This window comes from Arachis hypogaea, chromosome 3, assembly GCF_003086295.3.
Source record: "Arachis hypogaea cultivar Tifrunner chromosome 3, arahy.Tifrunner.gnm2.J5K5, whole genome shotgun sequence".
Classification (NCBI taxonomy): domain Eukaryota; kingdom Viridiplantae; phylum Streptophyta; class Magnoliopsida; order Fabales; family Fabaceae; genus Arachis; species Arachis hypogaea.
This window is the reverse complement of record NC_092038.1, coordinates 123464861-123609039: the sequence shown is the minus strand read 5'-3', so window position 1 is coordinate 123609039 and position 144179 is coordinate 123464861. Positions and strand designations below refer to the sequence as shown.

General features: G+C 35.0%; 3 protein-coding genes, 1 long non-coding RNA gene and 1 other non-coding gene across 6 annotated transcripts; 3 read left to right on the top strand and 2 right to left on the bottom strand.

Moving 5' to 3' along the window:
* Positions 1 to 44143: 44143 nt before the first annotated feature.
* Positions 44144 to 44247, top strand: LOC112793058 (small nucleolar RNA R71). Its single transcript, XR_003197768.1, has one exon. It is a non-coding gene; the product is annotated as a small nucleolar RNA R71 (small nucleolar RNA).
* Positions 44248 to 76988: 32741 nt separating this feature from the next.
* On the top strand, positions 76989 to 77993 carry LOC112791233 (uncharacterized). The gene has a single exon (XM_025833975.3). It carries the CDS (start codon positions 77235 to 77237, stop codon positions 77919 to 77921), a length of 687 nt encoding a protein of 228 aa, XP_025689760.1. The 5' UTR covers positions 76989 to 77234; the 3' UTR covers positions 77922 to 77993.
* A 1778-nt stretch (positions 77994 to 79771) lies between these two features.
* On the bottom strand, positions 79772 to 84820 carry LOC112791232 (protein HEAT INTOLERANT 4). Its single transcript, XM_025833974.3, has 14 exons — positions 84391 to 84820; positions 83213 to 83251; positions 83058 to 83111; positions 82819 to 82882; positions 82648 to 82706; positions 82153 to 82277; positions 81970 to 82029; positions 81565 to 81623; positions 81260 to 81339; positions 81051 to 81089; positions 80637 to 80699; positions 80502 to 80549; positions 80300 to 80428; positions 79772 to 80190 (listed from the first exon to the last, which is right to left on the bottom strand). Exons 1-14 carry the CDS (start codon positions 84517 to 84519, stop codon positions 80143 to 80145), a joined length of 996 nt encoding a protein of 331 aa, XP_025689759.1. The 5' UTR covers positions 84520 to 84820; the 3' UTR covers positions 79772 to 80142.
* A 22983-nt stretch (positions 84821 to 107803) lies between these two features.
* On the top strand, positions 107804 to 116786 carry LOC112791231 (E3 ubiquitin-protein ligase RKP). Of its 2 annotated transcripts, none has more exons than XM_025833970.3 (11): positions 107804 to 108424; positions 108918 to 110553; positions 110896 to 111711; positions 112445 to 112605; positions 113089 to 113227; positions 113653 to 113736; positions 114059 to 114340; positions 114429 to 114560; positions 114697 to 114896; positions 115077 to 115281; positions 115528 to 116786. In XM_025833970.3, the coding sequence occupies exons 2-11, from the start codon at positions 109060 to 109062 to the stop codon at positions 115825 to 115827; spliced, it is 3813 nt and encodes a 1270-aa protein (XP_025689755.1). In that variant the 5' UTR covers positions 107804 to 108424; positions 108918 to 109059; the 3' UTR covers positions 115828 to 116786. The 2 variants fall into 2 exon arrangements, with proteins under 2 accessions (XP_025689755.1, XP_025689757.1); XM_025833972.3 differs by having other exon boundaries at positions 108078 to 108602.
* Positions 116787 to 118088: 1302 nt separating this feature from the next.
* On the bottom strand, positions 118089 to 120059 carry LOC112791230 (uncharacterized). Its single transcript, XR_011880299.1, has 2 exons — positions 119651 to 120059; positions 118089 to 118376 (listed from the first exon to the last, which is right to left on the bottom strand). It is a non-coding gene; the product is annotated as an uncharacterized lncRNA (long non-coding RNA).
* Positions 120060 to 144179: the final 24120 nt, after the last annotated feature.

Sequence of the window (144179 nt, the reverse complement as noted above, 5' to 3'; positions counted from 1 at the left end):
AAAATATCTGAAAATCACAGAAAAACACACAAACTCATAGTAAAGTCCAAAAATGTGAATTTTGATTAAAAACTAATAAAAATATGCTAAAAAGTAGCTAGATCCTACTAAAAACTACCTAAAAACAATGCCAAAAAGCGTATAAATTATCCGCTCATCACAACACCAAACTTAAATTGTTTCTTGTCTCCAAGCAACTGAAAATAAAATAGAATAAAAAGAAGAGAATATACAATGAATCTCACAATATCAATGAAACTTAGTCCCAATTAGATGAGCGGGGCTAGTAGCTTTTTGCTTCTGAACAGTTTTGGCATCTCACTTTATCCTTTGAAATTCAGAATGATTGGCATCTATAGGAACTCAGAATTTTAGATAGTGTTATTGATTCTCCTAGTTCAGTATGTTGATTCTTAAACACAGCTACTTTATGAGTCTTGGCCGTGGCCCTAAGCACTTTGTTTTTCAGTATTACCACCGGATACATAAATGCCACAGACACATAACTGGGTGAACCTTTTCAGATTGTGACTTTGCTTTGCTAAAGTCCCCAATTAGAGATGTCCAGAGTTCTTAAGCACACTCTTTTTGCTTTGGATCACGACTTTAACCACTCAGTCTCAAGCTTTTCACTTGGACCTTCATGCCACAAGCACATGGTTAGGGACAGCTTGATTTGGCTGCTTAGGTCAGGATTTTATTCCTTTGGGCCCTCCTATCCATTAATGCTTAAAGCCTTGGATCCTCTTTACCCTTGCCTTTTGGTTTAAAGGGCTATTGGCTTTTTCTGCTTATTTTTTTCTTTTTCTTTCTTTCTCTCTTTTTTTTTTGCCATATTTTTTTCGCTACTTTTTTTATTTTTTCTTTTTCGCTGCTTTTTCTTGCTTCAAGAATCAATTTCATGATTTTTCAGATTATCAATAACATTTCTCTTTGTTCATCATTCTTTCAAGAGCCAACAATTTTAAGATTCATAAACTTCACTATAAAAAATATGCACTGTCCAAGCATTCATTCAGAAAACAAAAAGTATTGCCACCACATCAAAATAATTAAACTAATTTCAAGATAAAATTTGAAATTCAAGTACTTCTTGTTCTTTTATAATTAGGCACATTTTTTATTTAAAAAAGGTGAAGGATCCATGGAATTATTCATTGCTTTAAGACATAGACACTAGACACTAATGATCATGTAATGAAGACACAAACATAGATAAAACATCAAGCATAGAAATCGAAAAACAGAAAAATAAGAACAAGGAAATTAAGGAACGGGTCCACCTTAGTGATGGCGGCTAGTTCTCCTTCTTGAAGATCCTATGGAGTGCTTGAGCTCCTCAATGTTTCTTCCTTGCCTTTGTTGCTCTTCCTTCATGGCTCCTTGATGTGCAGTCAAATGCTCTACTACTGAGCTATGGACCCTTGAGATGAATCTCTCCATCTCTCATGACTCAGAGGTGGAAGCTTTTGCCTTCCCTTTCCTCTTTTTAGAGGTTTCTCCGGCCTTAGGTGCTATAAATGGTTATGAAAAAATAAAAAGTAATGCTTTTACCACACCAAACTTAAAAGGTTTGCTCGTCCTCGAGCAAAAGAAGAAAGAAAGAAGGGGAAGAAGAAGAAAATGGAGGAGATGGAGGGTGGTGTGTGGTTCGGCCAAAGGGTAGAAATAGTGTTGGTAATGTGTGAAAATGAAGGAGTGTGGAGTAGGTGGGGATCCTGTGGGGTCCACAGATCCTAAGGTGTCATGGATTTTTCATCCCTGCACCATTTAGGCGTGTAAACACCCTCTGTATGCAATACTGCCGTTTAACACCAGACTGCTGCCTGTTTCTGGCATTAAACGCCAGCTTTTATACCTTTCCTGGCGTTTAACGCCAAGTTGTAGCATGTTTCTGGCGTTAAACGCTAGTCTGGTGCTTCTTTCTGGCGTTAAACGCCCAGAATGGTGCCAGACTGGGCGTTTAACGCCCATTCTGCTACTCTTACTGGCGTTTAAACGCTAGTAAGTTCATCCTCTAGGGTGTGCTATTTTTAATGCTGTTTTTGAATTTGCTTTGATTTTTGCAGTTGTTTTTGTGACTCCACATGATCATCAACCTAAAGAAAACATAAAATAATAATGGAAAATAGAATTTTTAACATAAATAAATAAAAATTAGGTTGCCTCCCAATAAGCGCTTCTTTAATGTCAATAGCTTGACAGTGGGCTCTCATGGAGTCTCACAGATAATCAGAACATGGTTGTGGCCTCTCAACACCAAACTTAGAGTTTGGTTGTGGCCTCCCAACACCAAACTTAGAGTTTAAATGTGGGGGCTTTGTTTGACTCTGTATTAAGAGAAGCTTTTCATGCTTCTTCTCCATGTGTACAGAAGGAGAACCTTGAGTCTTGAATACAAGGTAGTCCTCATTCAATTGAAGAACCAACTCTCCTCTGTCAACATCAATTACAGCTTTTACTGTGGCTAGGAAAGGTCTGCCAAGAATGATGGCTTCATCCTCATTCTTTTCAGTGTCTAGGATTATGAAATCAGCAGGGATGTAAAGGCCTTCAACCTTCACAAGCACATCCTCTACTAGTCCATAAGCCTGTTTCATTGATTTGTCTGCCATCTCTAGTGAGATTCTTGCAGCTTGTACCTCAAAGATTCCTAATTTCTCCATTACAAAGAGTGGCATGAGGTTAATACCTGACCCTAGGTCACACAGAGCCTTCTCAAAAGTCATGGTGCCTATGGTACAGGGTATTAAGAATTTACCAGGATCCTGTTTCTTTTTAGGTAAAGCTTGCTGAACCCAGGTATTTAGTTCATTAATGAGCAATGGAGGTTCATCTTCCCAAGTTTCATTACCAAATAGCTTGGCATTCAACTTCATGATTGCTCCTAAATATTGGACAACTTGCCCTTCAGTAATGTCTTCATCTTCTTCAGAAGATGAATAGTCATCAGAGCTCATAAATGGTAAAAGAAAGTTCAATGGAATCTCTATGGTCTCTGTATGAGCCTCAGATTCCTTTGGTTCCTCATTGGGGTACTCCTTAATGGCCAGTGGACGTTCCCTGAGGCCTTCCTCACTGAGAATCACTGCCTTTTCACTCTCTCCAGGTTCGGCCATGTTGGTCACAGTTATGGCCTTGCACTTTCTTTTGGGATTCTCTTCTGTATTGCTTGGGAGAGTGCTAGGAGGAGTTTCAGTAACCCTTTTACTCAACTGACCCACTTGTGCCTCCAAGTTTCTGATGGAGGACCTTGTTTCATTCATGAAACTAAGAGTGGCCTTAGATAGATCAGAGACTATATTTGCTAAGCTAGATGGGTTCTGCTCAGAATTCTCTGTCTGTTGCTGAGAGGATGATGGAAAAGGCTTGCCATTGCTAAACCTGTTTCTTCCACCATTATTATTGTTAAAGCCTTGTTGAGGCTTTTGTTGATCCTTCCATGAGAAATTTGGATGATTTCTCTATGAGGGATTATAGGTGTTTCCATAGGCTTCACCCATGTAATTCACCTCTGCCATTGCAGGGTTCTCAGGATCATAAGCTTCTTCTTCAGAAGATGCTTCTTTAGTACTGTTGGATGCATTTTGCAATCCATTCAGACTCTGAGAAATCATATTGACTTGCTGAGTCAACATTTTGTTCTGAGCCAATATGGCATTCAGAGCATCAATTTCAAGAACTCCTTTTTTCTGAGGCGTCCCATTATTCATAGAATTCCTTTCAGAGGTGTACATGAACTCGTTATTTACAACCATTTCAATGAGTTTCTGAGCTTCTGCAGGCATTTTCTTCAGGTGAATAGATCCACCTGCAGAATGGTCTGATGACATCTTAGACAATTCAGACAAACCATCATAGAATATATCTAGGATGGTCCATTCTGAGAGCACGTCAGAAGGACACTTTTTGGTCAGTTGCTTGTATCTTTCCCAAGCTTCATAGAGGGATTCACCTTCTTTCTGCCTGAAGGTTTGAACATCCACTCTAAGCTTGCTCAGCTTTTGAGGAGGAAAGAATTTGGTTAAGAAAGCCGTGACTAGCTTATCCCAAGAGTTCAGGCTATCTCTAGGTTGAGAGTCCAACCATATTCTAACTCTGTCTCTTACAGCAAAAGGAAAAAGCATAAGCTTGTAGACCTCGGGATCAACTCCATTGGTCTTAACAGTATCATAGATTTGCAAGAATTCAGTTAAGAACTGAAAAGAATCTTCTGATGGAAGTCCATAAACTTACAATTCTGTTGCATCAGAGAAACTAATTGAGGCTTAAGCTCAAAATTGTTTGCTCCAATGGCAAGGATTGAGTTGGAAGTTGGTGTAGTAAAATCACCAAGCACCTTCCTTGCATTATTATTGTTGTTGGGTTTGGCATTACTTCTTTTTCGAGATTCTCTATAAGGTTTTCTCTAGATTGTTGTGCTTTAGCTTCTCTTAGATTTTTCTTCAGAGTCCTTTCAGGTTCAGGGTCAGCTTCAACAAGAATGTTCTTGTACTTGCTCCTGCTCATATGAAAAAGAAGAGAACAGAAAAGAAGAGGAATCCTCTATGTCACAGTATAGAGATTCCTTTATGTGAGTAGAAGAGAAGAAGAATAGAGGAGAAAAAATTCGAACACAGAGAGAGAAGAGAAGAGGGTTTGAATTATGAGTAGAAGAGAAGTGTTAGTAGATAAATAAAATAATTAAAAAGAGGTGAGAGAGAGAAATTCAAAAATTATTTTGAAAAATGGGTTAGCAATTTTCGAAAAAGTTAGAAGAGATGAAATTAGAATTTAAATCAATTAGTTAATTAAAAAGATTTTTTTTTGAAAAAGAGGGAGGTAATTTTTTAAAATTAGAAAAGAGAGAATTAGTTAGGTGATTTTAAAAAAGATTTTGAAATTAATTTTAAAAATATAAGAAGTTAGAAAAAGATATTTTGAAATTAAAGTTTGAAAAATATATGCTTTGAAAAAGATATGTTTGAAAAGATATGATTGAAAAAGAAATTAAAAAGATTTGATTTTTAAAATTAAAATTGATGACTTAACTAATAAGAAACTAAAAGATATGATTTTAGAATTTAAAGTTTGAATCTTTCTTAACAAGAAAGTAACAAACTTGAAATTTTTGAATCAAAACATTAATTGTTAGTATTAATTTCGAAAAATATGAGGTAAAAACAGGAAAAAGATTTTGAAAAGTTTTGAAAAAGATTTTTGAAAATTTTCGAAAAACAAAGGAAAACAAAAATGAAAAAGATTTGATTTTGAAAAAGATTTTGAAAAGATAATTTTTTTTAAATTGAAATCTTGACTTGACTAACAAGAAACAACTTATTTTAAAAAATTTTTTGACTAAGTCAACCCAAAGATTTCGAAATTTATGAGTGAAATAAGGAAAGATATTTTTTGATTTTTTGAATTTAATGAGGAAAGAGAAAAACTATAAAATGACTCAACACTTAAAAATTTTGGATTAAAACAAATGATGCATGCAAGAACACTATGAATGTCAAGAAGAACATCAAGAACACTTTGAAGATCATGATGAACATCAAGAACTTATTTTTGAAAAATGTTCAAGAAAAGAAAAACATGCAAGACACCAAACTTAGAGATTTTTCATGTTTAGACACTATGAATTCAAAAATGCATATGAAAAACAACAAAAGACACAAAACAAGAAAATCACAAGATTAAACAAAAATAATTATCAAGAACAACTTGAAGATAATGAAGAACACCATGCATGAGTTTTCGAAAATTGCAAGAAAAAAAAAAGAAAACATGCAATTGACACTAGACTCAAACAATAAACACAATTATTTTTTGTTTTTATAATTTTATTAAAAAAATTTTGTATTTTTCGAAAAAATTTTTGGAAAAACGAAAAAGAAGAGAATTTTTTTTGAAAGAATTTTGAAAATTTTTTGAAAATAAAATAAAGATTAAAACAAGAAGCAAATTACCTAATTTGAGCAACAAGATGAACCGTCAGTTATCCAAACTCAAACAATCCCGGCAACGGCGCCAAAAACTTGATGCACGAAATTGTGATCTCTGACAACGGCACCAAAAACATGGTACACGCGATCGTAATCTCAACACTTTTCTCACAATTCCGCACAACTAACCAGCAAGTGCACTGGGTCGTCCAAGTAATACCTTACTTGAGTAAGGGTCGATCCCACGGAGATTGTCAGCTTGAAGCAAGCTATGGTCATCTTGTAAATCTCAGTCAAGCGGATTCAAATGGTTATGGAATTTTGATAACTAAAAGATAAATAAACATAAAATAAAGATAGAGATACTTATGTAATTCATTGGTGGAAATTTCAGATAAGCGTATGAAGATGCGTCATTCCTTCTGAATATCTGCTTTCCTACTGTCTTCATTCAATCATTCATACTCCTTTCCATGGCAAGTTGTATGTTGGAGATTACCGTTGTCAATGGCTACCTCCCGTCCTCTCAGTGAAAATGGTCCTCTACGGTTTCTGTACGGCTAATCAACTGTCGGGTTTCTCATCTCGGAGGAAAAATACCAGGCACAGCTACTGCATGGCTAATCAGCTGTCGGTTCTCGGTCGTGTCGGAATAAGATCCAATGATCCTTTTGCGCACTGTCACTGTGTCCCACAGTCGTGAGTTTGAAGCTCGTCACAGTCATCCCTTCTCAGATCCTACTCGGAATACCACAGACAAGGTTTAGACTTTCCGGATCTCAAGAATGCTGCCGATTGTTTCTAGCCTATACCACGAAGGTTCTAATCTCAGATTCAGATGCCCCATTGTCAGAGAGAAAACGATGTGAATCGTTGATTAGAGTCCCAAGAGATATGCATTCAAGCTTGTTTTCATGTAGAACGGAAGTGTTTGTCAAACACTCGTTCATAAGTGAGAATGGTGATGAGTATCACTTGATCATCACATTCATCATGTTCTTGTGTGTGAATGAATATCTTGGAATAAGAATAAGCTTGAATTGAATAGAAGAACAATATTACTTTGCATTAATACTCGAGGAATAGCAGAGCTCCACACCTTAATTTACGAGGTGTAGAAACTCCACCGTTGAAAATACATAAGTGATAAAGGTCCAGGCATGGCGGAATGGCCAGCCCCCATAAAAGTCTAAGATAGCATAAAACTGATCAAAGATGATCTAAGGATAATCCAAAGATGAAAATACAATAGTAAAAGGTCCTAGTTATACTAGACTAGTTATTAGGGTTTACAGAAATAAGTAAATGATGCAGAAATCTACTTCCAGGCCCATTTGGTGTGTGCTTGGGCTGAGCGTTGAAGCTTTCATGTGTAGAGACTTTTCTTGGAGTTAAACACCAGCTTTTATGCCAGTTTGGGTGTTTAACTCCAGCTTGTATCCTGTTTCTGGTGTTTAACGCCAGAATAGGGCAGTAAGTTGGTATTTGAACGCCAGTTTGTGTCATCAAAACTCGGGCAAAGTATAAACTATTACATATTACTGGAAAGCCCTAGATGTCTAATTTCCAACGCAATTGAAAGCGCACCATTTGGGCTTTTTTAGCTCCAAAAAGTTTATCTCAAATGCAGGGAGTTCAGAATCCAACAGCATCAGCAGTCCTTTTTCAGCCTCTGAATTAGATTTTTGCTCAGGTCCTTCAATTTCAGCCAGAAAATACCTGAAATCATAGAAAAATACACAAACTCATAGTAAAGTCCTAAAATGTGAATTTTTCTTAAAAACTAATAAAAATATGCTAAAAAGTAGCTAGATCCTACTAAAAATTACCTAAAAATAATGTCAAAAAGTGTATAAATTATCCGCTCATCAAGTTACTTCTGATATGATGAGTACATCCTCTAGGATAACTCAGGAGGATTTACAAGAATTTTGGAATTCTGGAGCATTGTGGGGGGGTGGTCAGGAGGAGGCGAACTACGACGTCTTCGTTCTGGGAGACCGGGAGCGCATTTACCAACTAAATTTATCGTCTCCCCGGGTTTCTAATTGGATGTGGGTGTACAGGCCCATATTCACCATGTTGGGCTATCATCTCCCTTTCTCACCTTTCATCACAGCACTCTTGAATCGGTGCAATGTTTCTCCATCACAACTTCACCCCAACAGTTGGACTGTCATCTGATGTTTTGAGATGGTATGCGAATACCTGGAGCTTCAAGCCTCCGTCAACGTCTTCATCTACTTCTTTCTGCTCACAAACCCCTCCCGAAAAGGAAAGCATAAGAAAAGGTACATTCCTTCCGAGCTGTATAGAATAGACAGATCTTTGGTCTCTTCGAAGATTCATTCCATAGTTTCAAAGAAACCTTCTTCAAAGTGAGGCCAACTTAGGGTTGCCACCCTTTATGGCTCACCCTTAAAGGAGAAAGGATGATACCGACCTATTGGAGCTTCGGCGCTGGCTCCAACTATTTGATAAAGATGACTTATGACACACTAGGTCGAGAGAACCAACTGATCGCCGATGTTTTGCTGACAATTTTTTGCTTTAAAAATCTTAACCCCCATCTATTAATGGACGACCGAGAATCCGGTCGCGAATGTGTAGGTAAGATTTTCTTCCCGTCGATTTCCCGTTCTTCTGACTTGTTCATTATTGTTTCACTTCCGACTTCATATGATTTTTATCTTCTAACTTCCTAACTTGTTTTTATTTTGCATTTCACTTCTCTTGTAGTTGGGATGGCTGCCGGGCACACAACTCTGACCTGCTTGATGACTCATCTCTTCCCGGAAGATGATAGTGGCGATGACAGCTCGACGGCCCCTACCGTCGAGACCAAGGCCTCTGTAGTCGGCGAGGGCGAAGCTTAATCACGCTTTTCGCCCGAGGCACCTACCGAGAACATTGCTACCGATAAAGCCGATTAGGGTAAGGGGATAATGATTGAACCTGAAGTTGAGGTGATCGTTATCTCTAACCCCAAGAAGAGAAAAATGAACTCCGGCTCGGAGAAAATTCTCTCTGTTATGGAGAAGAACTTTGATGCAAGGTTCTTCATTAACTCCCAATTCCTCCCTGGTATTGAGGAGTTCTTCCGAGAAGAAGACCTGGCCACCTAGGCGAGGTAGACGTACTGGAGTCTCCTCCAGAAAGCTGCCAGTTCCAGAAAGGTGGAGCCCGTGTTGGCATAGGACCAGGTTTTAGAAGAAAAACTTAGGGCCTCTCAGAGAGATATCACCAACCACAAGGCCCAAGAGGAGTCATTTAAGACCCGGCTTGCCAAGGAGGAGAATAAGTCGAAAGAGGATGCCGATGAGATTAACCGCCTTGTGGAACTGGACCTCTCTCTCCTTAAACAGCTCAATGAAACCCGAGGGCTGGGCTCTCGCATCAGAGGCTAAGGTGAAAGAGCCGGTGGAGAAAATGGTAAGGCCATGAAATTGGCAGACTCTGCCCGCCAGAAGGTCATTGCCATGAAGAAGAAAAATAAGGAAATTTTGAAGGACGCCTAGGAAGCCAGCACTGCTATCGAGGAGGCGATAAAAGCTCAGGTTTCCCTCCTTGCTCTTGACTTTCACACTTCAGCCATTGGTTCCTTTAAGATGATCCAGGATGGGAAGGTGGTGGACATCCCAAGGAAGTAATGCATTTTGTAACTTGTAATTTTTGTACCTTTTCGAACTCTTTTAAGTGTTGGGCCGATGCGATGCCCTCATGTAATTTGAACAATTTCTTTGTTTGTTGTCAGGCCATTGTGGTACCCTTTTTAAGCTACCATTTTAACATTCTCGACTTTTAATTAAAATTCTTACGTTATTTTGGTTGCTTTAGTTTCTATTTTTTTTTGTTTGACCAGCAAGTCGGTTCAATGGATATCCGCCTGTTGTTACATTATGGTACATGGGGTGATCAATCCAGGGAAGTCGTTGTTATAACTTGGTAACACATGGGTAAATAAATCAAAGCAAAAATAAACTTAAAAATCAACAGGCAATCCTTTTTCAATAATGGGACTCGTTAAAACCCCTTGCAGTCGTCTCGCTTTGAGGGCAAAGGGAAAGAGTACCCTTCTTTAACAATGTACAGTGAAACAAGTGTTTTGGTGAAACAAAGTAAATTAAAGAAAGAACCAACAAAATAGATGAAAGTGAAAGTAAGCGAAGGCAAAAGATAACCGATTGGTTGGCAGGTTGTCCAGCTTTCAGGAGTAAAACCTCCTAAGCTTCGCCACATTCTATGTCCTCGGGACCTCCTTTCTGTCTAACCGCTCTAACTTGTAGGCACCCTTTCTGTGCACTTCTCTTACCCTGTAAAGACCTTCCCAATTAGGTGAGAGCTTGCCTTTTCCAGGAGTCGGCGGACCGATATCGTTACGTCGTAGCACCAGATCGCCTTCTTCAAAATTCCTTTTTTGCACCCTGTGATTGTAACACAAAGCTATCCTCTACTTCAACACTACTTTTGATAAGTGGGTCATCTCCCTTGTTTCATCTATTAAGTCCTTCTCAATCACTTCACTGCTCCCGCCTAGGAGCAGTCTCGAACTCGGTTTTCCGATCTCTAAAGGAATCGCCGCATCGACGCCATAGGTAAGCCAGAATGGCGTCTCCCTAGTAGAAGATTGCGATGTCGTCCTGTAAAACCACAAGACAGAAGCTAGCTCGTCTACCCAGGAGCCCTTTCTCTGATCCAGGCACTTCTTTAATCCGATGAGGATAACATTGTTTGCTGCCTCGACTTGCCTGTTGCTCTGGGGTGCTCTACAAAGGAAAACTTTTGGTTGATTTCTAGTCTTGCTAGGAACTCCCCAGATTTTTTATCAGAAAAATGTGTTCTATTATCTGACACAATGATTTCTGAGATCCCGAACCTAGCGATCACTTGTCTCCAAAGGAATTTCCGATAGTTTGCAGATGATATGCTAGTTCAGCCTTCATCCACTTGGTGTAATAATCAATAGCCACAATGAGGTACTTTACCTGACATGGAGCCACTGGGAAGGGACCCAAGAGGTCAACTCCCCATTGGGAGAAAGGCCGAGAGGCCAGGACTGAGCTTAGCTCTTCCGCCAATGCTTTGTAGAAATTCACATTTTCTTGTCATTTCTTGCACCTCTTGAACTCGCAAGCATCTGCCATCATAGAGGGCCAATAGTAATCGGCCTTAACGAGCTTCCTGGCCAGAGCTTTGCCCTCAGTGTGGTGGCCACAACATCCTTCATGCACTTTACTTAGGACATGCTCGTCTGGTTGGGTCATAAGCACTTTAGTAAGGGTTGGTTGAGCCCTCTCTTGTATAGTTGTCCATGTACTACTGTATACTTAACAGCCTCTCTTCTTATTATTTTAGCTTCTTTTTTGTCTTCTGGAAGCAATACTTTTTTGAGAAAATGTTGGATTGGGCTGATCCAACAAAGGGGTTCCTGAGCTTGAGTCAAAAAGAGGGTCACCGATGGCTCCCTCACCAAGCCCTGGATGAAAGATCGGTTTCCCGTTACGGATTTGGTGCTTGTCAGTTTTGACAAAAGGTCCACTCTGATATTTTTCTCCCTGGGCACATGCTGAACCAGTACCTCCTTAAAATCCCTACACAACTGCTTTGTTCGTTCCAAATATTTTTGCAATAGTGAGTCCCAAGCTTGGTATGTCTCGTTCACCTGTGAGGTCATAACCTGGAAGTCACTGTTGACTTCAAGCTTTGTTACTCTGACCTCCTTAGCTAAGTTTAAGCCACTAATCATCACTTCATATTTAGCTTGGTTGATTGAGATTGGAAATTCAAATTTGATAGATTGCTCGTAGTTTATTCCTTCTGAGCTTTCTAAAATGATCTCAGCTCCTTCGAATGCTTGGTTGGAAGCTTTGTCAACATGAAGTTTCCACTATGTGTTCGAGTCTCCGGAACATTTCCCGTCACTTCAACCAAAAAATCAACCATCGCTTGTGGTTTGATCGTGTGCTGGGGGTTCATACTAAATGCCATACTGAGACAGTTCTATTTCCCAAGTTATCATTTGGCCCGCTAGGTCAGGTATCTGTAAAAATTTTTGGATCGCCTGGTCGGTTCTCAATGTGATCGGGTGCCCTCGAAAGTACTGTCTTAACCTTCGAGAGGAGATCAACAAGGCGTAGACTAATTTTTCTAGCCTAGTATATCTCAGCTCCGCTCCTTAGAGTACCTTGCTTATGAAGTATACAGGCTGTTGCAATTTGTCCTCCTCCCGGATCAGGGCGGCTGCCATGGCCTCTTCCGTCACCGCAGGGTACAGATACAAGGCCTCCCCTTCTTTTGGCTTACCAAGAACTGGTGGCTCCAACAAGATTTTCTTAAAGTGATTAAAAGCTTCTTCACATGCCGGGGTCCACTCGAAGGCATCCCTTTCTTTATCAAGCAGAAGAAAGGCAACAGCTTAGCTGCCGATGCACCGTGGAAACGTGACAGGGCCATCAGTATCCTTGCCAGTCTTTGCACATCCTTCGCACAACTAGGACTTGTCATATGGAGAATGGCCTTACACTTATTTGGATTGGCCTCAACCCCTCTCTGAGTGATAATGAATCCAAGGAACTTCCCCGCCTCCATGACAAACGCGCACTTTAGGGGTTCAACCTCATATTGTGCTGTTAAAGTGAGTCAAAGATGATGCTCAAGTCAGCTACCTGGCTATTCAGTTCGGCTGACTTCACCAGTATGTCCTCCACGCAAACCTCTTCCGACTTGCCGATGTGATCCTTGAAGACTTTGTTCATTAATCTTTGGTACGTCGCCCCGCGTTCTTCAACCCAAACAACATGACCTTATAACATTAGGTCCCTGCTGGCGTTATGAATGTTGTTTTATTTTTGTCAGGTCGGTGAATTGGGATCTAATTGTATCCTGAATATGCATCCATAATGCTAAAAAATTTGTATCTTATTGCCACATCTATCAGGGTATCAATGTTGGGGAGAGGGAATGAGTCTTTGGGACACGCCTTGCTGAGATCTGAGTAATCGACACACATCCTCCATTTCCCATTTGCCTTCTTCACAGCCACCACATTTGATAGCCATATGGAATAGTCAAGTTCCCTGATGAAGTTGGCTTCCAACAAGCTAGTCGTCTGCCTGGCTACCTTATCGGCTCTTTCTGATGACATTTTCCTCCTTCGACGGGCGACTGATTGGGCTTTCAGCTTCATGGCCAAGCGGTGCGACATGAAATCAAGGTCTATCCTCAGCATATCAGTTGGAGTCCAGATGAAAAGGTCTCCATTTGCTCTAATGGCTTCCATGAGGGGTTCCTTGAATTCATGGGAGAGGTTTCGGTTTACAAACGTAAATTTATCCTCCGTATCCCCTACCCAGAACTTTCAAGGTCTCCTTGGGGTTCAGGCCTTGGTTTCTCGTCAATCATGCAATCTAGGTACGCCAAGAACACCCCGACTGCTTCCTCTGATTTCTTTCTGAGTGTTAAGCTGGCAGAGTCACAAGCAATCGCCGTTTCCACGTCTACCCGAATTAAGCCCACAAATTCATTATCCGGCACAAATTTCATTGTAAGGAGCTTTGTGTAAATGATGGCTGACAGTTCGTTCATGGTCCGTATGACAAGGTTGATGTTATACGCCGTAGAATCCCTCAACGCCACAAACTCTGCCATTGTCGACTTGCGGCTTTCCTGGAACCACGCAGACCGGGAGGGTGACATATGGTTGATCTAGTTTCTCCCAATCCTACATGGTGTGGATTTCGAAAACCACAAACTAACCGGCAAGTGCACCAGGTCGTACCAAGTAATACCTCAGGTAAGTGAGGATCGATCCCACGAGGATTGATGGATCAAGCAACAATAATTGAGTAATTTTCTTAGTCAGACAAGTACAAAGAAGTGTTTTTGAGTTCAAATTGCATTAAATAGTAGTTCAAAAGATTTAAGAAAGCAAACAGTAAACAGATTGTGAGAATTATATGAGAAACAGTTAAGGTTTTAGAGATATTTACTTTTTTGGATTAACAATTCTTACCAACTACTTTGATCTTGCAAGGTTCAATTCATGGCAAGCTTTAATTCATTAAACCATAATTCCGTAGTGATTTAATATCCTCTAACCTAATCAACCATCAATTCCTTGGTCACTCAATTTAGATTAAAGATTTAAGTCCAATCCTAGTTTATTGGCCACACAAATCCTAAGTACCCAAAGATAAGGTGATTATATGTCACATATCATGTTAAGTTCGAGTAATTAGAGAGTTATGAGGAATTATTTTCAAACTGTTATTCAAGTGAGTTAACTTTTCCAAGATTCAATAAGAATTCAAATAGAAAGAGAGTTATCTTTCAATATACTTTAATTCCTAGGATGAAGAACGAAAGTAATCCTTGAATGTAAACCAGTGCATTAATTAAAAGTAGAATAACAATAGTATTAATCCATCAAAATAAACAGAGCTCCTAACCTTAACTGGTGAAGTTTAGTTACTCATGGCTCAGAGAAAACTACGATTCTAAAATTTTGTAAAGTGCATAATGATGAAGCAGAAGAGAACAGAGCCCAAAGGGTTGAATCTTTTCTCCTTTTATATCTAACCTAACTGATTTGAAAATAAAATAAAATAATCAATTCTAAAACCTAAAAGATTATGTTTTGTTTTAAAATAATCAAAAGAAATAAATAATAAATAAAAAAACTAAAGCTACGAAGCCTTCTTTGGAACTCTAAAACGCGCTACTGGCGCTAAACGTTAGGCTCAACGTTTAACGTCACTGAGGTAGAAAGGAACTCTGGAGTTACTGGTCTTCTGGCGCTAAATGCCAGGTAGTAGCATTTAGTGCCACTAGTGTGTATCTTTGGCACGAGTTATAAAGCTCCTGTCGCTAAACGCCAAGTCGTGGCGTTTGGCGCCAGCTTCACAGAGAGCTTGCACACTTTACGAGGCTTGTGGCGCTAAACGCCAATGTTACAACGTTTAGTACCGTGATGCCAAAGACAAAGTATAGACTATTATATATTATTGGAAAGCTTTAGAGGATGGCTTTCTAATGCTGCTAAAACTGCGTCAATTGGACCTCTATAACTCAAGTTATGCTTGTTTGAATGCGAGCGGTCAGGGTTAATAGCATCCACTTTCTTTCTTTTCTTCTACATGAACTATTTCAAACTCACCCAAATTTTACCTGTAATCATCAAAATAGTAACAAAACTCAAAGTAGCATTCATGATGGTTCAAAATACCAAAATCTCATAAAAACTCAATAAATCCACATCTAAATTACTAAGAAAAGATAGAAAAGATGCTCACGCATCACTACAACCCCATGACGGTGGTCTTTGAAGTCATTCTCCTTGAGTTCCAGGGCGTCAAACACATTTCGAAATATGATGTTCGAATCAACCCCTGTATCCATTAGGATCCGTTTGACCAGGCCGGTCCCAATCCTCGCCATGATTACATTGGCGGGTCCTCGAGAAGGTCATGGCACCAACGGTCTTCCTGGCCGAATGATATTTCAAAGAGTTCCCCGATTGGACCTTCGAGCCTTCCAAAGACATTGCTAACACCTTAGCGTCCTTCATCACTGTTGACTTTGACTTAGGGTGGGGCATTCCTTCCAACCACTATATTCCGCAACAGTTGGAGTAGTGTTCGGGTTTTCGGGGAGACCTTGCCTCGGCTTCATAGCTCGACTTCGATCTTCCTTAGAGTGCCCTCTCTCTCTCTCTCTCTCTCTCTCTCTCTCTCTCTCTCTCTCTCTCTCTCTCTCTCTCTCTCTCTCTCTCTCTCTCTCTCTCTCTCTCTCTCTCTCTCTCCTCCTTGATTCTCATATGAATTACGAGAACTCAGTTAGCTTTCCTTCCCAGATGTCTTGTTCTAGTGCATCTTTCAAGTCAAAACAATCTTGCGTTTTATGGCCAAAATTTTTGTGGTAATCAAAATAAAGGCTTTTATTTCCCCTGTCATGTTCTTAAGCTGCCTTGGCTTGGCCAGTATACCTTTTTCAACATTTTATTGGTAGACATCAATGATGGAGTGGTTAAGGGGTGTAGTTGGTGAACTTACCCACCCGAGAGAATTGTTTAAATGGTTTCCCGGATGTCCCTTTTCTTGACGCCTCTTTCTTTTGGCCTTTCAGCATTGCCGGCCTGTCGACCTGGCTGGTTGGGTGGTTGCCGTTTGTTAGCGGCCACCACTTGACTGACCTCTTCATTATTGATATATTTATTTGCAGCATTCTGGATCTCCTGCATTGTCCAGACGGGTTTAGTGGTGAGGTGTTTCCTGAAATCCTCATTCACCAAACCATTGGTCAGGCATAGGCTTGCCACTGAGTTCATCAGGCCATCAATCTCCAAACATTTATCATTAAATCGGTCGAGGAATTTTCTCGTCAGCTTGCCAATCCGTTGGGTCACTCCCAGCAAATTAATCGGGTGCTTGGCTTTGATGATCCGGGTGGTGAATTCTGCCAAAAAATTTTGCGTGATGTTCACGAAGTCTGTAATGGACCCTTGTGGGAAGGAGTTGAACTAATGAATCACCAGTCCTGCCAGGGTTACGGGAAACATGCGACATCTAACAACGTCACCCACGCCCTCCAACTTTATTTTGGCCTCAAAGGCCGTTAAGTGCTCTTATGGGTCCTTAGTTTCGTCATACCTCATATCTGTTAGCTTGTCGAAGTTCTTCGGCAGCTGGACCTTGAGGATGGATGGATGGAAATGAGTGGCCCCCATTATAGTGGGATCTCGCTGTTTCTTCCTTCGATCTCTCCTTCGTTACCCACGGGATTCCAACCTGCCGTGGGTGTAGGTGAGGGAGTGAGCATTAGTTTGATTGTGCCTGTCGTCCCTTTTGGTGCTTTGTTGCCGATCTTTCGATCCCCATGATGGAGATCGGGTTCGTGAAAGGCATGGACAAGATTTCTGGCTATGCTCAGGATGGTAGTGGTCCCTCGTCGCCAGTTCCCTCTCCAAGTTCTATACCCTGTGTTTGAGCTCTTGCATGATACGAGAACTATCGCTGCCAGTACTATCGAACGGGCACTTTTCTGAAGATCTGACGTGGGAGTCGCCTTGGTGAGATGGGGATATTCGATGTTCTTGAGAGGTCCCCGAACACCCAGCTGCTCCACCTTCTACCCGTACCTCTTCCGTGCGAGGGATAAGCTTTGTGGTCGTGTCAGGTCCTTACTGACGGTGCCAATGTTCACTTGCTTGTCAGGATAAGAGGTTGGCCGGGTGTTGAGTTGAGAGCAACCACTAGAGAAAGAAAGGTATCTGGACCTGGGTGCGAGCTATGAGGCAAGGTGCTGCTACAGTCATTGGTAGGTCAGTAGGTAGGACCACCTGCAAGGACACTTCGATGCTAAAGTAAGTGTCCGTACGATGAAGCGGCCAATTAGGATAAAGATGACGTACCTTGGAAAAGGGGTAGGTCCGTCCCCATTTATGCCTTGTACTCGGGAGGGCCCTCTAACACGAGCCCGTCCGCTTGGAAGCTTCTGCCAGCTATCCAAGTCTTTCTAAGGAGGTGGAGGAACGCGCGGGTCATTTTTGCGTGTATGGGTTGATGATCCGTTAGATCGGTAGCCCACAACATAGATACCCGGCCCTTATTGAGCTGGGCTAAAACAAAATCCATTCCCGCAATTATAATTTGGGAAGAAATTATAAAAGATAAATTTTATCCAAAGAATAAACTACACATACACCGTATATACTATATAATACACCAAACTGCTTAATTAATTTTGTTTAAATAAATTCTCAATAGCTTATATGCACATTTAATTTTGAGTATTTACCCATTTTGGTCCCCAAAAAATTTTGGACCAGACATTTTAGTTTCCAACTAAAATTACTTATTTGATTAGTTTCTAACAATTAACTCGGTCTGTCACTTAGATCATTTGTTCCGTCAACTCTAGCGGAAGACAAAATAGTCCCTAGCAACTCTAACAGGGGACAAAATGGTCCCTGACTCCCTCTGTTTAGAAACGACATTGTTCTTTCCCAATTTTTATCATATCTCGCATAACTCTAATAGTCTAATACTGCAACTTCAAGCTACATATGCACATTCTGCAACGTTAATGTTCACAAAAAGAAAAATGCTCAACTTGTTTTCAACCAATTCATATTTAGGAAACTAATAATGACTATGTCTCTCAAGTACTTGTCATTTTCGATGGATCCCATGAATCTAGACAGTAATTCTGATTTGTTAAGACCCGTCGTCGTTGCCATCTCCCTCCTCCTCTACCCTATTATCTCCATGGTCACATTGTCCATCACTCCGATCGTTTCTTTCATCTTCTTCTCATATCTAATGTTCAATAATCGCTTCAGTTTTCATATGAGCGGTGATGGCAACATTGCTTGTTGTATTGATAGCTTGGATGCAAGGTCGAAGCTGTCTACCAGCTTGGACTCCGGGAGAGAAGGAATGAAGCACTCGGGTCCATTCCAAATGAGAATTTTCATATAATGTTTAAGGAGAATCTTCTCGTGATGTCTTAATGTCTAACAATCTATATTGCTTGCCAGAGAATGGAGAAAGGCGTTGCCTTAGGATAGTTGTAGGACTTGATCTTGAGGATGTGGTGGACTTTGTCGGAGTTGGATGTGGTGCTGTTATCGAAGACGTGGAGGTAGATGTTTCTGGTGGGTGAAGTGTGGAGGAGGAGGGTGTACTAGTCACAGGGATTTGGAAAGAGCGTAGTTCATGACATATTGAGGTAGGTGCGACATGCGTAGCAGTTATATTATGGCTTGATCTTGAAACTAAGGAGGAGAAAGGAGAAGATGGAGAAGAAGACTGTGAAAGTAAATAAAGAAGGAGAGTATGGATGTTAGGGTTATACGAGATATAATAAAAATTGGGAGAGAACGATGTCGTTTGCAAACAGATGGATCATGGATTATTTTGTCTCCTATTAGAATTATCAGAGACCATTTTGTCTTCCATTAGAGTTGACGGAATAAAGGATCTAAATGGCTGATGGAGTTAATTATTAGGAATCAATCGAGTAATTAATTTTAGTTGGGAACTAAAATGTCTTATTCGAAATTTTTTAGGGACAAAAGTGAATAAATACTTTTTTAAATTTTATTAGATGCAATATAGAAGATGATGAAATGACATATTTGTTTATGCAAATGATGATTAGAGCGCAGATCAGAGTCTCTCATGCATGATTTGCATGCTGTGCTACCTACCACCAAGCACCAACTATATATGAATATGATCATGCATGTTACAATCATATTCATATTCCTTGCTAGCGTGTGCCTTAGTATTTATTTATTTTTTTATTATGATTCACAGAGAATCTTATCACATATATAATTAGGCCTGCTTTTCTGAGCTCATCAATTTAGGTTCACAATCTTCCTTTTCCTTCTGTCATCACTTCACCATGCATGTTTCTCAGTTCTCATGATTGAGATGTTTTATTTTCTGACTTTCTAGCTGTCTCTCAAAGCCGGCAATTTGAAAATCAATCTCAGAAATGATATATATATGTATTAATTAATTAATGTGAATATCTTCATATTGTTTTATTCAGTTGTCAATAATCCTCGAGTTATCAACATAAGCTCAACCAAAGACTTTTCACATAATTATTGTATGCATATGCATGATGATGTAATCTCACTTCAATTAATAATTAACCCCTTTAATAACTTTAAGCATCAACAATAATTTATCAAAACAAAATCAAAGAACTTAATTAGGCTTATAATAATTAACTACGATGATGTAGACAATTAACCAAACAAGCAACAAAACCTAGAGCTATTATATTTTGTAAAACGTATCTAATATTTGGCAAAGGTTTTGGAACTATCATCTTAACTTACCTACATGAAAGTATCCCAAAAAAAACTATATATACTTATTTTATAAATCTAGTGGATGATACAAAGCACTATATGCATACGATGAGACAACTTTATTTACTTGTTCATAGTGGAAGGAAGGGATCGAAGCAGAAGTACAGCTAGCATACAAATTTACCAAAAGATCGAAAAACGAAGAGTGGATATTATTTGTAGCCAAAGGAATAAGAAACCATGAAAAATTGCTGAACAGCTATAATGGAATCTGTAAATGAGACATTATTATTGCTTAAAATTGTATGCACCTTGAAAGCATTAGTTAGTATATACAGTTATGACAATAACAAGTGAATGTCGGAACATGTTTATTTCTTTGTATATATGTTTAAAATATATTTTTAAAAGAAGTTTTTATTAATATATTTAATTATTTATTAACTTGTTTAATATATTTTTTATTTATGTGATTATATATATACTGATGAATTATTTTGTAAAATTTTCATATATGAATCGCAACTTAAGTCCATTTCTATAATATACATTAAAATAAATTTAAAAATATTTTAATAACTATTTCAGTTTGCTTATAACTCATTATTAAGTTCTAACATAATAAAAGTACTGCACTGTTAAATTTATTATATATTTATATTTTTTTTAAATAGAAATTCTAATATATTTGTAAAATTAAAAGCACAAAATTTTATTTCTAAAAGATTCATCAATATATATATAAACCAACTCATTTAAATATGAATGATATAACTTTTACCCATTCTTGAAGTATTTTTTTTTTGTTTAGTTCAAAACTAAAAAGAATTTGCCAGAAATGGGAAGTCTTCAAGTGAGTACAAAATGGTATTTTTCTTTAAGTAAAATTCTATATTCATGACTAGTTGGTTTGAATCTAATCATATTTTGACCGACACTAAATTTGATCTTACCATAAACTCTTTTTTAAGATATTTTTTTTAAATAGAGATATATCTAGATTTTTAATTATGCACTATATAAAACACCCTTATAAAATAATATCAAAAGAAAGAATTAATTAAAATTTTACATAATATATAATTAGTTTATTATTAATATAAAAATTACAACTACTTCTTCATTAATTAGAACCATTTCGATTGGAACTTTTTATGTCTGCATTTCAAATTATTTTATACTCCATAATTAAAGTATGCTAACTTCAAGTTTTCAAATTTTATATATTTAAACATTACCTTGACATTCTTAGTCAGATTATACCTACAAAGAAAAAAAATAAAAAATATTATGTAAAAATTTTAGATAATATTCTATATTAACAATATATTAAACTGAATATTATAACATAATCTAGTAGTAATGGAAATAGTTATAATTATTAATTTAATAATTAATTAATGATATAAAATTTAATTCTCTAATTTTAAAAAATTATGTACGATTGTAGTACAATTTATACAAATCACGTTTAATGCATATAATTAGTAATAAATTAGAATATTATCTTTCTTCAAATAGTCTAATAGTATAATTTCCTTTCATTAGTTGATTTAAAACGTTAATGCACGCATCATAACTTTAATAATATATCATTCTTATCGTTTGTATACTAATATATTAATATACATGTTCTTTCTATTAAACGTGTCAAGGTACTTAGACTCTGCTAGAATTTTCCAAACATAATTTATGTACCATCAAGGTCAACGTCAAAAATCAAGAGTTTTTCAAGTTTCAAGGTCAGAACTTTCTATAGCCAAATTGTTCGATATCGTGCATGCTGCATGGCAACCAAAAATAAATCATGCAAGGTCAGACGCTGGTAGATGAAGGAGAGAATGACGACTTAATTCAATTGGGAGAGGTGGATATAAGGGATGTGATCAACAATTGCATCAACAGTATAATGGAAAGATTATTTGCTGAGAAAAATTTTTCTAAGTGCACCATGGAGGGAGCCCTTAAGGCCATATGGGGCATTTAGAGGGTTTTAGGGTGGCAGAAATTGGGTGCAATCATTTCCAATTTTTCTTGAAAGAGAATGTGATGTTTTGAAAATTGAAAAGAGATCTCCATGGTTATCTAAAGACTTTTCAATGCAAGTTCAACGCTGGAAGGAAGGAAAGAAAGTAGAAGAATAGATGATCACCTTTCTACCGGTTTGGACTCAATTTTGGGGGTACCAAAAACTTTCAAGACTATAGAGGCAATAAAAAAACTTGGTGGAGGGTTGGGAAGGATTTTGGATGCAGGTTTTTTTGACACAAAGGAAAGAGAATCTAGCATCATTAAGGTGAAAGTTGAGATCAATGGAGGAAAAATTGTGAAAGACTCGCTTAGAATGGTTGGACTAGATAAAAATCTGCTTGAAGTAATTGTCCGATATGAAAGACTTGGGACTATTTGCATCTATTGTGCAAGAATAGGCCATGATCATAGGATGTGTCCCAATTTTATGGAGGATTCAAAGGAGAATAAGCTAATGGAAGATAAAATTGGGGAGTGGGTATGTGCTGATCAAGTGGGCATAAGGGTAGAACCGAAAGAGGCTGAAAATATGAAACAAGGGAAGGAAGTCAAACTGCATGCGCTGTTCGTCGGAAAAAACCCCTCCCAAACTATCTTATTGAAGGTTTTTTAAGGCTGAATGTCAAGGAGATCATGAGGAGTGAATCATGTGACAACTTCTCAGCCAATAAAGCTCCATCAGAAGATAAGAAAAATAGTTCTAGCAACAGGAATAATGTTATTGTGATAACAAGCCAGCATATTCCTTATGCTCGCAAAAATAAAGAAGCCAACCTATAATAGAATCCTCACTAAGAATCATACTAATAGTCCTAATTATGGATATCACGCTAGCCATTTCAAGAGAATTAAATATATGGTAAGAGTGGTTAAGAAGAAATAGGAACATGGAACAGGAATAAGAGGAGGGTAGGAGAAGATAAGGAATATAGAGGGATCCGAAATATGGGTTCAGTTGAGCAGCCTAGGGAGCTTGAGATGGTGGAGGGTGCTATTCATTTGACGGCACCTAAAACATCATGAGAATCTTCATGTGGAATTGTCGAGGTTCGGAGAGACCCCTAATAGTCCACAACCTTAAACAGATGTGCCAATTCCACTATCTTGAGGTGATTTTTCTTTGTGAAATAAAAAATCAATCTCACCTTGTGGAGTAAAAAGTTAGATCATGTGGTTATTTGAGTTTCACAATTGTAGATCCGAGTAGATTATCAGAAGGCTTGGCTCTTGCTTGGAAGGATTATATGGAGGTGAGGATTCTAACTCAAAACTCTTTTTTGTTAAGTGCTACCATTAAGAATAAGTACAAAAATCCACCATGAGGGCTGGTGGGAGTTTATCTAAGTACTAATGAACAAGTACGTTGGGACAATTTGAAAAATTCTTTGGTCAACTTCAGTAATTTAGGCAGAACTTTATAATTTTGGGAGATTTTAATTCGATCAAAAGTAATGAGGAGAAAGAGGGAGAAAATCTCATATAAGTAGCATCAATAGACCATCTTAATGATTTTATTGAGGGTAATCAACTTGTGGACCTTGGTATGATTAGTCGGAGGTTTACTTGGTCGAATAGGAGGATGGGAGATGAATTAATTAGGGAAAGGCTTGACAGATTCTTGGTGGGAGACACGTGGAGATTTAGGTATGATGCAGTTGTGGTTCAGAGGCTAACAGAGAATGGATCCGATCGTGCACCTCTTTTACTCGATATTGATCCACCAAAATGGAAATCAAGGAGGTGCTTCAAATTTTAAGAAAGGTGTTGCGAGATTGATGAAGTGAAGAATTTGATTTTAGAGGCTTTGGGTACAATTTTCCAATCTTCACCAATGTTTTGCCTAGCCCAAAAGTTGAAGCTTTGTCTTCACCGAATAGTTCAGTGGTAACAACAAATCCGTACCAATTCTAAGAAAGAAATAGAGAAATTGACAATGTTGATGGAGCATCTGCATGAAGAAGGAAACCATGGGGGTAATGAGATTATAGTGCTGGAAAATAGATTGAAGGAAAACTTTGGGGAGAGAAGAGAAGTATTAGAAGGAAAAGTCGCGATGCAAGTGGCTTAAAGAAGGTGACAAAAATACGAAGTTCTTCCACCAGAAATTCTAAACCAGAAATTGGAAAAATAAAATATGGGGAACAATGGAGAGATTGCTTCGAACCCTAAAACCATCAAGACGGTGGCTGAGATTATTTCAAGAAAATCTTTTTAACCACTAATCATTTTGATAGGGGGATAGATTTGAAGATTTCAACTCTACAGTGACAGCTTCCATGAATCGCAGACTGATGAGGCCGGTATCAATAGAAGAGACAAAACGAGCAACGCTTAGTGTCTGTAGTTGCAGCGCCCGGAGGATGATGGATTCATAGCAAAGTTCTTACAGTTTTATTAGGATATAGTTGGGAGTGATTTGTTTAAAGTAATATGAAATTTTTTTAGAGGAGAAAAAATTCTAAAAGGCTTTAACCATATCCAGATTTGTTTGATTCCAAAGATTTCAAACACTAGAAATATGTCACAAGTCAGATCTATAAGTTTATCCTCAGTATTTTATAAGATCATCTCACGAATTCTGGTTCATCGACTTCAGAGTTTCATGAATAATATGATTAGCTCAAGCCAGAGTATTAGGGTAGACTTATTTCTGATAATATTCTCATTGCTCATGAATGCATGCATTACTTAAAGATAAAAAAACTGGGTTATCATATGAGATGACCATTAAGTTAGATATTACCAAAGCTTATGATAGAATGGAGTGACATTTCATATGGTATATTATGGAGAGGATGGGTTTTGGGGAGAAATGGATTACTTGGATAAAAGAACTTGTTACTATTGTTTCTTACTCTGCTCTTGTGGAAGGACAACCTTATGGCTATTTCAGGCCAACAAGGGACATCCAACAAGAAAATCCCCTATTACTATTTCTCTTTCTTTTTTGAATGAAAATATTTTTCTATCTATTACATAGGGTAGAGCAAAACAGAAGTATCAAAGGAATTCAAATTCGTAGGAGATGTCTATCAGTTAATCATCCCCTATTTGCAGATGACTTTATCCTTTTCTGTAAGGCGTTAAAAGAATTGTGTTCTAATATATTAACTTTGCTTTATGAGTACGAGATGATTAGTGGCCAGCAGGTTAACTTGACAAAGTCTGCCATTTTCTTTAGTCAGAACGCTCTACTCCGCTCAAACAGGTTTTGGCTAATTTCATTAATATTGGACACATAGGGCTCAAGATAAATATCTTGGACTTCCTTCAGTGGTTCAAATGTCTAAAAAGACTATATTTGGAGAAATCAAGGATAAGGTCTAAAACAAAGTATAGGTTTGGAAGAGGAATCTTTTGTCAGCTGATGGAAGACATGTGCTTATTAAGGCAGTTAGAAAATCCATTTTCAATTTATACCTTGTCATGCTTTTAGTTGCCTAGATACACTTTTAGAGGAAATTCACTGAATTTTGATGCAATTTTGGTGGGGCCAACGAGGATCGGAATAGAAAATATCTTGTATTAGCTGGGATCATATGACAAGACCAAAGAAGGAGGAGGATTGGAATTCAAAGATCTAAAGGTGCATAATTTAGCTCTAGACAAGCAATTCTAGCGTATTGCAATAAATCCTAATTCTCTTCTAGCCATATGTTAAAGGGTAAATATCATCGATATTTTATGGATATGCTGGCAGAGAAAAGGTTTTAACTTTTTTGGGGATGGCAGAGTGTATTGGAAGGGAGAAACGTAGTTAAACAAGGGCTAAATTAGAGTATAGGGCCTCGAGAACACGTTCAAATATACCAAGATCCCTGGTTTCCCCCTCATACCCATTTAAGCTCAATTGCAACAACAATCCTGGTACAAATATTATGTGGGTGAAAGACAGACTTACCTCAGAAAGGCGCTGGAATCAAACTCTGATCAACCAACTTTTTCCTCTTGACTTAAGCCATTGTACCCTTTCCGAAACAGTGAACCACGATGGTGTTGACAAATTACAGTGGGTCTGAAACAAGAGGACACAATATGACATTGCGTCACGTTATTTTATTGTTTATAAATTCTTTCATGACCCAATTGAACATTTACCATCAGTGATGAGAAAACTCGAAAGATGAAAAATAATTTGGGGATTAAAGTTTCCAACAAAAATTTAGTTGTTCATGTGGAGAGCAAATCATGAAAAATTACATGTTTTGAAACTAGTACATCAAAGGTTCTCAACAACTCCAACAATGTGTCCCAGATGCAAAGCAGCTGAAGAATCGATCTTGCATTGCCTGATAAGATGTGGCCCGACTTCTGAAATATAGAACTACACTCTGTTTGGGAGTGATTTGCTAAATCAAACCTATTCAAACTTTACGACGTGGTGGCTAGCAGCAATGAGAATCAGATTAAGTGGAGAATCTTTCTTGGAGCTGTTTGCATGTACCGCCTGGAGCATTTGGAAGGCGAAAAACTTAGAGATCTTTGAAAGTAAACAAACATTAGCAACAGAAATTGTGTCCTTAGCGAGAACGATGCACCATGGTCTCTATGGCAGAAAAGAGCACTAAAGCTCCTGAATGTTCTAACTTTTGTCTTGAGTTTATTTCTCTCTTTAAGTGTTTCTGGGTTTGTTTTTTTATTATTGATAAGATTTTATAAGAGAACCTCAATCTTACTATTTTGTCTCTCTTTAGACAGTATATTTTTTTTATTAAGAAATACAATAACCTACCTTTAAAAAAAAATTATATATTATATTCATTTATATTTAGTATTATTTAAAACATTCTTTTATTCTCAAAATAAAAAAAACTTTTTATTAACAGATTATAATTTTAATTATTAGGTTCTAATTATCGTTATTTTAAGAGATTTAGTTGTTAGACATTAATATTTTAAAAGTGTTATATAATTTGTGAAAAATACTAATAATATTTAATTCTTTTTTCTATATATTCGTTGCAATAATAAATATAATGATCAATTTAATTGGTATTATATTAGGGTATTATTTATCTCATAATTATATATCAATTATACATCTATTTACACTTATCCTTTATTTATAAATTGTGCCAATTCAATTAATATACGTTATATTTAATTATTAGTTTATTCTATATTATTTTAATTAGAGTAAAGTATCGTTTTTGTCCCCAACGTTTGGGGTAAATTCTATTTGTGTTCCTAACGTTTAAATCGTCCTATTTGTATCCCTAACATTTGTAAAAGTGATTCAATATTATCCTGCCGTCAATTACACATCATGAACGCTTTAGTTTGAGTTTTAAAAATTTCTTCTTGAAGTTAGAATACAAATGTCTGGGATAGAATCGATGATCCACTCCAAAAAATGGATCATCAGAAGTTGAAACTAATTCCTACAACATTTATATAATTCACTTTTTTAGAGACATAATTGAATCTAAACATAAATAGTGGGTATAATATTAAAATCGAACACATCCAAATGAGACCTAATTGAGAATGAATACATCCAAGTGAGAATAATTGAAAAATATAATCTGATTTGTTAGTATAATTGATAGTATGATAATATTGAATTACTTTTATAAACGTTAGGAATACAAATAGGACGATTTAAACGTTAGAGACATAAATATGACTTACTCCAAACCTTGAGAACAAAAATACCATTTTACTCTTTTAATTATAGTATTTATGAGAAGTTATTTTATTTATGAATCTGTATAAAATAAATTTTAAAAAGATTTAATATTATTTAAAATATTTTTTTAATAGTTATACGCTCCTAGAACACCTATGCTGCTATGCATAGGCGGAGAAAAAATAAAGAGTATCAAAATAAAATCATACTCAATAAATTGAAAAGAATAAAATATGTATACTAATAGGAAAAATATGTGGAATCAAAAGGTTACAAAATCATATTAATTTATATTAAAAATTAATTTTAAATTTTTTAAATTTAAAATTTAAAAAAATTAAAATTAATTAATTAAACCTAATTAAAACCTATAAAAACCTTCTCCTTTTCTCTCACATTAACCTATCTACCTTCAATAATCACACACACAAACTCCATGCCGAATGTTGCCGAGGACGATGATGACAAATCATATACTGCATCAAATGCAGACAAATCTGGATGGTGCCAATGAAGAAGTATCGGGGTGTAAGTTTGTGGAATATAATTTTTTGACATTCTAGCAAATTGAAGCAGTTCCTTCAGAGACTTTGTGATTTGATATTGTAGCTGAAAGTCACTTTCCTTCCCTTTGTTGGCTTGTGGAATTATGATTTTGACCATAACTTTTTACTCGTTTTTTTTTCAATCCCTACTGAATCAATAATTATTATTGTGCGAATTTGGAGATTTCTTTTTTTTATTTTTTTTATATATGTATTTTAATTTGCTGTACGGTTGTTTCAATTATGTTATTAATAAAAGAGTTTACTATTTCATGTTGATGTTGCTCCTGCGTTTTAGAATATTAGGTGCTGTTTTGATGATTAAAAGACCGCAAACTACACACTTGATCTTAGCCAAAAGAAATTCTTGAACAATTACAAAAATATAAAAAAAACATTCATTTAATATGAAAAAACAACATCCTAATACTTAACAAAAGAAACACCAAATTATATTTTAGCAAAAATAATTAAAGAAATAGATACATTCACATTTGTAATACAAAAAAATTCAAAAAATATATTAAAGAACACCCATTTAGTATGAAAAAGAAACATTCTGATACTTAGCAGAAGAAACATCCATATATATTAATTCCTAGAAATTTTAAATTCACCTAAAAGTATTTGGCTGATTTTTGGCTAATACCCTTTTGATTCCCTAGCATTGCTCATACTAATATCAAAATGCACCTAATCAATATTTTTAGCGCCTAAATGCAATCCGTCGTGAAATAATATAATGATTATCTAGTCATTAATGATATCATTATAAGCTCATAAAGCGGGTCATGCATGAAAATGGGGCGATATATAATCATATTTCACGTAAGATCAATTAATTTTAATTTTCACTAATTTTTAAATGACAAGAGACAAATTTCTCATAAATTACTAGAGAATTAACTATTTTTTAATTAATTTTAGTAAATTTTTTTGAAATTATTTTTTATTTTTATTAGAGACAAGAGAATAAACTAAAAAAAAGTATTCTGTATTATTAAGAGTGCTTTTAATGATAATACATAAGATGATAAGAGTATCTATTGGTACTAGAAAAATTAAAATAATAAAAGTATAATATTTTATAATAAATATACAAATATGCTAAATAATTTTAATTAATTTAATTGATATTAATTGATCCTAATATATTCTAATATCCCCCTTAAATTCAAGTGGGACACTACAAAAAAATATTAAATACCGTCGAATTTATCGTAATATATGCACTATTGGAATTACTGTCGAAATAAATTTGACGGTATAAACCTCGCCGATAATTGTTTACTAGGGGATTTTTTTCATCTGCCACTAATTATCGATGGAATATTTTCGCTGGTAATTTTTTCTATTAGATTTTTCTCTCGGTAAATCCGACAGTAATATATTATTAATTAATAATTAAATTAATAACTATAGGCAAATTTAACCGACGGTAAATTAAATGGTAAACTTAAATTTTAAATTTTTTAAAATTGTTTAAAAATTAATATATAATTTTAAATATTTAAATTTAATAATTTCTAAACTAATAAATCAGAAAATACAATATTAATTAACTTAAAAAATAATTAACTCAGATAATAATAAACTTAGAATGTTGATAATAATAAATAATAAGTCAATAATTAACTCAGATAATAATAAACTTAGAAAATTAACAACAATAAATAATAAGTCAATAATTAACTTAAAAATAAACAAATTAATATTAACTCAGCCAACTAATAACAATCAACTAATTAACTCAAAAAATAATTATAAACAAAAAAAATATAACTCATGCATATTAAACAGTTGACTTTGAAACTTGAGAGTAAAATGTTTAATGATAAAATACAAACATAATTCATGCATATTACCTGTAGTAAGTAGGATATTGATATTGCTCTGTATTCTTCTTATCAAGTATCTGTTCATACGATAAAAATATATATATTAAATACGAAAAAAATTAGTCAAACTTAAATAAATAGATCATTTCATAGTTTGATGGCCTCTTGATAAAAACAATGATATTGTTTATGCTTACAACTGGATACAAGACCATGTTAAATTCTTAATGTAGTATAGTCTTACTTAAGAAAATTTGAATAAAATAAAAAATTATATCTTTAAGATACCTCTTTTTTGCAGAAACTTCAGTTTAGGAACTTTTTTAGTTTGCGCTAAGTAACAAATGAATTCAGTCTAATTTTATAGTGTCTATAGTTTCTAACCACATAATATTATTTAATGGCAATACAATAGAAAAGAATGAAATTATCAGTTTTATATATGTTAAACATGGCTTCATAATAAAATATATTCATGAAACACATACTAAGATTTGGATTGACAACTAATAAATATGACTTTGGGTAGTCATGTTTGCATTGTATTCTATACTTAAAAATAATATATATCATCCTCATCAGTTTTCTGAATTGCAGCCTCATATCAAACCATCTCAAATAAACCATATTTAGAACTTACTTCTAAAAGTCCAATGTAACTACTCAGAACTTATATAAAAACTCGCAAAGCCATGAAAATTTTATTGAATTTAAAATTCACGATGAAAAAGAGGTCAAGCTAATGGAATCAGTCTTCATATGAAGAACACAATGTCTCTTTGATTTAAATGGTTGTATTATCTTTGGTTATTATCATGCATAGAATAGAATAATACAGTCTATATAATTTATCTCAGAAAATAATTGGACATGAACCATTTCAAAATGATAGTATGAAATGCAAGAGAAAATTTGAACAATTTAAAAAAAATACTTGAACATGAACTACTTCAAATGATAGCATAGACATCACCAGTCCTAAGTTAAAGCTAAACAGAAATAACAATAACCAAAAGGCACTACCTAAGTTTTAAAAATCCAAAGGAATACTAATAATTAATGGCATTTCTAACTCTTCCAAATATGATTTTCATTATTTTCAAACTAAAAATTCAATTACACAAAGAAACTAACCATACCAACTTCAACCCTAGTAAGAATTTTTAAAACCCCTAAACTGACTTGTACTTTTCAAACATTCAATACATCATCAACATTTTTAATGCAAACTCAAGTAATAAACCCTTAACAATATAAAAACAATCACATTCATTCTTCATGATATCAGAACAATAAATACAAATCATAATAATAAACACAAAATCATCAAAATAAAATTCAAAATCAGAATTATAAACAAAATTTCAAACACAGAATCATCAAAATAGAATTAAAAAATTTCTAAATCAAAATATAATTTAAAAACCTAAATCTAAACTAATACATGAACTAAATCTGAAAAAAATAATAGAAAGAAGGAGGAGGACAACATACCTGGAGAGAGGAAGGAGGCAACTTTGCCGAATTGGTGGCAGCACAAACAGCAAAGGGTGGCGGCAGTGGCCAACCGGCAGGGTTGCATTATTAGGATTTTTTAAAAGTAAATTAAAAAATAATAGGAAGAAGGAGAAAGACAACATACCCAGAGGGAGGAAGGAGGCCAAATGGTTTAGGTGAACTCTAGCAGTGGATAATCATCGGGTTTTTGTCCGTTTGACTCATGGATAAAGTGAGGAATCTCTAGCCCTTATGAAATTATTAAATTAGCAAACTCCATATTGATTTTAGTGATGTTTATGTGGAATTAGATTGTATATATGTGAATTGGAACCAAATTGATGAAGTTGGAAGCTTGAGTTTGAGCTTGGAGGTTGGGTTTTCTAATTGTTGTATGTTTGGGACCTTGGGCATTGATGAAAAGGACATAATTAAGGTGCTTCGACATTAGGGAAGAATCGGTCAATGTATGGTTTCGGGTTCTCGTAGATAATATATAATTTTACGTGAAAACTTAGGTTAGATGACCATAGGATAAGCTTGAATGTGTTGAATTGTTGAACTTAATGGATTATATGTACTTATGAGTGTGACGGGCTCTATTTCCCAAGAGCGTGGCGGACGCTATATCCCAAGAGTGTGGGAGCACTTTACCCTAGGAAGCATGTCGGGCACTATATCCCTTGAGTGTGGCGGATACTATATCCTAAGAAAGTGGCAGGTGCTATATCCCAAGAATGTGGGAACACTTTATCCCAAAAAATGCAATGGATGATGACCGGAATTCAGACCCCACAAAATGTTGATTATGAATCCGTTCTTTGGCAGAGATTGATTGATTGAACAGTGTTAGCTAACGAAATAATTAGTTAAGCTAACCAAATAGAGAATGTTGAGTACTGGGAATTAAATTGCAGAATCATAAAGACATGAAAATAAAGGAAAGTGATCATTGTAAAAATGTAAATTGCAATAATGTAAAGAACATAATTATAAAAGATTGAATTATAAAAGGGAATGGGGAATGAGCAGAATGTAAAAGAAATCTATAAAGAAAGTGAGAGATAAGAGTATGGGAATTCATTGGATTTGGGAGATGTTGATCTCTTTGGATTAAATCCAATTCATCTCTTCTTCAATCATGCAACTCACTGGCCTCTTGGCAATCATGAGTGATTGAGTCCCAATCCCTTGGTAACTCAATCTCTCTAACATTGATCAATAGCCAATTCCTTGGTCTAATTACTCATGAGAAGAGATGAAGAATGGTCCCTAATTTTACCACACACTTTCCTATATCCAAGTATTGGGAGGATTAATGTCACTATATCCAACCCAAACCCAAATCTATTCAAGCATGAGAAGGATTCTCAAGCATGGTTCTATGATCCCTCTTCCAAGGCTCACATAAAACCCAGATTCATCCAATCTCTTTCTCAAGATAATTGAATGATGGAGTGAAAACGAAAATCCTTCAAGTAAATTAAAGAGAAGATGAATAGAAGAAGAAAATTCACTATCATTAATCCATCAAGTACAACAGAGCTCCCTCTCCCAATGAGAGAGAGTTTAGCTACTCATAGCTCAGAGAAAAGTACAAGAGATGGAAGAGATGAAGTGTAAAGTGAAAACTAGATCTAAACTTGGCAATGCCAATTCAATATTACCCAACTTGAACCCTTCTTCAGTACTTTCAAGGGGTATTTATACTACTCATATTACTAGAATAAAGAAAATACAAAAGGAAAATAAAATTACAATTGGAGGGAAAAAGAAAACTCATTAAACGTGACCTCCAGTAGCTGGCGTATGACTGGCGCTTCAGTGGCGTGCCACGCCTAGCTCCAATTTTGGCTTGCCGTGCCACCCCCAACTCTTCAAGTGGTATGCCCTTCTCTTTGGCATCCCTAGCATGCCATTCCTTCGAGCCCAAGTGGCACGCCCAAGCTTCTTTAAAGCCTTGGTTAGCCTGGTGTGTCACGCCTTCGAGCCCAAGTGGCACGCCCAGACCTCTTTCTTCAACTCTTGTCTCTAGAAAGTTGAACTAGCAAGGCACACCCAGGGTCTGGCGTGCCACGCCCATTGTGTGTGCTTGGCTCCTTCACTAGCGTGCCACGCCTAGAACGCAAGTGGCACGCACATGGCCTCCTAGTCTTGGCATGCCACGCCTTGAAGCTCAAGTGGCACACCCTAGTCTGCTTCTTGTGATTGATGATGCTGCGTGCCACACCTGAGACTCAAGTGGCATGCCCAAATGGGAAATGGAAGCTAGTGTGCCACACCTTCGATACCAAGTAGCACGCCTATGTGGTTGGCCTTCTATCTCCTTCTCTGGAAAGTTGTACTGGCGTGCCACGCCCATAGTGCAAGCTTTTTCACCTTTCTGGAAAATATAACTGGCGTGCCACACCCAGGTGCTGGCGTGCCACGCCTAGTATTCTTCTTTGTCCCAGTAGCTGGCGTGCCACGCCCAGCATTCAAGTGGCACGCGCATATGGCTAGTGAGAGTTGGCGTCCCACACCTTCGATCTCAAGTGGCACGCCCAAGTTAAGTTGTCCTTTTCAGACTTGGCGCGCCCCCCCGAGTCTTTTAAGTGGCACGCCCAAGTGATGGATTGGGGTTGGCGTGCCACGCCTTCGACAGCAAGTAGCACGCCCAAGTGATTCCTCTTCCTAATTAATGAGGTGGCATGCCATGCCCAGTTCTTCAAGTGGCACGCCCATGGTGTGTGATGGTCTTGGCGTGCCATGCCCAGTTTGGAGTGCCACGCCCTTCTTGTGGCCTTCATCATTGCTCTCTATACTTTACTATTGGTATGCCACACCCTGATACTAACGTGCCACGCCCATTCATTTTTGTGGTGTTTGTCCCAAGTGGCACGCCCTCTTCACACGCCCAGCTTTTTCTTGTTGTTTTCTTCCCTTTTTATTGCTCTTTTCACCTGAAATTCAGCACAAACCCATTTTAAAACAATCTACCATAATATATATCATTTAGCCAATGAAATTGTATTGAAACAGTGAATATGTGCTCTTTTTATGGTCCTTTTGTATAGGAAAAAAGGGTAAATCTTGCAAGTCATCACAATACCGAACTTAAGCTTTGCTTGTCCCAAGCAAATCAAGGTGAATTGTTCTTAAATGCATTGAGAATTCAACCATGAGTAAGTGGATTTGTCACCAAGATTAAGGCTAAGTGTTAACACATGCATGAGTATTATTGTTTCAATGCCACAATGAATTTCTAGGCTCTTAAAGGTTTCTCAAGTGTTTGTTTGAGGTGCCCTTTTTATTGATTGTCACCTTGAAGTAGCAAGGGTTTCTTCTTTTTCTTTCTTTTCAATTGACCACGACTCTAAGTGTTTTGTCTCAAGACAACCCTTTAGATTTGGTTTTCAATTAACACTCCCAAACTAGTTGGTTTTAGGGTGTTAGGTGTTGAAACACCCCTAAGAATTTACTCGCCCAGGTCTCCCTTCTTGATATATCTTCACCACAAGCATCTACTAGGATCTTTGACTCTTTTGAGTTACTTGGTGCTTTCTTTCATCCTAGTAGGTGATGCTCATAGCCTTGGGTCTTTTTGTTGCTCTACTACTTCTTGGTTCTATAGATATTCAAGGGACATCCCTGGCCTTAACTTGTTATTCCCTCTAAGCCTAGTTGCTCACCATGACTCATTTTCTTTTTAATTCATTCAAGGTCATGCACTTAGTTCCTTTATCTCTTGGTTTTGAATACCCTTAGTTGGTCTTAATCTCTTTTACTTTTTTTCTTGCAACAATTCACCATAGACTCTTATGGACATAAACTAATTCTTTTATTTGATGATTGTGAAACTTAACAACACTGCATTCTCTTTCCTTAACATAAAAGACTCATAAAAGAAACCTCAGGGAATTAGACGTAAAGCATAAACTATCCTAGCATTGCAACATATTATCAAACAGAAATTAAAACATAAAGACTTAAAATAGAAATTCAGAATGTGAAACGGTCAACCATAGGACTTAACAACCTTGAGCAGCTTCAGTTCATGGGTTCTTTCCCTTTGTCCTTCTTCTTGGAGGGGAGGAGTTATCAGCGTCCTTATTGGGGGATCCCTCTTGTGCTTGTGTGTTCTTGGGCTTCCAAAATCCTAGCCTTCTCATATAGGTTCTTTCATCCTCCTTGTGCTTGGCTAGAATTTCTTCTTACCTTGCGCTCAACTCCTCCATCCCTTGCATGAATGTTGGGTATCTAAGGTTCATTGTGGCTACTGCATTACACAAGTGATTCAACTTCGCTTGTGTGTTTATATCATATTGCCTTCTGGAAATGGTTCTAGCATCATAAAGATATCTGAACTTAGCAAGGTTCCTCTTATTCCATATATTTTGTTCCACTATTTTGTTGAGGCTTCCTTGCATTTCTTCCCAATTGAACTGATCTTGCCGTTCCTTCATGTGCTCCATACTTCCTTGGAGTTGTTGTATATTCTCATTCACTTGGTCCCAATGTTGTTGTTGTTGCTTGAGATGGTTGATATTTTCTCTCAGGTGGTGTATGTCTCCTTGCAACTACTCCCAGTTGAAACCTTCAGGGAATTGTGGATATGGTGGTGGTGGAAGTGCCAAGTAGTGTGGTTGATCTTCAGCCTTTTCTTCTTGTTATGGTTGCTATTGTGGCTCATAAGCTTGAGCTCTATGCTCCCTGGCCCGCTGAAGTGGGTTAACACCCACCACTTTGGCCATCTTCTTGGCGGTTATGGGCTTCTCTTGTTCCACCAGAACTTCATCAATAATCTTCTCCACCCCTGCCTCATCACACAGCCTTTGAATGATGCTGGGGAATGCCAGCCTTGAGCTATCCTTGGTGCTTTTGAGCACCCTATTGATGTTGGTGGCAATCATCTCCCCAACATTGACATTTTCTCCCTTCATTATGCTATATATGAGCACAGCTCTTTCTTTAGTTACTTCTAAAGTGTTGGCTGTGGAATTTAGAAACCTTCTTACAAAGTCTAACCACCCTCTAGGTTAGGGGCATAAGTCTCTTCTTCACAGTTAGTTGGGTCTCCCATCCTTATCATTGATCCAATGCACAATCAGCACACATATCTCGTTGAGAATTTCATCAAATCTTGGGCCCTGTTGTTTTATCCTCTCTTCATAACTTCGGGTAGAGTTTGTTTGCTTCACCATCAACATCCTGTCTATGTTGGAGGGGCTATAATCAATGGCCTTCCCCCTAACATAACTCAAGTAGCCATAAGGTTGCCCAAGTTGGGGCACTGCATTGGCATAAAATTCTCTAACCAAGATTTTCACCACCTTTCTTGGTGGGTTGCACAAGAGTGCCCATCCTCTGTTGTTGATTTTTTGGTTGATCTCAGGGTATTCATTCCTACCAAGTTAGAAACCAACCTACGGAATGATTTGTCTCTCACTCACCCAACCATAAAATTGGTTTTAGTTGAATGATGAGAGGAACTTGTATTTATTGTAGCTTGAGGATCCTGAAGTTGGTTCCTTGATCTTTCTCTTCTTTGATGATGACGCTCTTGGTGGTGCCATTGGGTGAGAAAAAAAGTGTGAAAGGTTGAAGAAAAATGGAAAGAAGAGGTAAAGAAATAGAGAGCAAAGCAAGGTTTTGCTCCACAACACCAAACTTAGGACTTGATTGTCCCTAATCAAGTAGAAAAAAAGAGGGTGAAAAGAGAGAAAAGGGTTCTTTCACGTGTGAAACTTGGGGGTTAAAGAAAGTGTGAGAATGAAGTGTGGAGAGTGGGGAAAGCGTTTGGCTTTTAAAAGAGTGAGAGATGCAGCTGGATGGGAGGGTTGTGGAGGGAATTAAAAGCAATTCAGCCTTTTCCCACTTGGGAAGTGACGCCTAACGTGGGAAGAGGTGCCAATCCTCTTCTCTTTTGATTCTCTGCAAGTGTTGAGTTCCAAAGTGCAAGTACACTTTGACTTCCTCTCTTAGTGAGCCATGAATCATATGGGCCCCATTCTCTCTTCTGAAATTGAAAACCGAAAACCCATTAGTGAAAAAGAACCTTGACGTGGCAGAAATTGGCGGGTTAAGAAATTATTAATAGAAATGCGTTGCAAGTACAGTCCTTAACCAACCGAAAATCCGCTTATCAATTTAGAAGGGTTGTCACAAAATTTAAATTAAAATACTGGGAGTATGAGTCCCAGGTCGTCTCCCAATGAGTTGCAGAGAGATGTGCTATTTTATCAATCAGGTGTCTTCAAAAATGGTTGAGTTGAATAACAGGAAACTAAAATAGAGAATTTAATTAATTCTAAATAAAAGCCTTGACTGGGAGTAGATTAGTTGGAAGCCCTATTCTTGTTGAAGTACTCTCAAGATTAATTGATAATTGAAGATTGCTCTGTTTAGTTACCCCTTACTAGGTAAGGGAGAGTCAAACAAGTTGGATTGCTGTTTCTATTCACAAGTCCCAATCCGCTCATTGAAAAGGATTTGTGTCAGTGACTAGAGGGCATTCCAACAATGAGCCCAATTACAATTTCTCCTTTAAGTACCCCAACTCAAGGGTTCCTTTCAATCAACTCCCTATCAAGTAAGGAAACTACTCGCTCATTGTGAACGTAGAACTCATAACATAGGAAAGGGAATTAAAAAGAGACATGATAAATAATAATGAAAAGGATTAATTAAAAATAAAAATAGTCTATATTAATAACTTGTAAAAATAAGCCAATGTCAACTCTAAGGGGATTAAGAACATGGAAGAATAAGTAAAAAGCAAATAGCAAAGTATAATGAATAGTACCAGAGGTGGCCTCTTCTCAAAAGCTAAAAAGCAAAATCTTCCAAAAATCCTAATTATAAATGTCAAGTGATTGAAAAACCTAGGGGAGGAGTAAATCCAGATCTAAAACTAAAAATTATGTAGAATGAATTGTATCTTTCATTTCTGTATGTTTCCTGACTCTAGTCTGTAATTCCGGGCCAAAAACTGGATTGAAATCTGGCCCAGAAACTCTGCCAGCGACTTTTGAAATTCTGCAGATCGCGCACGTCATGCGGACGCATCATTCACGCGGACGTGTCATTCGGCATTTTTCTTTTCCATGCGGGCGCGTCGTCCATGCCTCCGCGTCGCTTCTGCTTTTCCAATCCGCGCGTCTACGTCACTCATGCGACCGCGTCACTGCGAATTCCTTTCTTCCGCGCGGTCGCGTTGCTGACGCGTACGCGTCACTTCTCGCTGGTCATCTCCTCAATTTCTTGTATTCCTTCTATTTTTGCAAGCTTCCTTCCCAATCTCTTACTCATTCATGCCCTATAAAGCCTGAAACACTTAACACACAGATCACGGCATCGAATGGAATAAAGGAGGATTAAAATACCTAATTAAAGGTCTCCAGGAAGTAAGTTTTCAATCATGTAATAATTTTAGGAAGGAAATATAAATGCATGCTAATTATATGAATAAGTGGGTAAAGACCATGATAAAACCACACAATTAAACACATTGTAAACCATAAAATAGTGGTTTATCAAACCTCTTTATATCCCCTTTCATAACATACAATTAAAATATATTTGATGAGTGTCCCTTGGGACACCAAACTTAATTTCCTTGCATATAATAAATTGGGTTTATCATTGGATATTTAATGTGTTCATAAGGGTGAATTAAATCCACTTCTTTCACATTCTTTAACCCCTTCCGAACACATTAAAGTGACCTTACATGCCTAGCCAATTTACTTAATGCATTCAGACTAAGAACATGCTGGGCTTGCTATGCGAGCATCATATGGTGGTGGCCACACCAAACTTAATTTTTGGGCTTACTTTCAAAGTTAATTCATTTAAGTGGTTGTAAGCCTAAATTAAGTGGGTTAGTGGCCACACCAAACTTAGCTCCTTAGCTAGATTTGTAGCCCAATATCATCAATGTTAATGAGTAAACCCAGCAGTCCTTTCACTTTCAGTAAACACCATAAAAAATCTACTAATTAACAAGCAATGTAAACTATCTAAGCTACCACAAACTATTTATGAAAGCAGAAAATTTAAGCTATTAACTGGAACTTAAACTACTTAAACCAATGATCCTAAACTACTTTTAGAAAGCAAGAAATCAAAAGGATATGGATGTTGGGGTGCCTCCCAACCAGCGCTTCTTTAGTGTCATTAGCTTGACATTATTTCATCTTTAGTTGAGGCTGTAGCTCACTCTCTGCTCCTCCAAAGAGTCCCCCAAGTAATGCTTTAGCCTATGTCCATTGACAGTAAAGGTCCTCTGTGTCTTGTCCTCTATAAGCTCCACATGCCCATAGGGAGACACCTTAAGGATTGTGAAAGGGCCAGACCACCTTGACTTTAGTTTTCCTGGGAAGAACTTGAGCCTTGAGTTGTATAGCAGCACCTTCTGACCTTCTACAAACTCTCTTCTTGCTAGCTTTTAATCATGCCATTTCTTTGTGTTTTCCTTGTAAATCCTAGCACTTTCATAAGCTTAATTTCTGAATTCTTCTAGCTTATTGAGTTATAGTAGCCTCCTTTCCCCAGTAGCTTGATTGTCAAAATTCAACATCTTTAGAGCCCAGAATGCTCTGTGTTCAAGCTCTACTGGTAAGTGACAAGCCTTTCCAAACACCAGTTGATATGGCGACATACCAATGGGTGTTTTGAAGGCTAACCTATAGGCCCATAGTGCATCATCCAGCCTCTTGGACCATTCCTTTCTTGAGTTACCAACAATCCTTTCAAGGATTCTTTTGAGTTCTCTATTTGAGATCTCAACTTTCCGTTGGTCTGTGGATGGTAAGGGGTTGCTACTCTATGCTTGACTCCATACTTCAGAAGAAATGCTTTGAGTTGCTTATTGCAGAAATGTGTCCCCCCATCACTAATAAGAGCTCTAGAAACTCCGAAGCGGCTAAAGATGTTCTTCCTTAGGAAGCTTATCACAACCTTGTTGTCATTTGTTGATGTGGGTATGGCTTCTACCCACTTTGACATGTAGTTTACAGCCACCAATATATAGTTGTTTGAGTAGGAGGATGGGAATGGTCCCATAAAGTCAACCCCCCACACATTAAACAACTCCAGCTCCATGATGAATCTTGTGGCATCTTATTTTTCATGGATAAGCTGCCAGCCCCTTGGCACTCATTGTATCTTGACACCAACTCTCTTGCATCCTTGAAGATTGTTGGCCAAAAGAATCCACATTGCAGCGCCTTGGCCGCTGTTCTTTCACCACTGAAATAGCCTCCATAGGTGGATCCATGGCAGTACCATAACACTTCCTGTCCTTCCTCATGTGAAATACACCTCCTCAGGATTCCATCAGCACCCTTTTTGAACAAGTAAGGTTCATCCCAAATGTAGTGTTTAGCATCATTGACTAGTTTCCTCCTCATGTTCCTGTTGATCTTGGTGGGCAGCTCCCCAATAGCCTTGAAGTTGGCTATATCAGCAAACCAAAGGCTCTCTTTAATCATCATCAACTGCTCATCACGGAAACTTTCATTCACTTCAAGTTGTTGTGCTTCATCCTCTTTATGTGGGATTCTTGACAAATGGTCAGCAACCTTGTTCTCTACTCCACTTCGATCTTTAATCTCTATATTGAACTCTTGGAGTAGCAAGACCCACCTTATCAACCTAGGCTTGGATTCTTGCTTGGTCAACAGATATTTAAGGGCTGCATGATCAATGAAAACAGTAACTTTAGAGTCAATAAGATATGATCTAAACTTGTCAAAAGCAAAGACTATGGCTAAAAGTTCCTTCTCTGTAGTAGTTTAGTTCCTTTGGTTCTCATTGAGAACTTTGTTAGCATAGTATATAACATGTACTAGCTTGTCTTTCCTCTGTCCTAGAACAGCACCAACAGCAAAATCAGATGCATCACACATTAGTTCAAAGGGTAGATCCCAGCTGGGTGGTGCTATAATAGGTGCAGAGAAAAGTATGTTTTTAAGTTCATCAAAGGCTAACATACACTCTTTATCAAAAACAAAGAGAGTGTTTGAAATAAGTAGGTTGCTGAGAGGTTTGGCAATCTTTGAAAAATCTTTGATAAACCTCCTATAGAACCCAGCATGCCCCAAAAAGCATCTAATTGCCTTGACATTGCAAGGTGGAGGCAACTTCTCAATTACTTCCACCTTTGCCTTGTTCACTTCTATACCCTTGTTTGAGATCTTGTGACCAAGAACCACCCCTTCAGTTACCATAAAATGACACTTCTCCCAGTTTAAAACCAGGTTGGTTTCTTGGCACCTCTTTAGCACCAGGGCGAGGTGATGTAGGCAATCAGAATATGAATTCCCAAACACAGAGAAGCCATCCATAAACACTTCAATGAACTTCTCAATCATGTCTGAGAAGATGGAGAGCATGCACCTTTGGAATGTTGCAAGTGCATTACACAATCCAAAGGGCATTCTCCTATAAGCAAAGACTCCACAGGGACAAGTAAATGAAGTTTTCTCCTGATCCTTAGGGTCTACAACTATTTGGTTGTAGCCAGAGTAGCCATCCAGGAAGCAGTAATATTCATGTCCTACGAGTCTTTCAAGCATCTGGTCCATGAAAGGTAGGGGAACGTGATCTTTTCTGGTGGCTTCATTGAGCTTCCTATAGTCAATGCACATACGCCAGCTAGTCACTGTCCGTGTGGGTATCAATTCGTTCCTCTTATTGGGCACAACAGTGACCCCTCCCTTCTTAGGAACCATTTGGACAGGGCTCACCCAAGGGTTGTCTGAGATAAGGTAAATCACCCCTGCTTGCCATAGTTTCAACACCTCTTTTTGGACAACTTCATTCATAGTTGAGTTCAGCCTTCTCTGCTGTTGCCTTGAAAGTTTTGCACCTTCCTCAAGTAGGATTTTGTGCATGCACATTGAAGGACTGATTCCTTTGAGATCTGCAAGTGTCCACCCTATAGCATCCTTATGTTGTTTCAGCATTTGGATTAACTTCTCTTCTTGTTCCTCATTCAAACTTGAGTTGATGATCACTGGGTATGTGTTGCTGTCCCCCAAATAAGCATATTTCAAACTTGGAGGCAAAGTCTTCAGTTCCAACTTTGGAGCCTCCAATTCTATCTTGTTTGTCTTGTCCATCATGATTGGTTCATCCATAATCTCCAATGGTAGCTCACCACATGAGACTTGTTGATCTTGCTCTTTGATTTCTTCACATTGTTCTTCCTTGGGGTAGCTCATTTCCTTGAAGATATTGAAGACCATCTTCTCTTCATGTATTCTCAAGATTAACTCCCCTTTTTGAACATGAATTATGGCCCCAGCAGTAGCTAGGAATGGCCTTCCTAGGATAATCGAGGTGTTGGCCTCTTCTTCCATATCAAGCACAACAAAATCAGCTGGGAAAATGAATTCTCCCACCTTCACCTACAGATCTTCCACTACACCATGGGAAAATTTGAAAGTTTTGTCAGCTAATTGTAGAGCCATTCTTGTAGGTTTTGCTTCTTCAATTCTCATCATTTTCATCATAACTAAGGACATGAGGTTGATGCTGGCTCCTAGATCACATAGTGCCTTCTCAATGCTTATATCCCCAATGATACAGGAAATTTAGAAACTCCCAGGATCTTTCAATTTCTAAGGAAGCTTCTTTTGTATTATGGCACTACACTCTTCAGTGAATACTACAGTCTCTTTTTCTCCCTAATTCCTCTTCCTTGTTATGAGCTCCTTTAAGAATTTGGCATAGAGCGACATTTGCTCTAATACTTCAGCAAAAGGGATGTTGATTTGGAGCTTCTTGAAGATCTCAAGAAACCTGGAGAACTGGCTGTCCTTTCCATCTTTTCTTAGTCTTTGTGGATATGGTGCTTGTGGCACATAAGGCTTTAGAACTTGCTTTGGTGAGGTAGGTACATGTGTCTCTGCCTCCTCGCTGGATTCGAATGCAGTTGCAGCTCCCTTTTCTTGTCTGTCTTGGCTTGGGCCTGCTGCTTCCACAACCTTCCCACTTCTTAGGGTGATAGCCTTGCATTATCCTCTTGGGTTGACCATGGTATCGTTGGGAAAAGTGTGTGTGGGCATTGGTATTTGCTTGAACAAGTTTCCTAGTTGTGCTTCCAGTTTTGAGATTACTGCACCTTGATTCTTTATGTTAGATCTGGCCTCTTCGTGGATTACATCCATCTTCCTGTCAGCCTGTATTTGCCTCTCTGATATTGTGGAAATGGTCCCTGATAGTTGTGCCATGGTAGCTTCTATTCTTGCAATGTTACTGCTGAGATCACTTAGTTGTGTGGCTAAGGATGAGGTATCTTGAGGGTGGTTATTGTATTGTTGTAGGGTGAAATGGTAGGGTACATTTTGTGAATTGTGGTAGGTTTGTTGCTGCTTGATTGATGGTTGGGGTTGTGGTTATTGTGTTGGTAAGGCTTATTTTTTGGGTTATGGTTCTGCTGGTTTCCCCACCCAAAGTTTGGGTGGTTTTTTCCTCCTGAATTGTATGGTGGTCTAGAGGAATTATTCACATAATTGGCTTGCTCCCATTCTTCTTCAGTTGTTGGGTTTCCTTCCTCTTGTGGAGGTTCTTGAGCATGGATATCTAAGACTTGAGTCTTCTCCATTTGCTTGGTTAAAGTTGCCAATTAAGCTGTGATCAATTTGTTTTGTGCTAGCAAGGCATCCATGGTGTTGAGCTCCATTACTCTTCCCCTCTTTTGAGTCCTCTTAGAGGCATAGAAGTACTCATTTACAGCAACAGTTTCAATGATTTCGATGGTCTTTTTGTTGTCAAGGGAGCCTCCTGAAGAGTGGTCTACAGCTATCTTGGATTCATAAGTTAACCCTTCATAAAAGATGTGCAACTGCACCCATTCATTGAACATATCAGGAGAGCATTTCCTTGTCAAATCCTTGAATCTCTCTTAGGCTTCGTACATAGTCTCTCCATCATGCTGTCTAAACATTTAGACATCAGCTCTCAATCTATTGATCCTTTGTGGAGTGTAGAATCTTCCTAGAAACTTGTTAACAATATCTTCCCAGGTGGTGAGGCTTTCTTTGGAAAATGATTCCAGCCACTTTGATGCTTTGTCCCTAAGAGAGAAAGGGAACAAGATCAATTTATAGGTGTCTGGATGCACTCTATTTGACTTCACAGTGTCACAGATCCTCAAGAAGGTGGTGAGATGTTGATTGGGGTCCTCTTGAGCATTTCCTCCAAAGGAACAATTATTTTGAACTAGAGTGATGAGCTATGGCTTAAGTTCAAAGTTGTTGGTATGTATGTTGGGTCTCACAATGCTACTCCCACAATTTCCAGAGTTAGAATTTATGTAGGAACCTAGTACCCTCCTCTCTTGAGGAGCATGATTGTTGCCAACAGCTTCTTCATGGGGGTTTTGTGCTTCTCCTTCCATGATTTGGGTTGGACCTTTCTCTTCTTCTTCACCAACCACTATTTTGCCTCTTGCCACTACTTCTCTTCTTAATCTTAGTAACATTCTCTCGGGTTCAGAGTCGTAGGAGATGTCAGCTCTCCTTCTCCCTGTCATACACAAAACAGAATCACAAAGGAAAAGAAAATGTTAACACCCTTGGAAAGAAGGGTGGGTAAGCCAAATCAATTAGTGCAAAATGACAAACAGTTAGTGTGCTCTTGTTAGTGTTAGTATCTGTGTAGTGAAAAAGAAAGATTAAAATAAAACAAAATATCTAACCAAAAATAAAAAAATGCTTAATCTATTTCTTCATCCACTTAATCACTGTCAATTCAAATCAATCCCCGGCAATGGCGCCATAAAACTTGATGACCAGAATTCACACCCCACAAAATTTTGATTATAAATCCATTCATTGACAAGAGCACCAAAAGTATCGTCAAGTAATAACCCACTAGGAGTGGGATCGTATCCACAAAGATTGATTGATTGAACAGTGTTAGCTAATGAATTAATTAGTTAAGCTAACCAAATAGAGAATGTTGAGTACTGGGAATTAAATTGTAGAATCATAAAGACATGAAAATAAAGGAAAATGATAATTGCAGAAATGTAAATTGCAATAATGTAAAGAATAGAATTATAAAAGACTGAATTATAAAAGGGAATGGGGAATGAGCATAATGTAAAAGAAAGCTATAAAGAAAGTGAAAGATAAGAGTATGGGAATTCATTGGGTTTGGGATATGTTGATCTCTTTGGATTAAATCCAATTCATCTCTTCTTCAATCATACAACTCACTGACCTCTTGGCAATCATGAGTGATTGAGTCCCAATCCCTTGGTAATTCAATCTCTCTAACCTTGATCAATAGCCGATTCCTTGGTCTAATTGCTCATGAGAAGAGTTGAAGAATGGTCCCTGATTTTACCACACACCTTCCTAGATCCAAGTATTGGGAAGATTAACGTCACTATATCCAACCCAAACCCAAATCTATTCAAGCATGAGAAGGATTCTCAAGCATGGTTTTATGATCCCTCTTCCAAAGCTCACATAAAACCCAGATTCATTCAATCTCTTTCCTAAGATAATTGAATGATGGAGTGAAAACGAAAATCCTTCAAGCAAATCAAAGAGAAGATTAATAGAAGAAGAAAAATTACTATCATTAATTCATCAAGTACAATAGAGTTCCATCTCCCAAGGAGAGGGAGTTTATCTACTCATAGCTCAGAGAAAAGTACAAGAGATGGAATAGATGAAGTGTAAAGTGAAAACTAGATCTAAACTTGGCAATGTCAATTCAATACTACCCAACTTGACCCCTTCTTCAGTACTTCCAAGGGGTATTTATACTACTCCTATTACTAGAATAAAGAAAATACAAAAGGAAAAGAACATTACAATTGGAGGGAAAAAGAAAACTCATTAAACGTGACCTCCAGTAGCTGGCGTGTGACTGGCGCTTCAGTGGCGTGCCACGCCCAGCTCCAATATTGGCTTGGCGTGCCACGCCCAACTCTTCAAGTGGCACGCCCTTCTCTTTGGCATCTGGTGCACAAAATTGTGTATGCCAATATTAATGGACTATTTAACACAGCTTCGCACAACTAACCAGCAAGTGTACTGGGTCGTCCAAGTAATACCTTACGTGAGTAAGGGTCGAATCCCACGGAGATTGTTGGCTTGAAGCAAGCTATGGTTATTTATTATTCTTAGTCAGGATACCAATAGGGTTCTTTAGTTTTGTATTAAGTAAAAAGGGCATAAAATAAATACTTATTGTGCAATAATGGAGAATATGTTGGAGTTTTGGAAATGCTTTGTCTGCTTTTTTTCAGCTTTTCTCTTGTAATCCTCTTCCCACACGCAAGGCTCCTTCCATGGCAAGCTATATGTAGGGTGTCACTGTTGTCAATGGCTACTTCCCATCCTCTCAGTAAAAATGGTCCAAATGCTCTGTCACAGCACGGGTAATCAGCTGTTGGTTCTCGATCATGTTGGAATAGAATCCATTGATTCTTTTGCGTTTGTCATCACGCCCAACACTCGCGAGTTTGAAGCTCGTCACAGCCATCCAACCCCAGAATCCTACTCGGAATACCACAGACAAGGTTTAGACTTTCCGGATTCTCATGAATGTCGCCATCAATTCCAGCTTATACCACGAAGATTCTGATTAAGAAATCTAAGAGATACTCATTCAATCTGATGTAGAACGGAGGTGGTTGTCAGGCACATGTTCATGGATTGAGGAAAGTGATGAGTGTCACGGATCATCACCTTCTTCATAGTTAAGCGCGAATGAACATCTTAGAGAAGAACAAGCGTGTTTGAATGGAAAACAGAAGTAATTGCATTAATTCATCAAGACGCTGCAGAGCTCCTCACCCCCAACAATGGAGTTTAGAGACTCATGCCGTCAAAGAGTATAAAATTCAAATCTAAAAATGTCATGAGATGCAAAATAAGTCTCTAAAAGTTGTTTAAATACTAAACTAGTAACTTAGGTTTACAGAGAATGAGTAAACTAAGATAATTGGTGCATAGATCCACTTCTGGGGCCCACTTGGTGTGTGCTGGAGCTGAGACTTAAGCCTCTCACGTGCTTGGGCTGTTTCTAGAGTTGAACGCCAGGTTGTAACGTGTTTTGGGCGTTGGACTCCAACTTGTAACCTGTTTCTGGCGCTAGATGCCAGACTGCAACATGGAACTGACGTTGAACACCAGTTTACGTCATCTATCTTCGCGCAAAGTATGGACTATTATATATTGCTGGAAAGCCATGGATGTCTACTTTTCAACCCAGTTGAGAGCGCGCCAATTGGACTTATGTAGCTCCAAAAAATCCATTCCGAGTGCAGGGAGGTCAGAATCCAACAGCATCAGCAGTCCTTTTTCAGCCTAAATCAGATTTTTGCTCAGCTCCCTCAATTTCAGCCAGAAAATACCTGAAATCAAAGAAAAATACACAAACTCATAGTAAAGTCCAGAAATATGATTTTCGCTTAAAAACTAATAAAATTATATTAAAAACTAATAAAAACATGCTAAAATCTATATGAAATTACCCCCAAAAAGCGTATAAAATATCCGCTCATCACAACACCAAACTTAAACTGTTGCTTGTCCTCAAGCAACTAGATAATTAAAAGAGGATAAAAAGAAATCAAGAAGCAATAATATCTCAGAGTTTTAAGTGAAGCTCAGATTCTAATTAGATGAGCGGGGCTAGTAGCTTTTTGCTTCCAAACAGTTTTGGCATCTCACTTTATCCTTTGAAATTCAGAATGATTGGCATCCATAGGAACTCAGACTTCAGATAGTATTATTGATTCTCCTAGTTTAGTATGTTGATTCTTGAACACAACTACATAACTGGGTGAACCTTTTCAGATTGTGACTTAGCTTTGCTCAAGTCCCCAATTAGAGGTGTCCAGAGTTCTTAAGCACACTCTTTTGCTTTGGATCATGACTTTAACCACTCAGTCTCAAGCTTTTCACTTGGACCTGCATGCCACAAGCACATGGTTAGGGACAGCTTGATTTAGCCGCTTAGGCCTGGAATTATTTCCTCGGGCCCTCCTATCCATTGATGCTCAAAGCCTTGGATCCTTTTCACCCTTGCCTTTTGGTTTAAAGGGCTATTGGCTTTTTCTACCTCTTTTGCTTGCTTTTTTTTCGCAAATTACTGACTTTTCATTTTTTTTTCACAAGCTTGTTTTTCACTGCTTTTTCTTGCTTCAAGAATCAATTTCATGATTTTTCAGATCATCAATAACATTTCTCTTGTTCATCATTCTTTCAGGAGCCAAAAATTTTAACATTCATAAAATTCAATATCAAAAATATGCACTGTTCAGGCATTCATTTAGAAGACAAATAGTATTGCCACCACATCTAAATAATTAGAAATTTTCTTATTAAGAACTCGAAAAAAAATATTGCCTCTTTATTCTAAAAATATACTATTTTATTCATGTTTGATGATGATGAGAAAAATAATTTATAGCTTTATTGGAGATAAAATCAAAATAGAGATACTAATTACTACTACTAATACATAACTTCTAAGGTAAATTCATAATAAGAACAGTTATCACAGAGTTAAGGCAAAGATTAGGACTCAACAACCTTTATTTTGGGAAGTGGGTGTTCCTCTAGTCTGTGGGATGCTTAATCCTTCAAGAGATAATTTCTGACGCTTCAGTTCCTTCAAGTCACATTCTGGCTCTTCCTATTCCCTTAGGTGCCATGATCTTGATGAGTTTTAGCTCAGTGATCATGGCAAATCACACCAAACTTAGAGGTTTGCTTGTCCTCAAGCAAAAGAAAGGATAGGAGAGGAATAGAGGGAGAGACAATTTCGAAATTCAAAAGATATGATGAGTTGAAAAAGATTTGAAAAAGAGTTGGGTTGGAAAAAGATTTGTGTTTATGGATTAAGATACATTTGATATTTTTGAAAAGGGATTTTAGAAATTAGGATAAAAAATTTTTTGGAATTGAAGGATGAGAGTTTGTAACATGTTTATGCAAGAAATCATGAATTGAAACGAAAAAAATAAAAAATTGTGAAGTAAAAACTAATTTACCTCTTCCCCACCATCCTGGCGTTAAACGCCCAAACGCTGCATGTTTTGGGCGTTTAACGCCCATGTGTAGCTTCTCCTGGGCGTTCAACGCCCAGCTGTTGCTTCTTTCTGGCGTTGAACGCCAGGAAGTCCTTTGTCACTGGGCATTTTTCTGAACGCCCAGGACGCTGCAAATCTGGCGTTGAATGCCCAGAAGGTGCTTCTTTCGGGCGTTCAACGGCCAGAAGATGCTCATTTCTGGTGTTTAACGCCCAGATGGCTATTCTTACTGGCGTTGAACGCCCAGTAGGTGCTTCTTTTGGGCGTTCAACGCCCAAAACAGCTTCTACTGGCTTTTTCGCACCAGTGAGCTTCCTTTTTTGCTGTTTTATCCTCTGATTCCTTCTGTAACTCTGTGAACTTAAGCAGTTGCTATTTTACCTTGAAAATACTTGACATATACTTGTAAAAATTAATTAATTAACAAATAAGCTTTGTAAATGGCTGGGTTGCCTCCCAACAAGCGCTTCTTTATTGTTTTGAGCTGGACTATTACTGAGCTTTATTTAAGTCTCAGTTTTGAGCATTCTTGCTCAAAATTGTCTTCAAGATAATGTTTGACTCTCTGTCCATTAACAATGAACTTTTTGTTAGAATCATTATCTTGGAGCTTTACATATCCATATGGTGACACACTTGTAATCACATATGGTCCTCTCCACCGGGATTTCAATTTTCCGGGGAATATTCTAAGCCTAGAATTAAATAGCAGAACTTTCTGCCTTGGCTCAAAGACTCTGGATGACAATTTCTTATCATGCCATCTTTTTGCTTTCTCTTTGTAAATTTTTGCATTCTCGAAAGCATTGAGTCTAAATTCCTCTAACTCATTTAACTGGAGCAATCGTTTTTCTCCAGCTGACTTGGCATCAAGGTTCAGGAATCTGGTTGCCCAGTAGGCCTTATGTTCCAGTTCCACTGGCAAGTGACATGCCTTTCCATACACAAGCTGGTATGGAGAGGTCCCTATAGGGGTCTTGAATGCTGTTATGTATGCCCACAGAGCATCATCCAAGCTTCTTGTCCAATCCCTTCTACGATTAATTACAGTCCATTCCAGGATTCTTTTGAGTTCTCTATTTGAGATTTCAGCTTGCCCATTTGTCTGTGGGTGATATGGAGTGGCCACTCTGTGGCTAACTCCATAACGAACCAAAGCAGAGTAAAGCTGTTTATTGCAGAAATGAGTGCCCCCATCACTAATTAGTACTCTAGGGGTGCCAAATCTGCTGAAGATGTGTTTCTGGAGGAATTTTAACACTGTCTTAGTGTCATTAGTGGGTGTTGCAATAGCTTCCATCCATTTGGATACATATCCACTGCCACCAGAATATAAGTGTTTGAGTATGATGGTGGGAAAGGCCCCATGAAGTCAATACCCCATACATCAAACAACTCAATCTCCAAGATCCCTTGTTGAGGCATGGCATAACTGTGAGGCAGATTACCAGATCTTTGGCAACTGTCACAATTAAGAACAAACGCTCGGGAATCTTTATAGAGAGTAGGCCAGTAGAAGCCACATTGGAGGACTCTTGTGGCTGTTCGCTCACTTCCAAAATGTCCTCCATATTGTGATCCATGGCAATGCCATAGGATCTTTTGCACTTCTTCTTTAGGCACACATCTACGGATTACTCTGTCTGCACATCTCTTGAAGAGATATGGTTCATCCCAAAGATAGTACTTTGCATCTGTGATCAATTTCTTTGATTGCTGCCTACTGTACTCTTTGGGTATGAACCTCACTACCTTGTAGTTTGTAATGTCTGCGAACCATGGCACTTCTTGGATGGCAAAGAGTTGCTCACCCGGAAAGGTTTCAGAGATCTCAGTAAGAGGGAGGGACGCCCCTTCTACTGGTTCTATTCGGGACAGGTGATCTGCTACTTGGTTCTCTGTCCCTTTTCTGTCTCTTATTTCTATATCAAACTCTTGTAGAAGTAACACCCATCTGATGAGTCTGGATTTTGAATCCTGCTTTGTGAGTAGATATTTAAGAGCAGCATGATCAGTGTACACAATCACTTTTGATCCTACTAAATAGGATCTAAACTTGTCAATGGCGTAAACCACTGCAAGCAACTCTTTTTCTGTGGTTGTATAATTCTTCTGTGCGTCATTTAAAACACGACTGGCATAGTAAATGACGTGCAGAAGCTTGCCATGCCTTTGTCCCAACACTGCACCAATGGCATGGTCACTGGCATCACACATTAATTCAAATGGTGATGTCCAGTCTGGTGCAGAGATGACTGGTGCTGTGACCAGCTTAGCTTTCAGAGTCTCAAACGCCTGTAGACACTCCTTATCAAAGATAAATGGCGTGTCAGCAGCTAGCAGATTACTTAGAGGTTTGGCAATTTTTGAAAAATCCTTTATAAACCTCCTATAGAATCCTGCATGCCCCAGAAAGCTTCTGATTGCCTTAACATTGGCTGGTGGTGGTAATTTTTCAATTACCTCTACCTTAGTTTGATCCACCTCTATTCCCCTATTCGAGATTTTGTGCCCAAGGACAATTCCTTCAGTCACCATAAAGTGACATTTTTCCCAGTTTAAAACCAGGTTAGTCTCTTGCACCTTTTTAGAACAAGTGCTAGATGGTCAAGACAGGAGCTGAATGAGTCTCCAAATACTGAAAAGTCATCCATGAAGACTTCTAGAAATTTTTCCACCATATCAGAGAAAATTAAGAGCATGCACCTTTGAAAGGTTGCAGGTGCATTGCACAAGCCAAATGGCATCCTTCTGTATGCAAATACTCCAGATGGATATGTGAATGTTGTTTTCTCTTGATCCTGGGGATCTACTGCAATTTGATTATAACCTGAATATCCATCTAGGAAGCAGTAGTATTCATGACCTGCTAGTCTTTCCAGCATCTAGTCTATGAATGGTAAAGAAAAATGATCCTTTCTGGTGGCTGTATTGAGCCTTCTATAATCAATACACATACGCCACCCTGTAACTGTTCTTGTAGGAATCAGTTCATTTTTTTCATTAGGAACTACTGTCACGCCACCTTTCTTAGGGACAACTTGGACAGGGCTTACCCAGGGGCTATCAGAAATAGGATAAATGATCCCAGCCTCTAGTAATTTAGTGATCTCCTTCTGCACCACTTCTTTCATGGCTGGATTCAGCCGCCTTTGTGGTTGAACCACTGGCTTGGCGTCACCTTCTAATAGAATCTTGTGCATGCATCTGGCTAGGCTAATGCCCTTAAGATCACTGATGGACCACCCAAGAGCTGTCTTGTGTGTCCTTAGCACTTGAATTAGTGCTTCCTGTGGCTCTAAGGTAGAGCTTATGATTACAGGAAAGGTATCACCTTCTCCCAGAAATGCATATTTCAAGGATGGTGGTAATGGTTTGAGCTCGGGTTTAGGAGGTTTCTCTTCTTCCTGAGGAATTTTCAGAGGTTCTATCATTCTCTCTGATTCCTCCAGATCAGGCTGAACATCTTTAAAGATATCCTCTAACTCTGATTCGAGACTCTCAGTCATATTGAACTCTTTTACCAGAGAGTCAATAATATCAACACTCATGCAGTCATTTGGGGTGTCTGGATACTGCATAGCTTTGACAACATTCAACTTGAACTCCTCCTCATTGACTCTCAGGATTACTTTCCCTTTTTGGACATCAATAAGGGTTCGGCCAGTTGTTAGGAAAGGTCTTCCTAGAATGAGAGTTGCACTCTTGTGCTCCTCCATTTCCAGCACCACAAAGTCAGTAGGAAAGGCAAATGGCCCAACCTTGACAATCATGCCTTCAATCACGCCTGATGGGTATTTAATGGAGCCATCAGCAAGTTGGAGACATATCCGGGTTGGTTTGACTTCTTCAGTCAAACCAAGCTTTGTGATAATAGATGCAGGTATTAGGTTGATACTTGCCCCAAGATCACATAGAGCTTGCTTGGTACAAGTTCCCTCTAATGTGCATGGTATCATAAAGCTTCCGGGATCTTTAAGCTTCTCAGGTAAGCTTTTCAGAATGACTGTACTGCATTCTTCAGTGGGGTAAACTTTTTCAGTTTCCCTCCAATCCTTCTTATGACTTAAGATTTCTTTCATGAACTAGGCATAAGAGGGTATTTGCTCAAGTGCCTCTGCAAACGGAATCTTTATTTCAAGAGTCCTGAGATATTCTGCAAAGCGGGCAAATTGCTTGTCCTGTTCCGCTTGGCGGAGTTTCTGAGGATAAGGCATTTTGGCTTTGTATTCCTCAACCTTAGTTGCTGCAGATTTATTGCCTACAGATGTAGGTTGAGAAGCCTTAAGGGTTATTATCAGCACTTGTATGTGTCTGATCCCCCACTGGCATTTGAATGCCAGGGGTGGAAGCTGGAGTGGCGTTAGACGCCAACTCCTCACCCGTTTTTGGCGTCTGAACGCCAGAACTATGCTTCCTTTGGGCGTTCAACGCCAATTCCTTGCTTGTTTCTGGCGTTGAACGCCAGAACTGAACATGGTTTAGGCGTTCAGCGCCAGCTTCCCACCCATTTTCTGGTGTTTGAATGCCAGAATTATTTGAGTAGTTTGCTCATTTCTTGGCTTCCTGCTATCTTGAAGTGATGTTTTTAATATTTTTCCACTTCTTAATTGAACTGCTTGGCACTCTTCTGTTATTTGTTTTGATAGATGTTGTTCTGTTTGCTTCGACTGTACTTCCATATTCATAATAGCCATTCTTGTTTCTTGTAATATCTCCTTGAATTTGGCTAACTATTTTGTTAGAAAGTCTAATTGCTTATTGAATTCCATAGCTTGTTCTGCAGGACTAAGTTCAGCAGTCACTGTTTTAGCTTCTTCTTTCATGGAAGATTCACTACTTAGGTACAGATGCTGATTTCTGGCAACTGTATCAATAAGCTCTTGAGCTTCTTCAATTGTTTTTCTCATATGTATAGATCCACCAGCTGAGTGGTCTAGAGAAATCTGAGCTCTCTCTGTAAGCCCATAATAGAAGATGTCTAACTGCACCCACTCTGAAAACATTTCAAAGGGACATTTTCTTAGCATCTCTCTGTATCTCTCTCAAGCATCATAAAGAGATTCATTATCTCCTTGTTTGAAGCCTTGGATGCTCAGCCTTAGCTGTGTCATCCGTTTTGGAGGAAAATAGTGATTCAGGAATTTTTTTGACAGTTGTTTTCATGTCTTTATGCTGTCCTTAGGTTGGTTATTTAACCACCTTTTAGCTTGACCTTTTACAGCGAATGAAAACAGTAATAATCTGTAGACATCCTGATCTACTTCCTTATCATGTACTGTGTCAGCAATTTGTAAAAATTGTGCCAGAAACTCTGTAGGTTCTTCCTGTGGAAGACCAGAATACTGGCAACTTTGCTGCACCATGATAATGAGCTGAGGATTCAACTCAAAGCTACTGACTCCGATGGAGGGTATACAGATACTACTCCCATATGAAGCAGTAGTGGGGTTAGCATATGACCCCAGAGTCCTTCTGGACTGTTGATTTTTACTTAGTTCCATGATGGAGCAAGGGAGATGATATGGATGTTGATATTATTTATTTTATTATATATAAAAATTTATTTTTGAAATAATAAAATAAAATAAGATAAAATAAAAACAAAATAAAAATAAAATTAAAAAATTGAAAATGTTTTGTGAAGATTTTCAAAAAAAATTGAGGAGAGAGAAAAAGTGGTTAGGATATTTTTGAAAAAGATAAGAAATAAACAAAAAGTTAATTAGTTAGTTGAAAAAGATTTGAAAATCAACTTTTGAAAAGATAAGAAGATAAGAAGATATTTTGAAATCAAATTTTTGAAAAAGATATGATTTAAAAAGATATGATATAAAAGATATGAGTAAAAGATATGATAAAAAAGATTTAATATTTAAAATTAAAATTAATTACTTGACTAACAAGAAACTAAAAGATATGATTCTAGAATTTAAAGATTGAACATTTCTTAACAAGAAAGTAACAAACTTCAAAATTTTTGAATCAATCACATTACTTATTAGCTAAATTTTCGAAAATTTGAAATAAAATTAAGAAAAAGATTTTGAAAAATATTTTTAAATAATTTTCAAAAATAATAAAAAGAAAAAGAAAATATTTGATTTTGAAAAAGATTTTGAAAAGATAAGATTTTTTTAAAATTGAAATCTTGACTTAACTTACAAGAAACAACTATTTTTTTTTTGAAATTTAAAATTAAAAGGGATAAGATTTGAAAATTTTTGAAATTGAAATCTGAATTTTTATAAAAAAAAATTCGAAAATATAGCTTAAAAGTAGTTAGAAAAGATATTTTTTTGAATTTTGAATTTTTTTTATGAAAGAGAAAAACACACAAAAGACACAAGACTCAAAATTTTTAGATCTAATGCTCCTTGCTTTCGAAAATTTTGGAGGGAAAACACCAAGGAACACCAAACTTAAAAATTTTAAGATCAAAACATAAAGAAGACTCAAGAACACTTTGAAGATTCACAAGAACACCAAGAACAAAAGAAAGAACACCAAACTTAAAATTTTTGGGAAAACTAAAATAAATTTTTGAAAATTATAAAAAGATTAATAAGAAAATACCAAACTTAAAGTTTGGCACAAGAATTAATCAAAGAAAAATTATTTTTGAAAAAGTTTTAAAAAGAAAATACCCAATTGCCAAGAACATAAGCCAACGCTCTAGCCAACTGAGCTATAAATGTAACGTGTTTTAAAGATGTATTATTTTTATAGATAAAAATAAAATTTTTTTGAAAACTAATGTTTTGGAAAAGCACAAGAAAAACAAGAAAAGACACAGAGCAAGACAAACCAAAGAATCAAACAAGAAAAATTGACAAGAACAATTTGAAGATCAATGAAAAACAAAGAACACTAATTCGAAAATTTTAAAGGGAAAATATAAAATATGCAATTGACACCAAACTTAGAATAAGACACTAATTCATGAAAAATTAAAAATTAATAGGGACAAGTAATATTTTCGAAAAAATTTTGAAGAGAAATTAAAGGACTCAAATTTAATGACTCTATAGCATCAATACTATATTCCTAATCTAAGCAACAAAATAAACCTTTAGTTGTTCAAACTCAAACAATCCCCGGCAACGGCACCAAAAACTTGGTGCACGATATTGTGTATGCCAATATTAATGGACTATTTAACATAGCTTCGCACAACTAACCAGCAAGTGCACTGGGTCGTCCAAGTAATACCTTACGTGAGTAAGGGTCGAATCCCATGGAGATTGTTGGCTTGAAGCAAGCTATGGTTATTTTATTATTCTTAGTCAGGATACCAATAGGGTTCTTTAGTTTCATATTAAGTAAAAAGGGCATAAAATAAATACTTATTGTGCAATAATGGAGAATATGTTGGAGTTTTGGAGATGCTTTGTCAACTTTGTTTCAGCTTTTCTCTTGTAATCCTCTTCCCACACGCAAGACTCCTTCCATGGCAAGCTATATGTAGGGTGTCACTGTTGTCAATGGCTACTTCCTATCCTCTCAGTGAAAATGGTCCAAATGCTCTGTCACAGCACAGCTAATCAGCTGTTGGTTCTCGATCATGTTGGAATAGGATCCATTGATTCTTTTGCGTTTGTCATCACGCCCAACACTCGCGAGTTTGAAGCTTGTCACAGCCATCCAATCCCATAATCCTACTCAAAATACCACAGACAAGGTTTATACTTTCCGGATTCTCATGAATGCCGCCATCAATTCCAGCTTATACCACGAAGATTCTGATTAAGGAATCTAAGATATACTCATTCAATCTGATGTAGAACGGAGGTGGTTGTCAGGCACACGTTCATGGATTGAGGAAAGTGATGAGTGTCACGGATCATCACCTTCTTCATAGTTAAGCGCGAATGAACATCTTAGATAAGAACAAGCGTGTTTGAATGGAAAACAGAAGTAACTGCATTAATTCATCGAGACGCTGCAGAGCTCCTCACCCCCAACAATGGAGTTTAAAGACTCATGCCGTCAAAGAGTATAAAATTCAGATCTAAAAATGTCATGAGATGCAAAATAAGTCTCTAAAAGTTGTTTAAATACTAAACTAGTAACCTAGGTTTACAGAGAATGAGTAAACTAAGATAATTGGTGCATAGATCCACTTCTGGGGCCCACTTGGTGTGTGCTGGGGCTGAGACTTAAGCCTCTCACGTGCTTGGGCTGTTTCTGGAGTTGAACGGCAGGTTGTAATGTGTTTTGCGCGTTGCACTCCAACTTGTAACCTGTTTCTGGCGCTGGACGCCAGACAGCAACATGGAACTGGCGTTAAACACCAGTTGACGTCGTCTATCTTCGCGCAAAGTATGGACTATTATATATTGCTGGAAAGCCCTGGATGTCTACTTTCCAACCCAATTGAGAGCGCGCCAATTAGACTTCTTTAGTTCCAAAAAATCCATTCCAAGTGCAGGGAGGTCAGAATCCAACAGCATCAACAGTCCTTTTTCAGCCTAAATCAGATTTTTGCTCAGCTCCCTCAATTTCAGCCAGAAAATACCTGAAATCACAGAAAAACATACAAACTCATAGTAAAGTCCAGAAATATGATTTTTGCTTAAAAACAAATAAAATTCTATTAAAAACTAATAAAAACATGCTAAAATCTATATGAAATTACCCCAAAAAGCGTATAAAATATCCGCTCATCAGCATCCCTAGCGTGCCATGCCTTCGAGCCCAAGTGGCACGCCCAGGCCTCTTTCTTTTTCCTCTTGTCTTTGGAAAGTTGAACTAGCGTGGCACGCCCAGGGTCTGGCGTGCCATGCCCATTATGTGTGCTTGGCTCCTTCACTAGCGTGCCACACCCAGAACACAAGTGGCACGCCCATGGCCTCCTAGTCTTGGCGTGCCATGCCTTGAAGCTCAAGTGACACGCCCCAGTCTGCCTCTTGTGATTGATAATGCTGGCGTGCCACGCCTGAGACTCAAGTGACATGCCCAAATGGGAAATGGAAGCTGGCGTACCACGCCTTCGATACCAAGTGGCACGCTCATGTGGTTGGCCTTCTATCTTCTTCTCTGGAAAGTTGTACTGGCGTGCCACGCCCAGGGTCTGGCGTGCCACGCTCATAGTGCAAGCTTTTTCACCTTTCTGGAAAATATAACTGGCGTGCCATACCCAGGTGCTGGCGTGCTGATGAGCGGATATTTTATACGCTTTTTGGGGGTAATTTCATGTAGATTTTAGCATGTTTTAATTGGTTTTTAGTAGAATATTATTGGTTTTTAAGCAAAAATCATATTTCTGGACTTTACTATGAGTTTGTGTGTTTTTCTATAATTTCAGGTATTTTCTGGCTGAAATTGAGGGAGCTGAGCAAAAATCTGAGTTAGGCTAAAAAAGGACTGCTGATGCTGTTGGATCCTGACCTCCCTACACTCGAAATGGATTTTCTGGAGCTACAGAAGTCCAATTGGCGCGCTCTCAACGGCGTTGGAAAGTAGACATCCAGGGCTTTCCAGCAATATATAATAGTCCATACTTTGCGCGAAGATAGACGACGTAACTTGGCGTTGAACGCCAAGTACATGCTGCTGTCTGGAGTTAAACGCCAGAAAAACGTCATGATCCGGAGTTGAACGCCCAAAACACGTTATAACTTGGAGTTCAACTCCAAGAAAGGCCTCAACTCGTGGATAGCTCTAGTCTCAGCCCCAGCACACACCAAGTGGGCCCCAGAAGTGGATTTCTGCACCAATTATCTTAGTTTACTCACATTTTGTAAACCTAGGCTACTAGTTTACTATTTAAACAACTTTTAGAGACTTATCTTGTACCTCATGACATTTTCAGATCTGAATTACATACTTTTTGACGGCATGAGTCTCTAAACTCCATTGTTGGGGGTGAGGAGCTCTGCAGCGTCTCGATGATTTAATACAATTCCTTTGTTTTCCATTCAAACACGCTTGTTCTTATCTAAGATGTTCATTCGCACTTAATTATGGAGGAGGTGATGATCCGTGACACTCATCACCTTCCTCAGTCCATGAACGTGTGCCTGACAACCACCTCCGTTCTACATCAGATTGAATGAATATCTCTTAGATTCCTTAATCAGAATCTTCGTGGTATAAGCCGGATTGATGGCGACATTCATGAGAATCCGAAAAGTCTAAACCTTGTCTGTGGTATTCCGAGTAGGATTCTGGGATTGAATGACTGTGCCGAGCTTCAAACTCCTGAGGGCTGGGCGTTAGTGACAGACGCAAAAAAATCAATGGATTCTATTCCAACCTGATTGAGAACCGACAGATGATTAGCCGTGCTGTGACAGAGCATAGGAACGTTTTCACTGAGAGGATGGGAAGTAGCCATTGACAACAGTGACACCCTACATAGAGCTTGTCATGGAAGGGACTTTGCGTGTGGAGAAGGATTTCAAGGAAGAGTTGAAGTCAGAGGACAAAGCATCTCCAAAACTCCAGCATATTTCTCATTACTGCACAACAAGTAACGCTATTATTCTCTTTTATTTTTCCAATAATTTTAAATACTTTGACTTCTTACAATTAAATCCAAATAACCTTATTGGCCTCCTGACTAAGATTAATAAAATAAACATTGATTGCTTCAAACCAATAATCTCCGTGGGATCGACCCTTACATACGTAAGGTATTACTTGGACGACCCAGTGCACTTGCTGGTTAGTTGTGCGAATTACAAATTTGTGCACCACGTGCCACGCCCAGCATTCAAGTTGCACGCGCAGATGGCTAGTGAGAGTTGGTGTGTCACGCCTTCGATCTCAAGTGGCACGTCCAAGTTAAGTTGGCCTTCTCAGACTTGGCGTGCCATGCCTGGGTTTTTTAAGTGGCACGCCCAAGTGATGGATTGGGGCTGGCGTGCCACGCCTTTGACACCAAGTGGCACGCCCAAGTGATTCCTCTTCCTGATTGATGAGTTGGCGTGCCACGCCCAGTTCTTCAAGTGGCACGCCCATGGTGTGTGATGGTCTTGGCATGCCACGCCCTTCTTGTGGCCTTCATCATTGCTCTCTGGACTTTACTACTGGCGTGCCACGCCCTGATGCTGGCGTGCCACGCCCATTCATTTTTGTGGCGTTTGTCCCAAATGGCACGCCCTCTTCACATGCCAAGCTTTTTCTTGTTGTTTTCTTCCTTTTTTTTTTTTGCTCTTTTCACCTGCAATTCAGCACAAACCCATTTCAAAGCAATGTACCATAATATATATCATTTAGCCCATGAAATTACATTGAAACAGTGAATATGTGATCTTTTTACGGTCCTTTTTATAGGAAAAAAAGGGTAAATAATGCAAGTCATCAGTGGGCACTATATCCTTTGAGTGTAGCGGGCACTATATCCCAAGAGTGTGGATGCATGTCAAAGAGACAATATATGGGTTAGCTACCGGGTGTCTCGGGTTCTGGCAAAATAACTAACACATGAGCTCACGGCCAGTAGGAAAGGCATTCATCATATGCATTTGTATTATTTGTTTGAGTGTGCATTATTTTGGTTTGCCTAATTGCTTAGTTGTGATAAACTGCTATCTGAACTACTTGCTGTAATTGCTATCTATACTTGTGTTTTTTTTTTATTGTATTGTTTGTCTTTGCAACTGATGCGTGAGCATCTTATACCTATTTTTCCTTTGTTTTCTAGTCATTTTTAGTTGAAATTTATTAAGTTTTATTATATTTTTGTGTAAAAATCTTCTTTGGATTCTACTTTGAATGTTTTAGTATTTTTATTTATTTCAGGTAAAATTCGGAGCAATTTGGCAGAGTTTTGTGCAAAAAGGAGAATATTTGGAGCTGTCCCCCTGGGCGCTAAACGCCCAGCTGGCGTTTAGCACCAACAACACAGCAAGCCAGGGATGTTCTTTGCCTCTTTGGGCGCTAAACAGCAACAAGGAAGCATCTTCAAGTGGATTTAGCTTTTATTAGTTATGTTATCTTTTATTTCTGTAACTTTTATTTACATACAATATCTTTTAGTTATAGGATTTAATATTTTATTTTAGTTTCAAAATCAAATTAGGTTAGATATAAAAGGGAAAAGATTCACCCCTTAGAGGAATCTTCTCTCTTCCGCACTTTCACACTTTTTAGATCTCTTATTTTTCTCTGTAAGTCATGAGCCAATAAACTTCTTTGGTTAAGGTTAGTAGCTCTATTTATTTCTATAGATTGAGATTATTACTTTTCTATTTTGATTAATGTATTGATTCAGTTTCATGGATTACTTTTGTTCTTCATTTTATGAATCTGGGTGGAACGAAAGTAAGACCCTTATTCTATTTGTGTTCTTGTGACCCTTAGAAGAGGACCTCACCTGAATAACAACTTGAAAGTAAATTCCTCTTAAATTGCTAATTACTTGAACTAATCTGGATACGTGATATATAATCCGTTTAGCTTTGGGTAATTAGGATTTTTGTGGCCATAAACTAGATTTGAACTTAACCCTCTAATTGGAATCAAGTGACCAAGACATTGGCAGTTAATGAAGGTTAGAGGAGACTAAATCTCTAAGACATTAGCGTTTAATCAATTACAATTTGCCATGAAATGAATCTTACATGATTAAAATAGTTGGTAAGAAAACTTGACCCAAAAAAGTAAACATCTCTATTTTCTCTTATTGATTTCTCACCAATTCTCTTAATTGCTTTCTTTACTCTTGAATTACTATTTAATGCTATTTCAAACACCAAGCCAATTTTTCTACCTGCCTAACTAAACCAATCAGCCGACCATTGTTGCTCAGTCCATCAGTCCTCGCGGGATCGACCCTCACTCCCCTGAGGTATTACTTGGACGACCTGGTGCACTTACAGGTTTAGTTGTGGACATTAGAAACTTCATACCAGCAATTGAGAGATCCCTTATGCTGGTAGAGGTGATGCTGAGGGTTGTTCCACCAGTGATTCGGAGGGTTGGAGGAGACAGAAAGAGAAATATTGGGATGGAATTAGAATAGAATTAGAATCCCCTTAGATAGAGTACCATTGCACCAAATTTCTAATTTAGTATAGTCTTTAAATTTAATTCTGAGTGTCGGAGTTCTGGGATCGCCTCTGACTTTTTCGGAACCTTACATATTATTTATGTAGACACAATTACCATGCTGATAACTCCCAGTTCTCACCCCATACATATATTGTTGTTTTTAGATGCAAGACGCGAGGCACCGCACAAAGCATTATGGAGACACTGTGGAAGCAAAGAACTCTTGGGACTTAGAGTTGTAGTTTCTTTATGTTTATATATGTATATAGATTATTCACCTTATACATGTTATGTATGTCCCTCTTAGAGGTTGATTGGGAGAAACAGGTTGTATGTTTTCTGTTTTGGGATAATTTGGTTGATATATATATATATATGTATATATTCTCTAGCTGGCCTTAGCTTCGCAGGTCGAGTCTAGGACTTGATATTCGTATCTTTTGAAATTATGTTCTATATATGTATAGTTTATCCTTTCTCTCAATCGTTATATCCATATCCATACGAGTATGACGCGAGTTTCTGTTACGTTTTTTCTTAGCTCCTTTTCAAGGCTCATAGATATAATATCCTTGTTATATTTATATGTATTTTATTTTTAGAGGTCGTAGCACCTCGCCACCTATGATTTACGTCCTAGGCGTAAAGCTCTGTATAGTAGGGTGTTACATTATGGTATCAGAACAGTTCATTCTCGAAGAGCTTAGGGAATTGACTAACTATCCTTCTGAGCATACTCTGGCTGTGTGTACATGCTATTTAGGATATCTGCTTGACATATATATCATAAATGTTCATGAGCATACTTTTGGAAATTTGAAGTACTGGAGTTGAGATTTTAAGACTGATCACCTTAATATTAATTGTATAGTGTGGACAAGACCCAAAGGGCATCTCATAGATTCAAGTGAGGTGTTATGGAAATAACGAGGAGCTGTTCTCGCTTACTTTTCGTAAAGCGATCAAAATTTTCGAGGGCAAAAATTTTTATTAGGGAGTAGGATGTAAATTCCTGTAATTAGTAAATAGTTAACTAATAAATTAATTATTATTGAAATAAATTAAGAAATTAAATTTTATAGTTTAATGGAGTAGAAATAATTAAAATATGAATTTTGGTCCTAATTTCAATGGTTTTGGCTCAAAGTTGGGTCAACAGACCGAACGAGTTAGACCAGGCTCAAACAGAGCCCAAGGCCAATATATAAAAGCCAACCTTAGCCTTCTTCTTCCCCAAACCCTCTTGAAACATGCTGATGCAGGGCAAAGGGGAGAAAAGAAACTCCAAACCTTAGCTCAAACTTCAATCTCACATAACTTTCAATCTAGAGCTTCGATTGACGAGCCTTCAGTAGCCACGCATTCGTCTCAAAATTCTCTACAAAACCCACTGAACAATTTGGTAAGAAAATCACATCTTCTTACCCAGTTTTACCATTTTTAGTTTCAAAATCTTAGGTTTTGGATATTGAAAAATTGAATGATTTTGATGGTTTAGGTGAACTCTAGCAACGAGTAATCATGGGGTTTTCGCCCGTTTGACTCGTGGATAAGGTGAAGAACCTCTAACCCTTGTGAAATTGTTAAATTAGCAAACTCCATGATAATTTTAGATGGATGTGTGGAATTAGATTGTATATATATGAATTGGAACCAAATTGATGAAGTTGGAAGCTTGAGTTTGAGCTTGGAGGTTGGGTCTAATTGGTGTATGTTTGGGACCTTGGGCGTTGGTGAAACAGACATAATTAAAGTGCTTTGACTTTAGGGAGGAATCGGCTAAGGTATGGTTTTGGTTTCTCCTAGATAATATATATTGTTGCATGAAAACTTAGGTTAGATTACCATAAGATAAGCTTGAATGTGTTGAATTATTGAACTTGATAGATTATATGTACCTATGAGTGTAACGGGCAGGGATGGACCTAGAGGGGGGTGAGTAGTGGCCTCGGTCTCCCCCCCTCCCCTCTCCCCCCCCCCCTCCCTCCCCCCAAAATTTTTAGAAACTATATTTATATATGAGATATATATTTAAAAAAATAAAAATATTATATAATTTAGTATTTTTATATGTATCATTTTTCATTATGTGATAGATTTATGTCTTAATTGTTTAATTCACTAATATTTTTCACTTAACTAATTTAATATCATACCCTCAAGTCTTTGTAAATTTCAAATTAGTTTTTATATAATTATCTCTATATTTATTTAAAAAAATTATTTGTTTATTTTATAATAACATATTTAAAATTTATATTATTATATTAATAATAACTTACGTAGTTATATTTTGGTAATCACATTATGTACTTTAGATATTCTTTTCTTATAAAAAGTACTTATCTTTCTTCTAAATTTACGTTATTGAAAGAAAAAATTTTATAAAAATATCTTATATCTTGTATTTTATAAAGGTATTGTGTCTTTCAAATAATTAATAATTTATCATTTATTTTCAAATTTTTTAAAATATTTGAAAAAATTAATTTTAATTAATAAGATATGTGATAATTTTTAACTAAACACGATATAAATTATTGGTACTTTATAATTTTATAATGTACTATTGATATTGTTATATTTCTTTTATATAACTATCATATTAAAAATAAAAGTGTGAAAAAAATTTATAATTATATATATATATATATATTGATAAACTTTTTGAAAAACTAAGTCTAATAACTATATGTTAATTATTTTTGTAGAATAAAAAAAGTTATCTAAAATTCGGCCCCTCCATATTAAACTTTCTGCATCCATCCCTGACTGACGGGCACTATATTCCAAGAGTATGGGAGCACTTTACCCTAGCAAGTGTGTCGGGCACTATATATCCCATGAGTGTGGCGGGCACCATATCCCATGAGTGTGACGGACACTATATCCCAAAAGTGTGGATACATGTCAGAGAGACGATATCCGAGTTAGCTACCGGGTGTGTCGGGTTTTGGCAAAGTAACTGACACGTGACCTCACAGCCAGTAGAAAAGGCATTCATCACATGCATTTGTATAATTTTTTAAGTATTCATTATTTTTGTTTTCCTAATTGCTTATCTATGATTAATTGTTATCTGAGCTACTTGCTGTAACTACAATTTATACTTGTGTTTTTCTTGATTGTATTGTTTCTCTTTACAATTGAGAGATTCCTCATGCTGGTGGAGGTGACGCTGAGAGTTGTTCCACCTGTGATTCAGAGGGTTGGGGGAGACAGAAAGAGAAATGTTGGGCTAGAATTAGATTAAAATTGGAATCCCTTAAATAGAGTACCATTGTACCAAATTTCTAGTTTAGTATAGTCTTTAAGTTTAATTCTGAGTGTCGGAGTTCTAGGATCGCCTCTGACTTTTTCTAGACATTATATATTATTTATGTGGGTACCATTACCATGTTGAGAACCCCTAGTTCTCACTCCATACATATATTCTTGTTTTCAGATGCAAGATGTGAAGTACCGCACAAAGCATTCTGGAGACTCTGTGGAAGCAAAGAACTCTTGGGACTTAGTGTTGTAGTTTGTTTATGTATATATATGTATATAGATTCTCCATTTTATATATGTTATGTATGTCCCTCTTAGAGGTTGACTAGGAGAAACAGGTTGTCGGTTTTCTGTTTTGGGATAGTTTGGGTTATATACATATATGTATATATTCTCCGGCCAGTCTTAGTTTCACAGGTCGAGTCTGGGACTTGATATTCATATCTTTTGAAATTATGTTCTATATATGTATAGTTTATCCTTTCTCTCAATCTTTTGAAAGTATGATGCGGGTTTTTGTTACATTTTTGCTTAGCTCCTTTTCAAGGCTCCTAGATATAATATCCTTGTTATATTTATATGTATTTTATTTTTAGAGGTCGTAGCGCCTCGCCACATTTTATTTACATCCTGGGTGTAAAATTCTGTGTGGTAGGGTGTTACAAGAGCGACAAAAACAACGGCGATAAAGCGACCAACGCGATGCATGGAGTCCCGTAGACTTTGAACGTTGTTGGCGGTGGCCGACGCTAGTGGAGGGGCTGCCAGAGGTGATTTGTGAGAGATAGAGAGAGAGGAGGAGAGAGAGGGTAGAAGGTTAGAGAAAGAAAGAGGAGAAGGTTAGAAAGAGATAGAGTATTTTTAAAATGAGGGGAGAGGGTTCGTGGTTTGAATTTAAGGCATGATTACCATCGGATTTACCGCCAGATGAATCCAATAGTAATGCTTTGCAAATGACCAAAACACAACATTGCACTAATTTGGGTCACCAGCGAATTTATCCGCCGGTAAATCTGATAGTAATGACCGTGCCATTTTTTCCTTTTTTTCTCCAATTAATACCGGAGAATTTATCGTCGGAAAACTAAATCCAATGGTAATCTTTTTATCCGACGAATTTATTGCCAAATTCTCTGGTAAATCACTTGCTAACGTTTGACACTAAATCCGATGGTATTCGGCATTTTTCTTGTAGTGGGAGCTAACGATACCATCTTGAGTTTAGACATTGTAGTCCGAAAATGAGTAGGATGATGGGCTTTCGTAAAGATATCAGCAATCTAGTCCAGAGTCTCAACCGTTATGGGACAAACAACACCAATAAAGAGATGTTGCTGGACAAAGTGTCAATCATTCTCAATGTGTTTGGTGCACTCATGAAAGACATAATTATAGAAATTCTAAGTAGCACTTCAGTTGTCATAATAAACATCAGTTAGGAACGAATGAGTGGCACCCAAGTCTTCAAGAAGCTAACAAATCAAGACAACTTCAACAGTGGTGTCAGCGATGGCATGGTATTCACCTTTGGTGCTTGATCAAGTAGTGAATGTTTGCTGCTTGACTCGTCAAAAAATAAGAGAGACACCAAGAATCAAATAGTAACTGGTAGTAAAACGATGATCAGTGAGATCACCATCCCAATCAGCATCTGAGTACCCTTGAAGGATTAAATATGCGTGGGCAAAAAAATAGTATCCATGAAACAGAGTGCCTTTGATGTAACAAAGGATATGAAGAACTGCCTCATAATTTCTAGTACGAGAAACTGACAAGAACTGTCTCACAAGATGAACAGGATAGACGATGTCTGGTCACGTGACAGTCAGGTATGTTAGACCTCCAACTAACTAGCGATAAAGAGTAGGATTATCCAAAATAGTGACATCTATAGGAGGAAACCAAGCATTAGGCCCAAGAAAAGTAGACTCAGAGTGATTATCTGTATGTAATACTGGCTCAAGTGAGAAGATTGGAAGCATACTTAGTTTGAGAGAGATAAATACCGTCGTCAAAGGATATTACTTCAAGACAAAGAAAATAACTTAGAGATCCAAGATTTTTTATCTCAAAGATATGGTGAAAGGATGGTTTAAGATCAGTGATACTGTCAACATCATCTCTAGTAATAATCATGTCATCAACATATAATAGTAGAAGAACAACCGCATGAGCATTCTTATGAGAGCTACAAGTGAAACCAAGGTTTCATATAGTGGTGCTAAACTTTTCAAACCATTCGCAAGGAGCATGCTTAAGGTCATAGAGTGCCTTACAAAGAAGACAAACTTTGCTAGAAGGCCAAGGATAACCAGGGAGTGATTTTATATAGACTTTCTTTATCAAAACCCCAATAAGAAACGCATCCATCGCATCCATCTAACTGAGAGATATTTTTTACAGTGGCAATGGCAAGGAGAGCTCGAACATATGTGAATCGAGTAACACGAGTAAAAGTTTTTTCATAATTAATACCATACTTTTTGTATATATCCATGAGCAACTAAGCATGCCTTATAAGGGTCAATAAAGCCATCAGAGCAAGTCTTGAGCTTGTATACCCATTTACTATCCATAATTTCTTGATCAGAAGGTGGATCAACTATGTTCCAAGTGTGTGGTTTTTCTAGTACCTAGATTTCTTCATGCATTATTTGCTGCCAATTTGAATTTGTAGAGACTTCTCTAAATGACTTAAGTTTACAATGATGAACAATAGTAGAAAAATAATGATAATTAAAAAGATAAGGAGATGGATTTCTTACTCTAGAACATCGAATGGAAGGAGGAGGCATGACAGTAGGAGCAAGATCATCGTCTGATCTAAAACCATCGTGAGATGGAGAAGGTGCAAGAGTAGGAAGCCCGAGAGATTGACTTGACACATAACTTGTATTATCATCACTAGAAAAAAAAAGCCAACTTTGAGATCGGTAAAAAAAGGCTGGGTAGAAAGAATGGACTTAAAATAGGAGAAACTAGAGAACATGTGATGCTCTCAGAATATAACATGACGAGATATATGAATACGTTAAGAGACAGGATTCCAACAACGATAATTCTTGAGTTTAGTACCATAACCAAGAAAACAACGCATACGAGCCCGATGTTCAAGTTTATTATGTTCATGAGACTGAAGAAGAATAAAACGAATACAACTAAAAATTCTAAGAGAGTTGTAATCTGGAGAGGTATGAAAAAGATGCTCAAATAGAGTAATGTTACCAAGGACAAAAAAAATCTATTGATAACATGGATAGTAGTGAGAATATTTTCATCCCAAGTATGCTCAAAACATGAAGAAAAAGAAAGCATTGCACGAATAGAGTCAAGAATCTGAATATGCTTGCGTTAAGCTCTTCCATTTTGTTGAGACGTACTAAGACAATAAAATTCAAACCAAGTACTCAATTCAGCAAAATAAATTAAAAGTTTGGGTTCTTTGGACTTGGAACGACTAGACAGAAACAATGGTATGGTCGGTGATGAAGGACATCGATATTATTGGGAAAATGATCGAAAAACAAGAACAAAACACACTAGGAAAAGAGAAAACAAAGGGGATATTGACTAATTTTTATGAAAAAAAAAACACCTATATTCTGATACCATGTTAGAAATAACAAAGTAAACTAAAGAAACCATTGCATATTATTGAGAGTGCTCTGAATGGTAGAATATATATAAGGGTATATATAAGTAGTAGAAGAGTCAAAATAATAAAAGCGTAATATCCTATAATAAATATACAGATATACTAAATAATTTTAGTTGATGCTAATTGATTTTAAAACTTTAATAATTTTAAATTTTAAATTCTAAATACTAATTTTTAAATTTTTTTGAAAATGAGAGTTAAATAAAGTTGGCTAATATTAATTATTAAAAGATAGTTCTTTGTAATTATTCATTTGATATATATTTTTAGGAGTAAACAAAATTAATTTTATACTCATGAAATATAGATTTTTGCAGATAAAATTATCAGAAATCTTAAAAAATTATTTAAAATTCTCAAACTACCCTCCAATATAACTTAATTCTAATTTCTAATTTTACTTAACACCACCACTCTCCTTATCCAAACCCTACCACCCTCTCATCACTACCACCGTCATCACTATCACCATTACCGCCAACTTCGGATCGTTGATACCGTTACCTTAGCTTGGCTCTCGGCATCATCGTTTTGGTGTTTTGTCATCTTGTTAGGATTCTTCAGATCCTAATAATTGCCAGTAGAGTTGCTGAATTTGAAATACATTGGTATGCCCTTTTTTGTGCTATCGAGGGACGTGACACTGATGTTGAAGATCCCCTGAAGACGACCAAAGGGCCTTCAAATCTGAAGTGTGACGAATCAACGTTTGGCTTGCGATTTCCAGAGCGAAAAGAAGGCGGGATGAGATTGCTGACGAAGACGCTGATGGTGCTGATGAGAACATCATGAAGCCATGTGTTGGTGTAGATCTTGGTCATGATAATGAAATTTTTTAAGTTGAGAAAGTCCTCATCGACCTTGTACACGAATTTCTCATTCCATGTTGGGTTGGTGTGACCTACTTCATCGGCAAGGTGATAATGGCGGTGGTGATGCCAGCGGTGGCGGTAGTGATGGTGATAATTGAGTATGAGAATGGTGGTAGGATTTGAGATTGGGAAAGTGGTGGTGTAGAAAAAAATTAGAAGTTAGAATTAGGTTATATTAGAGGGTAGTTTGAAAATGTTAAATAATTATTTCGAATTCGGATCATTTTATCTGCAAAAATTTATCTTTCATGGGTATAAAGTTAATTTCATTTTTTCGTAGATAAAATTATCAATGTTCTAAATTTTCGTGAATACAAATGATAATTTATTCTATTTTTAGATTTTGAATAATTTCACAATATGTTGTATTTTTTGTCGGTACAAAAATTAAAGTACATAATCTAGTGAGAAGGATGTGTTAACTACATTAACTTTATTATTTAGAGAATGGTTCCACTAGATAGACAACAAAGAAATTGAACAACGTGAATAACAGGCTGAAAATTTGGCCCAATAAAGTTTAAAAAAATACTCTACTCGAATTATCCAACCAAAAAACCCCATTCAGTAATTAAAAAATTTTAACCATCCATTATACGCTAATTTACCAAAGTATCAGCTACTCCCCCAAACCCTCTGCCATCACCGCCATCACTTGGTCTCCAACCAGCCCCCATCGTCACCGCCGGGATCCTCCTCACTATCGTTAGTTCATCAACAAGGACCTTCATCGGCGTCATTCTCCTCCAGACCAGAAACAAACGGCGCCGCGGGGCTCCTCCTTGTTGTCGCTCACCCCTAGTGAAAATTACCATCTACTTAAGGATAAAAATAATCATCCGCAGACCTAGTGAATTGAACATCCAACATATTTTAATTGTATATAAATAAAGTCAATCCAATCAAATAATTATCCACATAAGAATTAAAATAACTATCCGCATACCTACTAAAATGACCGTCCTAAGCTGGTCATTGGTGAAAACGACATAACGACTAACACTGATGCTGCTCCTTCAACAGTTCGACAACTACCGGTAGTGGCCACTGGTGAGGATGAAGGTTGTTTTCCAGTGACTCAAGAGAGTGAAAATGTACAACCTTTGCCGACCTCGCAGGAGAAAAATGAAGAGTGGCACAAAAACAGCGGTAGCAGTGGATAGCGGTGGGTGGGAGGCGTATTGGGCTGAGTGCCGGAGGGGAAGGTGTGTCCCGATGACCGGCGATGGTGGAGGAGTGTCGGGATGAGCGGCGGATGGGAGGACCGGGATGAACGACAGTGTGAGTGGAGGAGGGAAAGAGGATTGAGATGGAATAAGAACGTGATGTGACGGTATATTAAAAGGAGATTATGTTGCCTAACCATAATAATTTAAATTCAAAAATTGATTATTCTAGTACATTGAGAATCTAATTTTAATAATTAATTTAATCTTCTTTTTTTAAACCGTTGTTCACGTTGTTCAACATTTACATTGTTTACCTATACTTTCTCTTTAGCGAAATATTTAGAGATCATCAGAATTTATTGTTTTTTAGTTATTACTTAACCATCAACTCAATTTATTTAGTGTAGTTCTTTTAGCCTAATAATCTAACAGCGTATTTTATCCCATACCTTTAAATATTGATAGCTAACTGATAACTAAAAATAATAAATTCATATCCTTCTCTAGCATTCTTCTATTATTTATGAAAAAAACTCTACAACTAAGTGATTTATCCAACCAAGTTGTATAACTGTTTTTCATATTCACGCACGTTGCTTTTTCTTCTTCTTCCGTATACCATTGCCGCTGTTGTTTCTTCTTCTTTTTATCCTCATTTTTATTCGTCTTTTTCTTTTGTTATTGTCGTCGTCGTTGTTGTCACTACCACCACCACTGCCATCTCTTCTTCTTCTTCCTCCTTCCCTTTTATTTGAATTTTTTTCCATCTTTCCTTTTCATCCTCCTCCATCATCATCATCATCATTGTGATTCTTGTCATAGGCTTGAATTCGGAATCTTTATGTAGTTGTAGTATTCTTATATGATTTATGTGATGAGTTTTCTGGTGTCATCATTTTTAAGTTTCGGTGTTATTATGAGTTAGATTCATTGTGATTCATGTTTCTATGCTTGTTTTGAGTTTAGTTTTTTCTGGTGTTACCATTTTAAAAATTCGGTATTATTTCAATTTAAATTTAGTGTGATTCTTGTCGTAGGCATGGATTTGGAGTCTCTATGTAGTTGTAGTATTTTTTATGTGATTTAAACTATGTTGATGAGTTTTCTGGTGTCATCATTTTCAAATTTCAGTGTTATCATGAGTTAGATTCAATGTGATTAATATTTTTGTACTTGTTTTGAGTTCAGTTTTTTTCTGGAGTCACCAGTTCAAAATTTTGGTATTATTTTGATTTAGATTTAGTGTGATTCTTGTCATAAATTTGAGTTTAGTGTCTCTATGTAACATCATCATCATCATCATCCTCTTTCTTCTCCTTCTCATTATCATTATAAGAAGAAAAAAATTAAATAAAGAAAAAGAATAAATACATAATACTGCAAAATTACTAGAAAGAGAAAGAAAAAAAAACGTAACAACTACATGTAGAGTAATAAAAACGCAAAAAAAAAAGGAAGAAGAGGAAGAGGAAGGACGCAAAAAAAAAAAAAAGAACGCAAAAAAAATGCGATATTATTACTAAGAGTTGGACCATAATATTGTTACTGAAAGTTAGAGCGTATTTATACGCTCTCACTAATAAAACTTTTTATTAAATTTAAACTGACTTGAATAAATTTAATTGCCAAAAAAATTTGGATAATATAAATTATTTATTTGATTGGATGTCATCTTATATTAAGGAGGAGTAATAATTGGATTCAAACTTCTGAGTCTTTAATAAATCATAATTCAGATCTTGACAAATTTGAGCTTTTACATGTTTTATCATATTTTATTGGCTGGTTACGTATACATATCATTCAAATAATCATTCTGGTTTTGACTACTGATATATACGGACATGATTGTGATAATTTAATGAAGTTAATTAGCCATTTTCAAATCAATAATTAAAAACACTCCATTTAATAATTTAAGAAATATGACACTTTATTGAGTTATTAAATTCGGATGACGAATACATTTTAAATACGATATTTTTTTAATATCGTATATTTTTTGTATTTAACTATAATTTATCAAAAAACTAAAAATATTTATCCTAATATATTTAGATATATTTAAATATCATGTATCAATATATTTAATTTTATTTTCAATTTATATTTTTAAAATAAATTTTAGAATAATATATATTATTATTTATTAAAAAATATTATACTTTATACAATTAAAAAATATTAAAAACGTTTAATAATATTAGTTTGTATCTTAATATAAAAAGATATTATAATTTTTAAAAAAAAATATTTTATATATATCATAGCATATATCTTATAAAAAAATTAAAATTAATATATTTGTATATCTCGTGTAATATTATGTCTAATATTCGAGTCTTAATTAATATCCGTATTTTATAGGATTGCACATGAATTAAATCGTATTGGATATATCTTATAATTCTATTTGATCCGTACTTCATTTATTGGATTGGATCGGATACGATATCCGTATTTTTTCAAATCGAGTCCGATCCGCATAATTAAAAAAAAACTGTTTTAAGGTCCTATTTAGCTATTTTTACAAAAAAAAAATCAAGAAAATCCATTTTTTTCCTGTTTAAGTTTATTTACTTCTAAAATATTATCAATAAAAATTCTCTTGAATAACAAAAAAAAATACAAGATCTAAGTTTAATTGTTTTAAGTTGAAGTATAACATAAAAAATTAAAAATAAAATATCATAAAATTTATGAATCAACACACTAAAATTCATATTACATTAGAGTTTACTTTCTTAAACTATGCTATTTGTATGAGACGTACGGATATGCAGATCAACAGATCAGCAGATCAGATTTGCGGATATCACTACTAAATCGCAATCTAATTCTACTATACTATGGATTGAATCTGATTCGATCCGCAATTGAATAATATCTACAAAATTTGAATCGAATACAGATAATTATTATATACATTATGCAATACATGTGTAACCTTAGTGCTTCATAGTTAATAATAACTGATGTATGTGCAGATTGCAGCTATAAATGAGTTAAAGAAAGATCAAAGACACTAAGACAGCATACATAAGATCAGAGCCGGTTGAATTCAATATTTTTCTTTATTATTTTTTCTTTTTCTTTTTCTTTCTCCGATTAGTACGCAACACGGTGGATGTAGTTTCGGGAAGTTTCCATGTGTCAGAAGCCAGTTTGATAGCATTTGCTCTGATATTTTTTCTCTTCAGAATCCTGAAAGTGAGAGACTTGCATTATTGACAGGTTGGAACTTGGAAGTTGGAACTGATCAAAGAACCAAATCTGTTCATGGAGACAATATTCCATCTATCAGGGGAAATAATGGAAAAGCTAATGAATTAAACTAAAGTGTCTAATTTTGTCCATGTTTTTTATTTTACTTTTTTATTTGCCTATTTTGGATGAACATTAGATTGTTAATTAAATTGTTTCAAAAATGAAAAATGTGTGGAAAAGTAGAAAAAATTGGGACTTAAGATTGAGAGATGCCTTGAGATGATACTGTAGTGCAATATGTATAGTCTATGTGATGAAAGAATCTAAATGAGACAAAGCAACACAAAAAAGTATAGAGCAAATTAAAGTGAAAAGCATATATGCTGTTGCCTCATCTTTTTCTTATTACACCCTTTTTTATAAACAACAATTCAATTTATATGCAAAAATTATGATAGTATATCAAAATTACAAACTATCCGGTACAAAATTATTTTATATTTTTAATATTCATTTTATTTTTTTAATTACAAAATATAGAAAAAAAAAACACATGCACGGGTACGAATAATTTTTTTATCATGTTATGGGGTCTGATTAAGAATTTCAAACTGATTAGAAGCCAACATACATGATTAAAACGAAAGTGCCTTGTCTTGTAGCAAAGTTTTTTTTTATTTTTTACTTTTTTATTTTTTTTAATCATCATTCTTCTTTATTTTTTTCTAATCATATTTTTTAATGTAATAAGTTAAAAATTAATTCATTACAAATAAAAATTTTATTTAAAATTTTGTTATTAATCAATAATTATTACATAAATAAAATGATATTTAAATTTTTATATTTATTTAAACGAACTAATAAAGTAATGACTAACTCAAATTAGTTATCATTCTCTCATCATTTTGCATTGCAATTTTGAACAATATCACTGTCTTGATATGTAGTTCTTGACTTCTTAGTCCAACTGTAAAAGCATTTTCTCTTTTTTGCAAAGTACCTTGGCAAAGATGCTCATAAAGTGGGACATACAAAAAATATTATTTTTGCCAAACACCCAAAGACGATGTACTGCTCTACTTTGAACTCAATCCACTGCACCATCATATATGAATAACTTCCAGCTTAAACTTTGAATTTTCTGCTTTCTGTTTTAATAAATTTGGCCCCTAAATATTTAAATTAATCTATGAATTTTAAATTGTATAGTTTTTTAATGTAAAAAAATTTCATATAAATAAGCATCTAATTTACAAAAATACTATTTGTACATTAAAATTTGCTACTAAAATTAATTACTAATATATTTGTGTATAAATACATGTGTAGTTTAATTTATTTTTAATATATATTTATATTTTAACATATATTTTATACTGATGATTAATTTTGATAGTTGATTTTAGTGTATATATAAAATAACTCTCTAATTAATTATGTATTATCATATTTAGTAAAAGAGTAATGCTACCACGAGACTAATAAAATTTATTATCTTTTATTAAGACTTAATCAATAAAGATACTTTTTTATGTATAATATCTAAAAATATAATATTAACTAAATTTTAATTTTTAATTTTTGAACTCTAAATTAATTTAATAGTATAAAATAAATTATTAATTAAAATTTGATTAATATTGATAAAAAAAAGTACTAACCCCATAATATTTCTTTTAATAAAATTAACTATTGTTCACAAGATATATATACAAATACAATAAATAAAATTACACCGCTACAATATTAATAGATCACAATTTCTCAGATGACCAACTAGCCACAAGATTCCAGAATTATATTTATTTAATTATTTAAATGGCATTGCCGACCCTTTCCTTTGGTAAAGCTTTCCAATAGGTGGCTGAATATATTAAAAGAAAAATAAAAGAAATTAATGGTACAAATAATAATATATTAAACATAATAAATATATTGTTCTAACAAGCTAAGGCGCTACCTCATTTAAATATTTTCAAGTTGTGTATGCATGATCAGCTCCTCATTGAATAAAAGAAATTGAAAACATTTTATTTTTATTTATTTTTAAAATTTAATTATAATCCGTCATAATATAAAAATATTTTATATAATTATCTAATTATATTTATTTTTGTTATTAGATTATTCTTTTATTAGTTTAATGTTGATGATAATTATAATAAAAATATATAAAAAATCTATAAAATTTTTTATTTTATTTTGTTTTTTTTATTCATTAAAAATTATTAAAATAAAAAAATTTAATTTTTTTCTTTTTCTCAACTTTTAATCTTTTTTTCTCTCTTCTAATTCATCAAATCATTAATATCACAACTTGAATAATTTAAAATTTAAATTTTTTATTTTTTATTTTAAATAATTATTTATACAATTAATATAAAAAATAATTATTTTTATTAATATAATATTACGTAATTTGATAAACTTGTAAAATTGATTTCCGTGGTATGAAAATTAAATTTTGATTTTGATATTTTGAAATAATGATGGCTTATTATTTAAAGAGCAAGCATGGGCATGTTAACTGGTATAAAGACCATCCTTTGTGAGATCTTGCATCCACCACTACCATCCTAATTGCTTTTAGTTTCTTCCAATATTATTCCACATCAAAAACCTTTCTCACCACTTTTTCATTTTATATCTATCTTCCCATTCCCCTCACACCACTTAGCTTCTTCTTCAAAAACTGCACTGTCTTCTTCAAAATCAAACATGGCAGGAGGGAATAATAAGAGGAATCAAACAAGCCCAGTGGGAAGTCCAACATCAGGAAACATCTCAGATAGTTCTTCATCGAAGGAACAACAAGACAGGTTCCTCCCAATTGCAAACGTCAGCAGGATCATGAAGAAGGCGCTGCCGCCGAATGCAAAGATCTCGAAGGAGGCGAAGGAAACTGTTCAGGAGTGTGTGTCTGAGTTCATAAGCTTCATAACTGGTGAAGCTTCCGACAAGTGCCAGAGGGAGAAGAGGAAGACCATCAATGGTGATGATCTTCTTTGGGCCATGACTACGCTTGGTTTTGAGAACTATGTTGGACCCTTGAAGCTTTATCTCAACAACTATAGGGAAACTGAAGGGGACAAGACTTCCATGCCGGTTAATCATCATCATCATCATCATTCTCCAGAACCCAATAATCATCATCATGGTGTTGCTGATTTTGCAGGTTTCAATGGTAATAATAATGATGGAGGGTTTTACTCTGTTGGGCCTCATCAAGTTCTGAATCACAGTACTATCACTACTGCGACTACTACTCCATCAAAGAGTTTCAATAATCATCATCAGAGTGTGGTTGATAATGTCAATGGTGATGCTGATGCTAATGCCAATGGTAATGATAATCGTAGGTTGATGATGCCATCAGACCTACGTAGTTATAGGGTTGAATGGTAGTTAGATATTATTTTTACCTGAAAAATATTTGTTATTCTCGTTTTATATAAGATATAATATAATATTGACTCATATCATTGAATTAGAATTCATATAACAAGCAAGTAACTAAACAAACTTTTATATAAAATTAGTAATTAATATATTTATTTTGATATAATTAAATATATTATTTGTATAATTATTTTGTTTAACTTATTTTTATTATATATTTTATTTTAATAGCTAATTTTAGTGTACCAATAATATATTTGGTAGGTTTTATGTATATTGAACCATTCATTCTTAGATGCTGAAGTAACTTATTGTGTTTATACTTGGCTTTAAATAAAAGGTGCAACTGTTGTTTATATTCATAATTAAGTGTTTCGCTAAGGGAAGCTAATTTATATGTGGTTATCAAATTAATTTGCTAATAAACTGATTATACCCTAGAAAGTGAAGAATTGTGCAGTCTAGCAGATAAAGCTTAATTGAAGTGAAAATAAGAGCTAGAGATTATTAAGCTTCATCCTACTCCTAGGAGGACGATCATTTTTATATGTATATGTATTTAATTTACAAATAAATTGAAATGTTAAGGAAAACCCTATAGCGGGGAAAATTCTTATCCACTTGTCGAAATTAAGGAATTTGGTTATTGTAGAATAAATTAAACTTTGACCCAACACATTTGCGTTATCACGATATCGTTCTCAAATTTCACCAAAGTGGACCCAATAGAAAATAAAATAAAATAATCACCAAAGTGGAAATGTATGAATATCATCTTTGAACTTGATAAATGATTAATTAAAACAGTATAAATGAAGTAATATTTTATACTACTTTTTCTTAAAAGGAAAGAGCTCAATGCCGATGTGAAATATAGTTCAATAAAAAAACAAAATCAAAGAATAAACTAAACCCAACAAATACAAACATTTTATTTCAACTGCTACAATATGGGAATAGATTCTCAATTTCTTTTAATTGATGTTATTAAGTGTGATTTTTTACTATTTAACATCTTTAATATATTTTTTCTCATTCAAAAAAATATATAATGAAAAATCACACCTTACCATATCAATTAAGATCTGTTTTTCCTACAAATACAACCAACTAAAACAAAACCATAAAAATTTTCAACTCCACTGTAATCTTTGGTATTACTACCTATGGCCTAAAGAGCCAGTCTTTTGCAACTCATCTCAGCTAGCAACAAAGGATTTGCGTAGTACACGAAATACACAGTACAACGTATAGGGGCGGTGCTAGAGTATTTTCTTAGAGGGGATCGATATAAAAAACATAACTTTATAAGATGGAAAAAAAAATTAAACAACTGTATTCATAAAAAAATTTAATTTGGAGGAAGGGGGCATTGCCCCCTTACCAAGTACTAAGCTCCACCCCTGCCAACATACATTATTTTTACTTTCAAAAACACCTAATCAATCGGCCATTAGTATTAAGTATTAACTACCCTATTTTTTTTATACTACCTATATCTTGAACTTGATAAACACTCAAACAATCTTAACCAAGGCATCAAATAGTATTATTGTCGTTTAATTTTCCCATTCAGTCTCCGTTGCATGTTGCGATCAGAGAATATAAAAGCCTCATCATGCCTGCTAGTGCTAGCATATTTAGTTTTAACTCTTGAAACGCCAAAATTATGAGTTTGGACAAACTTATATTTACTTCCAACTAAAAAGATCAAAGTTGACATCAATAACATTTTGAAACTAGTCAAGCTATTAACCCATCACATTCAAGGATCAAATTGTCCCTTCACTGAAAAAATTTACACATCACCCACGATGTTGTAAACTTATAATAACAACAGCAGATTCAGAGCCTGATACGATAAATAAATTTATTTTTCTCATTTAGCTTCTAATCAAAACTGTCATACACCTAATTTTGAAGGGAAAAAGAATGACCTCGAAAATAAAGATAGCAGGAGCCACTTGAACTGCTGCTCCAAGGAGCTCAGAAATTCTCTACAAATTTGATGCCAGAAACATGTCTCATTTCCTCCTTAACACCTGGTACAATTCTCTAGGATTTCTGACCTACAATTTTACATTGTATGTTCATTCCGTTTAGACAACTTCGACAAAAAAAATTTGATGGAAGCTCCAGGAGGTTGCCTCCTCGACTTCATATAAAACAAAATATGTTATGGTAGGCAAAACAAGCCAGGATATTGTTGTGATTGTCTTCAAGCCATTCACAGAACCTCATGAGCCTTTCCGTAATACCTGTTTATGAATGGAGACTGCAGGCACAAAATGATATTCTCAGTCTCAGTGCTTATAAGTGCAAGAATGCATTCTGGATGTAATCAACTTGAGAAAGGTCGCATCAGAAAATTGCCCAAACACTACCTTGACATTTGATACATCAGGTGCATCTGGCGATGGAACAGGGTAGAACTTGTAGAACCTCATTTGCTCAAATGCAGCTTTAGTTTCCTCGCTCATTTCTTCAATGGCTTTTCTCCGAGCTTCTCTTGCCTACAACAAGGAAGGAACAGGTAAAAATCAGGAAGTAATAAACTATCTGCAGATCCAGCAGCAGCAAAGATACCTCTCTATTAGCTCTCCTTGCTTCGCGAACTTTTTCTCTGACAAACTCCTGATAAAAGAAAAGTATCAGTCACACAATGTACTTAAAAATATATGGAAATCATGAACCAACTACCTATCAGCCATTATATGGTACCTTGAATGCATCTTTTTGGTCTTCTGACAACTCCTCCTCCTGTATGAGCCTATCAGTAAACTCCTGCAGAGTTGAAAAACTTTAATGCACAAAGGCAACAAGGCAGTAAAGCAGTGAAACACGGATAAAACAATTACAAACCAATCCCTATCTATCTTTAATCCCCGCCCCACAGAAGAGTCAAAATTTCTAGAACTTAATAACAGAGCAAAGTGCAGCCAGTAAGCAATGAGCATCACAAAATGACAGGTGAAAGAAACATAAAATTTCCTACAAAATGTCGGGCTTTATAAAAATCGGCTACTACTTAACTGTGAGTAGCAAAAGGATAAGTCCAATTTAAAAACTGCGGCTACTAGCTGGCTTAATCTTAAGTATTCTAAACTACAAAAACCATAAAAATTAATTCATTACCTCAAGCTCATCAAGTTCCCAGTCAAACTCACAAAAGACCTGCAACAAACAAAACCCAAGTATAACATTTTGAGGGGAAAATATTAATGATAATAATAATAATATATGTAGGTCAAATCAGCCCATCTTGCTACAATAATTTATAGAGTGACCCCAAACAAATAAAAGAATGCACTTCCACTAGTAATAAGTTTGCTGATCATAATTACCGGCTTTGGCTCAGCTGGATATATTATTTGAACCTCAGTGCTCTGTTCAAGTTCATCTTCCTTAAATGGTTGGTAGAAATCTGTGCATCGGACAGAAGAAAGCATTCATAAACAACTTCTCAATAGGAACATTAGCACTGACTGACTGATGATTAGCCTATCATGCCTCAATCAAAATCAGCCAAATAACAGTATCCTGTATTTTACTTAATCAAATTGCAGAAAGATAGTGAAATATCACAGGTATCTTCTATGATCTATCAGATAGAAGAAATATACAATGTCTAAAATACCAGAAAACTTACATGGCAAGCAGTACTCAAATTTCTTTAATCTATCCAACTTCAAGTGTTTTAAAGCAGACCTGCCCCCATATATATCATGAAACAGATGAGATAAAGTTATTCACAAATTTCCTATATGAAGGATCAACCAATCAAAAGTGCAAGGAAAACAAATTTAACATGCAAACAAACAGCTACTAAGTACATGATTAATTTGCGTTTTATCAGGCTACAAATAGAAAAATAAACCACTAATTGTTTTTAAATTAGTATTGATGACATTCAAGCTATTCCAATAATTGTCCACATATTCACATATTCTTTTCTTTCATAAGGCCCGAAGATCCAAGAGTTTACTTTACAAAGATCAAGAGAACTTAAAGATGTAGGTATAAAAATAGCTTCAACTTCAAAGAAATCATTTACCTTCTTTGAGTGCATCTTAGGATAAATATTTGAGACTTTAGTCTATCAACTTGGCTATCTCTGTTGAAGATATCAAACATATGAAGAAGTTCAGAGATGACCAAGAAGCAATGTTTGTTACTTATATATAATCATCATATAATAATATGAAAGAAACCACCAAAAATAAATTGGAGCCAGTACCTGTTTTCTAAGGGAATATATGGAACCCAGTCCATTTTCATTTGTTTCATGGGAATTATTTCTTCAGCCTCCCTCTGAACTGAGTTAATCCCAATTTTATCAGATGGTGGAAAAGGTGATACAACCTGTTTGCAGGAGAAAGTTTTTAATATTTTAGAAATTAAAATAATAATGGGGAAAAAACATAATTTTCCAATCAAAATTGATGCAATTCTGAATCAACATGTATAACTCAGCAATATTCACATACAATGAAGTGATGTTTCTCAAAATAACGCCTCAACACCAAGGTTTAAGCATAATTTCTATAGGCTATGTACAAGAACCTTGTCAAGGAGATACATACACAATAAAGATCGAAGTATCATATTAAAATTTCCATATTTTCAATATAAATTATCAAACAACATAATTTTCATGCAAGATCTGTTGGCAATAATCAATGTACTCAAAGCATCTTTATAATAAAGTAGATAGCCCAGTCCAAACACTTACAGCTACAACAACAGGTATGCAGACAACTTTGCTTTCACCTTTAAACATGACCAGTTGAGCTGCAGATGACAAGATGGATGAAATGTCAGATAAATGAACACAAGCCCAGAAATGGTTATCTAAAAGTTTCAAATAGACTCCTTTCAAAATGATAGTTTGCAAGCTACTTACGCTCAGTACAACCAAAGAGATAAACCTTTTTCTCATATAAAACACCACCCTCTTCAAATGCATTCTGAATACAACACAAGATACCATTAGGAATTTGTCAAATAAAATAAAACTCATTAAGAAAAGAGCACAATGGCGTCGTTTGATTCATGTAGCCGACCCCACATAGTGGGACAAGGCTTTGTTGTTGTTGTTGTTGTAAGAAAAGAGCCGCAACAGCCACAATGTCAAATACTCACTTCGAGATTAGAGAAATCCCACTTGAATTGATAGACAGAATCCAACTGGTCCCACTGGAATTATAACATAAGGCAATAATAAGAAAAAAATGTCGAACAGAAGCAGCTAATATGAACTCATAAAATGGAGAAAACCCCAGAAAAAGGTAACAAACCTCTGTTCCAACGGGAAATGTTTCTATCCACAAGTCTTCCTACACAGCCCATATTGTCAAATATTATCAGCATAAGCAATACAACACAAATATTTAATAATTAAAAGTCAATCTAGTCACGTCACACCACAATATCCATATCCCCACAAACACCTCTCCAAAAAAACAGAAGATCGTCAAAATACTATCATTCAATACAGAGTACAATCTAAAACAGTTAAAAGCCACTTCCAACTATAGCCATAACCAGTAACTAGTATTATTAACGACACAATCAAACATCCACACATGTTTAAAAAGGATTCTTCTACACATAAAAAAAAAGAAAAAAGAAAAAAAAAAGAGCCAAATGTCAATATCTACACAAATGACACAACTCTACCAGTAGCCCAGTAATGCTATAACTTGGTTCTAGGTTGCTTTCTTTTGTAATTTCAAAATATATCTTACCTTTATTTTGCATTTTCATCTATTTAATGAATAATGTGTGTTTTAACTCAGGATGTACTTTTCTTTTTCTTGAAAATGTACAAGAAAAACTAAAAATAAACAAAAAAAACAACGAAGAACCTATGATAGAAAACAAGGCTTCCAAATAGCGTATGCTCCTGTCCAGTACCATAAAAAAACATACTAACACTAAATAATACTAAAGCGAAGTACTAGCAATCCAGCATCCACCAAAACTTAATACCACCTTCGTATCACCTTGTATCTCACCAACAAGCCCCCTTTACTGCTCATTGTTCTTCCCCGAATTTGCAGCAGCAACGAGAAAGGAAAAAAAAAACTCAAGTATTCCACTTCTCACAATTCCGTTTGCATCTTACCAAACCCCATCTTTTATTGGCAAAACATTACCTCGTTCCTAGCAGTCTATATTGACCATAATATACAGAAGAAAGTAACAATCCAATTTCGCATCGAAGAAAGTAACAATCCAATTTCGCATCACCTCCTTTCTAGAAGGAACCGCAATCTAGCTCAGGAACAAATCCTTCATTGACCCTGGCATAACATATAGTCTTCGTACTTGTCGTAGCAATACACACCAAATTTCCATGAATGCTCTCGCAGCCATTAATAATATTGGCAACAAGAAGTTTAGCAAAATCAAAGAATAAACATGAACACATATCGGAACTACTATATGATGCAAAAGTAAATAGGGATTGTACCAAGTTGCGCTTATCTTCAAAGTACTCGGGTTCGGACTGAGGCTTGGCACGCTTAGCTCGTGGCTTCTTGTTCTCTTGAGAAGATTTTGGTTGGTTCTGAGTAGCCTTTCTCTTCGTTCCTTTCTTCATTGTGCGCTTTGAGTTCGTTGAAGTTGCAGTTGCGACGTAAATGGACAACAGAGAATGTACAAGAAGAAGAAGAAGAAGAAGAAGAGAGAAAAAGCGAAGAAAGATAGGGTTTGTGTTTGGAGCCGCGTGAATGGAAGGCGCTGGATCCGGATTCAAATAGAGAGAGAAATAAAAGTGTTTTTTTCAAATACAAGATTGGAGAGAGAAAAGATGGGATTATATAGGGAAGGGTTTTAAGGCATGCGCCAGCAGCGTCAAATCAACGCTGCTTTTACAAACAAGGGGCTTCTACATTGTCTGCAAATTTTGATCTCCAAAACAGCATACATAAATAATTTTTACCGGTTCCTAATTTTATTCCTTTGACGTTTTTTAAAAGCTAAATAAATTACGATGAATTATTTTAATTAATAAAATTTGAAATAGAGCTAATCTTTGTTTTATAAATCTAAGGTTAAAACTTGGGTAAAACAAGTAAAGAAACTAAACACATATCAATGTTATATGAAAGTTCTAAAATAAATATGTTATATGCATGTCTTTTTGCCAATTTATATGAAAATCGAATTTATTATATTCGATTTAGGTCTAGTCAATATAATTTGAATTAATATAATTCGATGTAGTAGATAAAATGTAAAATCAACTTATATAATTTCAATTTTTAGTTGGTTAGAAACGTCGTTTTGACCTTAAATCCAATAAAATCTACACACTTTCGAGATACGATTATAATGGGTAAAAATTCCGTGAAAATTAGGCTGTTAACATTACCTTCTTGTAAGTTAGCATGTGAAAATATTCAAATTTCTAATACTCCCACCATTATTTGACATGGTAAAATTCACTTAAAAAAATATAACAAGAACCAACTTTTCCCTAAAATTAAAGCATAACTACAATCAATACTAATATTATCTAATAACACCAAATATTTAAATCAATACAAATAATACAATATTATGCATTAGTCTAAAGTCTTATGCATTTTAAATATAAAACATTAACTTATAGTCTTATAATGACTAATAACACAAAATATTAAGGTTTGCAATACATAAATTTCACATAAGAATAACCATCATCCATTGCTAATAACACAAAATATTAATTGTGTATGATGATCGGGCCACCGGACGGAGTTCGGGTGACTCGAGTTATGGTCCGGACCCGACCCAAAATAATGATCGGATCTATTTTTAAGACTCTTACTCGATTCTAAACCTGGTGAAATCACATCAAATTAGCCCTTAGAAAATTCGGGACCGGACCAAATCTTCAGGTCAGGTCCGTCCATGAACACCCTTAATAAGTGCTTTCGATTTATGTCCCTGCTTTGAATGCGATGGCTTTGATTTATAGCCATTGAATAACATAGGTAAATCAAAACCAATAGAATTGATTTACTAATATTACACCTATATATAGGATTTGAATTCAATTGTTTTGAATTACAAATCATTTTCTTCCTCACCACAAAAAACCAATCTGATAGAAAACTTTGGCAATAACCCCACAAAATTCAAATCTAAACATATGGAGCACGACATAATCTATATCTGTCGGTTGGATGAAGTCGCGCATATTGCTAGTGTCATCCAACACGACGATCACTTGTCCAGTTGATGAAGCAATGAAACTCATGGTATAGTACTGTTAAAATGAGTGATATACTTTAACATGATAATTTTGTGTGTTCTTTAAATTTATAGGAGTACACAAATCGGATCGTCCGATTTGTGTTTAAAAGATTGAAAAAAATTTAGAGTACATAATCGGAGGATCCGATTTGTGTTAAAAAATTGAAAAAACTCAGAGTACACAACTCATACCATCTGAATTTTTTGGTGATGAAATTTTGCTTTATAAATCACATGGTCCTATTGGCAGTCGATGAAATTTAAAATCTGAAACGTGGAATTCAGACCCTCTGTTTTTCTTGTTCTGGGTAATTTTTTTTTACATTTTGATTATATTCAAATTAAATTTCCCTTAGCTGTATAAAAGAACAAAGTCGAAATATATGCAAATAATCTACAGAGTAGCTTAGGTCATTATTGAAGTTAGTAGGTTTGTTTAGTTTTTAGGTTTAGTTTAATCTTTATAGTATACAAATGAGGAGTTCATATGCTGATGTGGTGCTCATACATTGAGTCTGGGAGTTCATTTGCTTAGGTGTCGTCACTAGAAATTTTTAGAATTATATTTATTAATTATAAATTATTATTTGCTTAGATTATTATTTTCAAATCTTTATAGTATACAGATGAGGAGTTCATATGCTGACGTGGTGCTCATACGTTGAGTCCGGGAGTTCATTTGTTTAGGTGTCGTCACTACAAATTTTTAGAATTATATTTATTAATTATAAATTATTATTTGCTTAGATTATTATTTTCAAATGTTAAGTTTGAGTTGTTTTACTTAGGTTGTTATTTTTTAAATTTTATTATTTGCTTAGATTATTATTTTCAAATTTTAAGTTTGAGTTGTTTTATTTAGGTTGTTATTTTTTAAATTTTAAATTATTTTATTTGTTTGGTTATTTTACTTAGATTATTATTTTTTTAATTTTAAATTATTTTATTTAAGTTGTTATTTTTTAAATTTTAAATTGTTGTACTTAGATTGTTATTTTTTAATTTTTAAATTATTTTACTTTTTTAAATTTTAAATTGTTGTACTTATATTGTTATTTTTTAAATTTTAAATTATTTTACTTAGGTTGTTACTTTTTATATTTTAACATTATTTTTTAAAAATTTGTTAATTCTTTTTAATATTATTTTTTAAAATTTTGTTGATTTTTTAAAAATTTGCAGCTAATTCTTTTAAAGAGATTTAGAGTTTTAAAAAAATTTACGTTAATTATACTTTGGTTGTTACATACTAAGATTACTATAAAGATTTACGTTAATTTAGAATTTTTAAATTATTATTTGCTTAAGTTGTTATTTTCAAATTTTAAGTTTGGGTTGTTTTACTTAGGTTATTATTTTTTAAATTTTAAATTAAAGTCAACAAAATTAAAAAAAAAATTAGTTATGAGTCAACTATAAAAGTATGAGTTATGAGAGACGTAAAGCACCACAATTTAAAGGACATCAATCCCCTTTTTTTACATATATCCAAAATCTCTCTACTTATTCCAATGGCTGCATACATTAGTCCTATAATCGACAATTTGTGTATACGTATGCGAGTGATACGGTTATAGACACTACCAAATTACGAAAATTCTCTATTGTCATACTCAATTGAGATGGTTTGGCTCGATGAAGACGTGAGTTTTCTACTAATATTTTTCTATTTTTTTAAATTTATTTGTTTATTCCCATCGAATCGTTCTTTGATTTCTATTCGTTAATTCTAGGGAGGAAAAATACACGCCTCAGTTAAGCGGGCGGGCTTTTGTGTCTCGATTCGTGAATTTGCTGGATGAAGGAATATCTTACTAAATAAGATACTTTGGTATTGGACTGAATAATGGTTACTACACTTCATGAGTACGTGGTTAATTTAAACCAGCGTAAGTGTACTTTCAATTAAAAATTAGTTTATTTTTTGCTTCTTTGGTCATTAGTAGTATCTAATTTATAAATAATAATTAATAATTAATTATAATTTTAGGATGTGACTACACCGGTGGTTTGCTTCCAATTTCAAGGGCATCCTCAATCATTGAAAGGGAGAAAGTAGAAGGTGCTAAAGTATTTGTTTAAAAAATAAATTTTTTGTTTGTTTGATCTCTCAAAATTAGATCTTAATTTTATTCAAAAAAATATTAGTGAGATAAAATCAAAGGTTAGAAAGAAGTCTTTAAATTTTAAATTATTTTATTTGTTTAGTTATTTTACTTAGGTTGTTATTTTTTAAATTTCAAATTATTTTATTTAAGTTGTTATTTTTTAAATTTTAGATTGTTGTACTTAGATTGTTATTTTTAAAATTTTAAATTATTTTACTTTTTTAAATTTTAAATTGTTGTACTTATATTGTTATTTTTTAAATTTTAAATTATTTTACTTAGGTTGTTATTTTTTACATTTTAACACTATTTTTTAAAAATTTGTTAATTCTTTTTAACATTATTTTTTAAAATTTTGTTGATTTTTTAAAAATTTGCAGCTAATTCTTTTAAAGAGATTTAGAGTTTAAAAAAAATTTACGTTAATTATACTTCGGTTGTTACATACTAAGATTACTATAAAGATTTACGTTAATTTAGAATTTTTAAATTATTATTTGCTTAGGTTGTTATTTTCAAATTTTAAGTTTGGGTTGTTTTACTTAGGTTGTTATTTTTTAAATTTTAAATTAAAATCAACAAAATTAAAGCAAATTTAGTTATGAGTCAACTATAAAAATATGAGTTATGAGAGACGGCACCACAATTTAAAGGACATCAATCCCTTTCTTTACATATATCCAAAATCTCTCTACTTATTCCAATGGCTGGAATTCACAAAATTTTAGACATTAGTCCTACAATCGACAATTTGTGTGTACGTATGCGAGTGATACGGTTATGGACACTACTAAGTTACGAAAATTCTCCATTGCCATACTCAATTGAGATGGTTTGGCTCAATGAAGACGTGAGTTTTCTACTAATATTTTTTATTTTATTTTAAATTTATTTGTTTATTTCCATCGAATTGTTCTTTGATTTCTATTCGTTAATTCTATGGAGGAAAAATACACGCCTCAGTTAAGCGGGTTTTTGTGTCTCGATTCGTGAATTTGTTGGAGGAAGGAATATCTTACTAAATAAGATACTTTGGTGCTGGACTGAATAAGGGTTACTTCAAGACTACACATCATGAGTACGTGGTTAATTTAAACCAGCATAAGTGTACTTTCTATTAAAAATTAGTTTATTTTTTGCTTCTTTGGTTATTAGTAGTATCTAAATTATAAATAATAAATAATAATTAATTATAATTTTAGAATGTTGACTACACCGGTGGTTTGCTTCCAATTTCAAAGGCATCATCAATCATTGAAGGGGAGAAAGTAGAAGATGCTAAGGTATTTGTTCAAAAAATAAATTTTTTGTTTGTTTGTTCTCTCAAAATTAGATCTTAATTTTATTCAAAAAATATTAGTGAGATAAAATCAAAGGTTAGAAAGAAGTCTTTAATTTAACGTTGTATTTTGTACAGAATTTGTTACTTGAATTCTCCAATGAAGTTGCGGCCAATGATGAATCCGAATTGTTGGAAAATGTTATTACACCAACTAAGCGACTATCCTCGGAGTCGGAAGATTCGAAGGTAGAAGGAGATACCTCAACTTGCAAGAAGATCAAGATTGAGAATGAAACTTGAGAATTTGGATGCACATATTTTGAAATCCCTTTTAGAGTCTATCTAATAGAATAATGCCAAGCATACGTTTGTTTTGGTGGAAACATTGTCTTTTCTTGAGTTGTTATTTTTCTTTTGGATCTTTTCGATTTTTATGTTTACAATTTAAAATATTTTTAAATATAAATTGAAGTTATTTGGTTATTACTTGTGGTTTTATTTTTAATTTGATTCTCACCATTGATATTCTGATAATTTCTAATTTAATATTTAATGTCATAAAGTTATAAATTTTTCTTTTGAATTATTATTGATACAATTAAGTTAGTTATTAATTTTTAATTTGTACTTATTTTAAAAATAAATCTAATTATAATTTTTAATCAAAGTATTATGTTTAGAATTTTAAATTTAAATTCAAATATACTTATTTTTTTGAATTTTTAAGTAAGCAATTGGGTTTGAGAATATTTTTTAAAGATTTATATAATTTATAAGTTATTATGCTAATTACAAAGGATTATAATAAAAATCTTATTAAAATGTGAGGTTATTTATACTAATTAAAAAAAAATATTTTGACATTCTTCTATACTTAATTCTGTTTCTAATGTTGTTCCGACAAAATTGACTTAATTTAGTATTTTAAAAATATTGACTCAATAAAATGTGCTTTGAAGCAGTTGATCGGACGCTCAGGGATTTTATGTCAGTTATCGATCAACATAAGACACATCAACCATTTGGTGGTATGGTTATTGTTCTAGGAGGTGATTGCAGACAGATACTTCCGGTGATTTCGAAAGGAAGTAGACACGATATATTGGCATCCGCTACTAACTCATCCTATCAGTGGTCATTTTGTAAGGTTCTGAAATTGCATACGAACATGAGGCTTCTAATGACCCTCTCTCTCATTTGGCAGACTTTGCATATCAAAATTTGTTGCAAAACATGTCAAATTACATGTATTTTCAGAGTAGGGCAATTCTTGCACCCACGCTTGAGAGTGTCGAGAAGGTAAACGATTTTGTCTTGACAATCTTTCCAGGGATAGAAAAGGAGTATTTGAGCTCTGACACAACATGTCAAACTGATGAGAATGAAGATGTACAACAAGAGTAGTTCACACCAGAGTTCCTAAATGACATCAAATGTTCGGAACTACCCAATCACAAGTTGACTTTGAAGTCAGGAGTCGCTGTAATGCTATTGCGAAACATAGACCAGACTTCAGGTTTATGCAACGAGACAAGATTAATAGTTAACGAACTTGGCAACAACATAATTGGAGCGACGGTAGTGATCGGTAGAAATATTGGAGATAAAGTGTACATTCCAAGAATGAACTTAATCCCTTTAGATTCAGGATTGCCATTTAAGTTTCAACGGAGACAAATTTCATTAATAATATGCTTTGCAATGACCATTAACAAAAGTTAGGGTCAATCATTATCATATTTAGGGCTTTATTTGCCAAAATCAGTGTTTACCCATGGACAACTTTATGTTGTTTTGTCAAGAGTTAAGAGTCGCAGTGGCCTCAGGGTTTTAATTCTAGACGAAGACGGCAATCCAAAGTCATCAACAACAAATGTCGTGTTCAAAGAGGTTTTTAATAATATTTAGGTAAGAATAATATTATTTTCATTTTAATAGCATGTTATGATTTACACTTTTGTACAAATATTTACGTTATTTTATTAAACTATGCTATTATTTTTATTAGAGAAATGTTAAGAGGTCATTAAAATTTATTTTTTTTAGCTATCGTTTAATCATAGACTCAATTCCTTTAGTCTAGTTTTTTTACTCTAATAATCCAACAACATACTTTATCTCATATTTTTAAATATTGATGGCCAATAATGACAAAAAATAATAAATTTTGATAATCTTCTAGTATTCTTCTTATTATTATTTTATTCTAAAAATTAGAAAAAATCAAAAATAGAATTAAAATTTTAAACAGAATAAAGGAAATTAAACCTTTTATTTTTTCAACAAAATAAAATAGTTGAGGTAGATGAAGCAATAAAATTTATTAGTTTAATGAATAAATTATTTTTTATTATTTTTTTTACTTGGTTTAAGGTCCACAAAAACAAACCTAACTAAAAAAATGTCTAAGTTTTGACTGGTCTATGAATGATATGAGAGTATAAATTTATAAAGTGTCTAAATTTTATAAAAAAATATTATTACTTTGAATAAAAATAACTATTAAATAGTATTGTTGATATTACTATAGTTATTATTATTTTTGTTCTTGGTATTATTGATATTATTATTGTTATTATTAAAAGAGAAATTTTTGGAGATTATTAATCTTTAGTTCTTTTGACCATTTTTGACCAATATAAATACTAAATTATTTTTAATAGATAAATTTTATTAATTTATGTGTTTAAACTCTGAAAAATTTGGATACAAGTGGTAATAATGATTCATGTGTGCAAAACTTTAATAAATATATGTGCAAACTATATGCTTATTGTGTATAAAATTTCTGTAAATATGAGTACATATTATTATCAGTTAAGTACTAGCCAAAAATAATAATACTTATTGATCATGTAACATTGTTCTTATTAAAAATATTTATAATAGTTTTTTTAATAAGATTTATTTTTTCACTTTGTCAATCCACTAAAACTAATTTCTGTAAATCTTAAATTTATAATGTCGTACTTTCGAGAATTGACTTAAATAAACTAGTTAAAAATCATATTATCTTAAAATTAAATACAATGTTAATTTTTTTGTCCTCTCAATATTTATATAAGCGTGGTCCTTATACAAGATTTTAAAGAAACAAATATAATATAAAATCTGTAAAACTACACAACTTGTGAAATAAATTTGTTAATTTTTATCAACTTTATACCTTTTTAAGATATTAGTTTGTTATTTTTTATTTAACTAAAAAATATTAATTTTTTTAATTAGTATATTCATGATTATGCATATTATTTGTTAATTTCAAAACTATAAGTTTTAAAATTAAAGAATAAATGGATATTAACAAGCATGAAATGTAAAAATAAGAAACAAAAAGAATCACTCATATTTTCTTAGGATTTTCATGTAAAATTATGAAAAAAGATATTTTAATCATAATTGTGTATAAAATATTTTTATATTTATATTACCAATAACAGGTCTAGGATTTTTAATATGGAGGAGTCGAATTTTAGATAATTTTTTTAATTTTTGTTTTAGATTTTTTTCATTACATAAAAGCAATCTAGGAATAATATATAGTTATTGAATTGGTTTTATCCAAATATAAAAAATTATGTTATAAATTCTTTTTTTAATTAGATTTTTTATATGACAATACATAAAAAAGACAATAACATCAATAATATATTATATTATAAAATACCCAAAATTTATAGCGTATTTAGTTAAAAGATTATTAATTAACATTACTTGAAAACAAATGATAAGTTATTAATTACTCTAAAGGCATAGTACTTTATAAAGGGCTTGTTTGGGTGAGCTTCTAAAAAAGGATCTTTTTTCGAGTTATTTTTTTTTAAAAGATTTTATAGAGAAGTAAAAATAATTTTATGTTTGGATATCTCATGTAAAAAGATCTTTTTATCTATCAATTATGTTTGGGTATAACAATATAAAAGTACTTTTTTGTTTATTTATTACATGAAAAACATCTTTTTTTTAAGGAAAAAAGATCTTTTAAAAAAAGATGTAAATTACAGCTTCTCAAAAAAGATCTTTTTTTTTTTATTTTACTAGTGCTTTTACTTTTACTACTAGAAATTTGTCAAACACGTTAAAAAATAAAAAATTATCTTTTTTCATTGAAAAAAGATATTTTTTTAACAAAATAATGGCGCCTAAACATGCACAAAATATAAGATACGAATATTAAAATAAGACGATAGTTGAAATTAAATATGTTGAGATAAAAAAATAAGGTAAAATTTTTTTGCTTTAAGAATGTAAAATTAGAAGAAAACTTAATATTTTTTTCAAAATAAGAACATATAAAGTACACAATTTAATTAGCAGAACATAATTCTGTAAGTCGTTACTAATATTTTATATAATAATATAAATATTAAATATATTAATATTAAAAGAATAAATAGTTTTTCTTAAAAATAAATATTGAAATGAATATATAAAAACTAATTTGAATTGAACAAAATCTTGAGTGTATGATATTAAATTTGTTAAGTAAAAAATATTAGAGAACTAAATAATTAAATTGTAAATCCATCGTATAATAAAAAATAACACATATAAAACTACTAAATTATATAATATTTTTTATTTTCTTAGACATATATCCCATATGTAGGCATAGTTCTTTAAAATTTGAGGGATGAATGAAGTTACTATTGTCCCCTGCATGTTACAATAAAAGATGAAAATAACTTAAAAATTAATAAAAATTAAAATTAAAATTTTGTATTTAATTCGAACTCAAAAAAAAAAAAGTGTTTCTACAAACATATAACTTTAAACCATAAATTTTGTTTTCAAGAAAAGTAACATATATATAACCCTCCAAAGTGGCACATCAACATAAATTTTATATATTTTAGATTTTATGATAACAAATAATTATAATAAATAAATTTTATAAGTCTAACCAGATTTATATAGTAGGATTCTGAAAATATTAAGACGTAACAATAGTAAAAATATAATGGGAAAAGCTCTACATCAATGTAAAAATTACATAGATGGTATCCATATAACTTTCACTCCACGCCCCACACCCCCGCTTGTTTTACACACGCCTCTCATAACCTATATAACGAATCCTTATTTTGCGTTATCAACGTTTCTCAACGTAAACTTTTTCATATAACGTAAACCTCTTTCGCGTTCTTCTTCTTCTTCTCCTCCTCCTCCTCCTCCTCCTCCTCTCCTCCTTCTTCTTCAACCTAATTAAATTCATTGTTCTCCTCTTTCGCGTTTTTCTTCTATGCATTATGGATCTGGATTGATTCAACACAATTATCTTCGTCGTTCATCTTCTTCTTCGTTTTCTTCTTTGATATGCACTTTTGAATTGAAACAATGAATGAATCAACTTTAAATCAGTTGAATGAGTGCGATTATGATTCTTCTCAAACACATCAATTTGATGAGGTTTGAATTATTAAATTCTAAATCAAATTTAATAGAATGAAATTTCTAATTTTATTTGAAGTGAATTGAATGGACTGAGGTGATCTACATCTGAATTAAATTCAATTGAATTGATAATATGTAACTGTGAGTAATTGTGAGTGTCAGTAATTGTGAGTAACTCTGCGTAAATGTGAGTAACTTTTCGATTCGGTAAGTATTAAAGAGGTGGTTCATCACTTTCATGTTGTCAGTTCGGTTCGCAAAAAAGAGTCTAACAAAAATTAGACCAATATGTTCTGTTTTCTTCCATAAGCACTATATAATTGTTTCACCGTAATTAAGATTTTAGTTCACCATAATTAAGATTTCGGTTTACCATGAGTACTGTGTTTGGTTCACCATGAGTACTGTGTTCGGTTCATTCTGCACTATTCAAAACTCTTTTTCCTCACCTTCTATTGTTTCTTCACCAGAGAGAGAATGAGGAAAGGACAAAAAAAATACATCAGCAACAACAACAAAAGAATGACGATAGGGTTTCAGGGTTTAGGAATTTAGGGTTTAGGATTTATGGGTTCAAGGTTCAGTGTACAGGGGTTCAGTGTGTTTCAAACTTTCGGTTCGCCCGTGTATTAATTTTGGTTCACCGTGTTCATGGTTGAGGGTTTAGGGTTTAGGGTTCAGAGTTCAGGGTTTTAGGGGTTTAGGGTTTACAGTAGGGTTTAGGGTTTAGCCTTTAGGGTTTAGAGTTCAGTGTTCAGGGTTCGGGTTCAGGGTTTAGGGTTTAGGGTTTAGGTTTTAGAGTGTAGGATTTAGGATTTAGGTTTTAGGGTTTTAGGGATTTAGGTTTTATGGGTTCAGGGTTCAGTGTTCAGGATTCTGGTTTTAGTGTTTAGGGTTTAGGCTTTAGGATTTAGTGTTTCGGGGTTCATAATTTTTTGATAAACAGGAAAGCGATTTGGATTACTCTTCTGAAACGAATCAAACTGACGAAGTTTGGATTATTCAATTTTGAATCGAATTGAATGGAATGCAATTGCTAATTTGAATTGATTTAAATGGACGAAGGTGTACTGAATTGAATTGATAATATGTAAATTGTAGGCAGAGTTATTTGAATTTGATTTTATATAATGGATTATGTTTCATTCACTCAGTACTATATAATTGTATTGTTTTCGGTTCATCGTGAGTACTATGTCAGCTATCTGTTGGTACACCTCAACGATCGGAGCCGTCAGAGGGGCATAGTTCGTGAACTTTGCTACCCGGGAGAACGGTTTGAATGGTTTAGTTGGCCCTCCATCCTTGGAGTGCTCCTTGGGTCTCTCCTCGTTTTCAAGATGCTGAGTAGGGGGATCTGCAGACTGCCGCTTGTTGGCTGCCACCACTTAGCTGACCTCCTCATCGTTAATGTATTCTTTTGCCACATTCTGAATTTCATGCATGGTCCGCACATGATTGGTAGTGAGGTGTTTTCTGAAATCTTCATTCAACAGCCCGTTTGTCAAACATAGGCTGGCCACCGAGTCGGTTAGGCCGTCAATCTCTAAGCATTCGTCGTTGAACCTATTAAGATATTTCCTGGTCGGTTCTCCGTTTCTTTAGGTTACCACTAGAAGGTTGATCGGGTACTTGGCCTTGGCAATGCGTGTGGTAAATTGTGCCAGGAAGCCATGGGTTATGTCTGCGAAAATTGTCACGGACCCTTGAGGGAGCGCATTGAACCACCGGATTGCCGGTCCTGCCAGGGTCAGGAAAAACGTGACATCTCACCTCATCACCCACGCCCTCCAAGTTCATCCTGGTCTCAAAGGCCGTTAAGTGTTCCTGGGGTCCTGGATTCCATCGTATCTCATGTCCGTTGGCTTGTCGAAATGTTTCAGCAGCCGGACCTCGAGAATAGAGTGGTGGAAAGGGGTTGCTGCCATGATTATAGGGTTTCATCGCCTTTTCGGTCTCTCCCTGCTCTCTTCTCGGTCTTCCTCCTCAATGCGTCTCGCTAAGGGCCGAGTGTAGATTATGGGGTCTTGTCGTCGCCTTGGTATTTTCCTGCTCTCCTCTTAGTCTTCCGACTCCGTGCAGGTCGGTGGGGAGCGAGAGCCCAGTGTATGCCTGGCGTGGTTCCTTCGCAGGCTTCTTCCTCAGGCTTCCCCTCTCCTTTGAGGAGACCGGAAACAGGGTTGACTTGGGCCGGGCTGGCAACGGTCCCTGGCCGCCAACTCCCTCTCGAGATTTTGCATCATGTGGCGCAACTCTTGCATTATCCTAGTGCTGTCGCTTCCCGTCCCTCTGAAAGGGCGTCTTTCCCGGGAACGAGAGCTAAACCCATCCCCACGGGAGGGGGATCTCGTGCGTTCGTGAGAAGAGGCTAAGGAGGCCGCCCTACTAGCTCGGTGGGCGTTATCCTCCACGCACGGCTCGCCTCCCTCTTGTCCTTCCACGGGGCCCAATAGAAAATCCATTCAAGCCAAAGCCAGTCCCCACAAACAGCGCCAATGTTCAGTTAGTCGGTTACTGAACTGGTCGAATGAGCAGATTGCGTAAAAGACACGAGAGACCTGGATCCGGGTTGCTTGGGCGTGATTAGACCTCCTGGGCTGACGCCGGAGGGAGAGGGAGAGAGCTTCCCAACCTCCTAGGTTGTTGGAATGGTGGGGGGGGGGAGCTACCTGCAAAAAGAATTCCGACGCTCAAGTCAAAATCCGTATAAGGTGGCAGGAAAGGTGAATGTATAGTGACGTACACGTGGGGAGGGGTAAGACCCTCCCCATATATACTCGGTACTAGGGTGGGTCTCACAGGAGCAGACCCACCTTTCAGGAAGTTTTCCTTCTCCAACTGGCTGGTTGCACGTAGATAGAGAGGTGTCACGTAGGTCATCCTTGATCCGGGTGAGGCGCGTCGTCGGGTCAGTGGTTTGTCCGACCCCAAACTTCTGCCTAGTTGAACTGGGCCGGAATAAATTATTTATATATTTATTATTTAAAATTGTCTCAATAATAATAACATTAATAATGATAATAATTTTTTATTGAGGACTTTTAATAAATTGGAATAAATTATATATTTATGGCTTTTAATTTAGTGAATTCAATGCATGGCTTAAAAAAAGAGTGGATGAATATAATTAATTTGATTAAATAATTTATTTGTATAATGTATAATAGTCATGTGATCAGTACAATCTATTTTGTTTCACAGATTTGTCATAAAAGTTATTAATTATGATAAAGGGGTCAAAAACAAAATTTATTCGAATGATCACATGTAGTCATGTACAATATGTAATTACTTATGCTAAAACAATTATATTACCGTTTTAATTACCGTTAATGTAGAATAGTTTTGATGTATCGATAATATAAACGGTTTTATATAGTCATTCAATAAAATACATATGTTTAGTCTTTTGTAAATGATGAAATTAAAAATTAGTTACTTTTATTAATATACCAATATATAATTAAATGTCTGATAAAAATTGTCTACACAATTAGTAATTAGTGAATGAAAAATCTTAAAATATAAATTATAATCGGACTTATTAATTAGCAACATCTTCGTAGTTAGATATATCTTCTTTAAAACTAGTTAATTTTATATTTTCCTCAATTTCATCTTCTAATTTTTCGTTCGACTATTTTAATGTCTGTTATAAAATAAATAAAAGATATATTAAATATAAAATAAAAACGTATAAATAAAAGATTTTAACATTAAAATAATTAGTTTAATAATGATTTATATATAATAATATTATATGTTGTAATGTGTATATATATATAAAGATAGCAAGAAGTATTAAAAGTAAAGAGAGAGAATTGTATTTATTTTGTTACTGTAGTTGTATTTTCCTTTTACCCCGTACATGCTTTTATAGGCATACAAGGCTTCACTTTTCAAACTTCATAAATATTGTCTTGCTTCTTTCAATATGGGAAAACTGAGCCATCCACATTAATGGGCATCCATTTTGACTATATTGATCTTATCACAACACTCCCCCTTAAATGCCCATTTAGGATTATTGCCTCGTTAAAACCTTACTAAAGAAAAATTTAGTGGAAAAAAAAACCTTAGTGAAGGAAAAGAGTACAATATCCTTTGTGATGGGGACTGTCTCATTAAAAACCTTGTCAAGAAAACCCAATGGAAAAAAAAACTTGACCAAGGAAAAAAGAGTACAGTATCCCCCTCTTGCCGACATCATTTAATGTCTCGAAATTGGCGCATCCCAATCTCATGTACCAATCTTTCAAAGGAGGATTTTGGGAGTGACCTTGTAAATAAATCTGCCAGATTATCACTTGAGCGGATCTGTTGAATATCAATTATCCCTTGATTTTGAAGATCATGAGTGAAGAAGAATTTGGGAGAAATATGCTTTGTTCTATCACCTTTGATGTATCCGCCTTTAAGCTGAGCAATGTATGCTGTATTATCTTCAAACAGGACAGTTGGAGCTATCTTATGATCAATCAATCCACATGACGACATAATATATTGAATCAGGCTCCTTAGCCAAAAACACTCGCGACTAGCTTCATGAATCGCTAGTATTTCAGCATGATTAGAAGAAGTTGCTGCTATTGTCTGTTTTGTGGACCTCCATGATATAGCTGTATCACCATATGTGAATAGATATCCTGTTTGAGATCTCCCTTTATGTGGATCAGACAAGTATCCAGCATCTGCATAGCCAACTAATTGTGACTTGGATCCATAGGGATAAAACAATCCCATATCAACCGTTCCATGAAGATATCGAAAGATCTGTTTGATTCCATTCCAATGTCTTCTGGTTGGAGATGAACTATATCTTGCTAGTAAATTCACAGCAAATGATATATCGGGTCGTGTATTATTAGCAAGATACATTAGTGCTCCAATGGCACTAAGATATGGTACTTCAGGACCAAGGATATCTTCATTTTCTTCTTTAGGACGGAATTGATCCTTCTCCACATCCAAAGATCTTACGATCATTAGAGTACTCAAGGGATGTGACTTATCCATATAAAATATCTTCAAGATCTTTTCTGTGTATGTTGTTTGATGAATAAAGATCCCATTTTTTATATGCTCGATCTGCAGGCCGAGACAAAATTTAGTTCTTCCAAGATCTTTCATTTCAAACTCTTCTTTTAGAGTTTTTATAATTGTTGGAATCTCTTCAGGAGTCCCAATGATATTTAAATCATCAACGTACACAGCAATTATAATGAACCCAGATGTAGTTTTCTTTATGAAAACACATGGGCAGATATCATCATTCTTGAATCCGTTTTTGGCCAGATACTCAGTAAGACGATTATACCACATTCGTCCAGATTGCTTTAGACCATATAAAGATCTTTGCAATTTGACTGAGTATAACCCTTGCGAATATTCATAGGATGGTTTAGATATCTTTAGTCCTTCAGGGACTTTCATATAGATATCCCGATCTAATGAGTCGTATAAATAGGCTATTACCACATCCGTTAAATGCATATGCAGTTTATGATATGCAGATAAACTGACCAAATAACGCAATGTTATCGTATCCACTACAAGGAAATACGTTTCTTCATAATCTATACCGGGCCTTTGTGAAAAACCTTGTGTCACAAGTCGGGCTTTATAGCGCACAACTTCATTTTTCTCATTTCGTTTTCTCACAAATACCCATCGGTATCCAACAGGTTTTACATCTTCAGGTGTACGGACTACAGGTCCAAAGACTTCACGTTTTGCAAGTGAGTCTAATTCAGCCTTCATGGCTTCTTTCCATTTTGGCCAATCATTCCTTTGTCGACATTCTTCGACTGATCTTGGATCAAGATCCTTATTTTCATGCATGATATTCAATGTCACATTATATGCAAATATTTCATTGACAATTGTCTTATTTCGGTCCCATTTCTCTCCTGTAAAGACATAATTTATCAAGATCTCATCATTTTCACAATTTTTAGGTACCTGAACGTCTTCTGGCGTTAATACTATATCAGAATTTTGAACAACTGTATGTGTCTCTACTATATCTTTTTCAACAGGAATATTATTTACCTCTTTTCTCTTTCGAGGATTTTTGTCTTTGGAACCGACAGGCCTGCCACGCTTCTGGCGTGAATTTGCTTCAGTGGCTACTTGTCCTACTGGACATCAATTCGAATTGGGGCATTTTCCGCTGGTATATAAGATTTAGTTATCCTCTTTGTATCGAAAAATGCATCAGGCAAATCATTTGCTATTCTTTGCAAATGTATAATCTTTTGAACTTCCAGTTCACATTGCCCAGATCGAGGATCTAAATGCATCAACGATGATGCATTCCAGTTAAGCTCCTTTTCAGGAAGCTTATTCTCTCCTCCTAATGTTGAAAATTTTGATTCATCAAAATGACAATCCGCAAATCGGGCTTTAAATACATCTCCAGTTTGTATATCAAGATACCTCACTATAGAGGGAATCATATCCAACATATATACCCAATTTTCTTTGGGGTCCCATTTTGGTGCGATTAGGTGGTGTAATGGGAACATATATCGCACACCCAAATATTCTTAAATGGGAAACATTTGGCTGCTGGCCAAAAACTAATTGCATAGGAGAGAACTGATGGTAACTCGTTGGCCTCAAACGAATAAGTGCTGTGGCATGTAAAATAGCATGCCCTCAAACCGAGGTTGGGAGATTTGTTCTCATAAGCAAGGGTATAACAATTAATTGGAGGCGTTTAATAAGCGATTCTGCTAACTCATTTTGTGCGTGAACATAAGCTACTGGATGTTCAACACTTATTCCATTAGCCATACAATAAGCATCAAAAGCTTGGGAAGTAAATTCACCAGCATTATCAAGACAAATTGCTTTGATTGGATTTTTTGGAAATTGTGCTTTTAATCGAATAATTGGAGCCACTAATCTCGCAAACGCCAAGTTGCGAGAGGACAATAAGCACACATGTGACCATCTCGAAGATGCGTCTATTAGGACCATAAAATATCTAAAAGATCCACATGGTGGATGAATAGGTCCACATATATCACCTTGAATCCTTTCTAGAAATTCAGGAGACTCAAATCTAATCTTTACTGGTGATGGCCTTAAAATTAACTTTCCCTGAGAATATGCAGCACAACAAAATTCACTAGTTTTAAGAATCTTCTGGTTCTTTAGTGAATGTCCATGGGAGTTTTCAATAATTCTCCTCATCATGGTTGTTCTCGGATGACCCAATCTATCATGCCAAGTTATGAATTCATTTGGGCTAGTAAAGTTTTGGTTTACGATGGCATGTGATTCTATTGCACTAATCTTGGTATAATATAACCCAGAAGAAAGTGAGGGTAATTTTTCTAATATAATCTTTTTATTTGAGTCATGAGTTGTGATACATGAGTACTCACGACTTCCCTCATTCATAGTCTCAATATGATATCCATTTCGGCGAATATCTTTAAAGCTCAACAAGTTTCTTCGAAACATGGTAGATAATAGTGCATTATTTATTATGAATTTTGTTCCTCCAGGAAACAAAATTATAGCTCTTCCGGAGTCTTCAATCACATTGCCTGAGCCAATAATAGTATTAACACATTCTTCTTTTGGCACCAGATAGGTAAAATATATATCACTTTTGATAATAGTGTGCGAACTTGCACTATCCGCAAGGCATACATCTTCATTATATATCCTTGTCATTTTTTTCAAAGACAAATAATAATAAAATAAGCAGTATGCACAGTTAAATTGAATACTTGCTCAGAATTATTTTTTTAAGAAATACTGCACATAATATCATATACTAAAATTTTATTTAAAAACATGACATATTTAATGATTTCAAAATTTCATAAACATTGATATTTCATTATTTATATACATCATATTTGAAACTCAAATACATAGAAAATAAAACTTAACAATAAGTTCTTTACATTATTTATTTACATGGATACTTAACAATCTCACATATTAAACTATTCCATCATTGATCAAATGACTAATATTCCCTTCAAGATCCTCAAAGAAATCAGATACATCATAATGAGTGGTGGAATTTTCAGCATCATTTGAAACAAAATTTGTTTCCTTTCTTTGTCATCCTTTTTCAAAGATGCCTGGTAAAGATCGACTAGGTGCCTTGGGGTACGACAGGTACGTGACCAATGGCCCTTTCCACCACAACGGAAACACTTATCCTCTGTTGATTTATTCTGCCCGATATTTCTTTCTTTATCCCACTTCTGGTGAGATCCTCTCTTTTGAATATAATTCTTTTTCCTTCCATAATTTTTCTTGTTATTAAAACTTTGCCATTTACCTCTTTTGGGATAATTTGCCGCATTTACTTCAGGAAATGGGGCGGCACCAGCTGGGCGCGCTTCATGATTTTTCAAGAGCAACTAATTGTTGCGTTCAGCAACAAGAAGGCAAGAAATTAACTCAGAATATTTTTTAAACCCTTTTTCTCGATACTGCTGCTACAGGAGCATATTCGAGGCATGGAAGATTGAGAAAGTTTTCTCCAACATATCATCAGTTATAAGGGTGCACATGGGCCGGGTGAAGCCGAGTTTGATGTGACCCAGACCCGACCCGAAATATACACCGGGTCTATTTATTAGACCCGAACCCGGCCCTAGACCCGATGAAACCAATACACTTTCGGGCCACAATTATACCGGGTGAAAATTGGGCCGTTAACATTACATTACGTTGATACCTTCTTGTAAACTAGCATGTAAAAATATCCAAATTTCCAAGGTTCCAACCATTAGTTAACATGGTAAAATTCACTTAGAAAAATATAACAAGAACCAATCATTCTTCGAAATTAAAGCATAACCACAATCAATACTAATATTGTCTAATAATACCAAATATTTAAATCAATACAAATAACACAATCTTATGTATTAGTCTAAAATCTTATGCATTCTAAACATAAAACATTAACTTATTGTCTTATAATGACTAATAACACAAAATATTAAGGTTTACAATACTTAAATTCCACGTAAGAATAGTCATGATCCATCACTAATAACACAAAATATTAATTGTGTATGATGACCGGGCCATCGGGCCGACTTCGGGTGACTCGAGCTATGGTCCGGACCCGACCCGAAATAATGACCGGGTCTATTTTGAGACCCGTACCCGACCATAAACCCGATGAAATCACTCCAAATTAGTTCCTAAAGTGTTCGAGACCGGGCCGGACCGGGTCTGTGCACCCCTAATCAGTTATATTTTTCCCACATAATTTCATTTGTGAGGTGATTCGAAACATTGCAGAATTATATTCATTTATGGATTTAAAATTTTGTAGACGCAAGTGCGTCCATTCATATCGAGCTTGAGGAAGTATCACCGTTTTCTGATGATTATACCTTTTTTCAAGGTCTTTCCAAAGATCTACAAGATCTTTTAATGTGAGATATTCATTTTTCAATCCTTTGTCAAGATGACGACGAAGAAAAATTATGGCTTTGGCTTTATCCTTCTGGGATGCATTATTTTCAGCCTTAATGGTATCTCAAAGATCCATTGAATCAAGATGGATTTCATCATCTAATATCCATGATAAATAATTATTTCCAGATATATCAAGAGCATTGAATTCAAGATGAAAGAGCTTCGACATAATAAAAAAATTTTTACCTGAGTCTTCCTAAAAATTTGATCAGAGTCTCGTGCTGATAACATGTTGTAAAATAAATAAAAGATATATTAAATATAAAATAAAGATGTATAAATAGAAGACTCTAACATTAAAATAATTAGCTCAATAATGATATATATATATATATATATATATATATATATATATATATATATATATATATATATAAAGATAGAAAGAAGTGTTAAAAGTAAAGAGAGAGAGAATTACATTTATTTTGTTATTGTAGTTGTATTTTCCTTTTACCCCGTACATGCTAGCTCAATAATGATTTATATATATATATATATATATATATATATATATATAAAGATAGAAAGAAGTGTTAAAAGTAAAGAGAGAGAGAATTACATTTATTTTGTTATTGTAGTTGTATTTTCCTTTTATCCCGTACATGCTTTTGTAGGCATACAAGGCTTCACTTTTCAAGCTTCATAAATATTGTCTTGCTTCTTTCAATATGGAAAAACTGAGCCACCCACATTAATGGGCATCCACTTTGACTATATTGATCTTATCACAACAATGTCTTTTTTTTTCACATCACATTTATCTTTCATTGTTGCCTCCCCATTAGTCACCCCTGATGCAACGTCTCTGAAAGAGTTCATCTCCTGCAGCTAAGGACAATTCATATTTATAATTTTTTAAAGGAGAATGTTAGGTAAATAATGACCATCTTAAACAACATGAATAATCATCAATCAAATAAAAATACACTACATCTCTAAATTAACCATCTAAATCTTAATATTAAAATAACCATCTGTACACCTAGTAAAATGAATATCCGATATATCTATTGTTTACATTGTTTAATATTTTCATTGTCTACCTATCCTTTTCCTTCTTTAAATTATTTTTATATACTATATGTTTGTCTTTACTACTTAAAATTTTTGAATCCGTCACTAAATTTGTACACAAAATAAATTGTAAACACATCTAAAATGAAATCATATTTTAAAATATTATTTAAACGATTTTAATGTCTCATTAAAAAAAATTTTCTTTTTTTAAAACTAAAAATGCACAGATGAAAATTTTTTTTTGTGTATGATTATTTTTATGTGTTTTGTTGAGTTTAATGAACTAAACTATAACTAAGATGATGACTAAACATTATTGAAATATTGTTAAATTATTTGTGTAATATATTTTGTTTAGTGTGCAGAAAAGTGATTTGATCTAACTGGCCTAAAAAGAATGAAACTGCCCCATTAAGCATGAAAGACAGGCCCACATACACACACTGTGGCCCGATACCAAGCTCAGCTTTATCAAGCCATTCATTCAAAATTTAATCCAAAGTTTGAACAGCTGAACCATGAAAAAGGAAGAAAAACAAGTTGACCCAAACCAAGTCCAAATTCGGTGATCCATAACCTAAACTCACACTTCACTAACCGGATAAACAAACTTCAATTCATTTGAATTCATTCTCACATCCACCGAACCAACAAACTCTCTCTTCTCTCTCTTTCTTTTCTTTCTTATTACATCACTCTCTGTACCAAAAAGAAAGAAAAAAAGAAACCACGGGAGTTAAGGCAAAAAGAAGAACAATAAGTTTGTTTTTGTTCTCAAGAAAGAAGAAAAAGAAAATGGACTACAACGAGAGAGAAGATCTCGATCACAAAAAAGATTATTTTTCCATTTGTACTTCACCAAAAAACAATGAATAAATCTTAGAGTCACAAGCACCATTCAAAAAACTATGAATATGTTGAAGTCAAAAGTGTTCAGTGGTTCATCAATGGTTAAGAAACAAATTTGGGGTCAAAGCAAAGATCAATGGCACAGATTCAAGAATATTGAAGAAAAAGGATGAAAGAGAAATGTATGGTTGAATGTCAATGTCCTGGTCCTCTTTCTCTTCTGACCACGTCAATGTGGATTCTGATTGTTGGAAAAAAAGATAAATCAAGTGTGGAAGATGATTCAAGCCCTGGAAGCTTCACTCCTCTATAACAGGGGTGAACGACCAAGGATTGAAGTAAGAGAAAAAGAGTACTAGTTTTGGTCCTCATAACTCCACGAACTGTTCTTATTATTCTCTTTCATGATTTTCACTTTGTAGTTCTTTTTTTTTGTTTAGTTTGTCTAAGTTTCATTAGAAAAAAGACAAACACGACGGGATTTGTAAGAAAAAGTCAATGAGAAAAAAAAGGTAGAGAGCTAGACTTGGAAAACAAGTCCAAGTTTTTTCAGAAATCCTTTGTTAGTATTTATATTTTGTATCATGATCGCGAGGGGATTTCCTTATAAGTTGAGTTAGCACTTTGCAGTGAAAAGTTAGGATGAGTCATAGTCAAGTTCAGGTTGGGTTAAAATCTGGATTTGTCCCAGATAGGATTGGAGTATATCCTAGGAAGAATTGGTAATTGTAATTTGTTGAAAAGATAGTGAAAATTTCATCATTGTTGTGGTGGAGACTGGATGTAAGCTACATTACACTTGGTAGCCGAACCATGATACATCTGTATGTCATTTTCTACTCTTTTCTCTGTTACTGGTTCTGTAACAAATGAGACAAAAATAAAGTATCTCCTAATTTATCTACTCAGACACAATTCACTATAGCAATTCTTACAAGCAATTATGTTTTGGCTCCTACCACGTTAGGAGATAAAATCTAAGTATTTCCTGTGTTCACTCAGAAAAAAGCAAAGTTATAAACTAAGTTAAAAGGAGGCCAAGATTCAACTCTTCTTTTCCTTAGCCACTAATTACTATCATGTTTGTGTTGGAGATTTTTTTTTTCACTACTTTATTGATTTGAAGTTTATAATATTAATATAATTTAAATGTGCTAATATTTAATTTTAGATGTGTTTATGTTGATTTTGGAATTATTTGTGTTTCTAGAAATTTTGGTATAAGTTTTTGGATGTTAATTTTATTCATGATAAAAATTAAAAAGAAAAATTATAAAATAACAATAAAGCCATCAATAAAATAGAAGAGTTAAGTCCCAAAAAATGAATGTTATATTTATATGTGGTAGTGATGTCGATAAAAAAAATTAAAGATACTGAAAATTAAAATTCAAAAAGTAATATTTTTTTTGAATGAAAAAAGAAAAAAATTTTAGAATATAAATTGAGATTGTTATAATTTTTTTTTTATAATAATCTCAATTTAAAAAAATAAATTATATCCCATTCATGTAAGCATTGGCAGCAAAAGTTGTGATTTTATTTTTAGATAGAGGGTTAAGCACCGCACCGCTTAAAACCAAAAGAAAAGTAGCGCACCGCATCGAACCGAACCGAACCAAACCCATTCCCGGTGAGAGGCGCGCACAGAGACGCTCGACGCACACACGTAGCACAACACAACACATGACAAAGATCCTTCACTAATCACTAATACGCACCCATCACTGTTCCCTGCACTGCAATTCCTCAGCCACAGAAACATCACGCAAAACTCAACACACTTGTCCTACCTTCATTAGCGCCGCCACTACTCACAACCAGTCACCCCCAGCTCCTATAATCGACACGTGCCCGTTCCTTACCCACGTTTTCCGGTGCTCATTCACACGGACTTCCCTTCACTTTCCACCCCCAAACTTTTTGCCACCAAAAAGCACAAAAAGAAAATAATCATTTTATTATTTATTTATTTATTTTGATTATTACAAGCCGCTGTTCCTCCTTATTCGGTCTCCTATTGTTTACTGTGAATAACGGAATATGTAATAAGTGCTTCTGTAGTCCAATCAATGGTGCCTCTGAAAACCCTAGCTAGTTAGCTACCTTTCGCCGCCTTGCCTTTGTCCACAGCACGAACCGCATCTGTAAGTTTTTCCTGTTATTTTATTTGATTAATTAATTAATTAATTAGTTAGATTATGCCAACTAGGAAGCCTTTTTCTTATTAATTGGGGCGCTATTAGGAGCTAATCTTTTTGGTTACGCCATTAAAACTTAAATTGAAGAATCCAGCAGTCCCAACATGTTTAATCTCCAACATTTGTTAGTATTTTATTTACTTGTTATTACTCATCACAATCATGTCTTCAACCTTCTCCGTTCCCCATAATCAATCACTTCATATTCTATTTTTTTTTTCGCTAATTGTACAATAAAAGTGATGAGAGGGTGAGAAATTGGAGCCCAGTTAGCTAATTTTTGCTTGGTTAAGGTGGCTTGTGCAATTTCCCCAGTTTTTTTTTTTTCATGCCAAGTTTTCGGCAAATTTTGATGCTTTTTTGTGCATTTGTCTTTTTTGATGTTTTATTTTGAGTTTTGCCTCTGAAGTCCTCTCACGCCGTACTGATTATTCCACAGTTTGGTTTTTTTGCATGGATCATGTTTATATGTTGAGTGCTGCGATTGACTTTTGCTGTGGGAAGGGAATTTGAAATTGGAAGAACAGTCAGCTGCCTAAAGGGGTAGCTGAGAGGGATAGTGCCCTGTGTGTCTGTCACAGATGGGTGAAGAGGGCCTGCGTCTTGGTGGGTTTTCAGCTGGTCTGGCAGTGATACTGAATGATGAGGACAAGAAAGATAATTCATCGAAGACTCGGCTTCTTTCTTGTTGTGATGATTTGGGTCATGAATCTGTGGAGCGAACCCTTGAATATGTGTTTGGTCTTCCCAACAGATCACTCAATCCAGTGACTGATCCAATTGACAGCAACTTTATCCGCTCCATCATTAGGAATGAGTTCTCTAGGTTTAATGCGAAATCCAGGGATTCATGTGGTGAAAGAGATGGGATTTTTATTGCTGGAGGTGGATCTGGGATTGTTGGCCTGGAAAGTTCCAGCATATGTGGTGATATTACAATCATTAAACTGCCTTTGCTTGTAGAAAGCTTGGCGAATTTCAGTAGTGCCAGGGCCAATGTTTGTGTTTGGAAAGGAAAATGGATGTATGAAGTTATATTAGAGACGTCAGGTATACAGCAGCTGGGTTGGGCTACTATTTCTTGCCCTTTCACCGATCATAAAGGTGTTGGTGATGCTGATGATTCGTATGCATATGATGGGAAAAGAGTTAGCAAATGGAACAAGGATGCTGAGACTTATGGTCAGTCATGGGTTGTTGGCGATGTCATTGGGTGTTGCGTAGATTTAGAACGTGATGAAATACTATTCTTCAGGAACGGTAATCCACTTGGTGTGGCATTCCGGGGGATACGAAAAATGGGTCCTGGTTTTGGGTATTATCCTGCGATCTCTCTCTCCCAGGGTGAAAGATGTGAATTGAATTTTGGGGGCCGCCCCTTTAAGTTTCCAATTGAAGGTTACTGTCCTCTCCAGGCTCCCCCGTGCAAGACCTACTTTGTATCCAGGTTGCTGGAATGTTGGTCAAGGCTGTTGGATATGCATTCTGTGGAGAGGTCCGAGTATTCTTTAGTTCAGAAATTGAGAAGAGTAAAGAGGTTTCTTTCATTGGAAGAATTTTTTCATCCTGTCTCTCATGCAATAGCTAGGGAATTTTTCTATGAACTTGATGCAGATGCTGGCAACAAAGAGTACATGGTTTGGGGTCCAGTGCTGTCTTTCTTGTTTGATGTGTTTAGATTGCCTGCACCCCATGATTATTCAAGCCTGGATAAAGTTGTTGACGTTCTGCTACAATTTCAAGGTTCACATTTGCTGTTTGAAAACATCATAGATGCTCTTTCCGGTGGTTGTAAAATAGCCCCATTAGTTCTCACTGAATGTCCTTATTCTGGATCATATGCTCACCTCGCCTTGGCCTGTCATTTATTAAGACGAGAGGAACTTATGGTGCTTTGGTGGAAGTCACCAGAATTTGAATTCATGTTTGAAGGTTTTCTGTCACAAAAGGCTCCGAACAAACATGATCTCGAGTCCTTGATACCGACTGTTTGGTGGCCTGGTTCATGTGAAGATGCAACTTATGCAGACAATATGATGTTGACAACCACAGCTTTATCTGAATCAATCAGCAAGGTAAATTCTTTCTGCTTGGCCGTGTAACTTCATTTTCAGTCAGAATATTTGAATTGAATATTCTTTGCCTAAATTATCTTTATCCTTCTGTTGGGGAGCTGTGAAGATGCAACAAGTGAACTATACAAATGAACTTAGTCTCACTTTATCATGTAAACATTAGGCTTATATAAAATACAACATCATGCTATTAATGAAGTGGTTTCATTGCTCTACAGTTTTTTTATGTTCAAGAATATTCTTTTTTTTTTTCCCAGTTGACATTGTGGGTTAAGTTATTGGAATTTATTGTTCTGCGGGATACCCCGTTCACAGTTTATTAATCTACTCTTCCGTGTGCAGATTGAGGAGAAGCACAGGGATCTTTGTCGCTTAGTGATACAGTTTATACCACCTTCAACGCCTCCTCAGTTGCCTGGGTCTGTTTTTAGAACATTCTTACAAAGCCTTTTACTAAGGAACAGAGGTGCAGACAGAAATGTCCCGCCCCCAGGAGTTTCTAGCAATTCAGTTCTTGTTTCAACTTATTCAGTGATACTCCATTTCCTATCTGAAGGATTTGAATTGGGTGACATCTGTGGCTGGTTAAAGGGCTGCAAATCAGATACTGGTTTTCTACATAGAGGTGGCGAACAAAGATTCCCTGTTAGTTTGTTAGTGAAAAATGATCCGCTTAAAACTGATATTTCCAGGCTTGGCGGATCCTACAGCCACTTATCAAAAGTACACCCTGTGATTGATTATGAAATGGAAGTGGTTAGATGGGACGAAGGCTGCATGGATGATGAAGAAACCAGAGTTACTCATTCAAGCAGGCAGAAGCCCTGCTGTTGTTCTAGTTATGATTCTGATTTTACAAGAAACTTGAAGGATCCTGCCAAATACAGAGCCAAAGGTTCTCGTGGCCATTGTAGTTCTATCCCAGAGAGGTCTGCTCATGTCACTGCTGAATGCAGTGAGGGCAGTTTGGAAGATGAGATAACTGATAAATCTGCCTCCAGTGATCAATCTGAACCTGAGTATGGTTACCGACAGATGCACCATACAAAAACCGTCTCAAAGGATATTGATATGCCTACAGCTGCACTACTAGAAGAAGAGCTACTTGATGTTTTGCTGTGGTTGTATCATGTTGGTCTTGCATCAAATTTTAAGCAGGTGAGGCCTTGAGGGGATAAGGTTGATCAAATTTATAAATACGTAATGAGTTTTTATTCATAGGATATTTCTTTGAAATGGCCTAACCTAATAGAAATTGAGAATGAAAAATGTAAAGGGGTTGTGGTGGTGCTACACAAGCTAGTCTCCTAACCCAGTAATAACTAGCTGTGCTCCACTAAGGTTACATCCTATTGTTTTAGGGTCAAGTTTTATGCTGTGTTATGCAAAAAGGAACTGATGTCTAAATCGAAGTCCCTGAGTTGAAGTGTTTAACTCCTTGGTTAAATTATGGTGACCTCCCTTACAGGCCTCCTTGTTTCAGAAATTGGTTTTACAGATGGCCGAGTGTATGTATACTGTGTTTTTTTTTTTTTGGGGGGGGGGGAGGGGGGATATTGTAATGAAATAGGTGAATGTAATTCCTGAAACAAGAGGAAGGGTGACTGCAACTATACAACCCTCAAGAATGGCGGTATAATTTATCCCAACTGTTTCTAGCTGTTATCCTCAACTCTTACATGTCAGTTATGATGAGAATCTTTATTTATGATGAGAAATTATCTGAGTAATTGCTAGAAAATCATGTTTTTTGTAAAAGTGGAACCAATTATGACAATCTTCTTCTGATTCCCATGATTCAGTTCTTGCATATGTTGTACTCAATGGTTTAATTGTTTCCAAAAAATCCATGACACTTGTCCTGAACATGAGGTTTCTTCCCATTTTGTAGGCATCATATTACATGACACATCAGGCACAGTCAATCTTACTTTTGGAGGAAACTGATAAACAAATAAGAGAAGGAGCCTGCAGTGGGCAACTGAAGCTTTTGAAGGAAGCCCGGAATGAGTATAGAGAAGAGGTTATTGATTGCGTCAGGCATTGTGCTTGGTAAGATGACATATAGAGGAGCTTTTCAACTAATCTTATTTATTTCTACTTTTATTATCTTATGTATATGTTTCCACTTTTTGGCAAACTACATTATGATTAACTTATAGTTATGTTTTGTTATTAGTTTCAAATTTAGATTGTTGTTATTGTTATGCCGAGGCTCACTGGGTGTGTATAAAGCATTAAAGTTATTGAAACTGATGGCACATTTTGAACATCTTTATAACCTCTCATTTGTTTGGTCAGCATTATAAAAGCTTTCAGGATGATATCCTGATAAAACTTGAAGACCTAACATATATGTTTTGGTCCTCAGTGATTTGTACTTTATTCTGAAGTGCATTTATATTTTTCTGGATGCTTCTCAATTATTAATATTCTTTACAAGAAGAAAATAAATATTATTTCTTGAGAACCCTGAGCTGTATATTATTGGTTTTCCTGACATTCTCGGTTTTTTTGGGGCATCTTGTTTCACAGGTTTCGCATCTCTCTGTTTGCACGATGGAAGCAGAGAGGAATGTTTGCACTCTGCATGTGGGTTGTCCAGTTGCTGCTGGTTTTGAGCAATATGGATTCTGTGTTTGTCTATGTCCCTGAATATTACTTGGAAGCTCTGGTAAATAAGCAATCATCTTTTTGCTTCAGCTAGATGCAGAAAAACAAGTGTTAATTTGTTTCTTTTTTTAATTCTCTCTCCTTCTCTGATGTTTATGTTGCTCATCTGTCCGACATATTGTCCTCGGCCTTCGATACACTTTGTGGCCCTGCTGAGCAAAGAATCATAAGAAGTACAAAGTTTTCTAAGAATTGGGCTTGTGCGATTTTTCTATAAACAGTTTGCAGACATTTTTAATTCCTCTAATATGAATTGAGGTTAAGCTTATTTTGGGTCAAACATAGCATATAATCAAAAGCTTTTTGTGATAGATTTTGAAAATATAAAATCAATAATATTATATCCTAAGATCATGCTTGTCCCAAGCATGCTATCAATAATTAAGTATCTTTTATTATTTATGTTAATTTTGATTCCTTATACAGGTTGATTGCTTTCATGTATTGCGGAAAAGTGATCCTCCGCTTGCTCCATCCACAAGTTTCATTAAGCGAGGACTTAATTCATTTGTATGTGCTTCTTTTCAAACTTATTTCTCCATTTTCTTCTAGGTTTTTCAATATTGGATGTTATTTTTGCATGTAAAGACGTACTTGGAAGGTGGATATCTCTTGCTGTGCATTTTGAGTAAATGCATTTTTAGGCCAATGGCATTGTTATTGCCCTAGCAGATATAAGTCGGTATTCTAGAGTTATGCACTCCTCTGATATGATGGAATTTTATTATTTTCCATTATGCATGATCCAAAATCTACAAATTAATCGACATTTTTAGTCTTTGTATGATGGGTATTGGGTTCTAAAGTATACAAATTGGTTATCTTAAATCAGGTTACCTTTGTTGTCACTCATTTCAATGATCCAAGAATATCGAGTGCAGATCTTAGGGATCTTCTTCTTCAGTCTATATCTGTCCTGGTTCAATACAGGGAGTATTTGACTGCTTTTGAGAGCAATGAGGCAGCCACCCATAGAATGCCAAAGGCTTTACTGTCAGCATTTGATAACAGATCTTGGATCCCAGTTACAAACATACTTCTGCGATTATGCAAGGGTTCTGGTTTCGGTTTTTCGAAAAATGGAGAATCATCTTCATCATCATTTCTTTTCCAAGTATGTGATATCCATATTTTGTTAACCTGTAATTTTGCATGGGTCTGTCACTCAATTTTTTTCCCTGTTGCCTCTTAATCCAATGCAGAGGTTGCTAAAAGAAGCTTGCACAAATGATGAAGGATTGTTTTCAGCTTTTCTAAATCGTCTATTTAATACACTTAGTTGGACCATGACTGAGTTTTCAGTTTCTGTTAGAGAAATGCAAGAAAAATACCAGGTATGAATATCTGTTTCATCCGTTATTGAGTTTGCAGCTTGTCTTGTTTTCTGTGCTTGCAAAGTTAGAGTTTCATGGTTGATTTTGATATACCTCTCTAATTCAATTAATTTATTGTTGAAACATGCCTTTTCAGGTAGTAGAGTTTCAACAAAGGAAATGCTCTGTCATATTTGATCTTTCATGTAATCTTGCAAGGATTTTAGAGTTCTGCACTCGTGAGATTCCTCAAGCATTCCTGTCAGGACCAGAAACAAACTTGCGGAGGTTAACTGAGTTGATTGTGTTTATCTTAAATAACATTATCTCTGCAGCGGATGCTGAATTTTTTGACATGTAAGTCCTGATCCTGTGACTTGAAACTTGGTTTTATGGTTTGCTATTGAATTAAAATTCTTACTCAAGTTATTGGTTGTTATTCTTACTGGTAGTCAAATCTTATTGTAACAATCTTTTTAAATGGAACCATGTTGGTTGGCTGAATTCTGACTCTCTTTTCTAAAATAATAATCTCAGGTCCGTTAGACGAAATGGTCAATCTCCAGAGAAAGTAAACCGGGGCATGATTTTGGCTCCCCTTGTCGGGATGATCTTAAATTTGTTGGATGCTACCAACTTGGCAGAATTTCAAGAAAACAACTATCTCGTGGATGTTTTTGCAAGCATGGACTGTCCAAATACTGTCCATTATGGATTCCAATATCTTCTTGATTTTAACTGGGTTAGTTGCGTCACCATTTAATTTATGCTATTGATTCTTGAATAATCTTAATGCCTTGTATTCTCTTAATGCAACTTCATGTTAGTATCATTTAACTGAGGCCAATTACCTTTTTCTCCAACTTCTGGTGCTAGCTAATTCTATAAATTAGAATTATACTCAACAGGCTTCTAAGTTTGTCGAGTCTTGAGTGTAAGTTTTCTTTGAGACTGATGGTTAACAGCTTTGTGCTCTTGATTTTTCCAGGATGGTTCTTCTAGTGGGGACGCTTATGCTGCAAAATATGAGCCGCTTGAGAATTTTCTGAGCCTCCTTACCTGCCGCGTTGTGGAACAACTTGAGAAAGTGGATTGTGTGGGTGAAACTGATGCTGAGGATAGAATATGCTGCATATGTGTAACATATGAAGTGGATGCCTTGATTGAACCTTGTTTACACAAGTGTTGCTATGGCTGTATAACCAGGCATCTACTGAATTGCCAGAGATGTTTCTTTTGCAATACAACAGTGACTAGTGTTCGCAGAATGGATGAAAAGACGGGCTAAGGAGCTTTCTTTTTTGCAGTTACTTGGCCCCAGGTGGAAGTTGAGCCAGCTAGTGACTGATTATTTGCTTCTCCATAAAGCCGATGCTTGAAAAGTAGCATGCGGATAGGAACCAAATGTCAAAAAACAGGGTGAACGGTGAATGGAAGTAGTTGGAAAGGATTCATGATAGAATATTATTCAGAAAATGGCTAGGTGCTCTTGCATAATACTTGAGGTGAATATGTGTTTTGGGGGGTTAATGTGTTGCCAGCAACTCGCCAATGTGAATTGTGGAATTTATAGGCTACGCCAGAGTGCATGATTATGTGAAATTTGCGATGTCAGCGGCAAGGAAAATCCCCAAGCAACTCTTCATTGTTCACTGGATTTGTTTCGAAACTTTGAATGCAGCCATTATGTAGAGTGCAACTGAAGCAAAGCACTATCCACTATCCACTCAGGAAACTTGAACCTAATCTGCATGTCTCATCAGACTCTGTTCTGATTGACATGTATTCCATATTTGGATCCGTTGGTCATTGTCATACAAGGAATGTCATAACATGGTTGCAAACTTTGACTAGGTGCAACAGCAACTACCATATAGGAAGAAAACACCATCTTCAGGTGATACAGCAGATGAGTACTGAAAAGAGCAAATTGCAAAAATCTCAAAAGCTTGCACCACCTGCTGGATATCATGCCATATCAATCATTGGTGATTTGTATTAGAGCCCAGCGCTGAGAAGCTTGGACTTCAAAATCAGCCGAATGAAATCATTGTAAAGAGACGTAAGATTTCATGCTGGTAGATTTAGTTGGGATCAAATCACCTACTATTTGTAGAGCATAAATTTTGACCAATTCAATCATTTAGTTATGCATCCTTGGTTTTAGTCAGAGTCTTCAATTTTGTAAAATATAAATGATAGTGTATATCTTTATTGATTTATCATATCAAATTAGCTTAAATATAAGTGGCATGAGTTTCCAACGGGATAATTACAATTACAAAATAAACTTATTGCTAGTATCTTGTTGAAATATCTACAAAAATATAAGATTTTCATTGAATTATTGGACTTCCAAGTATAAAAGGAACTAGCATTTCGGCATTTGTAGTACATGGAGGAAGCATTCTTGATTTCCTTGCAAGTTAAACAGTGAACAATGGTGGAGAAACACGAGCAAAAACGGCATTAATGATTCAGCTATCTTGGTTTTGAACCTTAATTGAGAGGGGTCCCCCACCCACCGTATCTTTCAGCCAATCACCTTCTTCAATAAGTCATTATCATCCTGCTTTTTCAAATCTACTTTGCCAGTAACAAGATCCTATATTGAAGTGCATAAATGATAAATGTGGCGTGACCTTTGATGCGAACGCAAAGCTGTTACGCCCACTGCCTTTTTAATCTGCTGCCAAACGCAGCCTTGATTTTAAAATTACAACTCTAATTTTTTACCTAACATCATGCATGTTGGATTGTTGGGTGATTGGGTCCAATGGTCGCCTTGGTCGGCTGTCTCAATTCAACATTCACCATCCAAATTTTATAATAATCAACAAAAACCATTGGCACCACCGCAAGTTGCCCATCACATCAATTACATATACTGTTGAGTAATAAACTAATAATATATACTACTAATAATTCTCTTAATTATTTTCTTAATATTAAAACACAATATACGAGTCAAATGTATTTATTATGTTGAAAACAGTATAAGCCAATCAAAGTCTTTGTTGGAAATTACTAAAAACATATATAAACCAATCAAATTCTTTGTTGAAAATTACTAAATATATATTTATAATTATAGTTAACGAGATTCATATACTTTTTCTAAGGAGGATGGTACCATCATGGCTAATATATCTACCATTATATACAAATTTTTACTTCTAAAATATCTTTCATCATATATAATGTATACAAGTTTATTTTGTTAATCCCAAAAGTTAAGTCCATATCATCTTGGTAAATTTGAAACTTTCTATAAATATAATATTAATGTCCATTAATATACTGGTATATTATATAAAGCCGTTCAGTGAAAATTAAGACATTGGTTTATTTATTTATTGATTGATAAAATTTAAGAAAGTAGTTTGTTCGAGTCGACAACTTCATTTCTTTTCCCTTTTATCTTTATTCTGATGATGTTATATAGTGGAAACCTCATTACTCCACAAGGATGGAAACTTCTCCTTAATCCTTATGTAACATGAAATTATGGAGAAGGAGAACAGTACAAAGAACCAAATAAAAAAAAAATGAATAATAATGGAACTTTCTTATCATGATAAATGACAAGGAACATATACAATGTTGATAATCAAACTAACTCTCTTTTCTTTTCCTAGGCCTTCGGATTGGAGGACTATCAGATTCAGTAGAATCCAATCCAAGACATTTGAGAAATGCTACTCTAGCTAATTTGAAATAATGACAAGGGTGAAGGAAATACAATGGTGAACCCTCTCTTTCTGCAATCTCTTCTCTCACTGTCCTTGTGCTTGAGCTTGTTTCTATCTCACCTTTTATACTTAAGTTCTCTGCCCCCTGCCCATGGTACAACATAATTCTCATATTTAGTCTCATGCAAAACAATACATACATTAATAGGAACATTTTAACTTCTAACACAAGTTCAATTAAGTATGCAAAGATCACAATTCCAACAATGTTATATAGCAATGACAAATGCAACTCATCAACATAATTTTTTACTTTTTATTTTTTCTAAATAAGGAAAAGGACAGCAAGAAGTTAATGAACACGGAGAATGGGTTATTAAGTGTTGCTTTGTATTTATTGGCAAAAGAGGAGTTGATTTTCCATCATACTCTCAGTAGATTGGATATAATACTTCAATAGATGAAGTCATGACTCTGATTCAACCAGCACACAGATATCAAATCGAGTTTATTCACCGATTTAGGGATTTTTTAGGAGACAATTTACATGAGAAAGCTCAAAAGGTCGATGATTTAAAGCGTAGAATATACATGGTATCTTAAATGGTAAAATCATAGTGTGAATGTAACAACCAAAGTTTAAAAACATTTGTTAAGGTGGGCTTTAGAGGCAAATACAACATACAAATATACAATGATATTGCGTTCATTTTTGTGTGTTAACAACTTAACATACCTAATAAAACATGGAGCCTAATTTAGCAAGTTTGTTGTAAATTTATTATAAGTATTCGTTATTGAAGGTACGAGATTGATAACATATGGTTAAATCACAACAAAATAGTAAGGAGATTAGTCGGATTTTAACCTTGAATGTTTTTAATCCGATATTTGTCCCATATGAAACTGGAACAGTTCCTTCCTAATCCTGAAAAGTCACAAAATGAGGTACCCTCACCAACTAGTCAAGGGCATTTCAGAAGCTGCATCCTCCATTTCCAATTCAGAGAAACAGCTTTTGAAGTCAAAGCCCAGTTTGAAGGGTGGATTTGAACGGAGGATAATTTTATGTTGTGATTTCTGAATTCACTATATTTAACATTATTCTCACAGAGATGAAGAGACACAATCTAGTATCCCCAAGTAACAAGAGAAATCAACTTGTACCAAAATAACAACAAATTGTTACAATAGTTAAAGTACAAATTAAGGAAAAACAAAAACAAAAAAGGCAAAAAAAAAGTCGTGTTTTTTCTTCAAGTCAAAGCGATCTCATATTCTAGACTTACTCCAAAAGAAAACAAGAGAGAGAACAAGATAAGATCTTTATGGTGGGAGATGCATGAGAATCCAAAAGGGTATAAGGCAAAAGCAAAAAGAAGAAGAATGGGGGGAGCTGAAGGTAGGTTAGACGTGTACCCGTGTATGCTGAAGACGGTTGGTGAGAGCGGTGGAGGTAGAAACATGGTGGTGGTGGTTGTTGCCGTTGACTAGTGATTTTTGACGAAGAAGACTGGTGGCAGCAGATGCAGAAGAAGGAGAAGCGGTGGAAGAATCATCAAAAGAAAGGAGAAAGAAGAGAGCAAGGAGAAGGAAGAAAACAATGAGCTGAATCCAAATGAGGCATGGGATCCTAGAACTCTCTAAGCTCAGCTCCTCTCCAAAATCCAACATATCTTTTGAAGAGAGGGAGTGGCACAACCACAACACAACAAGCTCTTTTCAGTTTTCACCAACAAAATAATATAACATACATTAATAATAACACAGCTCTCAGAAACGCTAATCAACCTCACAAGTCTCAACCAAGTTCCACGCAAACTTCCCCTGCGCGTGCATCTACTCGCTCCAACACTTTCTTTCCAATAAAAAAAAAAACAGAATGCTAGGCAAATAATGATTATTTTGAACAACATGAACAACCACCAATCAAATAAAAATATATTATACTCTAATTTAATGTTATTAGTTAAATTTATTCTTTTAACTCTATTAATTCACATTATTTAGTATATTTACACATTGTTCAAAAAGTTGTTAGTCACCTATACTTTTTAAAAAAAAAAAAATTATTTGGCTTCTGTACGTTTTGTCACACCAGAGGATCAAGGCTAATTTGAAAAAAAAAAAAACCGAAAAGGACCGCATATAATTCATTATAATGGTTAAATTAATGTGTTTTTTTATATAAATTTTAATTTTTAAATTTTAATAAATTAGTACATAAATTAGAGAGTCTAATTTGTATTAAAATATTTATTTTAATATAAAGTAAATAAAAGAATTCGAATTGCATATTTAAAAAATTTTTTAGTATTAAAATATAAATTTAACTCTTAAATTTGCATATCTTAAAAAATAAAATCTAAAAGTTACAAATTTAATTTTTAGATTTATAATATTTACATAAAAAACACATTAAACCTCAATATTATTAAAATATACCACTAAAAACACAATACCAAAACTAAAAAATGGAGGATCAAAACTTAACTAAAAAATGTCTTTATTCACATATTATTATTACTTATATATTATTAAAAAAAAATTCTAAAATAAAAAATTCTAAAATAATAAATTAATAAATTAATTATAATTAAATTTATAATATTTTATTATATGTAAAATTTATTATTTTAATTTAATTAATTTTTTTTATTTTATCAATATCTTCCCCTCAAAAGAAATTTGATGGAATATTATTAATTGGGTCACCTTATTAATTTATTATAGTGACAGTATTGATAAATAACCCAAAGAAAGGCGAGTGCTGGATACGAGCCGTAGTAAAGTGGACTTGGTCATTTTGGCGGTGTACTTTAACGTTGCGTTCCATTTTGGATGCACCAATGAAGCCGCCGTACGAGACAGATACATATACGGATATACCACCACCGAATACCGATTTGAGTTAAGGGATTATTTGGTAAATGCACGTACATTTTATTTCTTTTTGAAGAAATGCAAAACTATACGATTTGGAACTAATCTTAATCGCTTTTAAATAGCACAAAATGATTCATAGTATTAGTTAAGTTTGTGCTTTACTTAAGTTAGAATCGTTTATATGGTACCTTTGTTAATTTATGACCTCTTCTAAAAGCTTTTAAATCACAGGACAGGACTTAATTTAGAATGAAACAACACAGACTAAATGCACGTCCAGTTTTATAAGCAAAATTAATTTTTGAAAGCAAAAACAAAGGTAAATTTTTAGAATCATTTAAAAATATTACTTCACCTACAGTTTCCAACCACGACAAACATGAATCACATGAGGAATAATTTGACGCTCTTCCTTTTGCAATTAGACTTTGTCTAAATCATTTTCAGAATACACGTCCTACCAAACTTTATTAAGAAAAGACAGTAAACAACAAAAAAGCAAGAAACTGTAACATCTCATTCCAAAGGAGCTACTTGCACGAAAATAGAAGTGAATTATGGCAGCTAAAAATTTTTATTACGGAAGATAAATGTACGTCATTCAATTCTGTTGGTGTGTGCACGTGTTTTATTTTAATATGGAAATTAGTGATCGGACCTACCGATTATTTTGTAATTTAATTTTTAAAATTTTTTTAAATATCAAATTGGAGAGTCCGATTTATTTGTTATGATTTTTTTTAAAAAAATTTACAAATCGGTAGATTCGATTTTTTGTTTTTCATAAATCAGATGGTTCAATTTTTATTCTCAAACAAATCGAAATGTCCGATTTTCACATTTTAAATAAAAAAGTTCCACATTTGAGAATAACATTTTTATTATCCATAGTTTTAAAATACACCATTTTCACCTCTAATATCAAAAATAATTTGCAAAAATGGTTCAGCATTGCCAATTTTTTGCAAGAAGTAATCGAACTAAAATTTTGGTCTCCTCTTTATATTATGGACTATGGTGTCTCACTTCTCAAAGCCAGCTTTCTTTGGATGTAAGGGACACAAGGGGAAGAAAAAAAAATTATAAAGGATAATGTGATTTATGTTAGAATTTGTATTCTATTTGTGGTCGAATTTATTAATATATAAATTAATATGAATTATATTGTAATTATTAAAATAATTTATTAATTAATTATATTAACAGTTAGTTTGTGTTTTAATAGAAATAATATGATTGTTCAAAAATATATAATTTGAGTCTCCTAATTCAAATCATCATGACAGACATTTTGATTCCATATCAATTTAATGGTTTAAGAATTGAAGTTCTAAACTGAATTAAGGATATATCACAATGGCTGAAAATATGTAAATTACTGATTTTTATGAAATAACTAATAATTTACCTAAGAAAATATCTAATTTGTTGGATGAATTTTTTTTGGCCCAAAAATGGTAAAGAAGGCCATCATGGGTAAAAAACCCCTATAAGGCCCAATATCCTAAAGGGACCATATCTTATTCTCTGCCGATAACTTCGAATTACTCAAGACCAAAACAAAAAACAAAAAACCTTCGAATTATGTTCTAAAATTATTGTTAAACTTGGCCCATAATGCTAATAACCATTGGAACAAAACTTAAAAAGTGCAGGAAGTTATCTGTCCCAAAAAAAAAACAGAAGTGCAGGAAGCTGAGATGGGCCACTTTATATAAAAATTTCATATTAAATCAATATTAATTAAACAAACTTTAGTTGGTTGAGCGATCAGCTCACTCGTCCGCTTAAGTAAGTGTCGGAAGTTCGATTTCCATCTTGTGTATGCAGTAACTTATCAGCCAGCAACAAACCATTAAATAGAATTCAGATTCGTGACAAATTAGTCCTTAATCTATTAAATTAGAAGATACATTGAATAAAAAAATCCATATTATTTATGCCTTAACACAAAAAAAGAACTATATTATTTTTAGTTGAATTTTCTTGAAAGTTTCTATTTGAGAAAATATTTTTAATCAATTATATACTCCTAACTCAGTATATGGTCCATTATTAAAAGGTTTTCAAGATTCATTCTCTCAAAAAGTGGAACAATAAGAAATATGGTCTTGACCCCCCACCAAAAATATCTTAGGCTGCGAAATTTCAATCACGACATTTCGATGACACTGTCACTGATGAATCACATCTCGCAAGGGACACAGGTTGTTGGCTGGTCACCCATTCAAATAATGGGTACTAAGTGTAGCTTACGTCATGGATAAAGAAAAGTGAACTTCGCATCTGGTGCAAAATATTATAACTGTTATAAAATAACTAAATAAATAAATAAAAAAGATGTAATAAATATAATATAAAAATATAAAGAGAGCGAAAGAAATATTGTAATATAAAAGAGAGAGAGAATTGTTTATTGATGTGTGTATATTGCATCTGATCATGCCTTTTATTTATACATAAAAGGTGGTTTCATTTTCAACTTTCATTTATTAAATTTTGTCTTGTAAAATGATTCCTTCAGCATTGAGAAGGTTAGCCCACCTAAGTCATATGTGATCATCCACATCTTATCACAATACTCCCCTTTGGATGACTATTTAGGATTAATGCCTCATTAAAAACTTACGAAAGAAAAACCTAATGGGAAAAAACCTTAGTGAAGGAAAAAGAGTATAAAATCCTTTGTGATGGGGACTGCCTCATTAAAAATCTTGTCAAGAAAGATCCAATGAGAAAAAAACCTGACCAAGGAAAAAAGAGTACAGTCTCCCCCTTTTGTCGTCATCATTTAATATATCAAAATTGGCGCATCCCAATCTCATGTACCAATCTTTCAAAGGAGAATTTTTGGAGTGACTTTGTAAATAAATCTGCCAGATTGTCACTTGAGCGGATCTGTTGGACATCAGTTATCCCTTGATTTTGAAGATCATGAGAGAAGAAGAATTTGGGAGAAATATGTTTTGTCCTATCGCCTTTGTTGTATCCGCCTTTAAGTTGAGCAATGCATGCTGTATTATCTTCAAACAGGATAGTTGGAGCTATCTTATGATCAATCAATCCACATGATGACAGAATATATTGGATCAAACTCCCGAGCCAAAAACACTCGCGACTTGCTTCATGAATCGCTAGTATTTCGGCATGATTAGAGGATGTTGCTGCAATCATCTGTTTCGTAGACCTCCATGATATAACTGTACCACCATATGTGAATAGGTATCCTATTTGAGATCTCCCTTTATGTGGATCAGACAAATATCCAGCATATGCATAGCCACTAATTGTGACTTAGATCCATAGGGATAAAACAACCCAATATCAACCGTTCCATGAAGATATCAAAAGATCTGTTTGATTCCACTCCAATGTCTTCTGGTTGGAGAGGAACTATATCTTGCTAGTAAATTCACAGCAAATGATATATCAGGTCGTGTATTATTAGCAAGATAATTAGTACGCCAATGGCACTAAGATATGGTACTTCAAGACCAAGGATATCTTCATTCTCTTCCTTAGGACGGAATTGATCTTTTTCCACATCCAAAGATCTTACAATCATTGGGGTACTCAACGGATGTGACTTATCCATATAAAATCTTTTCAAGATCTTATCTGTGTATGTTATTTGATGAATAAAGATCCCATTTTTTATATGCTCGATCTTCAGCCTGAGACAAAATTTAGTTCTTCCAAGATCTTTCATCTCAAACTCTTCTTTTAGAGTTTTTATAATTGTTGGAATCTCTTCAGGAGTTCTAATGATATTTAAATCATCAACGTACACAGCAATTATAATGAACTTAGATGCAGATTTCTTTATGAAAACACATGGGCAGATATCATCATTCTTGAATCCGTTTTCGGCCAGATACTCAATAAGACGATTATACCACATTCGTCCAGATTGCTTTAGACCGTATAAAGATATTTGCAATTTGACTGAGTCAAACCCTTGTGAATATTCAGTAGATGGTTTAGATATCTTTAGTCCTTCAGGGACTTTCATATAGATATCTCGATCTAATAAGCCATATAAATAGGCTGTTACCACATCCATTAAATGCATATGCAGTTTATGATATGCAGATAAACTGACCAAATAACGCAAAGTTATCGCATCCACTACAGGGGGAATACGTTTCTTCATAATCTATACCGGGCCTTTGTGAAAAATCTTGTGCCACAAGTCAAGCTTTGTAGCGCACAACTTTATTTTTCTCATTTTGTTTTCTCACAAATACCCATTGGTATCCAACAAGTTTTACATCTTCTGGTGTACGGACTACAGGTCCAAAGACTTCACATTTTGTAAGTGAGTCTAATTTTGCCTTCATGACTTCTTTCCATTTTGGCCAATCATTTTTTTGTCGACATTCTTCGACTGATCTTGGCTCAAGATCCTTACTTTCATGCATGATATTTAATGCCACATTATATGCAAATATTTCATTGACAATTGTCTTATTTCGGTCCCATTTCTCTCCTGTAAAGACATAATTTATCGAGATCTCGTCATTTTCACAATTTTTAGGTACCTGAACATTTTCTGGTGTTAAAACTATATTAGAATTTTGGACAACTGTATCTGTCTCTACTATGTCTTTTTCAATAGGAATATTATTTACCTCTTTTCGCTTTCGAGGATTTTTGTCTTTGGAACCGACAGGCCTGCCACGCTTCTGGCGTGTATTTGCTTCGGTGGCAATTTGTCCAACTGGGACATCAATTCGAATTGGAGCATTTTTCGCTGGTATATACGACTTGGTTATCCTCTTTGTATCGTAAAATGCATCAGGCAATTCATTTGCTATTCTTTGCAAATGTATAATCTTTTGAACTTCTAGTTCACGTTGCCCTGATCGAGGATATAAATGCATCAACGATGATGCATTCCAATTAAGTTCCTTTCCAGAAAGCTTATTCTCTCCCCCTAATGTTGGAAATTTTGATTCATCAAAATGACAATCCGTAAACCGGGATTTAAATACATCTCCCGTTTGTATCTCAAGATACCTCACTATAGAGGGAGAATCATATACAACATATATCCCTAATTTTCTTTGAGGTCCCATTTTGGTGCGATCATGTAGTGTAATGGGAACATATCGCACATCCAAATAATCTTAAATGGGAAACATTTGGCTGCTGGCCAAAAGCTAATTGCATAGGAGAGAACTGGTGGTAACTCGTTAGCCTCAAACGAATAAGTGCTGCGGCATGTAAAATAGCATGCCCCCAAATCGAGGTTGAGAGATTTGTTCTCATAAGTAAGGGGTCTAGCAATTAATTGGAGGCGTTTAATAAGTGATTCTGCTAACCCATTTTGTGTGTAAACATAAGCTACTGGATGTTCAACACTTATTCCATTAGCCATATAATAAGCATCAAAAGATTGGAAAGTAAATTCACCAGCATTATCCAGATAAATTGCTTTGATTGGATTTTCTGAAAATTGTACTTTTAAACGAATACTTTGAGCCAGTAATCTCGCAAACGCCAAGTTGCGAGAAGATAATAAGCACACATGTGACCATCTCGAAGATGCGTCTATCAGGACCATAAAATATTTAAAAGATCCACATGGTGGATGAATAGGTTCACATATATCACCTTGAATCCTTTCTAGAAATTCAGGGGACTCGAATCCAATCTTTACTGATGATGGCCTTAAAATTAACTTTCCCTGAGAACATGCAGCACAACAAAATTCAATAGTTTTAAGAATCTTCTGGTTCTTTAGTGAATGTCCATGAGAGTTTTCAATAATTCTCCTCATCATGGTTGTTCCCGGATGACCCAATCTATCATGCCAAGTTATGAATTCATTTGGGCTAGTAAACTTCTGGTTTACAATGGCATGTGATTCAATTGCACTAATCTTGGTATAATACAACCCAGATAAAAGTGAGGGTAACTTTTCGAATATAACCTTTTTATTTAAATCATGAGTTGTGATACATAAATACTCATGATTTTTCTCATTCATTGTTTCAATATGATATCCATTTCTGCGAATATCTTTGAAACTCAACAAGTTCCTCAGAGACTTGGTAGATAATAGTGCATTATTTATTATAAATTTTGTTCCTCCGGTAAACAAAATTGTAGCTCTTCCGTAGCCTTCTATCACATAGCCTGAGCCAATAATAGTATTAACATATTCTTCTTTTGGCACAAGATGGGTAAAATATATAGTACTTTTAAGAATAGTGTGCAAACTTGCACTATCCGCAAGGCAAATATCTTCAGAATATGTCCTTGCCATTTTTCTTCAAAGATAAATGATACTAATAATAAAATGAGTAGAAGTACATGCACAGTAAAATTATTCACATGAATACTTAACAAACACATACATATATCAAACTATTCCATCATTGATCAAATAGCCAATATTTCCTTCAGGATCCTCAAAGAAATTAGATACATCATAATGAGTGGTGGAATTTTCATCATTTGAAACAAAATTTGTTTCCTTTCGTTTGTCATCCTTTTTCAAGGATACTTGATAAAGATCAACTAGGTGTCTTGGGGTACGACAGGTGCGTGACCAATGACCCTTTCCACCACAACGGAAGCATTTATCCTCAATTGATTTACTTTACCCATTGTTTCTTTCTTTATCCCACTTCTGGTGAGATCTTTTCTTGTGAACATAATTTCTTTTCCTTCCATAATTTTTCTTGTTATCAAAATCTTGCCATTTACCTCTTCTGGGGTTATAATTTGCCGCATTTGCTTCAGAAAATGGGGCGGCGCCAACTGGGCACGCTTCATGATTTTTTAAGAGTAACTCATTGTTGTGTTCAGGAATAAGAAGGCAAAAAATTAGGTCAAAATATATTTTTAAATCCTTTTTTTTCTCAATACTGCTGCTACAGGAGCACATTCGAGGTATGGAAGGTCGAAAAAATTTTCTCTAACATATCGGGCTTGAGAAAGTATCACCGTCTTTTGATGATTGTAACTTTCTTCAAAGTCTTTCCATAGATCTGCAGGATCTTTTAATGTGAGATATTTATTTTTCAATCATACGTCAGATTACGACGAAGAAAAATTATGGCTTTGGCTATATCCTTCTGGGATGTATTATTTTCAACCTTAATGGTATCTTCAAGATCCATTGAATCAAGATGAATTTTAATATCTAGTATCCATGATAAATAATTATTTTCAGATATATCAAAAGCATTATATTCAAGATGAAAGAGATTCCACATAATAAAAATTTGTTACCTAAAGTCTTCCTAAAATTTTGTTAGAGCTTCGTACTAATAACATGTTATAAAATAACTAAATAAATAAATAAGGAAGATGTAACAAATATAATATGAGAGTGAAAGAAGTATTGCAATGCAAGAGAGAGAGAGAGAGAGAGAGAGAGAGAGAGAGAGAGAGAGAGAGAGAGAGAGAGAGAGAGAGAGAGAGAGAGAGAGAGAGAGAGAGAGAGAGAGAGAGTTGTTTATTGATGTGTGTATATTGCATATGACGATGCCTTCTATTTATACATGAAAGGTGGCTTCATTTTCAACCTTCATTTATTGAATTTTGTCTTGTAAAATGATTCCTTCAGTATTGAGAAGGTTAGCCCACCTAAGTCATACGTGGTCATCCACATCTTATCACAACAAGAACTAATGCTATGATATAATTGTCATTGTGTGTTAATTTTTTGAAAAATTCTACTGTGCTGAATGAAGATCCATCCGCACTTGCTGATGATACGTGTGTTGTATGTAGTTGGAACGCGTGTCCAAAGATGATGCCAACAAAAGTCATCATGAGTCCCGTAATTGGTAGTGTCTGTGCAAATTGTTTGTGCTTAGCAAACGATTTAGAGATGATAATCAATACAGTTAAGGATAATATAGTTGTTGTAATTAATAATATTTTATATCAAATAGGCAGGACCGTAAAACCTATTTTGTTTGGTTCCGTTGGGCTAACCAAAGTGATTAGTTACGTAGATAGGCCTTTAAAAGTTGACATGTAGATGCGATGGTGTGGTCAAATGATGATCTTCTAAGAAGAATGAGATCGTGTTTGATTGGACACACTAAATTTGATATGGATATACGTGATGCATGTCCTATTACTTTTATTATTTGAGTTCAATGGTAGAAGTAATTTGAGTTAACTTGTATGTTAACTTTTATAGGTTTTGAAATGTTTAGATAAGTTTAAAGGGTTATTTTTTGTCTTTTATCTTGATTTTTAACAAAAGATAAGGTGATCTTATAATTAGTAATTTATTTGTCTCTTTTTAATTAAAAATGTTTAAAAAATAAGGGATGATAGTTGAATACACTATTCTAAAACTCAAATTGTGAAATGAGATTAAAAAAATGAATGATTAAAAAAGTTGTTTTTAATATTATACAAGAAAAAAATGTAATATATTATTTTTGGACTTCAATAAATAATAATATTAAAATGATTATTTAATATCTTAATAACATAAAAAGGTGGAGCATAAAATTATGAATAATTTTCTTAATCATATTATAGAAGTTGTCATTTTCGTACATTAAATTAATCATTTGAGATTTACTTGATATATGTTGGATCAATATATGTAATTATACTAAAGTATATATATTGTTGCGGAATACATAAATAAAGAAGATAAAAAAAATGTTGTATCAATATGTGTAATAATTCCTGTTATTCATTATTTTAATTTTAGACTCGCTTATATTTAAATTAAGTATATTTTTTATTAGTCATAATTATTATTATAAATATAATTAAATATGTATTAATAAAAAATCAAATATTTTAGTAAATAACAATATAATTTTTTTTAAGGTTATATAATATTTATTAATATTATTTTTCGATAAATACATATAGTATATAATGAATATAAACTAATGAGTTAGTTAGTAAAAAAATGTTTTTTTTAATATAAAAATAAAATTAAAAATGTGTTTTTATGAAAAAAAATACTAAAATGTTATATTCTTATTAAGTAATAACTAGATTATAAATTGTTGAGTAAAATTTCTTAAAATTTGATGAGTATGTTTAAAATGTTAGTGAAGAAAAATGTCCATTCATGACATGAGCTAAACTTTTCTTAATTTTGTCGGATTATTACTTTATACATTAGTAAAAATCGCTATGTCTGAAAATAGACATCAAACAAATACAACTGGACTAATACAATAATAGTAGAAATTTTTAAAGACATATTTTGTTTTCTTGTAATAAGGTGGTCATTGTCATCAACAGCACCCTAATTTAAATCCGTTTCCAGCAACGTTAGACCTGTATATCAACAAAGAACACTTACTCAGTAGACCCACGGCGAGAATTAAAAAAAAAGTTTTAGCTTATGTCAAGAGTCCGACGATGACAATAGTTAGTGTGGTTGGACATTCGCGAGGCAACGGTTGATTGTGAATCCCTTGTAAGTTGCACATTGTTTAGGGTATTTTCTAATTTGAATTTACTGATAGATCGAATGTAGTTGATAAAAGGCTCTAGGGTTAGAAGAAAGTTAAATAATAATTCGACGGTGGACTTCATAACTATCTTCACTCACACACAATTACTTTTTCATAATTTCGTAGTTGATGGACAGTGTGACACAATCCTCTTGAACCATGAAAATTTACGATTTAGGATTTAAGGTCAAAAATTTGGATTGCAGAATTTAGAGTTTAGGGTTGATGAGAAATGGTTTATGGTAAAGAGTTGGACAAACATGGTTAAACTCTGACGGTGTAAGATTTAGGGCTTACGTTTTAGGATTATCGTTTTAGGTTAGTAGGTTTTATAATTTATATTTTGGAATTTATAGTTTACAACATAGGATAATGACCAAAATAAAATATAAAATGATACATATGTAAAATTTTTCTTTTTTAAATTGTTATACAAACCTATATAGTGTGTTAATTATCTTTTTTTCTCTCTCCGACTTTTACTTTAGAAAATACCTTTAAAAAATTTTGATATTTTTTTCATATTGTTATCTTGTTTCTTTTTTTTCAAACTTTTACTATATGCGAACAAATAATTTTTATTAAATATGTAATTTGTGAAAAATAGAATAAAAAGATAGAGTAGTATATATTAGACTTAGGGCAATAAAAAATTATATATTTAAAAATACTATGTTCTTTATGATATTAGTAAATGACGAGATAGAGGGGTGCTGACGGGTTAGGTTTTTTTTTTTGGTTTTAAAAATATGAAGCTTTTGGATTCTTTATATTTGAATGTCCCAGGCTCAGCCAATTTTTTCACCAAACTAAAGCCTGAATATGAAAATAAAAAAAATTACGATATTACATTATATTTATTTTTTAGTTAATTAAGTTATTAATATTTCTTAATTTACCTGTTAACCACCTCGATTTTAACAAGCCATTCTAAATCGTAGAATCTACATCTGCATTGGCTACCTCCAACTGCAACACGTGCATAAGCATTGAATGTTTTAGGTGGACGCGTGTTCCCACCACGTTAGGCCACGCAACATCGACACCTGCTGAGGAATCTGTCCTTCAGCACTATAGCAGCTCCCTAATTTTTTTCATCTGTTATATGTAATACTTTGTTATTAATCTAGATTTAAGAGTATAAAAATTTTAATAAACTGATTTGATGATTAAGTATTCTCTCGAATTTGAAAAAAGACGTTACAAAAAGAACATTAACTTCTCACCAGTCATTATAATATCTAATATTTCAATTTTATAAAGTTAATTATTACATTATAACTATCATTTTCTATTAAAGAAAAAGTTACAACATCAATTACATATAGACCTAAGAATCATATGAATATATGATACCATAAGAAAATATCAAACAATTCATGAGAACAGCAACTCATTCTCCTAGATCAGCTTAACCTAAAAAATAACTCATAGTCTTTAAAGAATATAATCTCATGACATCACAATCTCACAATATATGCATTATTCAAAATACGTACACTTAAGGTATAATCTCTAACTTAGTTTCTCTTACGACTCATGATAACTTGAGCATTAGAGTCCTTGCAAGAACACCCCACCATTAGAAATGACGAACTAAGGATATTAGGAACTCCGAATAGAAGGATAGCGGCAAAACCATGTCTCCAACCTACTCTCAATAATTTTGTTTAGGTAACTCTTAAACTTGGAAGAACAAAACCTCTTTTGAACAATGGCGCCGTCTGTGGGGACACGTTGCTTGTCACATTCTCTTCATTCTATGTTCTATTTCAAGATGAGTTTAGTACAATACATGTTTACAAGATGAACAATATAGAAAAAAGAGTAGAAAATACATGGTCACAAAAGACAAATACTAAAGCACATAATACAAAATTTCACAAAAAAGATTAAAAGGTTTACAAATTTCAATTTCTGATAATATCACTGTTCATTTCAAAGGAGATTGAAGTTTACAAAGTTAGAAGACGAAAACTCGTTCTTTACTAATGAAAAAAATGTTAAAAATCCTAATTAAACTCCTTGAAGGCAAACCACATTCGTACTTTCTTTATTAATGAAAAAAATGTTAAAAATCCTAATTAAGCTCCTTGAAGATAAACCACATTCATATTTAGATACGTAAATGTATAATTTATTTTACTCAAAATTTATAAATTATTTTAGAGCATATTATTATTTTAAAAACGTAATATACAAATTTGTGGTAAAAATAAAGGAATAATCTCTGAACAATTGTTTATTAAAACAAATTCATGAGTCAACTAATCTAAATTGAAAATTTCCATCATTCAATTGTCTAAACAATTGTTTTAGATCGAAAAAAATCATTTAGATAGATTGCACTTGAATGAAAATATTCATTATGTAATTATTTTTAGAGAAATAATTTTTTTTATTTTAAACTCAACATTTTCATGTTTGAGTTACTATTTCATACATAGTAAATTTAATAATTATTAACTCTGACAACTTGAGTTAATTTTGATATTATTTCATCGGAATCTCAAAAATTCAGACGTTCGAGCTTACAAGCTATGAGTTGGGAGTACCCACAACGAAAAATTCATGATGAAACCAAAAAATTAATCTAACTTCAAAGAATGAAAACATCGACTCTTAATCTTAGAATCATAATATGAAAATTTTGATTAAAAAAATATCTAACTCCCAAACTCTTAAATTAAGGTGGTAACCTACTATTGATAGAAGTTATGGTCAGAGTTTGAAGTTTATAAGAAAAGTAAGTAAAATAAAAAGCTACACCTTAAAGAATGAGACACTTGGGTTAAGATCCGAAACTCGAAAAATCTTTCTCGAAACAAAGACATACAGATTTTGAAGGTCTATTCTGAAATATTTCTATAATTCCAATACAAAAAACTAGGTTCAAGAGTATGAAAAATTTCAATGAACCGATTTGGTGATTAAGTGTTCTTTTGGATTCCAAAAAAGATGCTACGAAAAAACATTAATTCCTCATCACTCATTATAATACCTAATAACTCAATTTTATGAGGTTAATTACTACATTATAACCATCATTCTACTATTAAAGAAAAAATTACAACATCAACTACCTATAGACCTAAGAATCATATGAACATATGATACAACAACAAAATATCAAGCAATTCATGAGAATAGCAACTCATTCTCTTATATCAACTTAACCTAAAGGGCAACTAATAGCCTTTGAAGACCATAAGGAAAGGAGCTCATTACATCACAACCTCACAATATATGCACTATTCCAAATACGTGTAGTAAAGTTTGATCTCTAACTTAGTTTCTCTTGCGATCTCATCTTAACTTGAGCGTTGGAGTCCTTGCAAGAATACCTCCATAATTAAAAATGATGAACTCGGAACATTAAAAACTTGAAATAGGACAATAATGGTGCCATCGTATCTCCAACATATTCTCTATAATTTTGTTCAGGTAACTCCTAAACTTGAAAGAACAAAATCACTTCTAATAAGAGACAATAAATTGTAAGATATTTGTTATAGGATATTTCTCTGAACTCATTATAACTAAGAACCAATTCAAGAGAATATAAACAAATTAGATTTTGATTATTATCTCGAACTTCAAGAAGATTTTATAGAAGATATTACAAAAATAATAGTAATTTCTTATGAATTAACATAATATTTAACAACTCATTTTATGAGTTTAATAGCTACATCTTAACTATAATTTTTCTCTAAAAAGAGAAGGTTATAATATTAATTATATATTTACCTAAAGAAATGTGATTCAATATATGAGACTATTATGGAAAATAATGGATAGCGAGATTCTGGCTACAATAAATCAAGCATTACCAATGTTATGTAGGAAAATCTGATAGCTCAAATCACAAATGCAATGCCAGGTCAGCAAAACAGCTATCAAGCAATATAACGTACATCCGACAATAAATACTCAATGGATACTCGAAAAACATATAAAATGGGGGCTCCAAAAGCAGGTAAAGACAACACTCTCAATTCCTAACAAGTGCACTACAAACTTAAGTTTCGGAGTACCTTTGTAGGTTGTCCACCCGGCCTGGTCAGAAATAATCCACTCCGCGATCTCGGTTTCTCTTGAGTACGTATTGCTAGCTAGTACGAATATTGGCGCCGTCTATGGAGATCCCAAAATTGTTTCATTCCATGGCTGAACACAAGATACAGTCAACCATTAATCCGAATACCCCGATCAAAGAAACACTTCACGAGGACAGTCATGAAACTGATCCCAACTCCACCGATGAGCAACAGGTACCCCCAGCGTTCGAGCGCAACACTGGGGAATGTTGCATCATGGGCTTGGGACCAAAAGATTATGACCACGCCATGCAAGAGATGTGTCACAAGATGCAAGAAATGCAAGAAATGCAGGTTAAGATGAAGGAGTTAGAGTAAAAACTGGAGGAGCGCTTGCAGTCTTAGAGGTCCCGATCTCGCAGCCGTACAACTAAAGATCAGTCGCGTAGTCAAGAGGGAGTGTCCCCGAAAAGGGTCTGAGGTTTTCAGCGCGATGGCGGCTACCCGCGAACTCATAAGAGATCTCCTCTTCATATAAACGAACGTAATGACCGTGATAGACGAGGGAGATCTAATTCCCAGTCTGCCCAGTTCAGAAGGAAACAAACTCCAGATAGGAGTCTGAGCCCTAGGCGGCACAGGGGTTCGTAGGAACACGTGATTATATGGCAAATGCCATTAGGATTACATGTTTTGCAAGTCAGATTACCTAAGCACTTTGATAAACCAACAGATCTGAAGTACGAAAGGAAGACTGACCCTCAGGAACACATAGATGCTTTTGAAGCTAGAATGAACCTCGAAGGAATGGGAGATGCCATAAGATGTGAGGCATTTCTAATTACACTCTCAAGTCCTGCAATGGCTTAGTTTAACACCCTGCCATCGGGTTCTATTTCCTTATTTCACGATATCAAAATCGAATTATTTGCTCATTTCACAACTTAGAGAACCCAAGCAAAGCATCCAATTTCTTTACTTGGCATATAACAGAGGATCGGAGAGAGCATCCAGGATTATTTAGATAGGTTCAACAAAGCTCTTCTAGAAGTCAATGCATGAACTCCCAAGATTGTTTGCCTCTGGCTCATAGCAATCTTGCTTGAAGGAGACTTTACAAGACACCTCACTTTGAAAGACGTGAAGTCTATGGAGAAAATTCATCAGATTTTCTTGGAGTACATGAGGGACGAGGATGTTTCGAAGGTGGTCTTAATAATAATCCAGAATGCTCTCTCTAGTCCTCTGTTCTATGCCAAGTAAAGAGATTGGATGCTTGACTTGAGCTCTACAAGTTGTGAAATAAGCAAGGAACTTGATTTTGATATCGTAAAATGAAGAGATAGAACCTGATGGCAGGGTGTTAAACCAAGTCATTGTAGGACCTGAGTGTGTAATTGCAAATGCCTTACATCTTACGGCATCTCCCACTCCTTCGAAGCTCATTCTAGCTTCAAAAGCATCTACATGCTCCTGAGGATGAGACTTCGCTTCGTACTTCAGATCTATTGGTTTATTGAAGTGCTTAGGTAATCTAACTTGCAAAACATGCAATGCGAACGACGTTTGCCCCATAATCAAGTAAAACCTACAAAATTAATAAATAATTAGGCAATAAATTAATTTTATTTAAAGAAATTAGAAAATTAAATTTTATAATTTAGAATGGAAGAAATAATTAAAAATACGAATTTTGACACCAATTTTAAAGATTTTTGCCCTAAAAGGCCAATGGGCCGAACTAGTTAGACCGAACCCAAGGCCCGTTTATATAAACATGGCTCAGCCCGTTTTCTTCCTCATTACTTCAGTTGAAGCACACCGAAGAAGAAAGAACGGGAGTAACCCACTTCCAATTTTTAATTGTCCGTAGCTTTCAATCCGAAGCTCCGATTAACGATCATCAACGGCCACGCGTTCTTCTCGGAATTTTTACAGAACCCACATATTAATTTGGTAAAAATCTAGCAATTTTATACTCAGACACTCTTCGTAAATTTCAAAATTTAAGTTTTTTATTTTGATAGATTATGTGATTTTGATGTTCTAGGCTCGAGTTAGCTTGCGAAAACTATTGGGTTTTGTTTATTTGAGCCCTGGGTAAGGTAAGGAACTCATATTTCTTGGTGAATTTTCAATTTAGTGAACTCTATATTGATTATAGTGATATTGTATAAAATAGATTGTGTTCTTGTTGATTTGGAATTCAATTAGGCGGTTTGGAACAAAATTTGGGTGATTAAGCTTGAGAAATTAACGTTTGGAAGCTTGGAGCTTGTGAAAGGAAAGGTTTTTAAGGTGTTTTGAGCTTAGAGAGGAATCAACCAAGATATGGTTTTAGTTTCTCATTGATAATATATAATGTTTTATGAAAACATAGGCTAGTGACCATAGGATAAGTTGGAAATGAGGAAATATGTTAATGCTAGTAACTTTGATGAAAATATGGAATTATATTGCGAATGAGTTGATGAATGATGATTTTGTTGAGTTAGTTGTACGAATTGTGTTAATTAATGTTGTTGATGAATGATAAGGGATAAATGTGAGTATTGATGATGAAAGTTTGAGGGTTGGTTGAGTTATACGAATTGTGTTAATTAATGTTGTTGATGAATGATTATTAATAAATGTGAGTATTGATGATGAAAGATTGAGGATTGGTTGAGTTATATGTGTGTGTGTATGTGTGTGTGTGTGTGTTGAATAATGAATGAATTGAGAGTTAGAAATGATTTTGATATTCGAATTGGTTTGGCTTATTGGAAATGATTTGAAAAGGGTTTGAAAGGTGGTTTGGTTGGGACCCGAGAATGGTGGCAAATTCCAAATTTTAAAGGAGGTGCTGTCAAAATTTTTATAAAAATTGGAGATTTAGTTTGAAGTATTATTCAGACAAGTATGGATAAAAGAATTATATTATTTGACTTTGATTTATAAAGAAAAGAAATGCATTATATTTTGGAACTTTATTTATTAAAAAAAGTATTATGTTTTGAGTTTTACTTAGTTAAGAAGAGAATTATGTTTTGAGTGTGAATTATTGCTAAACGGAATGGGAGGTGTGATGATGATAATTGTTGAATGAATTTGAATGATGAAGAGGATGAGTTTGATAAAAAAATTATTTTGTGGGGATCGTAGTTATTTACCGCTCACCAGGTTTGATAAGAAATTATTTTGTGGGGATCGTGGTTATTTATCGCCCACGTGTGTGTTGTTTCCAATTAAAAACGTCTGTGGGGATCGAGATGGTTTACTTCCCGCAGATGGCAGGGATCGAGGTAGTTTACCGCCCACTAGTACTGTACCGCTCACCAATTTTCAAGAGGACGATGTCCGGGTTAGCTACTGAACATGTCGAATTGGCTATATAACCAATAGATGAGACTCATTAGTCATAGGGCAGGCATACATCATATGCATATGTGTGATTTGATTGATTGTGCATTAATTGGGCTTGCCTATGTGATTACTATGCTTACCTGCTATATTTGTTACCTGCTGTATCTGTATCCTACTTGTGGTTGCTTTGTCTGTATTGCTTGTCTGTGCACCGGAGTTTTGGAGGATTGGAGGAAGGCGAAAATTAGGGCTTAAGTTAGAAAGGAATTAGAAATAAGAACCTTAGATAACCTACCTTGTTTATGGTTTTCTATTTATAAACTTTAAGATTTAAATCTAAGTGTCGAAGTTCTAGGATCGCCTCTGGCTTTCCGAGACCTTATATATTATGTATGTTGACACTATTACCATGCTGAGAACCTCCGGTTCTCATTCCATATCTATGTTGTTGTTTTCATATGCAGGTCGAGATGTGCCTCAGAGAGCATCTGGAGGTTTCTCTGGCAAGCGAAGTTTGGAAATTATATTTTGGGGTTGTCTGTTATGTATTTTTTGTTTATAGATTCTCCTATGTATATATATAGATAAATGATGTTTAACCGAGGCTTTTTGGAGAACTAGGTGTTTTCTTTATGCATGTTGGGTTATCTTAGGATATATACTTATGCTTATATATGTATTTATACTTTGGCCAGCTTTAGCTTTATAGGTTGCATCCAGAGCTTGATATTCTGTATTTTGGCACTCAATTCCTTGTATATACTCACGTCTGACTCATATCTTTTCTCCGGTTTTACGTTTACGAGTGTAATGCACTTTTCTTTTCGTGGTTTTTGCTTAAACCTTTCTTTAAGCCTCCTAGTTACAAATTTCTTCAACTATATCTACGTATATATTTTATTCTTAGAGATTGTAATACCTCACCACCTCTGTTTTACGACTTAAGCGTAAAGTTTTGTGTGGTAGGGTATTACAAATCACGTGTTCCCACAAACCCCTATGCCCCTTAGGGCTCAAACTCATATCTGGAGTTCGTTTTTTTCTGGACTAGGTGGACTTGGAATTGGATCTCCCTCGTCTATCACGATCGTCGTGTTCATCCTTATGATGAGGAGATCTCTTACGAGTTTGTGTGTAGCTGTCATCGCGCTGATAACCTCAGACCCCTTTTAGGGACACTCCTTTTTGACTATGTTGCCGATTTTTAGCTGTACGGCTGCAAGATCTGGACCTCCGAGACTGCGAGTGCTCCTCCAGTTTTTACTCTAACTCCTTTATCTTAAACTATATTTTTTTCATTTCTTGCATCTTGTGATGCAATTTTTGCATGGCGTGGTCATAATCTTCTGGCCCCAAGCCCATAATACGATGTTCCCCAGTGTTGCGCTCGAACCTTGGGGATACTTATTACTCATCGGTGGAATTAGGATCAATTTCATGACCATCCTCGTGAAGTGTTTCTTTGATCGAGGTATTCAGATTAATGGTTGATTGTATCCTATGTTCAGCCAATAAGTGAAATAATTTCGGGATCCCTAGAGGGAGTTTGGCCAATCCCAACTTTGTCTTCTCAGTAAGAAGATATTCGTCAACAAACTCGGGAGCTTGGTACTCTTTATCTAGAATACAACTGGAAAAGTTGGTGAGGGAATTTCAGCTACAGAACTCTTACCCATCTTTTGTCTCTTTTTAGTAGGAGAAGGGAGAGGGGACACATCCTCCACATCGTGAACTTCGTGGCCAACTCCTGAGTTGAATTTTGGAGGAGGAGGAATGTGGCTCAAAGTAGCTGAAGAAGAAACTCGATCACTGCTGCCCAGATTGGCGACAACATTAGCATCAGAGGAAGTCGACCTTTTCCTCATAGCCACGATAGCCTCCAAGCTGCCAGCCATATCAACTATGAAGAAAATTATAAAGGAAAAATGGTCAAACCACCAGATCAATAAAATAGTGAAGACAAAAAAAGGTAAGTAGTAAAATCGGAAAAACGCAAAGTGCAAAGTATTTACCAATAGCATTCCGAGTAGCGTGCTCGTCAGCCAAAACAGTCTGAAGGGACACTGGACGGTCACTCCAAAGTTCTGAGATCATTTGAATGCTCGTGAACTCAGAAGCATTCACACCTTGCAGCTGGACCTTAGGAGATGACATATTAAATTCCAACACAAATTAAACATTTTTTCATCCTCCAAGGTCATGAAAAAAAAAAGATGTGGTTCCCTCTACCCTCTCAATCTTAAGAAACTTTTCTTTGAATCTATGATAAGATTCCTCAAATAGAGTGTAAATTCTCCTATTTGGGATACCTCAAAAAGAGATAAACTCTCGACCTTGGAAACTAAAAGGCATTGTTAAAGTAAAGAAATAAAAAAAAGGATCCTATAAGTAGCAGTCAGCCCCAAGAATGAGCACGACAACTCGAAGCCCTGGATGGTAGCCTACGTGTTTGGGTGCAGTTGTGAAGGAGCACAACTAGTATAACTCAAAATATCTTGTTGAAAGCTAGATAATAGAAGACGAACCCCTAAAAGAGTGAACAACGTTTCATACATCCACAACCAGCCAGGTCGGGATCCCATATGGTGGTAATGGAAAATTCGATCGTCCCAGTGAGGAATGGAAAGGACATACAAGTTCCCCAAGTCAGAATCAAAGATGACCCTAGCTACGCGCATGGCCTCAAGCTCATCCTCCGTGATGGTAGCCGGAGTAGATTTTACTTCTTTGGAAACCCATGAGTACGTGCCAAAGCATCGCTGGCCCGCACGTTGGGAAGGTTGGGGAGCCGGCCCAGAAGACGACGTCCCAACCCGTTCGCAAGAGGTGATCACCTTCTTCCTCAGCATCTCAGGTATACCTATAGGGGCACCACCATTATGTCACGAAAGGGAAATTTTTTCTCCATCTTACAGAAAGAAGATTTTCTATCCTAAACTACCAAAAGTCTCGCATGTAAGAACCTTAAACACTATCCAAACCTCAAAGGGAAGAAAACTAAAACCTAACAGTGGTACCTGTAATACCCTACCACACAAAGCTTTACGCTTAAGTCGCAAAATAGAGGTGGTGTGGTATTACACCCTCCAAAATAAAATATATATACGTATAATAATTGAAAGAATGTAGTATACAAGGAGCCTTGAAAAATAGGTAAAGCGAAAATCGCAAAATTAAAAGCGCAATGCTCAGAAATAAGGATTACTTGCGTATGAAGAAAGCTAAGGTTCATAACATACATATGAGAGAGAGAGAGAGAGAGAGAGAGAGAGAGAGAGAGAGAGAGAGAGAGAGAGAGAGAGAGAGAGAGAGAGAGAGAGAACAAGAGTAAAGGGCCAAGAGTACAAAATAACAAGCTCCTATCACAGCCTGTGAAACTAAGGCTGTCTGGAGAATATTTTAATACATATGCATATAACCCATAACCCAAAATACATATATATAGAACCCTGGTTCTCCACACACCTCTAAGAGGTACAAAAGTAAAACAAGTTGCTGGGAGAATTCTATACATATAGTCATATACAAACAGTACACAAAATAATATCCCAAAGATCCACTTCACTGCAGAACTCCAGACGCCTAGTGAGGTACCTCTCGACCTGCATCTAAAAAACACAAATATCCGTATGGGATGAGAACTGGGGAATCACAGCATGGTAAAGGTGTCGCAAACATAAGATATAAGGTTCTGGAAAAGCCAGAGACAATCCTAGAACGCCGACACTCAGATTATAAAGCTTAAAGGACCAAAGCAGAAACCATAAATGGGTGGTTCTCTAAGGATTCCTAAATTTAACCAAACCTAACTAAAACCTTTAATCTCTTCGCCTTTTCTCCGTTCCTCCAACTCCAGTGAAACCACATAAACAAACAAGCAGACAATGGCAAACACAGATAGAATACAAGCAATACAAATAGCAAGTATAACAATTAGCTTAAAATCACTTAGGCATTCCCAATTAATGCACAAGCAAGTAATTCAAACAATATGCATATGATGTATGCTTGTTCTATGGTTGATGAGTCTCATCTGTTGGTTGTAAAGCTAACCCGACATGTCCAGCTGCTAAACCCTGGACTGTCCCCCGATGCGCATCCCCAAAAATCTATGCATAGCTTTTTCTCATATATAAAATTGCTCAACGGGGGTATCCTTCCCGGGAATTTATAAGTGCCCAGTTACCCCTACGTCATAGGGTCAACAGAGTATCGAGTCTCAACCTGGAACACGTGGTGGCAAGCCACGGTATTTTACCCAGGGACACTCGTATCTCAGATAACATAAGTGCATAAGCCTCATTTCATTCATATTCATTCATTATAGCCATAAGGTTACTTATATATATATATATATATATATATATATATATATATATATATATATATATATATATATATATTTGCAATCTTATACATAGTTCATCATAACTCAGAGCAAGTAGGGCGAACCACACCCTTGCATCTACCCGAGGAGCCTCTATACTAACCAACCTAGAGAAAGTGGGGCAAAACCACAACCCTTATGTCTACCCAGGAGGTATGTTCTCATATGCCCAGGAAGAACAAAAGAGGGGATACTAACCTCCCACCATCTCGCTGTAGCGATTTTACAATACCAGGAGAAACAAAAAAGGGATCCTTACCTTCCACCATCTCCTGGGGTCACACTTTCAAGAAAGAGTGCTCAGATGTAACATTTATTCTTTTCTTTAATCAGTTTCATAATTTAAATAGTATATATATATGCACCTTATCTCCCCATACCTAATTCATAACTTCTCAAGCTTTCTTCATCTCTAAGTTACCACTCCCTCCTAACTTCTTCTCATCAATCAACAAATAACTAAGGTTTAGGGGTTAAAAGAGTAAAAATAGAAATTTAGAGGTTCAGAATTAGGTTTTAAAACATAAAATTAAGTTTGCTGAAAACAGGAGTCACGTGTATGCGTGGGCCACGCGTATACGTGGGCGTGCATTTTTCCTTCTTCGCATACTTAAGAACCTTGCTCGCGTACGCGAGATGCCCAATCCAAAAAGGTTGTTCGCGTCACATACAGTGGTTGTGTACGCAAGACATGTAGAATGACAAAAATGTAGAATGCTGCTTAATTTTCAGTTTTGCACTCCAAACTTCCGACGCACATAACTTTTTTGTTTTAAATCATTTTTCATTCATTTTTTAAATGGTGTAAACTTCACGAACCCAATTTTCATATGAAATAAGTTTGAAATAATTTGGGGGTCCGAAAGCTGAGTTATGGCTCGCCGAAATTTGGCCAAAAATAATATTTTTACAAAATCATCTAATCCTCTATTTTCACAAAATATAACTCGTTGACCATATTCCCATAGCCACACCCTACACTAAAACACATTATATCACAACCATATAGCCCCACATTCTTCATATCCAATCATATCTCAATTTTGACAAGTTGTATTCACAACATTTTACAATCATACTTAGTACAATTATTATCATTCAATGTTATTACATATCACCATCAACATCATCATTAAAGAACTAATCTCACTAAACCAACCACAGTCATATCACAATTATTCAATCTATCATACCTCATCAATTCACCATACTTTATCAACTATACTAACATTTAAGCTTCAAAATTCATAATTCAACTTATCGTAGGTCGTCTAGCCTAAGTTTTCATAAGCCATTATATATTAAATACGAGAAACCAAAACCATACATTGGCCGATTTCCTTGTATAACCTAAGACAACCCACCTACGCAAGATTTCAAGCCTTCAACATCAAAATTCAGCAACCAAGACCCAAGCCAAGCTCCCAATTTACACAATTATGCTCCAATTCTTATACATACACCACCTAATTCATATTACCACAGTTATATACCAATTTTCAATATCCAACCACATATAAACAAGAAATCCAATAGGATTTGAGAGTTCTCACCTCACCAACAGAGATTTGGTTTAAAACCTGGCAAGCTCACTAAGCTAGCTTGATCCTAAACATTAAAATCAAAAAAATCTTAACATCTAATCCATGCAATTTTCAAAAATTAGGGAAGAAGAAATTGAAAGTAAGATTGAGAGTTTCTCACCTAATTAAGCACTGAGCTTTGAAGAGCTCGTCACTGCAAATGCATGGCCGCAAACACTACGGCGATCAGAGCTCGGAGTGAAAAATTATGGCAAGTTGATTATGTGAGTGAGGGTTTGGAATTGTCACATG

Coding starts and splice junctions, on each gene's coding strand:
- LOC112791232 (XM_025833974.3), bottom strand. CDS start 84,519: ATGAAGAAAGGAACGAAGAGAAAGGCTACTCAGAACCAACCAAAATCT. Junction 83,252..84,390: donor TTGAAGATAAGCGCAACTTG/GTACAATCCCTA, acceptor TGGGCTGTGTAG/GAAGACTTGTGGATAGAAAC. Junction 80,550..80,636: donor ACCAAAAAGATGCATTCAAG/GTACCATATAAT, acceptor TTCTTTTATCAG/GAGTTTGTCAGAGAAAAAGT.
- LOC112791231 (XM_025833970.3), top strand. CDS start 109,060: ATGGGTGAAGAGGGCCTGCGTCTTGGTGGGTTTTCAGCTGGTCTGGCA. Junction 112,606..113,088: donor TGCGTCAGGCATTGTGCTTG/GTAAGATGACAT, acceptor CTTGTTTCACAG/GTTTCGCATCTCTCTGTTTG. Junction 114,561..114,696: donor AAATGCAAGAAAAATACCAG/GTATGAATATCT, acceptor ATGCCTTTTCAG/GTAGTAGAGTTTCAACAAAG.
- LOC112791233 (XM_025833975.3), top strand. CDS start 77,235: ATGGCAGGAGGGAATAATAAGAGGAATCAAACAAGCCCAGTGGGAAGT.